This window comes from Lepidochelys kempii, chromosome 1 (assembly GCF_965140285.1).
Source record: "Lepidochelys kempii isolate rLepKem1 chromosome 1, rLepKem1.hap1, whole genome shotgun sequence".
Lineage (NCBI taxonomy): Eukaryota > Metazoa > Chordata > Testudines > Cheloniidae > Lepidochelys > Lepidochelys kempii.
In genome coordinates, this window is record NC_136380.1 from 314,472,683 (window position 1) to 314,586,547 (window position 113,865).

Genomic DNA, 113,865 nt, shown 5'->3' on the forward strand with positions numbered 1-113,865 from the left:
TGCTAGAAAATATTAGCAAAGAAAGAAGACACAGGTGGTTGAGACGTGACACTGTGTGGAAGATGGGAGACATGCTAAGTAGAAAGCATTGAATTGGTTACCTGTGGGAGGAGAGAGAAAGCGAGAAAAGTCAAGCAAGAACTGGCAGAAGTTGGCGGTGGGCAGCTTCGAGTCTCTTTTTGTTAGCAATTGTCATTGGCCAACTTACGGAAGTTACAAAAGTTATACAACTAAAATATATACCAAATTTTACTGCAAACCCACCTTGCTTTTGGTTATTCTCCTCTACTTAGGTCTGTGCAATGTTTATCTAGGATCAAACTGCTCCTGGGGACAAACCCATGGGCTCCATACAGGCAACTAAATGGATTAGCCGGTAGGTACCAGTTTGCAGGATTGGTTGGTGCCTTACAAACGGCTCTTGGTAGGAACCTTCTCTGTAATGCAGAGTGCAAACCTTGCCTTCTTCCTTGTCTTGTTGCTTGCATGTTCCAGCACACTCTATTTAAATAAGAGTGTGCGATTCAGATATTCCCCCCCTTCCCCCCCGACACTCACACACACTGGTTTTTTTATAAGAACTTTTCAGAGAGGGAATCTCACATAGCTGGAAGGTTGCCTTCAAATACAGCAGCTTTCACTGAAACAGGCTAGAAGTGGCTTTTTGGAAGGGGAGGGGAGTGTGCAGAGATATCTCACCACGTGATCTGAAACAAAAAGGCCAGTTTTTAGTTGGTTTGAGAAAGCCGAGCAGCTCCTCCCTAGCCCCTGGGCCCAGCCTTGCCACCAGGCAGCAACCACACACAGGAGAGTTATTTATCTGTCACAAAGCAGGCAGCCCCCAGATGCGGGGAGGGGGGTTCATTCACGGTGACTCCAGCAGGACCTCCTCCTCTGAGAGGGCATGCTTGGGGCGGAGGGGAAAGAGAAAGCAGGAGCCACATTCAATCTCCGTTAAGAGAGGGACACCCCCCCCACACACACACATACACCTCGGGAGCGCTTCCAAGCCCAGCCCCTCGCAGCCGCCGCAGCTCCCTTCTCTCTGCTCCTCAGGGCTCTTTGTTGGAAGGCGCCGACAGGGGGCTGGGTCACCATGTCCTCCGCCAAGAAAGGCTTTTACCGGCAGGAAATCACCAAAACCTTATGGGAGGTGCGGGAGCGCTACCGGGACCTGCAGCCGGTGGGCTCTGGAGCCTACGGCGCTGTCTGGTGAGTGAGGCAGGGGGTGGGTCTCCTCTCCCCAGGACACCCCCTGGCCGGGCGGGGCCCCCTGGTCCCCGCAGCGCGCCCCGGCTAGGAGGGGGCTGGGGGAGGGGGGGGTGCCTGCGCGCCCCGGCTAGGAGGGGGCTGGGGGAGGGGGGGGTGCCTGCGCGCCCCGGCTAGGAGGGGGCTGGGGGAGGGGGGGGGTGCCTGCGCGCCCCGGCTAGGAGGGGGCTGGGGGGAGGGGGGTGCCTGCGCGCCCCGGCTAGGTGGGGGGAGGGGGGGGGTGCCTGCGCGCCCCGGCTAGGAGGGGGCTGGGGGGGAGGGGGGGGGTGCCTGCGCGCCCCGGCTAGGAGGGGGCTGGGGGGAGGGGGGGGGTGCCTGCGCGCCCCGGCTAGGAGGGGGCTGGGGGGAGAGGGGGGGGTGCCTGCGCGCCCCGGCTAGGAGGGGGCTGGGGGGAGAGGGGGGTGCCTGCGCCCCCCGGCTAGGAGGGGGCTGGGGGGAGAGGGGGGTGCCTGCGCGCCCCGGCTAGGAGGGGGCTGGGGGGAGAGGGGGGTGCCTGCGCGCCCCGGCTAGGAGGGGGCTGGGGGGAGAGGGGGTGCCTGCGCGCCCCGGCTAGGAGGGGGCTGGGGGGAGAGGGGGGTGCCTGCGCGCCCCGGCTAGGAGGGGGCTGGGGGGAGAGGGGGGTGCCTGCGCCCCCCGGCTAGGAGGGGGCTGGGGGGAGAGGGGGGTGCCTGCGCGCCCCGGCTAGGAGGGGGCTGGGGGGAGAGGGGGGTGCCTGCGCGCCCCGGCTAGGAGGGGGCTGGGGGGAGAGGGGGGTGCCTGCGCGCCCCGGCTAGGAGGGGGCTGGGGGGAGAGGGGGTGCCTGCGCGCCCCGGCTAGGAGGGGGCTGGGGGGAGAGGGGGGTGCCTGCGCGCCCCGGCTAGGAGGGGGCTGGGGGGAGAGGGGGGTGCCTGCGCCCCCCGGCTAGGAGGGGGCTGGGGGGAGAGGGGGGTGCCTGCGCCCCCCGGCTAGGAGGGGGCTGGGGGGAGAGGGGGGTGCCTGCGCCCCCCGGCTAGGAGGGGGCTGGGGGGAGAGGGGGGTGCCTGCGCCCCCCGGCTAGGAGGGGGCTGGGGGGAGAGGGGGGTGCCTGCGCGCCCCGGCTAGGAGGGGGCTGCCCACTGCCTGCGCGCCCCAGCCGCGGGAGCCGGGCTAGCGGCCCCCGCACAGCCAGGGACTTTGCCCGCCCTGGCGCCGCAGGCAGCTCCTGGGGGAGGCGGCTCGGTTCCCTGGCTCGCGGGGACAGCGCGCCAGTTCCGCGGCCACTTTCGCTTTAATTCCTTCCAACTTTTTGTTCGGGCTGCCCCGGCCCGGCCCCCGCTCCCCTCGGTGGCGGTGTCATTGCAGCCAATTCTGATGGGCAGCAGTTTGTGATATCGCACCGCCCCGGCCCGCTCCTGTGCGGGGGGAAGGTGCTGGCTCTGCCCAGCCCCGCTTTGTCCCGCCCCGTTTCCTGCTTTGCGGGGACTCCACGCCCATTTGCCCAGCTAGCCTGGGGTAGGGTGACCAGCTGTCCTGATTTTATAATGACAGTCCGGATTTTGGGGTCTTTTTCTTATATAGGTTCCTCTTACCTCCCCTTCCCCCCCATCCCCTGTCCCCTTTTTTCACACTTGCTGTCTGGTCCCCCTAGCCCCCAGGGGCTTTCTGCTGCGAAGTTGCAAGGAAAGCCCAGAGCAGACAGTTCTGCAATAACCTGCCCCTAGGGGAAATCTCTTCCTCAAGGGCCAGAGGAAGCAAGCTTCTGCCCTGAAGCATGAGGGTTTCTGTCCCTTCTGTTTTTCTTGTCCTGCCTATGGTAAATTTGCATGTTTCCATGTTCCCATCCATAGAACTGCTCAAGCGCTTTCCCAACCACCCTAAAGTCTTGCCCTCTGTGGTGTCCTGTGGCAGTTAGTTCCACAGTTACAGGGTCCTGTAAAACTGCATTTCGCTATGATCCTTTTGCATTTCTACTTCATAAAAATGTTCCACTGTTTATTAGAATATGAGAGCTGATTGACCTCTGTGCCATCCATTACTTTATAGACTTCTGCTGTGGCTCATCTGACTTGGCTAAGGGAAATGGTTTATTTTGTAGCCAATTCTTAATTTCCCCTCTTTCTACCTTTACCAAAAATCCTTTCTTAGTCCAATAAAATATAGTGGAATTAAGACATCTCTTTTTTTCCTGCCTAAATGTTCCCATTTACAGTTTTCTAATTCTAGCTTCTTATCGTCAAAGGGTCTGGGAGCCTGCTAGAGTCTCAATATCCTTGTGAGGTACTTAGGGAGTTATTATCCCCACTTTACAGTAGGATAAACAAAGACACAGAGCGGTTATGTGACTTTGCCTCTGTCACATGGCAGAGAACAGCCACACACCAGCAGTCCTCTAACCTATTGTTCAGTGCATCTTTGGTGGCAGGACTTGCAGCATCACTCCAATCATCACTCACAAACTCTATTCTTGTTCTCTTAAAGCTCAGCTATCGATGGAAGAAATGGCACCAAAGTGGCTATCAAGAAACTGTACCGCCCATTTCAGTCCGAACTCTTTGCCAAACGAGCCTACCGGGAACTGCGCCTCCTGAAACACATGAAGCATGAAAATGTGAGTTTAGTCACTGGCATATCCCCTCAAGTCTGCAGCTTGCACAACAAAATGCGTACACGCCACCATGCACACTGCCTGATCCACTGCCCCCCTTCCTCCACTATGCCCATAATCTGCCAAGGTAGATATGCCCTTGCACAATATCATCAGTAATTTAGCTGTATCGGAGATTTTTAGCCATGTATTACTAAAAGTCCTGATAAAGAGCAAAGCCATCAGTGGGTCAGCATACAAAATCTGATGATGGGGGGTGTGTGTGTGTGTGTGTGTGTGCCATCAGAGAGGAGCCATCAAAAAGTGACTACCACTTCTATTGTCTGCATGATCATACATTTGTAACACTTGTCTTTCCTTCCTTTGTGGCTGCTCCGCTGTCTGTGGCTATCCTGAAGATTGTAAACTGCAAAGGTTAGGATTTTTCTGTGTGTCTATACAAAGCCTAGCACATTTGGGGCACTACCTCCTAATACAAACAAATCAATAAATATACACATATATACATAGTAACCTATACTGTGAATATGCCTGTCTCCAGCAATGGAAGGCTTGTTGGAGTGGAGGGATATATGAGTAGCTTTGAGGATCAATTTAGGGTTGATTTGGAAGAGAGTAAAATGGTTTTGAGAGGAGCAGCAGTCAAGGCTGGCATTATTGGTGGACATACGGGATGGGGGAAGTGATAAGAGATAAGTGAATAGGGAGAGGTAGAATTGTGAAGAGCCATGAAGATTAAGGATATGTCTACACTAGAAACTTCAAAGTGTTGCCGCGTGAGTGCTCCCACGGCAGCGCTTTGACATGTGTGTGTGATCATGCACGATGGTAATCCTGGTAATCCACCTCCACGAGGAGAATAGCTCTCCCAGCGCTCGGAGCCTGTCCACACTAGCACTTTAAAACGCTCAAAGTTGCTGCGCTCAGAGGGGTGACTTTTCACACCTCTGAGCCAGCAAGTTAGAGCACTATAAAATGTAAGTGTAGACGAGCCTTTAGAATAACATTTTCAAAAATGCCTAAGAAATTTAAGAGCCTTAGTCCTACTGATTTTCAATGAGATTTAGGCTCCTAAATGCCTATGGCAGTGGTTCCCAAACTTGTTCCGCCGCTTGTGCAGGGAAAGCCCCTGCTGGGCCGAGCCGGTTTGTTTACAGTCCACAGGTTCGGCTGATCATGGCTCCCAGTGGCTGCAGTTCGCTGCTCCAGGCCAGTGGGAGCTGCTGGAAGTGGCGCGGGCCGAGGGACATACTTGCCGCCGCTTCCAGCAGCTCCCATTGGCCTGGAGCAGCGAACCACGGCCACTGGGAGCCGCGATCGGCTGAACCTGTGGACGCGGCAGGTAAACAAACCAGCCCAGCCCGCCAGGGGCTTTCCCTGCACAAGCAGCGGAACAAGTATGGGAACCACTGGCCTACGGTCAGGGCTACTCTCAAAAGTTAAGTTGACCTAGCTGTGTCGCTCAGGAATGTGAAAAATCTACACCACTAATTGATGTAGTTAAGATGACCTACCCCCCAGGATAGACAGCATTACGTCGACCTAGTTACTGCCTTTTGGGGAGGTGGATTATCTGCACTAATGGGAGAACCCTCCCCTTTGCCATAGTGTGTGTCTACACTGAAGCACCACAGTGGCGCAGCTTCAATGTGCACTGGCAGCACTGTAGTGTTTCAAGTGTAAACAAGCCCTAAGTCACTTTTGAAAATGTCATTTAGGCGCTTCTTGAAAATTTTACCTAAAAGGAAAAGCTTGAATTGGAGATGTTGAAGAGTGATTAGAGAGGTAATAGGAGAACCAGGAAAGGACAGTGGCAAAGGTTTCAAGGAGAGCATGATCAACTGTACCTAAGTGGCAGAAAGGTAAGGACAACAGGTGGAGGCCAGGGCCTTAAATGTAGCCAGGAAGAAATTGTAGAGACTTGGGTGAGCGGAAGGTTGATAGAGCGAAGGGGTTGAAGCCAGACTGGAAGGGGCCCAAGATGGAGGATCAACATAATGGCTACAAATGGCATGTTCCATGGGTTTAGAGGGGAAGGAAGGGAGGAGATTGAGACATGTTGGAAAGAGAGGGAGGGTGGGGTAACTGGCAAAACATTTGAGGATGTGGGACATCAGACCATGCTTTTAATTTGGGAGGAGCAGATTGCTTGAAAAGAGCAAGAGCTTGTGCAGGAGGGAGAGTGGGGGCAAGGGAGGTTAATGGCTTGGAATAGCCAATCCTTGTCATTTAAAATGATGGCATTGGCACTTAGGACACAGCACCAACACTGTCTGAGTTCAGTTTTAAAACTAATCTGTGAAATACCTTGGTTCCCTGTCTAGATGAATCAGACTACTTTAGACTTACAAACCCACTAGTGTCTGTCCCTCAGGCATTTTAGCCTTAAGCCTCCTTTTATAATTTATGGTCAATTCATTTCACTCACTGCACCCCTAAAGTAATTGTGTTCTGCTATTAGCAGCTAGCATTTTATATGTTCAAAGTGCTGTTCAGTTAATGTTTGTACATCACGTAGGCCTTTTCAGTACATTTGGAACATTCACAAAGCACTCTGACTGAACACTTAGGAGATGATGGACTCATGCAATTACCAAGTGTCCATCATAGCTGGGTGATTTTTTCCCCCAGTTTCTCAGCGTAATCTGTCCTTCACTTGGCTAGTGTTTTTCAGCTGCTGTCTTTGTGCTGTATATGCCCTTTGGGATAGTAATCTTGAACTCTTCCATGTGCTACTTGATAATTAAAGACTCTAGAAGAGAGCAGACTCTGGGGATGTGATCTCAATCCATAAAAGGCTTAAGAATAACTATATACGAAGAAAAGGAGTAATTTAAGGTCTCAGAAGGGAAATCAAGGAGCAATGACTTGGAGCTATGGGAGGAAAAGTTTAGGCTAGATATTAAAGAAGAATTCATCACAAGTCCTCCCAGAACAGAGCCTGAGTAAGTGGTATCTGTGCTGGGAATTAGTGGGGATAGGGGGGGATGGAAATCAACCACTCTGCCCAGCCAGGAGTAGCTGGACCTGCAACACAGCCCCTCTGAGGTTTCCCAGCCACTGTATGGATCCAGAGGCCCCCTACTCCAAGCCACCTCAATGGTTCCTCTGCAGAAACATGCACTGGACCCACCACCACTGTGCCCCAACAACTCCCTCTTCTTTGGACAACCCTGCCACAGAGCTTAAGTGACAATGAGTATCCTGAGGGGCCTTCCTGAATTTGAATCAACTTCTCCTGGTAACAGCAGTTAGTCAGTGGAATAGGCTATGAAGTAAGGGGGCTCAAAGTACCATAGCTGCAGTTATTTAAGAACAAGTTCCAAAAGACATTAATGGGAAAGATATAGTGGGTAGTCCTTTCCTGGTTCTACTATAAATACAATAGTTATAAAACTTAAATAGAGTTGCAGTGCTGGTTTCCAAAATAAGATGATGTTGGAACAGGACAGAGGTGAATATTACTAATATTTGTCTTATCTATCTTAGATTTTAATAGCACCTAGCCAATGACATCTAGAGTAGGCAGTATATAATAGGCAATCTATCAGCACTGCATGTCAACATTAACAGTAAAAAGAAAAGGAGGACTTGTGGCACCTTAGAGACTAACAAATTTATTTGAGCATAAGCTTTCGTGAGCTACAGCTCACTTCATCGGATGCACTCAGTGGAAAATACAGTGAGGAGATTTATATACACACAGAACATGGAACAATGGGTGTTACCATACACACTGTAATGAGAGTGATCACTTAAGGTGAGCTATTACCAGCAGGAGAGCGGGGGTGGGGGGGGGAACCTTTTGTAGTGATAATCAAGGTGGGCCATTTCCAGCAGTTGACAAGAACTGAGGAACAGTGGAGGGTGGGTCGGGGGAATAAACAAGGGGAAATAGTTTTACTTTGTGTAATGACCCATCCACTCCCAGTCTCTATTCAAGCCTAAGTTAATTGTATCCAGTTTGCAAATTACTTCCAATTCATCAGTCTCTCCTTGGAGTCTGTTTTTGAAGTTTTTTTGTTGAAGAATTGTAACTTTTAGGTCTGTAATCGAGTGACCGAAGAGATTGAAGCGTTCTCCGACTGGTTTTTGAATGTTATAATTCTTGACGTCTGATTTGTGTCCATTTATTCTTTTACATAGAGACTGTCCAGTTTGACCAACGTACATGGCAGAGGGGTATTGCTGGCACATGATGGCATATATCACATTGGTAGATGTGCAGGTGAACGAGCCTCTGATAGTGTGGCTGATGTGATTAGGCCCTATGATGGTGTCCCCTGAATAGATATGTGGACACAGTTGGCAACGGGCTTTGTTGCAAGGATAGGGTCCCAGGTTAGTGGTTCTATTGTGTGGTGTGTAGTTGCTGGTGAGTATTTGCTTCATTTTGGGGGGCTGTCTGTAAGCAAGGACTGGCCTGTCTCCCAAGGTCTGTGAGAGTGATGGGTCGTCCTTCAGGATAGGTTGTAGATCCTTGATGATGCGTTGGAGAGGTTTTAGTTGAGGGCTGAAGGTGATGGCTAGTGGCGTTCTGTTATTTTCTTTGTTGGGCCTGTCCTGTAGTAGGTGACTTCTGGGTACTCTTCTGGCTCTGTCAATCTGTTTCTTCACTTCAGCAGGTGGGTACTGTAGTTGTAAGAATGCTTGATAGAGATCTTGTAAGTGTTTGTCACTGTCTGAGGGGTTGGAGCAAATGCGGTTGTATCTTAGAGCTTGGCTGTAGACAATGGATTGTGTGGTGTGGTCTGGATGAAAGCTAGAGGTATATAGGTAGGAATAGCGGTCAGTAGGTTTCCGGTATAGGGTGGTGTTTATGTGACTATCGCTTATTAGCACCGTAGTGTCCAGGAAGTGGATCTCTTGTGTGGACTGGTCCAGGCTGAGGTTGATGTTGGAATGGAAATTGTTGAAATCATGGTGGAATTCCTCAAGGGCTTCTTTTCCATGGGTCCAGATGATGAAGATGTCATCAGTGTAGCGCAAGTAGAGTAGGGGCATTAGGGGACGAGAGCTGAGGAAGCGTTGTTCTAAGTCAGCCATAAAAATGTTGGCATACTGTGGGATCATGCGGGTACCCATAGCAGTTCCGGTGATTTGAAGGTATACATTGTCCCCAAATGTGAAATAGTTATGGGTGAGGACAAAGTCACAAAGTTCAGCCACCAGGTTTGCCGTGACATTATCGGGGATACTGTTCCTGATGGCTTGTAGTCCATCTTTGTGTGGAATGTTGGTGTAGAGGGCTTCTACATCCATAGTGGCCAGGATGGTGTTTTCCGGAAGATCACCGGTGGATTGTAGTTTCCTCAGGAAGTCAGTGGTGTCTCGAAGATAGCTGGGAGTGCTGGTAGCGTAAGGCCTGAGGAGGGAGTCTACATAGCGAGAGAATCCTGCTGTCAGGGTGCCAATGCCTGAGATGATGGGGCGCCCAGGATTTCCAGGTTTATGGATCTTGGGTAACAGATAGAATACCCCAGTGGTGTGTCTGTGCAGATTTGTTCTTGTGCTTTTTCAGGGAGTTTCTTGAGCAAATGGTGTAGTTTCTTTTGGTAACCTTCAGTGAGATCAGAGGGTAATGGCTTGTAGAAAGTGGTGTTGGAGAGCTGCCTAGCAGCCTCTTGTTCATATTCTGACCTATTCATGATGACGACAGCCTTTGTCAGCCTTTTTGATTATGATGTCAGAGTTGTTTCTGAGGCTGTGGATGGCATTGTGTTCTGCACGGCTGAGGTTATGGGGCAAGTGATGCTGCTTTTCCACAATTGTAGCATGTAGTAGTTTAGATAGTTTAGTGTCCTTTTTCTTTTGTAGAGAAGCAAAGTGTGTGTTGTAAATGGCTTGTCTAGTTTTTGTAAAGTCCAGCCACGAGGAAGTTTGTGTGGAAGGTTGGTTTTTTATGAGAGTATCCAGTTTTGAGAGCTCATTCTTAATCTTTCCCTGTTTGCTGTAGAGGATGTTGATCAGGTGGTTCCGCAGTTTCTTTGAGAGCGTGTGGCACAAGCTGTCAGCATAGTCTGTGTGATATGTAGATTGTAATGGATTTTTTACCTTCAGTCCTTTTGGTATGATGTCCATCTGTTTGCATTTGGAAAGGAAGATGATGTCTGTCTGTATCTGTGCAAGTCTTTTCATGAAGTTGATAGATTTCCACTCCATATGGCTAAATTACATTAACAGTGCTGCTGCTGCATTTTATGCATGGCACACTGCTGCCATATTGGATTAATCTGCTAGTACGCAGTTTTCAATTTGCTTTTTTTCCCCCCCTCAAGATGTAAATGATTTATAGATTCTGGAATGCCATCATAGTTAAAATTATATCCAATTTTCTATTTTGTATAATGTTTTTCTTAGAAAGTGTCTTTTGAGGTAGTTAAGCATTTAATATGGAATTTTTATGAAAAGTATTTGTCTATTATTGACAAAATGCTATAGAACGTGATGGAATATGTCAAGTAGCTAATAAAGTGAAAGATCTTACATTATGTTGAATATATATGGCTGTATTCAGCTGTAATCATTTCACTTGATGGCATATTCGGAACAATAGAAAAATATGTCTTGGTATGATGTATTTTATCAAAAACCCTTGCAATAATTCTTTGAACTTTCATCATGGTATGCTTAACTCCATCCACTACTGTGCCACAACAGTGCATCAGCACATTTGGAAGCAACTACTATCAATATTCTACAATGCCTTACTCACATGAGTAATCCTTATTGGAGCATTCCTATTGACTTCAGTGGGACTGCTCACATGAGTAAGGGTTGTAGGATCAGTCATCTAGGAAACAATCTTGCAAATATGTGAGTTGTCCATCTGAATTTAGCTGGAATGTCATCACAGTTGAAGCTACTCATGTCAGTAGATATTTAAGTATTTGCAAGACACAGCCCCAGATCATAAATCTCTGGATGCTGGGATACGTACTCTAGATATATGTACTCTAGATCTTTGTGCATTTGGTGGCTTTGAAACAACAGTACACTATTAAATGTGTACTATAGAACAAAAGTTCTCAAACTGTGGTCTGTGAGCTCCATTCAGGTGGCCTGCAGATAGTTCCCTCTAGGGTGCGCGCCTGGGCGGCTGCACACAAGAGAATGAAGGGCCACCCAGCTAATTAGGGGAGCCGCGCAGGCATGGCTCCACAAATTAGGTGTCTGGACACTGGAGAAGTTGCACATGTAAGGTGAAGTGGTAGCCTTGGGGGAAGATGGGGTAGATAGGAGGGGGCAGTGGGGTGAGAAGAGGGGGTGGCGGGGAATTTGGGATATGCAGAGCTGCAGCGGCCAGTGAAAGAGGCAACTTTCCCCAGCTCCAGGGCCGCGGCTGCCAGGGAGAGACGGCCCTCCTTCCCAGCCCCAGCTAGGGGGGCTGCCACGGTGGGGGAGAGAGGGCACATTCATCCCATTAGAAAGGTAAGACTACTGATATTAAAATATGAGCTGTGTGCTTTTATTTGTAGAACAAAACAAGTAATTATTATTAAGGGTTTTTTTAATATAGTGCTTTTATCCAAAGAGCTTTACAGTAGTTAGCTAACGGTGCAAACAACATTTGAAAAGATCATTAAGTGGTCTGCTGAGACCCTCAGCAATTTTCAAGTGGTCCGCAAAAAAAAGTTTGAGAACCACTGCTATAGAAGATTTTATGAAGTCAACAAAGTCTTGGTAATGTGAGACTTCATGTCAGCCCTCTGCTGTTGAATCCATGTGGAGAAGTGATGTGAGACCACAGAGGTTTTTTGTGTGAGGGTTGTTGAGTTTGTGGAGCAGAGAAGTGAGAACTTGGGAGATTCTGTTCCATTTGTATCCGAATTTCAAAATGAACCACTTAAGCTAGTAATGTCCATCTTTTTTTAATCTTTTGAGTTTACCTTTAATTTGAAAAGTTCTGGGTATAAGCTGATGGAGGATATTGTGGAGGTCAAGGCATCAGCCCATACAGAAAAACAGGCTGTTTACCAATGGGAGGATTTTTAGCGGTTTTTTTTTTCTTTTGAACTTGACTTTAAATCTATAATTGTGACCTTTAAAACTCTCTACGTTATAGGTTTCAATCTGAACGGAAAAGAAAAAGTTGTTTGTAATACCCAGAAGGATACAAATATTTTAATGTACCATCTTCGGACCTGATCCTGCAGACACATGTGTTTGCTTACCTCTCCTCCCATGAATCATCCCACTGAGATCAATGGAGCATAAAGTTAAATACTTGCAAATACTTGCAGGATATGGGCCTTTGTTACTTCCATTGGACAAATGATTTTGGTTTTCGTTGTGCACACTGAATGGAGCTGGCATTAACATGCCTGTTTTTATTCAACAATAATTTGTATAGCGACCTATATTAAATCAATCTTGGTGTCCTCCTGTCAATCTTGGTGTCCAATTAATGACTGTTGCAAAGCCACCAGTGGGAGTACAGAATATTGGGGGGTGGATTTTATGATGCTCAAAACCAGTGTCTATTGTTAAAATAATTTATTTTAATTTCTCAGCAATGGAGTGAAATGTTTTAAAATATCCTACTGATTAAATCTAGAGGACATCCCTGACCCAACCCTTCCAAATATAAATTCAGAACATATTTTGGGGTCTAAGCCCCTTGATAAGTGACCTATAATATTTAAAAGTTTTGAATTGGTTCATGTGCTACAGATGTTTTCTTTTCATTATAACACTGCATTTAGAGATTCATATTCAATATTTATTTAGAAGAAACTGTTCTATACTGTTCTCCTATTGATTGTTTGATTTACTGATCATTCTCTAGTGTATTCCCATGTCCAAAAAGCAATGTATGTTTTATAATATAAGAAATATTTTAGTTTTTCCTGACTTTTGGAGAGAATTCAGGTGTGTATTAGATACAAAATCAGCTCACAATCTCCCTATATTTTTCTTAGTAAGCTACAGCCCTCCAGTTTTTAGATAGAAAATATTAAATAAACTGAACTCTGTGTTTTTCAAAATTCTCATATTGTAGGGCTATTTGTTTAGACTTATACAGTGCGCCTATCAGGAAACTCTAAATCCATGAACAATTTAAAATGCATTTTACAAAATAATTCATCCTGAGGCAGTGTCAAAGCTAAAATAGCCCCGATCCCACCTAAACTGATGTTCCCCTGTCCAACCATTCATCTACCTACAAAATGCCTGAGTAATAGATAGGCTGTCCAACATGTCCTGAATGCAAATAATTTCAGGTTATGTCAGACCAAGGGAGGAATTTGTTCCAGAATAAAGTGCCCTTTGCTGAGAAACTCCCTGTCCCCAGCTGAACAAATCTTGGGACTGTCAGCCCAAACATCTTGGCTGATCTCAACTGCCAGTTAAAACATGGGAAGAGTGGCAGTTTCTAAGATACATAAAACCCAAAGCAGGAAGGAAGTTATAGATCAAAACATGCATCTTGGATTGCAACAGGAAGTGTAATGAAAGTGTGCAGTTTTTGGAGCATAGACTCCCTGCAAGGAATACTGCTATGTAATTGGACAGCCACTTTCCGCACCAGCTAAAATTTCACCTACATCAGGTTTAGACTCCAGTAAAGTGCAATGCAGTATTGTAGGCTGGAGGTGACAAAAGAATGGGAGAGTGAGAGATCACATTCAAAAGACACATTCATAACTTTTTTGCCAAGAACAGATGGAAAAAAGCATTCTTGGCACCTCTGCTGTCTGTGTATTCAGAACAGCCAAGGATCTAACAGAATCCCCAAGTCATAAACTTCCGTAACAAAAGGCTGGAAAATCTTCAGTGCAGTGACATGTCACTTCTGTCAAAAACCAACAAAGGAAGTGATAACTTACCAATTTACCTTTCTGGACCAAACTTCAGCTAACTAGCTGTCATCCAAGCCCCAAGCTTGGTTAGACACGAGGAAAGCAAATCAATTGCACAAACTTGATCCAATCAAACAGAGATGTAGAGTTGAGGGTCATCAGCATACTGATGTTACTGCAACCCACACCTTCCTTCTATCTGCCCTACTGGCCCTATATACACACTGAACAGGATAAGTGACAGAATAGAACCCTGCAGTACATCACAGAAAAGAGCCCTCAGGGCAGATGAGAAAGCAAATATTACCTTCTGAGACCTCTCAGAGAAAAGAATTGGAGCTACTCAAGCCTGACTTGAGAGTCTGTAGGCATATTGACATCACCCCTTGGTGATGTTGCTGGAGTGTTACTTTGTCACCACACAAGTCAGCATGCAATATTCACATGAGTCCTGATGTGCTTTTATTTTACAAAGACCATCATCTCCTTCAGCTCTCAGGACAGTAGTGAATCTATGACTGGGTAGGGAAGTTTTCTCCTGATTGCTCTGCTACTTTTTCTTCTTGGTTATTGTCGCAGGGTGCTGCTAGAGAGGCCTTAATCAGCTCCTGCCACTGCAGCCCCAATCAGGGGGATTGGATTGGGTCTGGGTAGATAGCCTGATGCTTGCCTGGTAACTGGTCACACCTGCCAGCCTCATTAGCAGGAGCTATAAGGCTGGGAGGAAGTGAGAGCAAGAGGGGAAGGTCAGGCTCAGAGGGAGGTGGGGAGTCTCCTAGTCTGTTGCTGGCCAGGCCTGTGGTAGACCAAGCCGCTATAAGAAGCCTGTATATAGTTGGAAACTGGTGGTGGGGACTTGATCGTAAATAAAGAGCACCAGCCTGAATTGTCAGTACTTGTAATAAAATATTTATTAGTCTAAGGGTATGTCTACACAGCCAACGTTAGAGCGCTGCCACTTTAATAAAGAATAAATAGTGGGGAATAAAGAAAAGTGGGGTTGCCCTTATAGTTAAAATCTAGTATACAGAAAACAATCAGCATATTGCAGAAAAGTGTAATTTGACATTCAAAAAAGGGATTACATATCTGCTCAAAGACGCTTCTGAAGTCTTTATCCAATTACATTGTTTTATCTATTCAGATACTTTAAAAAATTTAATTTACATCCTTCAGTCCTGCAGTCTGATCTGGGTGGATTCTTGTGTGTGTAAAGTCCTGTTAGAGTCACTGGGGCTCTGCAGGGGTGCAAGGGTCCACCCACACAGATCATACTGCAACATCTGGCCATTCTGATCACATGGTTGGTAAACAATGAAGTTTGATGAACAAATCTGGCTTGAAATTTATCCAGACCATCTTCAAATATATATGTAAAATACAAAGTTTGCTAGAAACAGAAGTATGGACAATCTTGGAAATAAAAACTCCTTATCAGACAGAAATAACAGAGGATATGACAAAACCTACATCAGAAATCCTATAGTAATTCTACAGTGCTGAAATGATGGTGGTATAACTTTTTTTCATTTGATAGTTATATTTTATTTAATATGAACTAATAAAATTATAAACAGTGTTCATTGTTCATCAAGCCATAATGCAAGGCAGAGTCAATATATCAGTCACTCAAACATTTTGAATAACAGGAATCTTTTATACCAGTAAAGGGTGGTATCCATATTGGGACACATCCCTGGCTATGAGACAGATGTCCTGCTTCATTCATAACCCACCATTCCTAGTAGCGAGGATATGTCCAGTTATGAATAAAGGCATGCTTTAGAAAGTGTTGATAGGATCAATAGAGCAACAGCTGTTTTGTAAAATATCTGTTCCTTTATCTCTGTTCCTATTGTCATAAAATTCTAGTCTTCTAAATTCAAGTGTTGCATGTAGAGGAGCCAGGTCTCATGGAATTTATTGTGCTGCTCCCTTACTCTATATGTCCTATTCACTCCTTTTAAATAGTTGACACTCATTTCCAGTGGTCTGACTTTGCTTTTAAATTTGATTTCCACAAATTCAGTACTTGGTTTCTTAATAGCTCACAAAAAGGCTTTCATTCTAGCCACCACTTGGGAAAACATCCCCAGCGCACACTGACCTGAGGAAGGCTACTAGCCAAAGTTACAAATACCTTTGTGGCCACTCCCACTCAGTTGTACCCTCTGCAGCTGAAAGGAATAAAACAGTTGTGAATGGTCTTCAATTGTAACACACTGTCAGCTTTATATTGAATTATTTTTTTTAGCTGCCCAGTAGGAGAATGCAAGAAAGGAGGAGGAGGAGAGTTTGGAGAAGCAGCCAAGATTGAGCTGCTCCCCAGCCTGCTTTGTGAAGTCATAGAGCAACAGCACTCCAAGAAAGCTAAGGGTTTGTAGCTCTTAGATTGGTTCTGACATGCCAGTGAAGCTGAACATTGGAACCAAGAAGAAAAGGAGTACTTGTGGCACCTTAGAGACTAACAAATTTATTTGAGCATAAGCTTTCGTGAGCTACAGCTCACTTCATCGGAAATCCACTGAATGCATCCGATGAAGTGAGCTGTAGCTCACAAAAGCTTATGCTCAAATAAATTTGTTAGTCTCTAAGGTGCCACAAGTACTCCTTTTCTTTTTGCGAATACAGACTAACACGGCTGCAACTCTGAAACCTGTCATTGGAACCAAGGTGTCAGTGTTAATAGCTAACACTTGACATACCATTAGATACTTTTATCCAGAGCAGACTTAGGCCAAGTTTACACTATACATTTACATCAGTATAACTACATCGCTTGGGGAAGTTCCCAATCCCTCCAGTCTTGTGTTATTCATATTGCCACTTTTGCATGCAAAAAAAAAAAAAAAAGCATGTGAGTTTTTGTGGCATACTGTATTTCATCAACTGTTTGAAAGTGGTATTTGATCAGAAATATGCATATATGGCTACAGATATTTTAGAAATGTTCTCAGACAGATTGTAGCCGTTTGTGAGAGATGTAATGGAGAATACTTTTGCTAGAAACTGCACAAACTTTTAAAGTTTTCCCTACTGTGTGGTAGGTTTTTAGGAATTATAAGGAATTGGGCCCAAAGATGTCTGCACCCTCAGTGAAGTTTGCAAATATTGCTGATAAATGGAATATACACTCATATTGTAATTACATCACAGCCTAGGTATGCTCAGAAGGATTCTTACCTATAAAACAAGAGAGTCATGCTGAAGCACAAATCTCTTTAGGAAAAAGGAATTTGAAGTTTCAGAGAGGAGGCCTGGCTCCCTCACCCTCCTTCACCACAGGCAGTAATGCATTATGAGAGCACTGAAGAATTCAACTGATCTGTTCCACAATTGCCATGGAAACATATCTGCAGATTTGAAGCTGTTTTTCATCAGCTGGGCCACACTTAGATGTTAGTCTGTCTTTGGCCACAGGTATCCCTTGCTTCCTTATGTGCCCTGATACAGGTAGGCACTTAAGCATGTTAACAATGGGATCTAAGCACATACTTACAGTTAAACATGTGCTAAGTGCTTTCCTCAATTAGGGATGTTTTCCTGAACTGTTTTCAGAGTAACAGCCGTGTTAGTCTGTATTCGCAAAAAGAAAAGGAAGACTTGTGGCACCTTAGAGGCTAACCAATTTATTTGAGCATGAGCTTTCTTGAGCTACAGCTCACTTCATCAGATGTGTGAACTGGTTTCCTCACCAGGTATGTCTACAACAGTATTTTGGAGCAAGCCTCCCAGCCAGGGCTGACAGACTTGGGCTAGTGGGGCTTGGTATAGAACACCTTGAAGTTGTGACTCAGATTCTGAAATGCAACCTCCCAACATTTCAACTTTCTACATCCTTTAAATAGGCTGTGATTTCTCTCCCTCGTGTCTTCTAAATGAATACTATAACAGTTTTTAAAAAGAATTAACAGAATGTGTCTTGTGAAAATAAGTAACCTTTATTTTGCAGGTTTCAGAGTAGCAGCCGTGTTAGTCTGTATCCGCAAAAAACAAGGAGTACTTGTGGCACCTTAGAGACTAACCAATTTATTTGAGCATAAGCTTTCGTGAGCTACAGCTCACTTCATCGGATGCATGTTTCTCTCCCTCATTCTCTTGGAATCCTCCTGTGTCATGTAATGTTTTCTCTAATCTATGATCTGAACTTGAAAGCACTCTCTAGAGCACCCACTGAGACTATTTCATGGTATTATGCAGCTCAGTAGTAAGCTTTTGCAGAATCAGCCCCCTAAATTGTAAGGTAGGGCAGGGACTCTGGGTGGAAGTCTGGGTTCATTGAAGTCAGTGGGATTTTTGCTTCGGGGAGCCAGAATTTTACCCCCATATTTTTACTCCATAAAGCACCATGCACATCTATAATGCTATACACAAATGTTCCATACATAAATGTTGATGGATACTGATAAATGAACAATAACAATTAAAGGTAGGTTCCAACGTTCTTTGTAAGAGTTACTTAAGCTAAGGAACATTTTGAAACTATGTAGCCACAAATGCTAAAATTCAGGAGAGAGAATCTACTCAATTTTTTAATCTTGATGTAATTTACCTTAATCTTAGCTTTAGCTTTAAAAATAAATAAAAAAATAACATCAGTCTTTGATAAATGTATGGCCTTTTCCACGATTTGCGTGTTCATTGATGTGCTGAGCTAAGAAACGGTCAAACTTAGCGATTAGCTCTCATCTGAGCCACGGAATTGCAGACCATGCTCAGCAAGAAAAACTATGGTTTCAACTATGCGTCTGAGAACATTCTTCAATTCTGCCACTAACTTTCTTTCAGGCATGGTAGCTGCTAACTGACAATGTATGCTGCTCACTCATTGCATGATTGGTAATGTATGCAGTATTCTTCCAGCCTCCACAGAACATTCCCCACTTTTTGGTATCAGAAAACAGGTGTCAATAAAAACAGTACGCTTTCTTCTTAGAAGGTGAATAGATGAGCCATTCTCGCTTGCCAATCTGTTTGTTAGGCTTCACATATTCAAACATTGATTTGGTCAGATAACTATTTTGATTGGTTGTACTCTCGGTTTGTCAATGAAAAGTCAGCATCTAGATTCTGGCATTTCTGTTGGCCCTTCTCAGTCCAGTGTGCCATGAGATCTTGAGAAGTCATGTCCCACCCGCCTGAATCGTTGGAGAAGGATATTTTTGTGTTACTATCACTGGGAAAGTCTTCAGAAGAGTGGGACGAGACTGCAGCTAGAGAAGTCACAGGAGGTTGCTCCTTTTCATCAGGTGCAGGCGCAGCAGGTTCACTTGGGCTGGTATTCACCTGGCCTCCTTCACCACCAGACTAAGTAGGAGAAAAAATAGTTAGGAGAGAAGGAACACCTTTCAGCACTACATCTTGTCTTTACCATCTTTCTTTGGCCTCCTTCAATTTCTGCTATCCTCCTTTCTTTGACATAGTTTCTGTTGTCCAGTGTAGGCCTACTGTGTACAAAGTTCAATATTGCTTGGGCCACAACCACTTCCTTAACCAACAAAAACAAAATCACAACCACCATAAATTGAATTCACAATCTTGATGGATTAATTTGTACAAAGCAATATCTAATAAGACAAAAAAATTTCCGATGGCCCTGCTACCGTCGCTCAGCTGTTACTTCAGTATGGAATGGAGGGCTTACATTAGGGCCTAAAAATAGGAGGGCCTAAGGTTATAGCCTTATTAGCCTATGGGTTAATCCGGCCCTGGCTCCATATCGTTGTCTGCCTCCACCTCTTCGTCAATGACTTCATCCTCTGGGTTAGGTCCATTTTCTGCCAGTTCCTTCCCCAATGAAGTATCCAAAGGACTCTTGGCAGTGGAGGTGGGGTCGCCACCAAGGATAGCGTCCAATTCCTGGTAAAAACAGCAGGTCTGAGGCGCAGCACCAGAGCAATGGTTTTCCTGCCTTGCCTTCCAGTTCGCATACCTTAGCTCCTTGATCTTTGCTCTGCACTGCAGCGTGTCCTGATCATAGCCCTTTTCACACAAGCCTCAAGAAATCTGCCCGTAGGTATAGAAATTCCAATGGCTGGAGCGCAGCTGGGACTGCACAGCCTCCTCTCCCCAAATACTGAGCAGATCCGGCAGCTCTGGTTCAAGCAGAAGAGCATTTGCTGTGTGGAGTCACCATGGTCAGCTGGGAAGACGCGATGTGAGATGTGAGCTCTCCATGTCGAGCAAACAGGAAGTGGAATTTCAAAAATTCCTGGGGCTTTAAAGGAGATGGGGCAGATGGTTGCTTACCTGGCAGCAGGGCAGCGGAGTTGGAATTGCTGACCAGAGCGGTCAGGATGAGCATTGTGGGAGACCCTCAATTAAAGTGATAAAATCAAGTGCAGTGTCTACACTGGCATTTTGGCAACTAAACTTTTGCGTATAAAGCTCTATGACTCTCATTGAGGTGGTTTTATTTTGTTGCTGAAACTGAGGAGCTTTGTTGCCGAAAAGGGCCTTGCAGTGTGCACCTCCACTGTTTCATCGCTAAAACTCTGCAGTGTAAACAAGGCCTAACTTTTACTCCAAGTCCACGGAGCATACTTTCAATATAAATCCTTAAATATTACCCATACATACAATGATTATGAGTCTTGACCAGTTATGAGCTTTCTGTACATACCTTTCGTGTTACTCTTCAAGGATATACACCCTGTAAGATGTGTTTGGTGTTGTGAGTTTGTCAGGTCTGGGGTGAGAGTTGTTTGCAAAGAACAGAGAACCCTTTGCCAAGGGGTCTCTGTGTCACAGTGGTATGTAAAGAAATCCATCTTTTTGTTTGCCAGGAATCAATTCTTTTAACAATTTAGTGTTGACTGTCTTGTCTTCTCTATCCCTAGACTTTCTTTCAGAATCTGTTCTTCTGGAAATATCCTTAAACATGGTGTTGCAGGCTGCTGCTAACGATTCCTGAGAGCAATTTAATTTTATTGCTATTATCTTTGTTACCTTGCACTCCAGATTTTCAAGATCAGTGATACTACTTTATCCTCAGAGTAGCTCCTCCTACTCTATCAGGGAAGGAGAAAGCGGGGGCTACACAAGACACTAATATTGAACAAAAAAATCTGAGTTTGATTTTTTCTCCCATACCATTCACTCCACTTTGGATCTGTCTTTAAAGGGATGGTGGAGGGACTTTCACTGAGTTTACAAGGAACCAATGAACACCGGATAAAAAAAACAATCACTCAGATGGCCATGGGTTGATGGCGTACTCACCTCATTGTGCTACTGAATGCCAGAAATCTCATCTTAAAAACTGATTGGTAAAAGTGAGACCCTGGTGGAGAGCATCACTGCTAATGTCTACCATAGACATAGACCTTTTCCAGTGGTATCTTATAGTAGCATTCCTTGTCCACAGAACTTGCATCTCTAATAACAGCAAGTGCTCTGGTGAAGCAATCAAAATATAATTGAAGAATGTTTTTCATAGATTCCAAGGCCAGAAAGGACCATTGTGATCATCTAGTCTGACCTGTATAACACAGGCTATAGAAGGTCTCGAAAATAATTCCTTTTGAACTAGAGCATATATTTTTAAAAAGTCTTGATTTTAAAAAGTGTCAGTGATGGAGACTCCACCATAAACCTTGGTAAATTGTTCCAGTGGTTAATTATCCTCACTATAAAACATTTGCTCCTTATTTCCAGTCTAAATTTGGGTAGCTTCCACTTCCAGCCATTGGATTTTGTTATACCTTTGTCTGCTAGATTGAAGAGTCCATTAGGAAATATTTGTTCCCCTTGTAGGTACTTAAAGACTGTGATCAAGTCATCCTTTAACCATCTCTTTCTTAAGCTAAATAGATTGAGCTCCCTGAGTCTATCGTTATAAGGCATATGTTCTAATCATGTAATCATTCTCTTGGCTCTTCTCTGAGCCCTCTCCAATTTATTAACATCCTTCTTGAATTGTGGACACCAGAACTGGACACAGTATTTCAGTAGGGTTGCACTAGTACCAAAGAAAGAGGTAAAATAACCTCTGTGCTCCTACTTGAGATTCCCCTGTTTATGCATCCAAAGATAGCATTAGCCCTTTTGGCCACAGCTTTGCACTGGGAGCTCATGTTCAGCTGATTATCCACCATGACCCCAAATCTTTTTCAGTCACCACTTCCCAGTAAGGGCACCGGAACCTTTGTAGAAGTGGGGGGCGGGATGCAGGGTAGCATGCCCACACAGATTTGCTGCTTGGCTTGTACTAAGCATGCTCAGATGGACTGAGCATGCTCAGTAACATCGGTTGAAACCACTGCCCTCACTGTGCCCACTATGGGCAGGCATGGGTCACCTCTTGGGGGGCAAACTCATATGTTTCTTTTGTTAAAAAGTGTGGGGCATGGCCCTCCCACTTTTAAAAGTGTGTGTGTGGGGGGGATTGCCCACTGCTCCCTTTCCCGGTTCCAGCACCATTGCTTCCCAGGATAAAGTCCTCCATCTTCTAAGTGTGGCCTATATTCTTTTCTCCTACATGTATACATTACATGTAGCTGTATTAAAATGCATGTTATTTGCTTGTGCCCAGCTTACTGAGTCTTCCAGATCACACTGTATCAGTGACCTGTCCTCTTTATCATTGTTGATAACGTCAAGGTATTTTCTATTTTATTTTATACATATCAAGTTATAAAAGAAATAAGCACCGTGTGTCGTTTGTGCTTTACTATCCAAACTGGTCTTTATGTCAGTCATTATGTTTAAGAACCTTATATTTAATAGAGGAATGGCATTCCATGGTAACAAATGTTTTTGCAGGGTGTTATGGAGAAGAATATTTCCAACATACTAACCAGTAATTTTTCTTATATTTACATTAGTCACCGAAATTATATCTTCCTTAGAGTATTTATTTTATTTTGTATCCTCTTGTTTGTAATGTATCTGCAGCAGGCTGTAACATAAATGGAAATATTAATAACTATATTCTAGTTTGGAAAAAACACTCTGAAACATAGCTATTAAATAAAGGTCACTGATGAAAAGGAACCGGAGTTCTCTCTTTGATATTTATAAATGATTAATTATTTTTAGTGTGACTTGTCCATGTCAGTTTCAATGATGTTGCTTTAGAAAATCCATTATGAAAAAGAATAAACTAGTTTATCAAATCAAATGGGTATGACAATAAAAGAGGGACAACCATCCATTGCATGTTTATAAAAATATTCTGTGTTCAGTTCCCATTTTGCTCTCTACATTGGTCTTTTGAATGGAGTTGCTGCTCTTTCCCCGGTCTTTTCAATTCCGAGGATTTGCAACGACAAAGACTGATGACAAGCTTGTCTCAATTAGTTTGCCAGTTTACCTGAAAAGTATGAGCTCAGTTCTTTGCCTCTCAGGACAAATCCTGTTGTTAACTAACAGGATAGTCCAAGTAACTAATATACTCCCGCTGACTTTAATGGGAGATGAAGAGGAATTTTAATGAGCTTTACTAATCTCCTTGATTTTTGGCTGGTATTTTCTGTTGAAATACCTTTTCCAGCTTCCCATGTTTCACAACAAGAAAAGGAGCATATAATACAGGTTCCCAGGCTTTGTTTGCCTTAAGGATACTTTTTGCAAATCCATGTGGTGCAGCATCCATACATTGCCTCATCTTCTGCGGTATCAATTACTTTTCCTGCTGAAGCTCGCTGTCACCATCATGTAGCTTACAATCTAAAATAGACAAGACACAGGGCAACAGTTCAGGTAAATGAGGACACAGAAAGTGTATTAGTTAGAGGACAAGGAACGCTTCTTCCCAGGAAGTAGTGGGTTTTAATGGGAAGAGAAGGCACTTGGTGGCCAGGCTGAAGTTCAAATACTAACTTTCCATTTATAATAACACACTCTTTAGATGCTAGCTACATATATATTAAGAATTTTTGAAACGTAGACTCGGCAAGATGCAGCTTTAGAAAAGTGCACATGCAAAGTTTTAACTAGAAGCAAAGCCCTTAAAATTCCATGATTCAGCTTCGGTGTCACTTTCTGCATCATGAGTGAAAAGTTTCTGTGGTGGATATTTATAAAACTCTGCTGTAGAAATCTGAAAAATAAAATATTTGCTATAACCTCAGTACTTTAAAGCATGGTTTTGAATACATACATCCTCTTTTACTTTATTTTTGATTGTCTAGTAATGGGTCTTACTAATGTTTTGTGGAGCAGTTCTTTCATTTTTTTATTGTTCTTTTCATGGCTCCAAAAAGACTACTGTATATACTCGATCATAAGCTGGTTCGTTTATAAGCCGACCCCCCCCCCAAGAGGGATAAGTAAAAATGGAAAACTTTTATGACCCATTCATAAGCTGACCCTATAATTCCGGGGTCAGCAAACTTTGGCTCCCAGGCCATCAGGATAAGCCACTGGCAGGCAGACATGGTTTGTTTACCTCGAGCGTCCACAGGCATGGAGGTAAACCTAAGTAAACAAGTGTCCCGGCGTGCCAGCTGCTTACCCTGAGGGGCCGGGACAGGAACTGGTCGGGAAATTTTGGGGCGGGGAGAAGCTGGAGGTCAGGCGAGTAACCCCTGTGACCACCCCCCACGACCCCACTCGTAGCCAGGGTCCCCCACACTCTCCCTATCCCATCCCTTCCCACCTTATTTGGGGAGGGTCAGGGGAGGATGTCTCTGGCCTGGCTGGAGCTGCTCTGGCAGGCTGGGCAGCGTGGCCGCAGCCTGCTCCGGTGGGCCAGACCAGGTGGTGCGGTCGCAGCATGTTCCAGCAGGCTGGGCCGGGTGGCATGGCTGCAGGGTGCTCCGGTTGGCCGGGCGGCGCGGCCACAGCCTGCCCCGGGGGGGCGGGGCCGAGCGGCATGGCTGCAGCTGCTTCAGAGGCTGGGGGGACAGCAGCATGGCCAGAAGCAGAGACTCTGGCCCCTCCTCTTCCCTTTTGGCTGTGCTGGCTGTGCTGCCTCTCCTTGCTCCCTCTGTTTGGAGGGAGGGGCTTTGTCCCACCTCTCCCTTTCTATACCCGTTCATAAGCCGACCCCCTTCTCTGGTGCTTCCAGGGCCGGTGCAAGGAGGTTTCGCGCTCTAGGTGAAACTTCCACCTTGCGCCGCCCCCTCCCCTCGGCCCGGGGAGCCCCCCTGCGGCAGCTCCCTGCCCCCGCTGCCCCCTCCCCTCGGCCCAGGGAGTCCCGTCCCCCCCCGTGGCAGCTCCCCGCCGCCCCCTCCCTCCCCTCGGCCTGGGGAGCCGCGTGCAGCAGTCCAAGATATAGAGTTAAATTCCCAATTGTATTCTTGATGACTTATGGTCACTTAAGGCCAATTATCGCTTTTCACAGGAATAAACAAGTTTAGTCCCAGGGTCCTGACCAAATTCCATTCTGGGAATTATATTCTGTCTACCAAAATTTCCCTGCAGATGAATTTGGAAAATTCATTTTATTTGCTATCCTAAATTATTTTGTGTTACTATGCATTGACCCACAGTTGGCTCACTTTTCCCCAGAAGTGACTGAATAACAATGATGGACTATTCCTGTGTGTACAGCATGGTATACAGCATTAGTTTGTTTGGTTTTATCAGCTGTTTTATATAATTATCACTCAGCCTTGCTTATATATATATAAAAAATGTACATTTAAAGCTTGTTTATCCTTAGGTCAAGCAGACCTAGTGATGGAGGTGAAAATTGATGGATAATGGGTGACAAACCTCATTTGCACTAGAAGTTGTGTGCTTTGCTATAGGCAAGCTACTTCTCATTTTTATGTTTGTAATTAATGTCTCATTTTGGTAATGTTCTACACTATATTTCTTCATTTATTATGTGGCTTGGGAATTTTGTGTTGATGAAATCTTAATCCATATATTTCTGTTTTTTCTCTCTCCTGTTTTTAGGTTATTGGAATATTGGATGTGTTCACACCAGATGTAATACTGGAGAAATTTAATGATTTGTAAGTTTTTGATTCTATGAGAAATCGTAGGCATTAGCTTATGGTTTATTTCTGAATTACAGTTTAATGTCAGTATTATGTGCTTGCCTACAAAATTTCAAAGGATTGTAAGAGAGTTAGGTGCCTATCTGCCATTGAAATTCCGTGGGAATTGGTGAATCCCTCCCTTAGGCACCTTTGAAAATCCTAGGCTTAACATACTGATTTCATATCAGAGAAACAAAGGGCCAAATTCTGATCTCATTTAAATTGTTGTACATGTAGAGTAAACCCATTACCTTCAGTAGATTGTAGTATGTTTCCTCTATTATAACTGGGATCAGAGTTGGGTCCAAAATGTTTTAAAATCACTCATCATTTTCTACTGCATGCATCCAATGAAGTGACCTGTAGCTCACGAAAGCTTATGCTCAAATAAATTTGTTAGTCTCTAAGGTGCCACAAGTACTCCTTTTCTTTTTCCTCTGGTAATACATATCTATCCCATGTTGTTTAAAAATACAGAGTTAAAAATAAAAAAGTAGAAAACGAAACACAAAAGTTGGGTTAAGCCCAAACATGTGGACTGAATGCCCTCTCTGCCCACACAGGCCTCTGAGGCAGAGACCTTACAGTCTAAAGTGCCTGGAAGGCTGGGTAAAACGTCACCCAGGAGTTCTGAGGCTGCAAGAGGCAGATAGAGGCTTCTTTTCATGACTAGAAGTGCAGAAGTCTGCTGCAAATGTGTTGTATACACTCTCAGCAAGCTCTACAGTGTAAGCAAGTACAAATGTGTTTACAGTTAAAACAGAAATGAGGGGAAGCTTTTGTGCATTAAAGGTCAGATGAGTCATTCAAGGGGAGATCTGATTGTTTAATTTTTGCCAACTAGTCATGTGGGAACTTGTTTGGTCTGTGATATGAATTTGATCTTACTATAATGCAGCTGCCTTGTGGCTCGAAACAGCAGTGCTGGGAAAGGCAGTTCCACCATTGCCAGTGCCCTGGGGCGTTATTCCTGTCTGAATCCTTTAGGAATTGGAAGGAGCATACTTTAATGTGGCTCCTACCCCTACTTTTTAGAGGGAAGCATACACTTAGGTCTGCCATCAGCATCATTCTGCCAGACAATGTGGAAGAGGTAGTAGAGCCAAAGCCCACCCCTTCTGAGACCCCAGGTGCTGTCCCAGGTGGCACCTGACCATTTCCCCCCACATACCCACACCTCCCCAGCTCTTTAGCTCAAGAAGTGCGAAGATAGGACCCTGATTCTGCAAAAATTCATGCTTATGTTGAATTTTCTGCTCTGTGAGTAGTTGTGTTGCTTTGTTAGCACTACCCACAGAACATACAGTTAACTTTATCATAGAATCGTAGAATTGTAGGACTGGAAGGCACATCGAGAGGTCATTTAGTCCAGTCCCCTCAGCTCATGGCAGGACTAAGAATTATCTAAACCATCCCTGACAGATGTTTGTCTAACCTGCACTTAACAATCTCCAATGACAGAGATTCCAGAACCTCCCTGGGCAATTTATTCCAGTATTTAACCACCCTGACAGTTAGGACATTTTTCCTAATTTTCAACCTAAACCTCTCTTGCTTCAATTTAAGCCCATTGTTTCTTGTCCTTTCCTCAGAGGTTAAGAAGTATAATTTCCCCCCGCTCCTTGTAACAACCTTTGATGTACTTGAAAACAGTTATCATGCCCCCTCTCAGTCTTCTCTTCTCCAAACTAAACAAACCCAATTTTTTCAATCTTCCCTCAGAAGTCATGTTTTCTAAACTTTTAATAATTTTTGTTGCTTTTCTCTGGACTTTCTCCAATTTGTCCACATCTTTCCTGAAATGTGGCGCCCAGAACTGGACGCAATACTCCAGTTGAGGCTTAATCAGCACAGAGTAGAGCAGAAGAATTACTTCACGTGTCCTACTTACAACACTCCTGCTAATACATCCCAGAATGATGTTTGCTTTTTTTGCAACAGCGTTACACTGTTGACTCATATTTAGCTTGTGGTCCACTATGACCCACAGATCCCTTTCTGCAGTACTCCTTCCTAGGCAGTCATTTCCTATTTTATATGTATGCAACTGATTGTTCCTTCCTAAATGGAGTACTTTGTATTTGTCCTTATTGAAATTCATCCTGTTTTCTTCAGACCATTTCTCCAGTTTGTCCAGATCATTTCGAATTTTAATTCTGTCCTCCAAAGGAATTTCAACCCCTCCCAACTTGGTATGTCCGCAAATTTTATAAGTGTAAACTAGGCCATTATCTAAATAATTGATGAAGATATTGAACAGAACCGGACCCAGAACTGATTCCCACGGGACCCCACTCATTATGCCCTTCCAGCTTGACTGTGAACCACTGATAACTACTCTCTGGGAATGGTTTTCCAACTAGTTATGCACCCACCTTACAGAAGCTCCATCTTGGTTGTATTTCCCTAGTTTGTTTATGAGAAAGTCATGTGAGAGAGTATCAAAAGCCTTACTAAAGTCAAGATCTACCACATCAACTTCTTCCCCCCATCCATAAGGCTTTTTACCCTGTCAGAGAAAGCTATTAGGCTGGTTTGACATGATTTGTTCTTGACAAATCCATGCTGATTGTTTCTTATCACTTCATTATCTTCTAGGTGTCTGCAAATTGATTAATTATTTGCTCCATTATCTTTCCAGGTACTGAAGTTAAGTTGACTGGACTGTAATTCCCCTTATTTCCCTTTTTATAGATGGGCACTATATTTGCCCTTTTCCAGTTCTCTGGAATCTCTCCCATCTTCTATGACTTTTTGAAGATAATTGCTAATGGCTCAGATACCTCATCAGTCAGCTCCTTGAGTATTCTAGGATGTATTTCATCAGGCCCCGGTGACTTGAAGGCATCTAACTTGTCTAAGTAACTTTTAACTTGTTCTTTCCCTATTTTAGCCTCTGATCCTACCTCATTTTCACTGGCATTCACTATGTTATACACCCGATCACTACTAATCTTTTTGGTGAAAACTGAAACAAAGAAGTCATTTCACACCTCTGCCATTTCCACATTTACTATTATTGTTTTTTCCCCCTCTTTGAGTCATGGGCCTACCCTGTCCTTGGCCTTCCTCTTGCTTCTAAGGTATTTATAGAATGTTTTCTTGTTACCCTCTATGTCTTCAGCTAGTTTAATCTCATTTCATGTCTCAGCCTTTCTAATTTTGTCTCTACATATCTGTGTTATTTGTTTATATTCATCCTTTGTAATTTGACCTAGTTTCCATGTTTTGTAGGACTTTTTTGAGTTTCAGATCATTGAAGAATTCTTGATTAAGCTAGGGTAGTCTCTTGCCATACTTCCTATCTTTCCTTTACAGTGGGATAGTTTGCTCTTCTGCCCTTAATAATGTCTCTGAAAAACTGCCAACTCTTTTGAACTCTTCTTCCCCTTATACTTGCTTCCCAGGGGATCTTACCTACCAACTTCCTGAGTTTGTTAAAGTCTGCCTTCTTGAAATCCTTTATCTTTATTCGCAAAAAGAAAAGGAGTACTTATGGCACCTTAGAGACTAACAAATTTATCTGAGCATAAGCATATGCATCTGATGAAGTGAGCTGTAGCTCACGAAAGCTTATGCTCAAATAAATTTGTTAGTCTCTAAGGTACCACAAGTACTCCTTTTCTTTTTGCGAATACAGACTAACACGGCTGCTACTCTGAAACCTGAAATTTATCTTTATTGTGGTGGTTTCCCTCCTACCATTCCTTACAATCATGAACTCTACCATTTCATGTCCACTTTTACCTAAGCTATCTTCCACTTTCAAATTTTCAACCAGTTCCTATTTGTCAAACAGCCTCTCCCCTAGTAACTGTCTCCACCTTCTGAACTAAAATATTGTCTCCAATACATTCCAAGAACTTGTTGGATAATCTGTGCCCAGCTGTATTATTTTCTGAACAGATGTCTGGGTAGTTGAAGTCCCCCATCACCACCAAGTCCTGTGCTTTGGATGATTTTGTTAGTTGTTTAAAAAAGCCTCATCCAGCTTGTCTTCCATAAGTCTCTGCAGGATCAGAGCCTAGGTCTGTAGTTGCTTCCTGATCAAGTATGGAAGGCGGGGTGGAGAGACTTTGCACTGTCTCTTGCCTGCTCTTTACTCCTGAAGGAATTCTGCACCAAAAAATTAAAAATTCTGCACCAAAAAAATAAAAGTTCTGTGCACAATATTTTAAAATTCTCCACATTCTATTTGTCAATAAATAAATGTGGAGGCTCCAGCATGGCAGTAGGGAGCCACTGACTGCACAGAGATTACCCTGCTTTCCCCCCATCTCCCCAGGACATAGACTCAGCAGTGAGGCTGCACCTGACCCTCATGCAGCGCAAGGGCCAAGCCTGCCCCAGAAACACCCTGAGTCCCTGTCCCTCCACACCAGGCGCACCAGATGTGGGCATGCAGTTTCAGCCTGGGAAGTGTGGAGGGGCTTAGTGTGGGGGGATCCAGGTGTGGAGTGAGAGGATTCTGTGTCGGGCAGTCTGCGAGTGGGTGGTTCAGTGAGGGTCTAGGTGCAGGGGGAAATCTGGATGCACAGGGGTTCCGTAGGGGTGTGGGGGGTTCTGGGTACTGAGGGGTGGGGCTTGGCAGAGGTGGTCTGGGTGCAGGGGTGGGGGTCTGGATGCAGCGGGTGGGGTTCAGCAGGGGGGCCCGGGGGGCTTGGTAGTGGGGTTCTGCGTGCAGGAAGTGAGACTTATTGAGGGGGGTCTGACTATAGGGGGTCCAGATGCACAGGGGTTGGGTGGATGGGGGATGGGTCTGACCTGGCCCCGGCTCCTGGTGGGTCTGATCCAGCACCAGCTGGGGTGTCCCTAGACACTTCACTCCCCCAGTGATTTCTCTCTCCAACGACTGCTCTTGGCACCTGAAATGACATGCCTGCGCTGCTTGGAAGGGGCACATGACCACTCTTGCTGCTTCCCTTTGCTTCCCTGTCAGAAAGTCATTTTTCTTCAGGGAAGCAAAGAAATGTGTGACAGATGTGAATTCTGCACATGTGCACTGGTGTGGAATTCCCTTAGGAATAGCTCTTGTATCTGCACAGTGGGAAATATAATGTGGTCTGTGGTGGCTCTGTTTTTGGTGCTGTGGCTGACAAGTGCTTCTTTATAGCCCTCTATTTGTAGGGATTAGGCTGGAATCCTTAAAGGAATTTAAGGAAGTTAGGTGCCCAACTCCCCTTGAAATTAATTGGGGGTTTTGCACCTAATGCCATCAGGCTCCTTTAAGAACTCCAGTTTTGGAATTAACTATGAGCTTTGTATACAGTCCAAATAAGCCCAGCATGTTTTTAAAGAAATAGAAAATAAAATGAGAAAACAGTCTGAATTATATCAATGGTGAATTAATATTAAAATCAACCTTTGTGCGTATTAGTACTCAAATAATAGCTGTGTTTATAAAATGACTGTCAATAAACCAAAGGTCTCTGCTACCCAGTGAATTTGAACTGGTATGTCTAGATGAGGACTTACCTCATAATATTCAACTACACTTTTGGAATTAAAAACATTTAGCAGATAACTATGCAACTGAAGGAAAATATTTTCCTCGATTAATTTCCCTTTCTTTCTTGATGAATGTTGTTATTCCAACAAGCTCCTGAGACCTTAGATTTATAACCAGATGGTCAATTTTGAGAACTTACAGGAATCTCTAGGATAACATAGAGATAGACCACACAGTCTTAGTTGGGCTGGAATTCTGCCAAAGATGGGCTGGACCGAGTGTCTCAGTTTAGCTATGTCCAGATAACCCTGAGTCAGTCTTGTCTTGACTGACCCAATCCTGAGACATGCTGCTTGTACAGGGCCTTGGAAGAATGAAGCCTATTTATTTATGTAGATTTTAGTGATCTTCGTATCCTAGAGGCATGTTTAAAAATGTTAAATTGAGGTTTTGTTCTGGAATCCTACATTGCAGCTAATTCCTTTGTCTCTGGACCTTGTTTCCTGCTCCAATAATATCCAGAAATATTGGATATTCAAACTTTCTGTTTTATTGTACCACACCTGTGTGTTTCTCCCAAAAGATTGTTCTTTATCCTGATTCTTAAAAATTCAGAAACATCAAATTGTATGTAGTGCCCCCTATCCATTTGGTTACCTCCTTTAGCGCCAATCTCCTTATGGGTTTTGATGAACAGGCCTGGGTTCTTCTGGATCCCGCCATACATTCAGCAGGGTGTAACTTCTTTTTCTTCCCATCTGAATTTATTTGGTGGTGCCTCCACTCCCTTGCTCCTTCCTGGCAGGGTCACCAGGGCAGCTTGAGGGGAAAATCCTAATCACTGGGTAACCACCACTTACTTGCCAGTTAGTTGGAGACTTCCATGAAATAACACAAACACATACAATATATTTAAGACAGTAATTATTATTAAACAGAAGATAAATATATCAAGGTAAAATACTATTCTCAGGGTCACCAGGGCCCCTGCAATATCCGTGAATTTCCCCAGTCATGCGACCTGATATAGCTAACGTAAAATTAGTGTTCTGTAGTTTGTAGGGGCTCTTGATGATCTGTGACGACAATATCATCTGTGCAGCTGTTAGCAATGTGGCTGACTGGGTTCAGTACAGCTCAAGAGACTCACAAGTGGGATAATGTGGTAAGTCCCTCTGCAGATTTAATAGGCAGCAGGTAACAAAATCCCCAATCCCTTACCCCCTGGTTTGAGGACACAGTTGAGGAGGTGGCAGGGCACCATTTCAGATTTTGGTAGGGTGGTGCAACTTTTAACTGTGATTCCAGGGGCTTACTTAGGCACTTGAAAACTGAAGTTTTTTGGCAGATAACAATTAGCTGACAGGAGTACTGTATTTAATTCTACATAAAAGAAAGAAAATTAAATAAATATTAGACCCACTCAGCACTAATACTAACATATTCTGATATCTTGTGGCAAGTCACCTAAGGGACACTGGTTAGGTTTAAAATTTGAATGTATATTCTTACTTCATTACTAACTCTGTGGAGAGAGAGCCCCTGTCAGGATTCCTGGGTTCTGTCTCATCTCTGGGAGGGGAGTGGGGTCTAGTGGGTCACAGTGGGAGGCACATACATCTGGGATCTATATAAGAACATCAGAATGGCCATACGGGGGAAGACCAGTGGTCCAAGTAGCCCAATGTCCTGTCTTCCAACAGTGACCAATATGAATGAACAGAATATGGCAATCATCAAAATGATTCATCCCAAAGCCCATTCCCAGCTTCTGGCAAACAGAGGTTAGGGACACTCAGAATATGGTGTTGGATCATGCCCCCCACCCCAACTAATAGCCATTGATGGACCTATCCTCCATGAACTTATCTAGTTCTTATTGGAACCCTGTTATAGTTTTGGCCTTACAACATGCCCTGGCAATGAGTTCCACAGGTTGACCATGAAGAAATACTTTTATTTTGTTTGTTTTAAATCTGCTGCCTATTAATTTCATTGGGTGACCCCTAGTTCTTGTGTTGTGTGAAGGAGTAAATAACATTTCCTTATTCAGTTTTCCCATACCATTCATTATTTTATGGGCCTCTATCATATCCCCCCTTAGGCATCTCTTTTCCAAGCTGAAAAGTCCCAGTCTTTTTAATCTCTGCTCATATGGAAGGTGTCCATACCCCTAAGCATTTCTGTTGCCCTTCTCTGTTTCTTTTCTAAATCCAATATATCTTTTTTTGAGATGGGATGACCAAATCTGCACGCAGTATGCAATATGTGGGTGTACCATGGATTTATATAGAGGCAATATGATACTTTCTGTTTTAGTATCTAACCCTTTCCTAATGATTTTCAGTATTCTGTTAGCTTATTTGATTGCCATTGCACATTGAGCAGATATTTTCAGAGAACTATCCACAAATTCTCTTTCTTGACAAGTAACAGCTAATTTAGACCCCATCATTTTGTATGTATAGTTGGGATTATATTTTGCCATGTGCATTATTTTGCATTTATCAACATTGAATTTCATCTGCCATTCTGTTGCCAAGTCACCTAGTTTTGTGAGATCCCTTTGTAACTCTTTGCAGTCAGCTTTGGACTTAACTATCTTCAGTAATTTTGTATCATCTGCAAATTTTTCCACCTCACTGTTTACCCCTTTTTCCAGATCACTTAAGAATATGTTGAACAGCACAGGTCCCAGTACAGACTCCTGGGGGGCACCACTACCTCTTTCTATTCTTACCATTTATTCCTACTCTTTGTTTCCTATTTTTTAACTGGAGTGCCTGGCAATGCTTTCAGGATCATCTAACGATCCTTAATTTAATTTAATGACAAGCCTTTTGTTATGTTAATCACCCTGCCTCTGTTTATAAACAAACTCCCTGCCGCAAAGGCAGAAGCTTGGAGCAGCACAGAACTCATTACAGGTTCCACTTTTATGCATCAGATGAAGTGAGCTGTAGCTCACGAAAGCTTATGCTCAAATAAATTGGTTAGTCTCTAAGGTGCCACAAGTACTCCTTTTCTTTTTGAGAACTCATTACATATCACGCTCAAATTGTGTTGCAGTTAAGAGCTCCGTCTGGGGCTAGGGCATGTGCTGTTAGCAAACCTCCAATATGAAAATGGTGGGGGGGAGCCTTGAGCCCCCCTTGCACCCCCCGAAATGGTGCTCCTGGTAAGTGGTCTCCCAAACTATTTCCCTGACTAGCTAACTAAAAGATGGAGACTCACAACTCCGCCACAGATCCTCAGGTTCAGAGATGGCTCTGGACTCCTCCGTCACTGCAGAGGGCTGACAACCACTGCTGGCAGGTGTCCTCTTCATATAGGAGTCAGGCTGCTTCTGGTGCCAGGATTTCCCCTCACTACAAAGGGGTGTAGGGTTTAAGGTGGAGATTACAAAAGTATAGTAAAATCTGGATTTTAATCTCCCACCCCAGTGCTCAGACACATTCACAGCAGGCAGCAGCCCCGGACTAGCAGCCAGAGCAGAGCTGGCCAAGTGGTGACTGATCTCACATAGAGTTCAAAACTCTACAAACTGGAAGTCACCTTTGGAGAGGGAAAGGCCCAAGCTGAGGGACCTTGCTTTCAGGTCCCCAGAGGCCAGTCCTGCCCTTTTCTTGGCTGACTCCCAGGGCCGTACTTAGGATTTATGGGGCTGAACACAGTATTATTAAACTGGTGCCCCTATGCCCGACGGCAGCCCGGGCTCACAACCCGGGGGTGAGAGGGGAAGGCAGCAAAGGAGCCACCCGGTCTGCCTCATGGTGATGGAGAGTCATAGTTCCCTGCAGAGACCCCTGTACCCTCTCCCTCACGCAGAATGTGCGGCGCTGGTGCATTTGGCTCTGTGAATACGGCCTCTGCCTAAGGAGACTGCAGCGCGCCCTGGGTGTGCGGGAGCCGACCCGTTCTTATCTGCTGTCATGGGTGGTGGGTGAAGCTGCCGCTTGGGGAGGCTAGCTCCCCAGCCCACCTCTTCTGCCTGTGGCCCCGCCCTACTCTGCCCCAGGCCCACCATCAGTCTGCCCAAGCCCCACCCTCTCCCCATGGTCTCCCTCTTCCTATTCCCTCCCCCTCCCTGCTCACCCCCTTCCAGCCAAATCCCTGAGCCCAAATGAAGCAAATGACATTTGAAAAAACACTCTTCTGCAATTTATTTCTAAAGAAAATGGAGCATATTTTCCACTGCATGCCAGTAGGTGAAGGTAAAGACTGGACATGGAGAAGGTACCTAATTAAAAGCACTAATCTTGGGAATAAAAAATGGCAGTCACAGGTTTTTTGATATACCCTCAAGTTTGTCAGAGATTTATTTGCAAAAACTTTGAGGGCAAATCAGCTGTCCTGCTGAATACAACATTAAATATTATGGAATACATGATGCAGCTCTTCTCTGTTTCACATTTTCTTAATCAGTATTTCTAAACTGATTTTATATTTTAAATGTACTCTTAAGCCTTCATAAAGTAATCATTCCAGATTACTACATATTTAATTCACTGAAACAAAGACATTATTTTAAATTAAGCAGTCACAGAGGGTTAGTGTGTTCATAACAATGTTCACTGCATTTAGAAAAAGGGAACACTAATTTACTTTGTGTAATCTCCATAACAATAGACATGTTTATGAAATTTCACCAACTTTAAAAAATATGTTTCCAAAAATTTTAGGCATAACAAAGGATTTTATATCTTACTAAGGTATTGATTTTGCTGGAGGATTCTCTTAAAATGAGTTCATCAAATAGTCAGAAGTAGAGAAGGGGAAACTCGTTTGTCCAGCTATCTGGAAGGAAAGGGATGTTGTGTGTTTAAGGGCTCTCTTCAACAGGGGAGTGAAGGAAGAAAAGGATGGACAGAAAGGACAGGAAGACTTTGGAAGCAAGTTTTTTGTACTATAGTAATTAAAATTAACATGTGTATTTTAGGTAAGGGTGGTCTTTTGAAGGATTTATTTAAAAAACTATATGTCTGAAGATCCAAGCATTTAAGGCTAAAGATGAATACTCAGATTGTGCATCTAAAAATCTATCCAAGGATTTTTTAGAGATGTGATTTTGTAATCTTCAGCAATCTTCTAATGAAATATTTTTAAAGCAAATTTTAAACTAAGGTCCTGAAGACTGACATGTTCTGAGTAAATATTACAGTAATGCACAACTGTTTTTGTCAGTAAATTCAGAAACTGAGGGTATATACCTGGGTTTGGCAAATGCCTGTTAAATGGCTTCATTACCACTTGAATGGCTCCTTAACGGTTTCAGTGTGGTGTGAATAGGTCTGGAAAGCTGGAGGACTTTTTCACTTTTAAGTTACTAGATCCCCTCTGGAGAAAGACTCACCAGGCTGCAGGAGCCAGCTGTGGGAGCCTGCAGGAAGGGTCAGAACAGTGATAGGAAGAGGAGGGGTGGGTGGACACTAAGACCCAGGCTGCCCCAAATTTTCAGGTGCCCTAAGCAGCTATGTATGCTGCATATCATAGAATCATAGGTTTCAGAGTAACAGCCGTGTTAGTCTGTATTCGCAAAAAGAAAAGGAGGACTTGTGGCACCTTAGAGACTAACCAATTTATTAGAGCATAAGCTTTCGTGAGCTACAGCTCACTTCCTCAGATGCATATCGTGGAAACTGCAGCAGGCTTTATATATACACAGAGAATATGAAACAATACCTATTCCCACCCCACTGTCCTGCTGGTAATAGCTTATCTAAAGTGATTTCCAGCACAAATCCAGGTTTTCTCACCCTCCACCCCCCCCACACAAATTCACTCTCCTGCTGGTGATAGCCCATCCAAAGTGACAACTCTTTACACAATGTGCATGACAATCAAGTTGAGCTATTTCCTGCACAAATCCAGGTTCTCACATCCCCCCCACCCCCATACACACACAAACTCACTCTCCTGCTGGTAATAGCTCATCCAAACTGACCACTCTTCAAGTTAAAATCCAAGTTAAACCAGAACATCGGGGGGGGGGGGTAGGAAAAAACAAGAGGAAACAGGCTACCTTGCATAATGACTTAGCCACTCCAAGTCTCTATTTAAGCCTAAATTAATAGTATCCAATTTGCAAATGAATTCCAATTCAGCAGTTTCTCGCTGGAGTCTGGATTTGAAGTTTTTTTGTTTTAAGATAGCGACCTTCATGTCTGTGATCGCGTGACCAGAGAGATTGAAGTGTTCTCCGACTGGTTTATGAATGTTATAATTCTTGACATCTGATTTGTGTCCATTTATTCTTTTACAGCCTAAATTAATAGTATCCAATTTGCAAATGAATTCCAGTTCAGCAGTTTCTTGCTGGAGTCTGGATTTGAAGTTTTTTTGTTTTAAGATAGCGACCTTCATGTCTGTGATCGCGTGACCAGAGAGATTGAAGTGTTCTCCGACTGGTTTATGAATGTTGTAATTCTTGACATCTGATTTGTGTCCATTTATTCTTTTACAGTCTCTACGTAAAAGAATAAATGGACACAAATCAGATGTCAAGAATTATAACATTCATAAACCAGTCGGAGAACACTTCAATCTCTCTGGTCACGCGATCACAGACATGAAGGTCGCTATCTTAAAACAAAAAAACTTCAAATCCAGACTCCAGCGAGAAACTGCTGAATTGGAATTCATTTGCAAATTGGATACTATTAATTTAGGCTTAAATAGAGACTTGGAGTGGCTAAGTCATTATGCAAGGTAGCCTGTTTCCTCTTGTTTTTTCCTACCCCCCCCCCCCGATGTTCTGGTTTAACTTGGATTTTAACTTGAAGAGTGGTCAGTTTGGATGAGCTATTACCAGCAGGAGAGTGAGTTTGTGTGTGTATGGGGGTGGGGGGGATGTGAGAACCTGGATTTGTGCAGGAAATAGCCCAGCTTGATTGTCATGCACATTGTGTAAAGAGTTGTCACTTTGGATGGGCTATCACCAGCAGGAGAGTGAATTTGTGTGGGGGGGTGGAGGGTGAGAAAACCTGGATTTGTGCTGGAAATCACTTTAGATAAGCTATTACCAGCAGGACAGTGGGGTGGGAATAGGTATTGTTTCATATTCTCTGTGTATATATAAAGCCTGCTGCAGTTTCCACGATATGCATCTGAGGAAGTGAGCTGTAGCTCACGAAAGCTTATGCTCTAATAAATTGGTTAGTCTCTAAGGTGCCACAAGTCCTCCTTTTCTTCATAGAATCATAGAATCATAGAATATCAGGGTTGGAAGGGACCCCAGAAGGTCATCTAGTCCAACCCCCTCCTCGAAGCAGGACCAATTCCCAGTTAAATCATCCCAGCCAGGGCTTTGTCAAGCCTGACCTTAAAAACCTCTAAGGAAGGAGATTCTACCACCTCCCTAGGTCACGCATTCCAGTGTTTCACCACCCTCTTAGTGAAAAAGTTTTTCCTAATATCCAATCTAAACCTCCCCCACTGCAACTTGAGATCATTACTCCTCGTTCTGTCATCTGCTACCATTGAGAACAGTCTAGAGCCATCCTCTTTGGAACCCCCTTTCAGGTAGTTGAAAGCAGCTATCAAATCCCCCCTCATTCTTCTCTTCTGCAGGCTAAACAATCCCAGCTCCCTCAGCCTCTCCTCATAACTCATGTGTTCCAGTCCCCTAATCATTTTTGTTGCCCTTCTCTGGACTCTCTCCAATTTATCCACATCCTTCTTGAAGTGTGGGGCCCAAAACTGGACACAGTACTCCAGATGAGGCCTCACCAATGTCGAATATGCCTAAGGATGGCCCTGCTGACTCCAGAGTCCAGACGGCTCCAAAATGGCTTCTCCTCTCTCCTGAGCTGCGTGGGAAGGGTATCTCTCTCCCTGTTTGTTGCTGAACAGACTCTGAGTCTGCCTTTGGCTGCCCCTCCCTATCAGGGACAGTGTGCCTCTCTCTGAGCTACCAGCACACAGAGTACCAGGAATTGAAGTAATCTCCTTGAGGGTTACATGTACATATAGCTAGTTAGTGTAATCAAATTACCTCATTCCCATCCTGTTGTTTATCACATTCACTGGTTGCATTTTGTTCTAAATTAAAGGAATTGGTGGTGGTCTGCATGCATGTCCACCCATATGTATCCGATTGCAAGCTCAGGCCCTTGGATTGTATGAGGTGTGTACAATCCACACAATTGTACAGCAGGGACTGTATCTTCACATATGTTTGTCCAATACCTAGCACAATGGGCTCCTGTCCCTACCAGTGTTTTTGTGTCACCAAAATATAATAATGAGTTTGCAAAAGCACTTAAAGGATTTAGGAGCACAAGTCCCATTGAATGTTGGATTAGTGCAGTAGTTCTCAAACTTTTGTATTGGTGACCCCTTTCCAGGGTTGCCTGGCATCCGGTTTTTGACGGGAACCCCCGGTTGAAAACGGACCCTGGCAGCTCTGGTTGGCACTGCCAACCAGGCCTTTAAAAGTCCGGTTGGTGGCACAGCGGGGGCCCGGGGCTAAGGCAGGCTTCCTACCTGCTTTGGCTCCGTGTGACTCCTGGAAGCGGCTGATAGATCCTTCCAGCCCCTAGGCACAGGGAGGCTCCTTGCGCTGCCCTCACCCAAGTGCCAGGTCCACAGCTCCCATTGGCCAGGAACAGTGACCAATGGGAGCTGCAGTGCCAGTGCCTGTGGGCGCAAGGGCAGCTCTCGGTGCCTCGGCGCCTCCCTGGCCGCCCATGCGTATAGGGGTCACAGGGACCTGGCGGGTACTTCCTGGGAGCTGCAGTAATTGCCTCCGGGACCCGCACCCCCTCCTGTACCCCAACCCCCTGCCCCAGCCCAGAGTCCCCTCCCATACCCAAACTCCCTCCTGGAGCTGCACCCTGTACCCTCCCTGCCCCAGCCATAAGCCCCCTTCTGTACCCCAAACACCTCATCCCTGGTCCTACCCCAGAACCCACACCCCCAGCTGGAGCCTTCAGCCCCCAGCTCCCCTGCTCCAGCTTGGAGCCCCCTCCTGCAGCCCAAACCCCTAATCCCCGGCCCCACCCAGAGTCCACACCTCCAGCTGGAGCCCTCACACCTCATCCGCACCCCAACTCCTTGCTCCAGCTCGGTGAAAGTGAGTGAGGGTGGGGGAGAGCGAGCGATGGAGGGAGGGGGGATGGAGCAAGCAGGGCGCGGGGCCTTGGAGAAGGGATGGGGCATAGGCGTGGCCTCTGGGAGGGGTGGGACATGGGGCGGGGCCGGGGTGTTCTGTTTTGTGCTATTAGAAAGTTGGCAACCCTACCCCTTTCACATAGCAAACTTATGAGTGCGACCACCCTTATAAATTAAAAGCTTTTTTTTTTTATATATTTAATACTATTATAAATGCTGGAGGTGAAGCGGGGCTTGGGGATGGAGGCTGACGCTCGCGACCCCTCACATAATAATATTGCGAACCCCTGAGTGGTCACAACCCCCAGTTTGAGAACCCCTGGATTAGTGCTTCTGAATCCCTTCAGCATGTTTGAATATCTCTAATAATAATTAATAATAAAAATGTTGTTAGTAAATCCTCTAGATTTTTTTCCTTAAAACCTTTGTTTTTGCTAGAATGTTCAGTAAGTTCTTTCTAGCTCACTTCAAATATTCATGGCCTCTCGATAATTGACTTTGATAAGATTGTGGAAAAAATAATATGTCCATCTATGCTTTCATTGTTCAGGAACACCAACATATTGGAGGTTAAAATCCATTGTCTAGGTCATCCACTTTATCAGTGAGAAATGTTTTTTCATGTGCCATAAATACACTGATAGAGAGAGCAGAGAGATTTCATTCTCTGCTCCTCCACTTAACTTCTGTTTCTCCACATTTTACTTGAATTAAATTGCTTAAACTTTGCACCAGAGGAAGTCTAAGGGAGTTAGGTGCCTAAATTCCATTGAAAGGGATTTGGGAGCCTCATTCCCTTAGGCTCTTTTGAAAATCCCAGCCGTAGTTCTTTGAAACTACCTTATTGTCTCCTTTCTCTGTGGTTTAACATTTTAATGTCTGTTGCTCTTTCTTTAGTTTGAGAATAAAATTTTCTATTTCTCTTTTAATGATGCTGATGCTGTGTGGCAAACCTCAGTTATTGTAAGACTGAACATAAAATATTGAAAGTCCATATATTTTAAATCAAGAAAAACCCTTTAAGACAAATTGGTGAAATCTTTATAGATCAGACAATGACAAAATGTATTTCTACACTTCATAGCTGGGTCTAGTTTTTATTACATACAGGTGCAGCCTTAAGGTTTGATCCTTAAACTGCTGGAAGTGTATGTGTCTATATTAGTTGCTATAGGCTGGACATCAGGCTAGATTCTGAATTTTGAGCTTACTGAAGGCCCTCAAAAACATGAGGTCCCCAAACTGTCCCATTCTTCAGGCTAGGCCTGAAATATCAACTTGACATACAGCAATAGTTCTCAACTTTTTCCATACCTGGACTCCCTTCCCATTTAGAAATATGGGAAGTGCAGGGTGGTCATGACCCGCTGATACTTTTTCATGACTTCCACGTTGAGAAATCATGCCTTACAGTAATACCCTCTTCTGCCTTTGATCAGATCTATTCCTGTGACTTTGACTCAGGTATGTCGTTGACCTTGTTATGGATAGTACCTACTGGTTTGCATAACTCATGATAGTTCTTCTAAGGTAAACAATGTGTAAATTACAGAGCTTTTTATCTAGTTATCTTTTAAGCACACACACTTTTATCGTGTTCAGAATTTGTTATTTCCTATTAATTGACGACAACTTATAACGAGGTTTCAGAGTAACAGCCGTGTTAGTCTGTATTCACAAAAAGAAAAGGAGTACTTGTGGCACCTTAGAGACTAACCAATTTATTTGAGCATAAGCTTTCGTGAGCTACAGCTCACTTCATCTGATGCATCCAATGAAGTGAGCTGTAGCTCATGAAAGCTTATGCTCAGATAAATTGGTTAGTCTCTAAGGTGCCACAAGTACTCCTTTTCTTCTTATAACTAGTGATTGAATTACTCAGTACCTGCTTCAGGCAATCATAATTGATAAAAATAAAGCATGGAAGTCATATTGTTTTTAGTAGAAATTATTTGGTTCTAGAGGTATTTAATTCAATGGGAGATCAAATTAACTAGTAGCTTAATTAAATGGTAAGAACTGTAATTTCTAATGATCATTGAGATGTAATGTACTGGTATGTTTCACTTTGACAAACTTGATGGAGTTATTTTGTACTCAATTTTCTTTAGCTACCTAGTCATGCCGTTTATGGGAACAGACTTGAGTAAGATAATGAAGCATGAGAAACTAACTGAAGATCGAATCCAGTTCCTGGTCTATCAAATGTTAAAGGGCCTAAAGGTTTGCCATTTTTATTACTTTCTTACTTTCACAAGTTAATTTTTTTCTCAGGAAATTGGTTTAGAGACCTGCATACATTTTGCAATATTTGAAAGCTGAGCAAAATGTAATCTCCCTGTAGACATTGTGAGCTCTGGAATTCCCCACAATGGATGTGTTTCTTGATGATGAATATTTGCTTATATTTTTTCAAAAATCATGTGTGGAGGTTGGAGTGTGAGTCCCTTGCCCCAATGGTCTGATTTTTGTATACATTTGATCCATGAAGACTCTCTTGTAGGCCATCAACACTTTTATTTTAACAAGCCAGAAAAGTCACTACTGTGATTTTAGTCCATCCTCCTCCAACAGTTGATTGGGCTGCTTCTTTGGCACACCTCACCCCTGCTAGCTGAGGTAATTAGAAACCAGGGATGAAATCCTTGCCCTGTGGAAGACAATGGCTCTGATTTCAATGGGGCCAGGATTTGATCCCAAACCAAGAATCAAACTTGGATTTCGCATATGGCGGTGCAGAGCACCAGGTTACATGGTTAGTTTTAAAAGTCTCCTATTTGCTAATCTGCAGATTTTTCAAAGTCAGTTTAAAGTGCTGTCATTAAGAGAACAGTGCTTTCCCCTGCTATATCTACTGGAGATGTGACATCAGATATGATGTCTTTCCAGTTTTTGCTTTCTCATTAGTTCTGTTTATTTTAATTAATTATCTCTGTGGATCTCCTTTCATGCACATATTACCTATGTTTATTGTAAATTTGTTTTAATCCTTTTTAGATAAGATGAATAGAGACCTTCGGGCATGGGCATCCCAGAGTAAAAACCTGCCCTTGTGAGGTGCTGAGCTTCCTTGACTCCCACTAGAGTTAATGGGAGTTGAGAGCCCTCAGCCTCTTACAGAATTGGGCCCCAGTTCAGCAAGGCACTAAAGTACATGCCTCGCTTTAAGCACATGACTCATCCTACTAAAGTCAATGGGATTGCTCACAGGCTTAATTACCTTGACTAATCAGGGTTCTAACATTACCTGTGAAATTCTAAAATATACTTCCATCTCGTAACATTTTATGTAGCCTTTCCCAATAGATCTGAGGGATCTCTGAATTCTACTAGCATGAGACAGTGGAGTGGCTTAGTGTAGAGAAAAAACATGCTAACACACACTCTGGATTTTTAGTGACAAATTAATGTGTAATGTGGCTGAGAGAAGCTAGAACTTCTTCAAAACCTCTCTCATTCCTCCACCGTCCAAAAGAAGTCAACCGTCTGTACTAAAAAATTGTAAATGATGGGGGATGAAAGATGCTGGAAACGTATCCATTGAAACAGCATCACTTTTCAATGATTTTTGGGAGCATAGTTTGATACTGTCTCAGGGTTTGATATTTTTATTTGATAATGGACATATTCAAAAATTTTAAGGCAAGAAAGGACCATTGTGATAATCTAGTCTGACCTCCTGCATAATGCAGGCTATAGGATTTCACTGTTTCCTACATTAAGCCCATATCTTATCTTTGAGCTAAAGCATATTTTTTAAAAGACATCTAATTTTGATTTAAAGACCTCAAGTGTTGAAGAAATCTCCACATCTCTAAGTAAGTTGTTCCAATGGTTAATTATTCTCACTGTTTAAAAAATTCCATCTTGTTTCTAGCCTGAATTTATCTAACTTCAGCTTCCAGTCATTGGATCTTGTTATACCTTTGTCTGATAGATTATAGAGCCTTCTGCTATCAGAAATATTCTTCTCATATGTACTGTCTTTTAATAATGATACTGTTTATAAATGATTGTGGATCACCTCTGAAGTATCCAGTCTCGTATACTAAACTGCTATACAATGTGTATGTTTGTCTTTCCCTCATTTCAGCTAAATAAACAGATTTCCATCTTCATTATTCTCGGTTTTGTTTCACTTGGCTTTCATAAGAACAGCCATACTGGGTAAGACCAAAGGTCCATCTAGCCCAGTATCCTGTGTTCCAACAGTGAGCAATGCCAGGTGCCCCAAAGGGAATGAACAAGTATCCATCCCCTGTCACCCATTCCCAGCTTCTGGCAAACAGAGGCTAGGGACACCATCCTCGCCCATCCTGGCTAATAGCCGTTGATGGACCTATCCTCCATGAAGATATCTAGTTCTTTTTGAACGCTTTTATAGTCTTGACCTTCACAACATCCTCTGGCAAAGAGTTCCACAGGTTCACTGTGTGTTGTGTGAAAAAATGCTTCCTTTTGTTTGTTTTAAACCTGCTACCAATTTATTTAATTGGGTGACCCCGAGGTCTTGTGTTATGAGGAGTAAATAACACTTCCTTATTTACTTTCTTCACACCAGTCATGATTTTATAGACCTCTATCATATCCCCCCTTATTTGTCTCTTTTCCAAGCTGAAATGTTGGCAGTCGTTCCCTACCCCTAATAATTTTTGTTGCCCTTTTCTGAACCTTTTCCAATCCCAGTATATCTTTTTTGAGATGGGGCGACCACATCTGCACATACTATTCAAGATGTGGGCATACCATGGATTTATATAGAGGCAATATGATATTTTCTGTCGTATTATCACAAAATAGACAATGATTATTAACATTCTATTTTTGAACCATGGATGATAAAAAAAATATATATATATTTTTGAACCTCCATGTTTCTGAATGGATCCTATAAATGAAAGATTAGAATCCTTCTCTTTCTAGATTAGGAATGCAAATGAAAACATTGACTCTAACTTTTAAATTACAGTGCATGTTGTTTCGGTTTTTAAGTATATTGTTTATCATAAAGGTTTATTTTTTGTTGTTTCCTTCTATTGAAAGCTGTGCATCCAAAAGGAGAGAGCTTTCTTATAAAAGATGCTTATTAACACGCCAACAACAATTTTAGCATACAGTTGAGATTTGATTGCTGAAAGTGTCTTGACCTAGTTTTGCAGGCTGAAACCTGTCTTTCGCACAGTGACAGCAATTTCTGTAGAATTGAATTCCCTTCACCTTGAGAGACAAACTCCGACAAGGCCATGGAATAGCAGAATTTTGAATTATATGTATATTTTTGGCGACTCCTTTCTCTGTGAATGTTTGGTCTTTAAGGCCTAGATCCTGCAATTTACGACACACAAGAAGAGCCTTGCACTGATGCAGAATTTCACTGAAGTTAAGATGGGTGGAGTGGACCCCCTGTGTTTTGTAAACTGCAGAATCAAGCCCTAAATGAGACAGGCGTATCATGCCTGATCAGATTCTAACCAGCTTTTCTTCTTGATTTACACTAGACCTTTCAAACATTTGAAACCAAAAGAACAGGACACACTGTGCCTGGATACTATGGTGACGGGTGCCTAGGAGTGCTGTTTTCCCCTCCCCTCTGACCTCACTCCACTACTTTGTACATTTACCCCTTTGTGTCTGTATTGTTTTCTCCTATCTCCAGATTTAGTGTATATATTTTTATCTTGTCCCTCATAAATCCTGCTCCCCCATTTATTCATTTATCCCTGGCTCCAAGTAGAAGGGTTTGTGCTCAAGGGTTTCATGAACCTTAAAAGACCAGCCTGAGTTGACAGTAGTGGGGTAGATGGGATCTTCAGGGGGAAAAAACAATTCTGAATTTCCAACTAGAGGGCTTGGTTTATCTTTTTAGAATATCTTCCTAAGGAAAAGGGCTAGAAACCTACTGTGAAAAAAAAATACATAGATTATCCCTGACATATTTAGGCCCCTACAATCATAGAGCACCCACAGGAGAAGGCTTTGTGAGCCCCAAAGGATGTCTCTGTCTCTGCTAATCAGATGAGCTACATTCATAGGAAGCTGGGAAAGCAGGTGTGAAGAGCTGATGTATGAAGCACTCAAAGCAGCACATTGGGTAAAGAGGAAATGGGAGGAAACTCCTTAGGTGACCTGGCATCCCAGGGTTTGGAGAAACTGGGGCGTTCCAGTTCCAGTGAATCTTGCAGGGATGCTGAGATAATCCTAGTAAGCCAGTATAGCTCGATACCCTAATCTTACTGTATCTTTCAATAGAAATGATTCTCTTGACTATTTGCAAAACTGCTTTCCATCTGGTCATATGGAAGAGTGTATCTCTAATCACCACAGCATTATCAGAAGTAACGTACAGCTTTATTCATCCATTATTTTTTGATGTTTTAGTCCTTTCATATTGTGAGTCAGACATTCAACAATAATTCACTTGTGATCCATGTCATTATACTTTGGATCTTTCTCCTTGTGATAATTCACTCTGAGCAAGCACTGTGTCTAGCTTAAAGAAACAACGAGGAGTCTGGTGGCACCTTAAAGACTAACCAATTTATTTGGGCATAAGCATCTGAAGAAGTGGGTTTTTTACCCATGAAAGCTTATGCCCAAATAAATTGGTTAGTCTTTAAGGTGCCACCCGACTACTCATTGTTTTTGTGGATACAGACTAACACGGCTACCCCTCTGACATTTGTGTCTAGCTGGGAAAGTCTCTAAGGGTATGTCTACACTATGGAATAAGGTCGAATTTATAGAAGTCGGTTTTTTAGAAATTGGTTTTATATATTCGAGTGTGTGTGTTCCCACAGAAAATGCTCTAAGTGCATTAAGTGCATTAACTCGGCGGAGCGCTTCCACAGTACCAAGGCTAGAGTCGACTTCCGGAGCGTTGCACTGTGGGTAGCTATCCCACAGTTCCCGCAGTCTCCGCTGCCCATTGGAATTCTGGGTTGATATCCCAATGCCTGATGGGGCTAAAACATTGTCGCGGGTGGTTCTGGGTACGTATTGTCAGGCCCCCGTTCCCTCCCTCCCTCCGTGAAAGCAAGGGCAGACAATCATTTCGCGCCTTTTTTCCTGAGTTACCTGTGCAGACGCCATACCACGGCAAGCATGGAGCCCGCTCAGGTAACCGTCACCCTATGTCTCCTGGGTGCTGGCAGACGTGGTACGGCTTTGCTGCACAGTAGCAGCAACCCATTGCCTTCTGGCAGCAGACGGTGCAATACGACTGGTAGTCGTCCTCGTCGTGTCCGAGGTGCTCCTGGCCACGTCGGCTGGGAGCGCCTGGGCAGACATGGGCGCAGGGACTAAATTTGGAGTGACTTGACCAGGTCATTCTCTTTAGTCCTGCAGTCAGTCCTATTGAACCGTCTTATGGTGAGCGGGCAGGCGATACGGACTGCTAGCAGTCGTATTGTACCATCTTCTGCCAGGCAGGCAAGAGATGAGGATGGCTAGCAGTCGTACTGTACCATCTTCTGCCGAGCAGCCATGAGATGTGGATGGCATGCAGTCCTTCTGCACCGTCTGCTGCCAGCCAAAGATGTAAAAGATAGATGGAGTGGGTCAAAACAAGAAATACACCAGATTTGTTTTGTACTCATTTGCCTCCTCCCCTGTCTAGGGGACTCATTCCTCTAGGTCACACTGCAGTCGCTCACAGAGAAGGTGCAGCGAGGTAAATCTAGCCATGTATCAATCAGAGGCCAGGCTAACCTCCTTGTTCCAATAAGAACGATAACTTAGGTGCACCATTTCTTATTGGAACCCTCCGTGAAGTCCTGCCTGAAATACTCCTAGATGTAAAGACACCCCCTTTGTTGATTTTAGCTCCCTGAAGCCAACCCTGTAAGCCGTGTCGTCAGTCGCCCCTCCCTCCGTCAGAGCAACGGCAGACAATCGTTCCGCGCCTTTTTTCTGTGCGGACGCCATACCAAGGCAAGCATGGAGGCCGCTCAGCTCACTTTGGCAATTAGGAGCACATTAAACACCACTCGCATTATCCAGCAGTATATGCAGCACCAGAACCTGGCAAAGCGATACCGGGCAAGGAGGCGACGTCAGCGCGGTCACGTGAGTGATCAGGACATGGACACAGATTTCTCTGAAAGCATGGGCCCTGCCAATGCATGCATCATGGTGCTAATGGGGCAGGTTCATGCTGTGGAACGCAGATTCTGGGCTCGGGAAACAAGCACAGACTGGTGGGACCGCATAGTGTTGCAGGTCTGGGACGATTCCCAGTGGCTGCGAAACTTTCGCATGCGTAAGGGCACTTTCATGGAACTTTGTGACTTGCTTTCCCCTGCCCTGAGGCGCATGAATACCAAGATGAGAGCAGCCCTCACAGTTGAGAAGCGAGTGGCGATAGCCCTGTGAAAGCTTGCAATGCCAGACAGCTACCAGTCAGTTGGGAATCAATTTGGAGTGGGCAAATCTACTGTGGGGGCTGCTGTGATGCAAGTAGTCCACGCAATCAAAGATCTGCTGATATCAAGGGTAGTGACCCTGGGAAATGTGCAGGTCATAGTGGATGGCTTTGCTGCAATGGGATTCCCTAACTGTGGTGGGGCTATAGACGGAACCCATATCCCTATCTTGGCACCGGAGCACCAAGCCGCCGAGTACATAAACCGCAAGGGGTACTTTTCGATAGTGCTGCAAGCTCTGGTGGATCACAAGGGACGTTTCACCAACATCAACGTGGGATGGCCGGGAAAGGTGCATGATGCTCGCATCTTCAGGAACTCTGGTCTGTTTCAAAAGCTGCAGGAAGGGACTTTATTCCCAGACCAGAAAATAACTGTTGGGGATGTTGAAATGCCTATATGTATCCTTGGGGACCCAGCCTACCCCTTAATGCCATGGCTCATGAAGCCGTACACAGGCAGCCTGGACAGTAGGCAGGAGCTGTTCAACTACAGGCTGAGCAAGTGCAGAATGGTGATAGAATGTGCATTTGGACGTTTAAAGGCGCGCTGGCGCAGTTTACTGACTCGCTTAGACCTCAGCGAACCAATATTCCCACTGTTATTACTGCTTGCTGTGTGCTCCACAATATCTGTGAGAGTAAGGGGGAGACGTTTATGGCGAGGTGGGAGGTTGAGGCAAATCGCCTGGCTGCTAGTTACGCGCAGCCAGACACCAGAGCGGTTAAAAAAGCACAGGAGGGCATGGTACGCATCAGAGAAGCTTTGAAAACCAGTTTCATGACTGGCCAGGCTACGGTGTGAAAATTCTGTTTGTTTCTCCTTGATGAAACCCCCCGCCCCTTGGTTCACTCTACTTCCCTGTAAGCTAACCACCCGCCCCTCCTCCCTTCAATCACCGCTTGCAGAGGCAATAAAGTCATTGTTGCTTCACATTCATGCATTCTTTATTCATTCATCACACAAATAGGGGGATGACTACCAAGGTAGCCCAGGAGGGGTGGTGGAGGAGGGAAGGAAAATGCCACACAGCACTTTAAGCACAGCACTTTAAAAGTTTACAACTTTAAAATTTATTGAATGACAGCCTTCTTTTTTTTGGGCAATCCTCTGTGGTGGAGTGGCTGGTTGGCCGGAGGCCCCCCCACCGCGTTCTTGGGCGTCTGGGTGTGGAGGCTATGGAACTTGGGGAGGAGGGCGGTTGGTTACAGAGGGGCTGCAGAGACAGTCTGTGCTCCAGCTGCCTTTGCTGCAGCTCAACCATACACTGGAGCATACTGGTTTGGTCCTGCAGCAGCCTCAGCATTGAATCCTGCCTCCTCTCATCACGCTGCCGCCACATTTGAGCTTCAGCCCTGTCTTCAGCCCGCCACTTACTCTCTTCAGCCCGCCACTTACTCTCTTCAGCCCGCCACTTACTCTCTTCAGCCCGCCACCTCTCCTCCCGGTCATTTTGTGCTTTCCTGCACTCTGACATTATTTGCCTCATAGAATCATAGAATATCAGGGTTGGAAGGGACCCCAGAAGGTCATCTAGTCCAACCCCCTGCTCAAAGCAGGACCAATTCCCAGTTAAATCATCCCAGCCAGGGCTTTGTCAAGCCTGACCTTAAAAACCTCTAAGGAAGGAGATTCTACCACCTCCCTAGGTAACGCATTCCAGTGTTTCACCACCCTCTTAGTGAAAAAGTTTTTCCTAATATCCAATCTAAACCTCCCCCACTGCAACTTGAGACCATTACTCCTCGTTCTGTCATCTGCTACCATTGAGAACAGTCTAGAGCCATCCTCTTTGGAACCCCCTTTCAGGTAGCCTCCACGCATTCGTCTGTGCTCTGTCAGTGTGGGAGGACAGCATGAGCTTGGAGAACATTTCATCGCAAGTGCGTTTTTTTTTCTTTCTAAGCTTCACTAGCCTCTGGGAAGGAGAAGATCCTGTGATCATTGAAACACATGCAGCTGGTGGAGAAAAAAAAAGGGACAGTGGTATTTAAAAAGACACATTTTATAAAACAGTGGCTACACTGTTTCAGGGTAAACCTTGCTGTTAACATTACATACATAGCACATGTGCTTTCGTTACAAGGTCGCATTTTGCCTCCTCCCACCACGTGACTACCCCCTCAACCTTCCCCCCTCCTTGTGGCTAACAGCGGGGAACATTTCTGTTTAGCCACAGGCAAACAGCCCAGCAGGAATGGGCTCCTCTGAGTGTCCCCTGAAGAAAAGCACTCTATTTCAACCAGGTGACCATGAATTATATCTCACTCTCCTGAGGATAACACAGAGAGATAAAGAACGGATGTTGTTTGAATGCCAGCAAACATACACTGCAATGCTTTGTTCTACAATGATTCCCGAGTATGTGTTACTGGCCTGGAGTGGTAAAGTGTCCTACCATGAAGGACGCAATAAGGCTGCTCTCCCCAGAAACCTTTTGCAAAGGCTTTAGGACTACATCTAGGAGAACCGCAAATGCCAGGGCAAAGTAATCCTTTCACATGCTTGCTTTTAAACCATGTAGAGTATTTTAAAAGGTACACTCACCAGAGGTCCCTTCTCCGCCTGCTGGGTCCAGGAGGCAGCCTTGGGTGGGTTCGGGGGGTACTGGCTCCAGGTCTAGGGTGAGAAACAGTTCCTGGCTGTCGGGAAAACCGGTTTCTCCGCTTGCTTGCTGTGAGCTATCTACAACCTCCTCCTCATCATCATCTTCTTCGTCCCCAAAACCTGCTTCCGTATTGCCTCCATCTCCATTGAAGGAGTCAAACAACACGGCTGGGGTAGTGGTGGCTGAACCCCCTAAAATGGCATGCAGCTCATCATAGAAGCGGCATGTTTGGGGCTCTGACCCAGAGCGGCTGTTCGCCTCTCTGGTTTTCTGGTAGGCTTGCCTCAGCTCCTTCAGTTTCACGCAGCACTGCTTCGGGTCCCTGTTATGGCCTCTGTCCTTCATGCCCTGGGAGATTTTGACAAAGGTTTTGGCATTTCGAAAACTGGAACGGAGTTCTGATAGCACGGATTCCTCTCCCCAAACAGCGATCAGATCCCGTACCTCCCGTTCGGTCCATGCTGGAGCTCTTTTGCGATTCTGGGACTCCATCATGGTCACCTGTGCTGATGAGCTCTGCATGGTCACCTGCAGCTTGCCACGCTGGCCAAACAGGAAATGAGATTCAAAAGTTCGCGATTCTTTTCCTGTCTACCTGGCCAGTGCATCTGAGTTGAGAGTGCTGTCCAGAGCAGTCATAATGGAGCACTCTGGGATAGCTCCCGGAGGCCAATACCATCGAATTGTGTCCACAGTACCCCAAATTCGAGCCGGCAACATCGATTTAAGCGCTAATCCACTTGTCAGGGGTGGAGTAAGGAAATCGATTTTAAGAGCCCTTTAAGTCGAAATAAAGGGCTTCATTGTGTGGACGGGTGCAGGTTTACATCAATTTAACGCTGCTAAATTCGACCTAAAGTCCTAGTGTAGACCAGGGCTAAGCAACTGATCTAAAAGCAGGGACATTGCCATGCTGTTTGTCTGAGTGATGCTCCCACAGCACCAGCCCTTGTTACTTTAGACTCAACTTAGTGCTATTAGACTCTTGTTTTCATGAGCACTAAATTCAGTCATTCCCTTTTTTCCGCTTAAAAAATATTTGCAGGACTTCACTTTGTAAACTCCCTTGCCATATCTCCCTGTATTGATTATACTCTAAAATTCTCAAAGGAGTTGATCCGAAAACTGTTGAAGTCAGTGAGAAGATACACATTTGGATGAGGCACCTTACTCTGTCCTCATATTTTATGTGCAGCCAAGAACACTTATTATCAGGTGTCTGATGATCAAGAGTTTACCAACAGGGTGCAGTAACTTACTGAACTGAATTTGCATAGGGTACCAAAATTTGCCTTTTAGCTATTCCCAAGGTTCCTGTACTACAAATCTATTTGTTCACCCTAATCAGAGAAACAAGACCAGTTGTTAAGATGAAATGGTGACAATGTTGTGAGGGAAATGACTGCTATGGTCTAAATACCTCTGCTAATCCATCATTTTAGGAGAGAATGGGTAAAAATCCATAATAGGAGAGTGCAAAATCCCATTTTAGAGAGAGACTCCATCAAAGTGAAAATATTCTGAACTAAGCAGTTTCCTCAGTATTGGAGTACACTGCAATGTAGATTCAAATATCTTGATTTACAAAGAAACAAATATTTATGAAAGAAACCTGGCATCAGAAATGAAATGCTAAATAATTTGGTCTCACCATCTCTCTATTAAGAAGAGTGTTTAGTAAACATGTAAATTATATCCAGCGTGTTACATGAGTTGTTTTTTCCTCCTTTGCATTTCTAACACTCATTCCCGGGTATGGTGAGGGAGAGACCATGAGCGAAAGTAGGATGTTTAAGGGAAACTATTCTCTTCCCTGAAGGTGCCTGAGGCCCATTTTTACTAAAACTCCTGAGGCTGAAATTCTTTTAAAATTCCTGTTTCTAGATCCTGCGTTCTTGTGCAGAAGTCCCTAGGCAAGAGATGTCTAGCCTTTCCTTGTTTGTTTGTTACCATTCTTTGCTGGGAGTCTGACTTCTAACAAACGCTTTCCATAGGAAAACTCTCAGGACTCTGTACCCAAGTGGCAGGACTTCCTCTTGCTTAAGCAGGCTTCTCTCATCCTGATATACTTCACCCTTCCATCCATGAAATAAATAGTACTTCATAGTTGCCAGTCTTCTCCAGTCAGTGGCAGAAGTAGTGCTCCAGGCTATATTCCATGGCACCAACATCTTTCCCCACTTCTCTCTACAGTAGTCAGTTCTTTGGAACCGAGTATGGGAGGTTGTTTTTCATTCCCTAGTGAGGTGCTAGAACTGTCTGGTCTTTAGGCAATTCACAAATGGAACTGATCCTCCAGCTGGAAATGTCCAGTATATGTGGTCCCTCTTCCAAGCCTACTCATTTATTGTGGCACTTTTTGTTATGACTCCTCTTGCACCCTCTGCTCATATTATGTCAAAACAAGAAACTACTTTATAATCGCATCAGCTAAGGGGTGGTCTAGGAGAACATAAAGCCAAGGGCAGACAGATATGTCCGAATATGAAAGCAACGCTAGGAAGGCAAAGATGGAGCTTGTAAACTCACTATTGTAAGCAGTTCAAGACCAGGCTGGCTTTCAAAACAAATTATGTAAGGTGAGACAGAGGGAACCTCTGTGTAATGTGGTGGGATGAGGAGTTATTTAGTCTTTGCAATGGCAGAGATAAAACGGACTCTGAACAGCATTGCTCTAAAATTGTATGTCTAGCTGCATGGGAAGCTTGTGTTCTTGCTGTACTACACTGGGCCTGATCTTCAAGTATGGGTACAGGTCACTAGATTCCAGTACTGACGCTTAGATTTCATACATGGAAAAGAAAAAAACGCTACATTTTTGTCTATGAAGGTTTGTTTCCCCTTGCACTAAATGTAATAATAGTAGCTAACTATATAATCTTAATCGCTAGATCCTTAAATGATCTGATGTATCCATTGATACAACAAAGGGAAAGAAGATCACAAAACTAACATATGCATGGCAGGCATTTCAGCCGTGTCATATTATTCCAGATTTTAAGCAGCGTACACCTTGAAATACTAGTTCCTCTGCTGGTCTGTTTCCTGTAAACAGAGATCTAAAACTAAAATACACAATATGTCTGCTGAGGAAGATGGCTAGGACACCAGTTAGGGTTGCCAATTTTGATTGAACCTATTCCTGGAGGTTTCATCACATGACATAATCGTTAATTTAAGATTAATATTTAATTCCTGGGGACTCCAGGACAACCCTGGGGGGTTGGCAACCCTAACACCCATCTGTGACTCCCCTTCCTTCTTACAACTGTAGGGTTTATGGCTTGACTTCATGGTTCCTTTTTGGGGTGGATAGAGGCAGGATTTGTGGACGGCTGCCCAGAAGGCAAGGAGCTCATTTGCCTGAGCTCTATACCAAGTTTGGAGCTCCTCTGCACTCCTAGTACACCAAGCTATTGGTGAGCCTTACTGTCCCGTCCTGCCACTTAGGTTCCAATCCTGATCCATCCCTGATTGCTTGTTTAGTGTTCGAAAAGCACTTTGCATATGGACATAACTGCTACTAACACACCCATTATAACCCACCTGGGTCTGGGTTTGCAACAGGCTAGCGGGTCTTGCTCAAACCAGGCAGGGTGCTAGAGTCCTAAGCTGGCAGGGCAGGAAAACAGGAGCAGTAGTAGTCTTGGCACATCAGGTGGCAGCTCCCAGGGGGTTTCTGTGATCTAACCCGTCACACCCACCCATTATAAGTCTGTTGGAGAATTTCTGTACAAAATGGAATTTTCTTTTTACAATTCATACCAGCAGAATATTCATCAATAACTACTCTGCTCTCTATGGAGATTTTGTGGACTGTTGGAACCATTAACCCAGCTGGGAGAGTCAGAGATGGAACTAGGCAGAACCATTCTTCTTATAAAGTGTGAGGATGAAGGTGGTAGTTTGCCTTCTGGTTGTTTTGTTTAGAAGTTGAAGTGGTTTACAAATCAAGAAAAGTCCCTTTTTGAGTAAAACCGCCATGCTCCTGAGCATTTAAACTGAGACTACAAATCCAAACACACAGAGATTTTCATTTAACTCCCAAATGGTAATATAGTGAGCTTAAAGAGTCTGTCGTCATGGTATGACATATTGCACAATAGCATATAGCACACTATAGCACAATAGCATATAGCACAATAGCATATAGCACACTATTCCAAGTGGACTGTCAAAACTGGTCTAATTCAAAATGCTACTAATACCAAAAAAGCAAACATTACATACATCTCAGTCTGGCTTTTGCATCTTTCTTGTTGCCCCTTTGAGGAACCAAAGTTATTAGACATAATAGTAATGTAACAACAATATTATCTCCCTTATTTACCAAACTGTCTACGGAACTGCAGAAGGTCCTAGTAACTGGAATGTACACATTGGCGTGTCCCTATCAGAACATAGCCAGTGCTGCTCAGAATGGTATAAACTTCAGTTTCTTCAAAACTCTAGTCCTTGGACATCCATTAGGTTGAGTTATGTGTGTTTTGAAAACTTGAGCATCCTCACACAGAGCCCTGGAAAGATGATGAAAATATTCCAAGAAAGTAAAATGTGTTTTAAGATTCCTTTCAGGTTTGTTTGCATTCAGGCCTTTATTCAGGAAAGGATATCTATTCAGGAAATAAAGCACTTATTTAAAGCTGAGCATCTGCTTTCCTAAAGTTAAACCTGTGCTTAAATCCGATGACTGCAGTCGTACAGCACATGCTTTCCTCTATCTGGGCTTTATCAGAGGCATCTGAACTTAATCTGTGATTGTGCAGTTTAGATTTCTGTTGTAGCTAGTTCAGGAATTTACAGTAAGTAAACAGTCGGTTTTATTTTAATCCATATATTTCACAACCCAATTTCAGGATGATTTTATTTTTCTAACAATGCCAGAAAGTTTCTGGTCACAAAAATGATTTGTGAGGAAATTAAAAGTGAGGAAAAATGGTGACTTGATTCAATATCAATGTTCAAATAGCGCTACAGGAATAATGATTATAGGTTGAAAAAAGCAGCAGCTTTATACTTGAGACTCTTTAGAAAGCAAAAATAATTTTATAACCTTAAATTTAGTTTTAGGAGGCCAGTCTGACCTTCTCTAAAATCATTCTCTAATCTCTCTGGCAGGAAATCTGTAGGGTGAATGGGTTGCAATTGTATCATAAAATGAGTACACTTTTACTTTTTTTCTTTGAATATTTGATGTAAAGGTGCATAAACCTGACTATCACCTGCCTCTGACATTGTGATCTCTTTTCACTTTTCTACTTGGTATCTAATGATATTTCAGTTTTTTTATATGACAACACATTTGATTGACTCGTTTTCTAAAAGGTGTATTATTAATTTCAGATCACTTTTAGCACCACATAAGGCCACGTTTTCACAGAACTGAAATAATAATTTATTTAGAGTCCAGCAAGTGTCAATTAACAGATCTTTTTGTTTTCACAGTATATCCATTCATCAGGCATAATTCACAGGGTAAGTGAAAACAGTATTAAAAGTACTTGTGTTTTTTTTATTCAGATTCTGTAGATCATGTTTGTGCACACGTATGTCCATAGATATAGTTCTCACATCATTCTTGACTTGATTCATTTTGGTTGGATGTTTTTTAATTGATATGGTCTGCACAGAGAGGGTTTCAGAACAGCTAATGACTAACTGGAACTGGTAGAAAATTTTCCATCAAAAATTTCTTTTTTTCTTTTTTTTTTTTTTTGAGGGAAAATTGGGTTTTAGACTATACAAAAATTTGCATGAAAAGGCAGCTTAGAAGTAAGGTCATAACATTCAATAAGGTTTTTTGAGACTATTGCAAGAAATTGCTCTATCTTTCATGTAATGCAAGTGTTTTTATTTAAAAAGTGTATTTTTCTGTTTGTTGTAAAAGTCCATCTCAAACTTGATATATTTACAGGATCTAAAGCCTGGAAATTTAGCAGTAAATGAAGACTGTGAATTGAAGGTAGGAAACACTTCTTGAAGTATGCAGTTGAATTTGTTACAAACACACTGCATAGGAGAACATGAGTGAAACCAAGTCAATGACAGAACTCCTATTGACTTCAGTTGGGCTAGGATTTTACCCTATGACTTTTGAAGAGTCATGGAGAAATGTGGAAATCCCAGGAAATTGAGGTGAGGGAGGATCAAATGTGGTCCCAGGACATTAGCAGGAGGAAGAACCAAATGTGGTACCAGTCTTCCAAAAGAAGAGTGGTTCTGAATACTGTTGTCCCATATGTCTGGCTTCAATCCATACTAAAATAATGGAACCTATATTATTGAGGGGGGAAACTGACCTTCAAAAGCCTAATCATCTCATTGGGTGTATCTACACAACTCTGAGTGATTGCAAGCAGCTGATTGGATGATTGACCTCCAAGAGGAGGAGTCAGGCACCCCCAGGGAAATTAGGAAGTCAGCGCTTCTGCTTCTAAGACATTTTTACATGGAAAGAGGTGTGAGCTGTTTCTTATGTTCCATTGTCCCTGCATATGAGTCTGCCCTAAGCAGATTCCTGCTGAACTGTTGTGCAAGTAGGCGTTGCCATCTGCAAGCTTCCCTCTAGATCATTAAACTGAAATACTGAATCGGATTTTATCACTCTGCTTCTTCTCTGTCTTGGGAATCTTCCAATCCATCAGTGTGTTAGAGCATAATATTTATTCTCCAGAAATAATTATGCCAACTAGCCCAGACCCCACAATATGTATATGCTTAATTGTAGTGAAGAGTTTTATGGAAAGCAGATAAGAAATCTTTATTAAATGTGATTTATACATGTCTCCATCAGCTTATTATAAGACTTAGAATCATAGAATCATAGAATATCAGGGTTGGAAGGGACCCCAGAAGGTCATCTAGTCCAACCCCCTGCTCGAAGCAGGACCAATTCCCAGTTAAATCATCCCAGCCAGGGCTTTGTCAAGCCTGACCTTAAAAACCTCTAAGGAAGGAGATTCTACCACCTCCCTAGGTCACGCATTCCAGTGTTTCACCACCCTCTTAGTAAAAAAGTTTTTCCTAATATCCAATCTAAACCTCCCCCACTGCAACTTGAGACCATTACTCCTCGTTCTGTCATCTGCTACCATTGAGAACAGTCTAGAGCCATCCTCTTTGGAGCCCCCTTTCAGGTAGTTGAAAGCAGCTATCAAATCCCCCCTCATTCTTCTCTTCTGCAGGCTAAACAATCCCAGCTCCCTCAGCCTCTCCTCATAACTCATGTGTTCCAGACCCCTAATAATTTTTGTTGCCCTTCGCTGGACTCTCTCCAATTTATCCACATCCTTCTTGTAGTGTGAGGCCCAAAACTGGACACAGTACTCCAGATGAGGCCTCACCAATGTCGAATAGAGGGGAACGATCACGTCCCTCGATCTGCTCGCTATGCCCCTACTTATACATCCCAAAATGCCATTGGCCTTCTTGGCAACAAGGGCACACTGCTGACTCATATCCAGCTTCTCGTCCACTGTCACCCCTAGGTCCTTTTCCGCAGAACTGCTGCCTAGCCATTCGGTCCCTAGTCTGTAGCTGTGCATTGGGTTCTTCCGTCCTAAGTGCAGGACCCTGCACTTATCCTTATTGAACCTCATCAGATTTCTTTTGGCCAAATCCTCCAATTTGTCTAGGTCCTTCTGTATCTACCACTCCTCCCAGTTTAGTATCATCTGCAAATTTGCTGAGAGTGCAATCCACACCATCCTCCAGATCATTTATGAAGATATTGAACAAAACCGACCCCAGGACCGACCCTTGGGGCACTCCACTTGATACCGGCTGCCAACTAGACATGGAGCCATTGATCACTACCCGTTGAGCCCGACAATCTAGCCAGCTTTCTACCCACCTTATAGTGCATTCATCCAGCCCATACTTCCTTAACTTGCTGACAAGAATACTGTGGGAGACCGTGTCAAAAGCTTTGCTAAAGTCAAGAAACAATACATCCACTGCTTTCCCTTCATCCACAGAACCAGTAATCTCATCATAAAAGGTGATTAGATTAGTCAGGCATGACCTTCCCTTGGTGAATCCATGCTGGCTGTTCCTGATCACTTTCCTCTCATGTAAGTGCTTCAGGATTGATTCTTTGAGGACCTGCTCCATGATTTTTCCAGGGACTGAGGTGAGGCTGACTGGCCTGTAGTTCCCAGGATCCTCCTTCTTCCCTTTTTTAAAGATTGGCACTACATTAGCCTTTTTCCAGTCATCCAGGACTTCCCCGGTTCGCCACGAGTTTTCAAAGATAATGGCCAATGGCTCTGCAATCACAGCCGCCAATTCCTTCAGCACTCTCGGATGCAACTCGTCCGGCCCCATGAACTTGTGCACGTCCAGCTTTTCTAAATAGTACCTAACCACCTCTATCTCCACAGAGGGCTGGCCATCTCTTCCCCATTTTGTGTTGCCCAGCGCAGCAGTCTGGGAGCTGACCTTGTTAGTGAAAACAGAGGCAAAAAAAGCATTGAGTACATTAGCTTTTTCCACATCCTCTGTCACTAGGTTGCCTCCCTCATTCAGTAAGGGGCCCACACTTTCCTTGGCTTTCTTCTTGTTGCCAACATACCTGAAGAAACCCTTCTTGTTACTCTTAACATCTCTGGCTAGCTGCAGCTCCAGGTGCGATTTGGCCCTCCTGATATCATTCCTACATGCCCGAGCAATATTTTTATACTCTTCCCTGGTCATATGTCCAACCTTCCACTTCTTGTAAGCTTCTTTTTTATGTTTAAGATCCGCTAGGATTTCACCATTAAGCCAAGCTGGTCGCCTGCCATATTTACTATTCTTTCGACTCATTGGGATGGTTTGTCCCTGTAACCTCAACAGGGATTCCTTGAAATACAGCCAGCTCTCCTGGACTCCTTTCCCCTTCAAGTTAGTCCCCCAGGGGATCCTGGCCATCCATTCCCTGAGGGAGTCGAAGTCTGCTTTTCTGAAGTCCAGGGTCCGTATCCTGCTGCTTACCTTTCTTCCCTGCGTCAACCAACTCATGGTCACTGCCTCCCAGATTCCCATCCACTTTTGCTTCCCCCACTAATTCTACCCGGTTTGTGAGCAGCAGGTCAAGAAAAGCGCCCCCCCTAGTTGGCTCCTCTAGCACTTGCGCCAGGAAATTGTCCCCTACGCTTTCCAAAAACTTCCTGGATTGTCTATGCACCGCTGTATTGCTCTCCCAGCAGATATCAGGAAAATTAAAGTCACCCATGAGAATCAGGGCATGCGATCTAGTAGCTTCCATGAGCTGCCGGAAGAAAGCCTCATCTACCTCATCCCCCTGGTCCGGTGGTCTATAGCAGACTCCCACCACTACATCACTCTTGTTGCACACACTTCTAAACTTAATCCAGAGACACTCAGGTTTTTCTGCAGTTTAGTACCGGAGCTCTGAGCAGTCATACTGCTCCCTTACATACAGTGCTACTCCCCCACCTTTTCTGCCCTGCCTGTCCTTCCTGAACAGTTTATAACCATCCATGACAGTACTCTGACAGTACTTCTGGTTATATCCCTTATATGAGGTCAGTAGATTCAGACTGCTCCGAGCTGCCACTTCACCTGGAATGGTCCCTTAGAATATGTGTTAACTACTTATGCTAAACTATCTGTTTTTATTTAGTATTTAGCTGTGACACTCTTAGTACCTTTCCCAGACCTGAAGAAGAGCTCTGTAAAGCTCAAAAGCTTGTCTCTCTCACAAGCGAAAGTTGGTCAAATAAAAGATATTACCTCACCTACCTTGTCTTTCTAATGAATTAAAAGGTATTCTCTCCCCAAGGTTTGGAAAGTCTTATTTATTTTGTGGAACTTGTTTCTGTGTGAGCTATCTTACTGGAAGGATTGCCAAGCTTATGCCCAAATAAATCTGTTAGTCTTTAAGGTGCCACCAGACTCCTTATTGTTTGTGTGGATACAGACTAACACGGCTACCCCCTGAAAGTTATAAACATCACCCTCATAAAAGGCTAGTAAGTGATTCAACAATTAAACTCAAAAACTGTGTAGAGTCAATCATTCAAATATCAGGAAATACAAAAGCAGTATTGTTAACACCAAGCATTCAAAAATCATAAGTCAGGCTTCAAAAAAGGATGAAATTGGCTTAAAATTTTAATTTTAAACAGTAATAAATTTGGGGTTTTGGAGTTTTATTTGTTTTCTCTCTGTCTCTCTCGGTTTTTGAGCCTATTGGTTACACATGGGTCATGTGTTCTATCTTTTCTCCCTGTCCTTCTAAAAAAAATTAATAAATAAATAAAAAGTTAAAATTCTCCCCTAGTTGCATGATTCCAGGACTGGGACTTAAGAAAAACATCCAGCAGCCCGAGATTCACGATAAAATTGGAAGAGTTTGCAACACTGAAAACTTAAGTTTTAGTGCACAACTTCAATGCTCAGTACCTGCACCAAGTCACTGTAATTAGAGTTGGTTGGGGATCTGTTGACAAAACATTTTTGGTTGGAAAATGCGGATTCAGCAAAATCAAAACTTTTCATGTGAAAGGGTCAGGTTAGACAAAACTTGTATTGGGCAGGTTTTTTACGTCCAGGACAGAATTTCTGCTCAAAGCGAGAGAGAGACAGAGAGACCCATCCTAAAATAGCAAATAGCCCAGTGATTAGGGCAAAGAAACTCTAGGAGAGATTTAGAGTAGGAGCTTGAACCTAGGTTTCCCACATCCCAGGTGAATGCCCTAACCACAGGGATACTGGCTATTCGTGGGTGGGTGGTTGTCATTTTGTTACAAAACAAAACATTCAAAAGGTCACAGTTTTCTCCCAATGTGAAATGGAAAAGATTTTTAAATACTGAAAATGTGTGCAGGATGGGAAAACCATTTCCTATCCAGCTCTCATTGTAATATAGACTCACTCCAATTCTCTAGAGCCTTAAGTCTGCTAATAAAGCAGATTTAACTTGGTGGATCCAGCCACTTACAGATTCCCCTTGTTAAAGGGATACTATAACCTTAGATACACAATAAGATAAATTGAGATCACATAAAGGCATTTCCTGACTTTCAAGTACTTAACTTTGCAGACCCTAATGTTGCAGTAATTTCTGAAGTTTATTGTATAAAAACAGGAAAAGAAATATGCAAGGCTGGTAATTAACAGGCATCAATTGTGAAAAGATACCTATTACCAGTAAACAACAGGCAGCAATCTATAAAAGGTAGACTAGTCTGTGTAAGAAATGCAGGCGAAGGGCCTGATTCTTGTCTCATTTATACCAGTGTAACTCCATTGACTTCAGTGGAGTTATAATGCCTCTGTACAGAATTGGGGAAATGTGGTTCCAGTCAGGCTGTAATCTCATCACCACTGCAGGTTGAAAAACTAACAACCTCTGTCACCTTCCCTGGGAGTGAAACATTTTGCAGAGCTTGCAAGGTGCACAAGTTCACTGTTCACTAACAGTGACTAATAAACTCCACTGCTTTTATGAGCACACTTTGAAAGCCTCTTTCTCCACAGCTAATGGGCCTACGGAATATAGCTGTTCTCTTAACTGTGCACCACATCGATCTTTAAATCCACAGCTAAGACCTTAGCATAACTTTCTAAATCACATGCTCGGTCATGCATTTTCAGTCATCAAACTAATTTTTTTTACCTACACTTTTAAGAAAATGCATACTGGACATTAAGCCCTGTTTATAGGCTATCTTTGAAGTGTCAAAGTTCAATTGTGTTTTGTTATTAAGGTGGAAAGCTGGAGTTTTATTTATTTATTTTATTTTTGCAGTGGGGAAAAATGTGTTTTCCACCACCCTATTCTTAATTTTAAAGTGGCTAAAGGGATTTTGCCCAAATTTGTTCAAAAAATCACTTTCCAGCATGGTAAATTCCAGCCCAAAAGGTTAAATGTTTAGGTCAAGAATGTATGAAAACAGTGACTTGATGTGGAAATTGTAGTGCAGCCTTAAGTGTGATGATCTTAACATTTATAATTAGAAATCTGTTCATAAGAATGAATAAACGTTTACTTTGTAAAAACAAAATGAAAATTCTAAAATGGCTGCATGACTACAGCTGGGTAAATAACGGATTTTTTTGTTTGCTGACAATTCCAAAACATTTTTTTTAATTCCATTTTGGTTTGAACCAAAACCAATTTTTTAAATTTTTCAGTGAATTTAAAAGTAGGAGGGGGTGTTTCAGGTTAAGCAAAATGCTTTTTTTTTAGATTTTGACCATTTTAATTTTTTAAAACATTTTAATAAAATTATCAAAAATTCTGAAACAAAAGATTGTTTCAAAGTGAAAAAATGAAACATTCCACTTAAAAATGTCAAAACAAATTTTTGGGGGGGGGGTGTGAGTGGGAAGGGGGTTAAGCTTTTTTTCCTTACCAGAACAATTTGGCAAAACTAACACAAATTTGTGAAATATTTCTGTGTTGCTGTATCTGCATTTTTTGCCTACCCCTCAAAAAAAAGTGAAAAATTTTGCCCAACCCTATGCATAACATATGTTCTAACTATTATTGTAATTGTTAGCTACCTATACTAAATAAATAAACCAGGATTTGCAATATATTGCAACTGTTTCTAGCTCTCAGTGAAACCACAGATCTTAGTCTGGCAAATCAAAAAAACTGTATAAAATAATAATAAATTTTATGTAAATGATACAGACCGTAGAAAAGCATCAAAGTGTTGCATTTCTTTGATGTCTTCTGAAGACCTAGTGGAGAACACATATAGGATGTCTGGATGCTTCATTTAAAAGTATATCTTGCTATCCTGTTTCTGAAAATATTTATTTGCCTTGTGTCCAGTATTTAAATGACAAAGTTTATCAGTGATGTAATATAAAATAGGGATTAAGTGCCATTGAGCAAGGTGGAAATTATTGGTAAACATAGCAAATCTCTTGTTCCACTTTGCATCCCATTTCTGTTTTAAATGCAGTTGACACCTCAGCTGATAAGGGGGAGGGATAGCTCAGTGGTTTGTGCATTGGCCTGCTAAACCCAGGGTTGCGAATTCAATCCTCAAAGGGGCCATTTTGGGATCTGGGGCAAAAATTGGAGATTGGTCCTGCTTTGAGCAGGGGGTTGCACTAGATGACCTCTGGAGGTCCCTTCTGACCCTGATATGACATGGAAATTATGTTAAAGTGATGCAGTGAGAATAAAGCCATAATATTTACATTTTATATCCTGCATCCATGAATAACAACATCATATAACTTTCCTTTTTCATTAGTGCCAGGAGAGTGATGATACTATTTTAATTGAATAGTGAAGTATTTTAAATGGTTGAATTATAGTCAGCATGTTACAAATACTATGTCCTTTGGCAGTGTCAATGAGTGTTTGTACTATAAATCTCTGCCCATAAGGTATTCATGCAGTCTGGTAAGCATGGAAATTTTTGCAGTTATTTATTTAGTAGATCTACATATTCAAGCATGTATTATTATTTTTTTTTAATCTTCCCTGCCATAGATGGTCCATTCAGTTCTATTTTTCAACAAGCCAGTAGGTGGGTACATTTTTTGTCATAAATCTGTTAATTCACCTCATCCAAGAGACTCAATTTTCTGGTTAGGAATTTCTCACTGCTGAGTATGAGCCTGTTATTTCAAGAATTAATTTTCACCGTTGGCCTCCTGCTTTAGCTGGTCTCTACTGCTAATCCTCTAATTTGGACCATTTTGTAGAAGCTGATCCAGGCTTATACTTGTATTTTCAAGTGGCTGCCACTGGAAATGGCTAGCTGTATAGATAAATATCCAAGAGACTGCAATAATAGTTTAATGAATAAGTAAGTTTAATCATATATAACTTTGTAATTCTGAATGGATCACCTGTGGGCCTTGAACTCCTTAAAAGGCCCTTCAGAAGAGGAAGAGAGAGGAAGGTTGGTTAAAGCAGTAGCCTGAGTCTCAGGAGACTTAGGTTCAATTCCCTGCCCTGGCTTGCCTCAGACTTCATCTGTGACCTTGGACAAGTTTCTCTCTGCCTCTGTTCTCTATCTGTAAAATGGAGATAATAGTACTTCCCTACCTTATAAGGGTGCTATTAGGATGAATACATTAAAGATTGTGTGGCACTCAGCTGCAACAAGAATGGGGCCACATAAGTACCTAAGATGGATAGCTTCCTTATAACCCTGGAAAGATTTGATAGCGATTCCTCGGACAGGGTGTTTTGTTAGTAGAATGAAATATTTGACCAATATTTTAATAAAATTAATTAAAGAATTTACTGTTTCCTTCAGTATGGTTACAAAGTTCAGCATCTCCATTTTTGTTAAAGTATCATAAATGGGAGAGAAGCATTCTGAAACATAACTTGTATACTATTTCTGTCTAAATTTTACGATGCAGCAATAAAACGTCAATGTGAAATGTTCACTTTTTCCTATTGTCTCCAGTTGGAATGTCTCTGCATTCATGTTATTCTTCTAATATAGATTCTGGATTTTGGGCTGGCAAGGCATACAGACAGTGAAATGACAGGCTATGTGGTTACTAGATGGTACAGAGCCCCGGAGGTCATACTTAATTGGATGCATTATACTCAAACAGGTAATGTGTATGTGTGGGTGCTAGGATCAACATCCTCTCTCTGAACAGTCTTAGTAGCTCCCACATATGCACTGAATTAAGTAATATATAACCATATCTTTGTTCCTCAGGGGGAAATGAAAAATGGTGGTGAGAATATGTGAAAATTAGGGGTGTCGATTAATCCCAGTTAACTCACATGATTAACTCAAAAATTAATCACGATTAAAAAAGTCATCACAATTAATCGCACTGTTAAACAATAGAATACCAATTGAAATTTATTAAATATTTTTGGATGTTTTTCTATATTTTCAAATATATTGATTTCAATTACAACACAGAATACAAAGTGTACAGTGCTCACTTGATATTATTTTTATTACAAATATTTGCACTCTAAAAATGATAAAAGAAATAGTATTTTTCAATTCACCTCATACAAGTACTATAGTGCAATCTCTTTGTCATGAAAGTGCAACTTACAAATGTAGGGTGTTTTGTTACATAACTGCACTCAAAAACAAAACAATGTAAAACTTTAGAGCCTACAAGTCCACTCAGTCCTACTTCCTGTTCAGCCAATCGTGAAGAGAAACAAGTTTGTTTACATTTATGGGAGATAATGCTGCCCACTTCTTAATTACAATGTCATCTGAAAGTGAGAACAGCGTTTGCATGGTACTCTTGTAGCTGGCATCACAAGATATTTATGTGCCAGATGTGCTAAAGATTCATGTGCCTCTTCATGCTTCGGCCATCGTTCCAGAGGATGTGCTTCCATGCTGATGACGCTTGTTAAAAAAATAATGCATTAATTAAATTTGTGACTGAACTCCTTAGGGGAGAATTGTATGTCTCCTGCTCTGTTTTACCCACATTCGGCCATATATTTCATGTTATAGCAGGCTCTGATGATGACCCAGCACGTATTGTTAGTTTTAAGAACACTTTCACTGCAACTTTGACAAAATGTAATCAAGATACCAATGTGAAATTTCTAAAAATAGCTATAGCATTCGACCCAAGATTTAAGAATCTGAAGTGCCTTCCAAAATCTGACCGGGATGAGGTATGGAGCATGCTTTCAGAAGTCTTAAAAGAGCAATGTTCTGATGTGGAAATACCACCAAAAAGAAAGTCAATCTTCTTCTGGTGGCATCTGACTCGGATGATGAAAATGAACATGCGTCGGTCCACACTGCTTTGGCTCGTTATCGAGCAGAACTCCTCATCAGCATGGATGCATGTCCTCTGGAATGGTGGTTGAAGCATCAAGGGACATATGAATCTTTAGCGCATCTGGCATGTAAATATCTTGTGATGTCGGCTACAACGGTATTATGTGAATGCCTGTTCTCACTTTCAGGTGACATTGGAAACAAGAAGCAGGCAGCATTATCTTCTACAAAGGTAAACAAACTTGTTTGTCTGGGTGATTGGCTGAACAAGAAGTAGGACTGATTGGACTTGTAGGCTCTAAAGTTTTACATTGTTTTATTTTTGAATGCAGGATTTTTTGTACATAATTCTACATTTGTAAGTTCAATTTTCATGATAAAGAGATTGCTCTACAGTACTTGTATTAGGTGAATTGAAAAATACTATTTCTTTTGTTTTTCACAGTGCAAATATTTGTAATAAAAAATAAATATAAAGTGAGCACTGTACACTTTGTATTCTGTGTTGTAATTGAAATCAATATATTTGAAAATGTAGAAAACATCCAAAAATATTTAAATAAACGGTATTCTATTATTGTTTATCAGCGTGATTAATCGTGATTAATTTTTTTAATCGCTTGACAGCCCTAGTGAAAATGTAAAACAGTAAAGTAATTAAGAGCAAGTTCCCTGCAGTTAAAAAATTTGGGTAATCCTTTGTTATTGTCAGTCTTCAGAAATTAAACTCCAGTGTAGACAGAGAAAAAGGTCAATCTAGGTTTGGACGTAGATGGTAGCAAGCTCTACTCTTTCTATATGCTGTAATCCTGCAGGATGTTGCAGACTGTACCCTAACTCCAACTGGAAGGGCAAACCATTCAGCAAAGAAGGGGTACTAAAGAAGCATGAAGGTAGCTGTAGTCCCTTCCTAAATGACTGGAAGAATTACTTCCTATATGCATCAGCTTAATATTGACAAGCTACCCTCTCCCTGTATCCTGGTCACGAACACCAGTTACCTTATTGCAACTTGCTTTTGGTAGACATTTATTTTCTGTATAAAGGATCAACTATATTAATATGCTTCTTTTAAAAAGTATAATAAACTGAAACTGTATTTTAACCATACATTTGTGAGGGGATTCAGAAATATAATTCGGCAATTTAATGTTACTGATTTTTTTTATTTCAGTTGACATCTGGTCAGTGGGCTGTATTATGGCAGAAATGATAACAGGGAGGCCACTGTTCAAAGGAAATGATCGTATCCTTTCATGATGAATTCCTGGCAGTAAGATATGAAAAGTGTGTCGGTATTTGTGTGTCACAGTAAGTTGGTTTCATAATGGATATAGATTTAAAACAATGGTCAGTTAATTCTCTCCCTCACCAACTTTCACCTGCCTTTAAACCTTGGGCAAATTACTGGATGTTTGTGCCTTAGTTTACCCATCTGTAAATTAGAACTAATATTACTGAGCTACTTCACTAGAGAAATATGAGCATTGAATCATTAATGTTACAAAGCACTCTCAGATCCTCAGGTGGAAGGTTCTATGCACAAAAAAGGCAAAATCTTCAATAGCAGGCACCCCAGTTCAGGAGTGTGCACACACAAACCTGGTGCTGTGTGAACACTCAACCTTACAGGTACATACAGAGCACAGTTTAGATATGTACCTCGAGTTGGGTGCACACACTTCTCAAGATTTTATCCAGAATTGTTAGGATCTGGTAAGGAAGGTTCTCCATATTTGAAATAGAGTTGTATCATTCATTGCTGAGAACTTAAAACTTAAATCAACTTAAAAAAAATTAAAAATCCCACTTCAGTCTAGACATTTTTGATGTACTATTGTTACAAGTAACTCTGAAAATTAATATCGCTCACCAGGAATTAGAGGGGGAAATTGTCTAATTTTTTCTGTTTGTTTTGTTTATTTGAGGGGGCTTGTGTATAACCAGTTTCACTCTTTCCCTTGAATATGTATTCATTAAGGCCCTGGTTCTGCCAGCAGTTACCACACATGCTTAAAGTCAAGCATAAGATTTTGGGGCTTTAGTATGTTTCTGTTTTGCTTGTTTGTGTCCTATTCTTCCCTTATTATGTGAGAAAAACACTTCAAAATAGAAGAATGGGGATTGCAAAACCACAAAAATGAGACAATGGGACTAGGGCTGCTGCAGTACCTGAAACTATTTTTACCACAATTTTTTAAATTAATTAGATTCAAGTATGTGTCCTTTGTTAACAACAAAATACAAAAATATCTTTTCCTGCTGGCCTAAGGGCAGCAGTTAACTAACCCAGTATTATTTCTGAAGCTGTGCTGGCCTTGAGGATACTTATGTAATGTTTATGCATGCACAAGGAAACAAGTGAGTCACAATTTCAAGCTGCACCAGAAATTCAGGAGTGGGAAAACCAGTATTTTAATAATCTTAGGAGATGAATATTGCAGAATGTATTGGGTGAAGTTCTACAGTCGATGTTATGCAGGAAGTCAGACTAGTTAATCATAATGGTCCCCTCTGACCTTAAAATCTGTGAACCTATGTTAGCTGTTGCAAGGAGAACACAATCTTGTTCCAGTCCTTTTCAGCAAAGCAAGAAATATAATTTTTAGTTCTTTTGTTTTAGTTCCATAAATAAATTCTGTTGCAAATTTGATACCAAATAATTTTTTTAACATCATTTGTAAAAGCTTTTTAGCTTCATCCATCATCTCCCTCTGACTCTACAGGCATTTGAATGTGTGATCTTCATGTATTTGGAGCTCTGCAATAACAATAGGCAAAGAGGTGCAACGCCTGACAAGAGCTGCTTTCTATGGCATCAGCCCCTGGAAATCTGCTGGAATCCCTGGAAAAGATAATGCCGGTACTGACTAAGCTATACTTCCTTAGGAGACATAAGATCAGGGACTACTCACCTTATCCCACCCAGGTTGTCTCAGGAAATCTCAGGGTTTGGAATGGAGCAAGGGGGGAAAAGACTTTAAAAATGCTACAAAAACATTTCATGGAATATTTGTCAGAATTTCAAATTTTCAAAAAATTTCAACCAGCTGTAGTCAGGAAGCTACCTATGATGATAATTAGCTGGTTACCTCAGTTTCGAGGATGATGTCAACAATCATAGTTTGTACTAATGGGTCTTTGTGTGACTCTATAGACCAGTTCAGGAAGAACAACATTTACCACGCTGGCCACAGAACCATTTGCTTAATTGTGTTGATTGAGCTGCACATTGTTTCTATGCCTGGCACTGTGTTTCCAGCTGCTCCCATGATTCTTCTCAAAGTCGTGGCCACCCACCGTTACGATGTGGCACCAGACAATATGCTCAATCGCCAGTTGCTCAAAAGACGAGTAAGAAATGTTCATTTTGCACAGTTTTTTTTCAGTGTCTTTGAAGAGTTTCATCTGCCCTCAATGCTTACAATTGCCAAAACATAATTCAGAATTATCTGAAAAAAGAAAAAAAACAAAAAGATTTGTTTTGATAGATGGGTCTCAGGCTGGCCATGTAATTCAAATGGCCATCTCAATTGGGTGTGGATCACATGAGCCTTGATGCCAACTGAACCAGCTTGCACCAGGACTTCCATGTTGGAAACCCAGTCCTGCCATTTCATGTGCAGCAATCATCATAGGTGATGCAAATGGCAATTGGCAAGGTTTTTAATGTGTCGTCAATAACGGGTCCATGTTTCGCACGCATAGAGCAATGTCATGAGGACAACAGCATTATAGACTTTGATTTTTGTCTGCAGACAGATTCCATGTTGCTTTCAGATTTGGTGATAGAGGCGATCATATGTAGTGCTGGCTTTCTTAATTCGCACATCCACTTCATGATTGACTATAGCTCCGTTGTTCAATATGCTGCCAAGATATGTAAACTGTTTGACAGTTTGCAGCATAAAACTTTACAACCTTATTGATGGGTCTTGGTAAAGTTGTTGAGGAGCTGGCAAGTATATAATCTCGATTTTCGTTCAGCTGATGGTGAGGCCAAAGTTACAAGCTGTTGCAGCAAAGCAGTAAGATGTATAAAGTTTGGTGCTGATTGTGACATTTTTCCTGTAGTAGTCTCATGATGAAGATCATGTCAGCAGTGCTCCACTGAGCATGAAAGCTGCATTGTGATTCAGCTAGCATGTTGTCGATGATTTGGGTCAGGAGTGGTTCAAGAGGGTCCGTGCAAGAATCTTGCTGGCCACAGAGAGCAAAGAGATACCTCAGTAGTTATCACAGTCACTGTTTGAGCCTTTACACTTATAAATAGTGACAATGTTGGCATCTTCCAGTTGTTGTGGTATAATTTCTTGAAGCCAGACATGTAAGAAAAATTCAAAGAGCTTGCTGATGAGAAGATTTCCTCTGTGTTTGAAAACCTAAGCTGGAATGACATTATTTAGTGACTCATCAGAAACAGTAGATGAACAAATAAGTAGTCCACTGAAATGTTCATGCCACCATTAGTGGATGGCAGTTCGATCTGTGATGAGAGATTCACCATCAGCACTTGGTAGTGGTGTCAAGACAGATCGGTTAGCCATACACAGCTTTGACTGCCTCATAGAAACCTTTGGAGTCATGTTTATTAGTAAGGGTGTGTGATTCCTCTGCTTTATGGTCAAACCACATATTTTGCATTTGGCAGAATTTGGATTGGAGTGTACTGCAGGCTGCCCTATATCTGGTCTATTTCAGCTAAGAGCACAGCATGGACTTGTCACCTAACATCAAGGAGATTCAATATTTTATGATCATTTTCATCAAACCAGTCTGCATGATGGCATTTCGTATGCCCAACACAATTCACGACAGTGTTATCAATTGTGTCATGCAAGGATACCCATTCGGCAGTTACGTCATCACTGATCATTGGAAGAGTTTCTAAAAGAGTAGTTAGCTGTGTTGAAAATTGTTTGCCAATTGACAGATCATTCAGCCAAGCAATATTTACAAGCTTGACTGATGGTTTTTTACACATTTTTGGCCAAATAGTGAGGGAAAGCTTTGATGGAACAAGATAGTGGTCAGTACAACAATTAGCTCTGTGTAATACCCAAGTTATGCGCACATCTTGTAGGTCCCATTGTCAGACCAACACCTAGTCAATCAAATGCCAATGACTTGAGCAAAGGTGCATCCAGGTTGTTTTATATTTGTTGGGGAGTCAGAAGATACTGTTTTTAATATTTCGATGGTGCTCAGCATCTGTCCTTAGCAGAAGTAGGCCATTGCTGTTCATCTTGTTGATGCCATGTTTGCCAAGTACACCATGCCACATAGAGTCATCAAGGCCAACACAAGCATTAAAGTTGCCTAAAACAATCAACTTTTCTTCAGAGGGAGCCAATCGGATCAGGTAATTTAGTTTGAAATAAAATTCCTCCTTACCCTCATCAGAGTTAGTCATTGTTGGTGCATAAGCACTAATCAGTGAAGCATTACATCTGCCTCTTTGGGCAATCTTTTATCTATGGGTATGCTCTCCAAATGAGAGACAAGATTCTTTTTGATTGCAAAGCTTATTCCTGCATTGTATGGCTTATTTTGTGGGCATCCCTTCCAGGAGAAAGTATACCCAGCATTCTCCTCAATCAACCGACCCTCATCAGCAAGTTGCATCTTGCTCAGTGCTGCAATGTCAATACGTATCTTCCAGGCTGTAGAGCAACCAGAGCAGTCTGCCTGACAGGATGATCAGTTTGGTTTGGACAGTGAAGGAATGTACGGACATTCCATGTCACAACACTGAGACGAAAATGAACTTTTCAAGGCTTATTTGAATTTCGACACATGATGGGCCACCCTCCAGCTGTGATAAGCTGGTCAGGGCTGTTCAAGATAAGCAATTATTAGAGTACCTTTTTGAGCCCCCCTCCTTGTATTGAGGTCCCCTGTGCTGTCCCTGAATAGAGCAGACAAGTCGATCAAAATGCTGCTGGACTACAGCATCACCTCAGGTCAACACAGAGTGACCAAAGTCTTGACCTGCCTGCATGCAGGTTCACAACTATGAGTCCCAGCAATGTCCATCACCTGTCACTTTCCCCATTCTCCCATAACCGCCGGACTTGTTAGACTGTTGAAGGCTGCATGAGAATTTGTTTAAAGTGAACGAGTAGTTGCACATTAACTTGCACACACTTTTAGCCAACAAGACCATTTCCAGTAGCAAGGTAAACTGAGACAACTGAGGGACTTGCTAGCTGCAGGTTTATTTCTGGAGTATACACCTCCCGGAAGTCCAACCTCTCCTCCCCATGGCATGGTGGGATGGTGGAAACAGGGCAAGTAGGGGATTGCCCTGTAGGGCAAAGTATGGTGGCGAGCTTTGCTTTCCAGGCTGCTATGGTGGCCATGAAGGCCTACAGGGTTTTACTCCAAAACACCTGGGCTAATGGGGCTCTGGCTGGGAGGACTAGGCTTGTTAGCCTGAGTAATTGGGCAACTGCTGTTGGAGAAGGAAACTACTTATACCCCATAGGTGGCTAAACCATAGCTCCAATCACATGATCCATTGCAAATTTCACAAGTATAAACTACCGAAGGGGGAGGACGTTATCTGGTCCATAAAGTTGGAATATACTTGACTTTAGGTGTTTCAGTGTCTTCAACTTTAGCAAAAGAAAAACAGAACCTTGAGCTGCACAAATGTAAAGTTTCTCATTTCACCTTTATGTTGTGTGTTCCGCTATGATCTCAATTGGCAAGGAAATTGCATAATTTTTGTAGGGCTTTTAATTTTGTCACTGTACAAAAATTTGATTCCTGACGTCTGGTATTCAGATCTGGACCAGCTCACAGAAATAATGAAGATAACAGGCACCCCAACTCAAGATTTTGTTCAGAAACTACAGAGTCAAGATGTGAGTATATTGCTTGGTATTCTGCTAATATTCTGCTTGTTCTCGTTTCACATGCAAGAAAACTTAATGGAAAGCTGTTCTCTGAATCTCATCATAAAAATATTCAAGAATTTTTTTGAAACCTTATTGGTTTAGTTCATTTAGTCAAACACAATCATCAAATAGGTTTGAATCAAGTACGTTGCAATAAGGTAATGGCCGACATTTTCAGAAGTGTTTATTAATTACAGCTACCCAACCTGAGATCCCGGAGCCTTTTTTTTTTTTTTAGAAGACTTGAGCATCTACAGTTTCAGCTGAGGTCACTGAGAGCTGCAGGTGCTCAGCATGTATGAAAATTGAGTTCTCTCTGAAGGTGGTCATCCAAAACTAAAGCGTTTAAAAATTAATGGTCACTTGGAAATACGTATACCTACGTACTTAAAGTTTCTTACATATGTGGCACATCAACAGCTCTAGATGATTGGCTGCTACCTTTATTGAGAGCACACTGACGATACATATAATGTATTTAGAAGACTGACATTTGTTCTTCTGTTTTTAACTTTGCCTTCCCTGGTCCCAGGTGCACACTTCTCTAGAGAGTTTAACCCTGTTAAATGCACCTTAACATTCCTTAAAATACCTGTAAATTTTAAATATGCATTGAATATATCTTAAAAAGAAAGATCTACTTTTCTAGAAACTTGTATCAACCCACAGTGGGGAAAAAATAATTATAACTCTGTTGAATGATGCATATATTTCCCAAACTAAATAATATACAGGCTATAATAAACAGTACGAAAGCTCAATCTTAGGTATTGTTTCTCTCCTTTTTCTTAACAGTTGCAAACAATGTGTCATTCAATCAGTATATAAAGACAACAAGGCCCCAGAATGATCTTAAAATAGAACCCCATTAATGATGTCCATATGCATAGCATGCTCTCACAAAACTCATGAATATTTACCTAGCAAGCATATTGCTAAATCTTATCAGATAAAAAGGAAGAACTGTTCTAACCAATGTTCATGTTTATTTTAAGGCAAAAAATTATATCAAAAGCCTCCCAAAAGTGCAGAAAAAAGACTTTGCAGCCATTTTGAAGTATGCAAATCCTTTAGGTAAGAAAATATGTTTGGGTTTCTACAATTTGTGGTGTGCTACAGCAGGCCAGCAGCTGCTGCTATAAATAAGGTTGCGTTATGGTAATTAAGGTTGGATTCTAACCCCTTGTTTTCCATTGCTCATAACTTTCATCTTAAGGATTGAAATTTTCCAAGACTAGTCCTTGGATAAGCAGGACTTAAAAAGTTAAGCAAAAGTAGTTTATGCTGTTGGCCCTGATCCAGCCAATGCTTAAATGTTTTGCTGGATCAGGGTCTTTGTGAATACCAAGAAATCAAATATAGATAATATAATTTTCCTTTTTTAAAAAAATGATTCTTAAAGCCCTATTCTGAATAACTGATAGGGGTTGAAAACTGAAATTTGTCATGAAAATAGTCCTCAGTGAGAAGTATCTCAGGGTTCCAGAGAAAATTGGTTTTGATTTGGTCGTTCTGAAGATAACATACTGAGTAAGCACAGTACATTTTGAATTTTTCAGTAAGCTCACATAGGGCCTGATCCAAATCCCACTGAAATACACGTAAAGATTACCATGGATTTCACTGTGTTTGCATAGCTGAGAAAATCGGTGCTATAGGTATACATGTGGCAGTCTGACGGCACTAGTGGATTGAAAGTGTACTGAACATGTGGACTGGTTCATAATGAAGTGGTTTTTGTATTGAATATCATAATGATATGACTTGACAGCAGCAAAACACTTTGTATCTTTATTTTCTTCTTAAAACATCAGATATATATGAAATGAAATAACTCATCTTTGTAACCATCTGTAATTCTAAAAAACAACAAAGGCACAACAGCTTTAAAATCCAAGTTGGATTCAGTGGCAATATTTGAATGTCCTGTTTGGCTTGTGTTGAACAGCTGTAAACCTTTTGGAGAAGATGCTGGTGTTAGATGCGGAGAAGAGAATAACGGCAGGAGAAGCTTTAGCACATCCTTATTTTGAACCAATTCATGATCCTGAAGAGGAAACGGAGGCAGAGAAATATGATGACACATTTGACAATATGGATTTGCCACTGGATGAGTGGAAGCGTAAGTCCATTATGGTGGGGCTAAAAGGGACGAAGCAGAAGGGCTAGCTGAGAAGTAAAAACACTGTTATCTCCTTACAAATGACTTTCCTTGGTCTTGGCAGAACATAGGCATCAGTGGGGTCTAGAAACATAAAATGAGTCAGTGCCCCCATCTCACCTTGTACCTCCACCTAAGGTTGCCCCTGTGCTAGTTCCATATCTCTCCAGGGAGCCCACTCCGCTCCGCCTCCTCTGCTCCTCCCAAACCCCCCATGCTTTATCTGTTTTTCTCCCTCCCGTCCCTTCTCCATTCCCCATCAAATTTTCTCTTCCTGAGCTCTTTCAATTCACCCTTCTTGGTCCCACCAAGGTTAGCTAAGGTTCTAACAAGCCTTCCCTGACCCATATGGGAAATGCCTTTAGATGACCAGAGATTTTCTTTACAGTGCAGCTATTTATACAATGAATGGAAATAAAAAATTACTTAGCAGTGAGGTTAAGCAAAGCTAGCTGGTAGATCTGAAGTGGCTTCTGATCTTTATGGAACATTCTGGATTTTTATCAAACATTCTCACTGTCCAGTGGTGTCTTGAAAGTGGAAAATAATTAGATGTATACTGTTTGTAGAACACTATTACAAGGTTTTATTGCTATGTATATGTAACTTTAGCGCCCTCATGGCCAAGATGGAGTCTGCTCTGCAGGCAGCTCTGGCCAAGAGAAGGTGCGTGCAGGAATGCAGCAGGAAAAATCCCTTTCACCCCAGGGGTACCTGTTCCAAACCCCCAGAGTGAACACCCACACCCACAGGAAAAGTACAATGGATATAAGAAAGGGAAATATTTATTGAAGAGGGATGAGAGGAGAAAAACAACAAGGGGAAATATAGGGGGAGCCGTAAAACAGGGTTGCACCCAAACCAAGGCCCCACAGGCCCAGTGGTAGCACAGTCTGAAAGGACAGACATGAGCAAAGTTCCAGTCCGTTGGTGAGTCTTGGATGCTTTTGGTCGTCTTCGGCACCAGTGAACTTTTCCCAACAAACCCCTCCGGTGTCCCGTTCTGCCACTCTCTGCAAAGCTACACAGACCACCTCCCCACTTAACTAGCCAGCAGCCTCCCTCCTTAATCCCAGTGCAGCGTCACAAGCCCCAGTACTCACAGCTCCATGCAGCTCTGGGAAGCAGTGATACTGGGTCCAGCGCCGGCCTGTCCTTCTTGGGCAATTCCTCCCTGGCACAGTGCTCCTCCTGGCTCCTATCCTGGGGTGTCTCCGATCGGCCACCCTGTCCTTCCCAGGCTTCAGGCAGGTTCTCTGCTGCTTCACTTTGCGAGGGCCTGCTTGCTGCAGCCCTTCTTTTCTCTGGAGCTCCAGAGCCACACACCCTGGAGTTTCCCTCCTTATTCCCACTGCGCCCCCTCTCCCCTTAGGTAAAAGATTTAAAGGGGCCATGCTCTTTAAACCGCAAAGGAGTTATATATAGAATAAACTTAAATGATAATTTCCTCTTCTCTGAGGGAAAGAGGAGTTGGAATCAGTTATTGAGGATTTGGGTTCACTTTTTGTTGTGGGTTTTCTTTTTTTCATTTCCCTAATTCATACATCACAGGGATAGGAGTAGTGATGATGGATTGTTACAAATCTGCCTTAACTAAAACAAACCTCTGCAAAGCTATCAACACCCTCCCATCTGCACGTGCCTTCCAAAGGTTGGCAACAAATGACAGGTATTAGCCTGTGCAAGGGAACATAAGAATAGTATTCAGTGTGCTGTTGGCTCCAATGACTGAGTGCAGGTCACAGTTGTTACCTTAGCATAACAAATGTTGAAAATGGAGGGGAAGAGGAAGTAATAAGTTGTACTTTGATCTCCTGGTTTTCTGCTGAAAGATACCTTGAAATGTACAGAAAGGAGGCATTTCTGAATTCTTATGCTGTGTATTATTGCTTACTGCCAATGGAGCTGGAGAATACTTCTCCTAAACCTAGTGAGCTACTGATTATGCTTGGGTGTCCCGTGAGTGGCTACACCTTCATATTAAGCAAGTTATGCAGTTGCATAATTAATGCATTTCAGTGATATGCCTCTATACACAGAAGAGATTGTGCTGATTATTGGTTACTTATATACTTTTTAAATATTTTTAACATGAATAATTGTTTTTAATGTTGCTGATTTTTCCACCTACTCTTTCCCCTCTGCTACTGGGTCTGCTGGCTGTCCTCTTTCTAATCCCCCATTTCTAACTGCTTTGTTTGGTGTCACTCAAATTAAAACCAAATTCCCTTAAATTTCCTAAAATGACCAAGGCTACCCTCTAGAATCTACAAAACTTGAGTCTGCTGACTTTTAAATAAATATAAATGTTGAGTTAATTTAACTTTCCATTAAAAAACAAACTAAAAAGGAAATTTCTAGTCCTCACCCCATCGTGCAAACCAGGCTGTTTCTGAGATTCATGCTTTTCTTTCATTTCCTCACATCCTTACTTGCTAGTGTTGGCCAGGATGAGAAATACTAAAATGCCATCAGAAATGATGTTCTTGCAGTATTTCTGTGCTCACCAGAACTAGGAAGTTGTGGTAACTAGATTTACAGACTATGATGAATTAAAAATAAACTTCAAGCAAAGGAAGCAACTGATGTTCCTCCACAGGGGGATTGGATACTTAGTATGCAAATGTCTCATAACGAAACAAGACACAGACATCAGTCGCTCCCATACATACCTGGCTCCGGTTCTGGAAATCTAAGGCTGCCTTCACCCAGATGTCTGGCAGTCAGAAAAGTGGGGATTCAGTTCCTTTTTCCCTAACAGCTTCCTGCCTGCCTGTTCCTGACTGAACTCTTTTTTGGTTTACCCTTTTATTAGGAGCCTTTCACAGCATGTTCTCCTGGTAGCTGGTGCTTTGAGTGTGAGACTGACAACCAGCTGTAGTCCTAAGGTCTCTACCTATTGCTACGAGAGTCTGAGAGACCATCTCTTTCTGATGAGATTTGGGGCCTCAGTTTTGGTCCTGATTGACAAACTTTGGCACTTAACTTTCGGTGCCCATATTTAGGCCCCTAAGCGAGAGGGCCTGATTTTCAGATTGCTCTGCATGGCAGCAGCTGCTGAAGATAATGCCAGCTGTAGATGCAACACTGACACTCAGGTTGCTTATTTAGGTGCCTAATTTTAGGCATCCACTTTTGAAAACTTGAACCCTAGCTCTTTGTATGTTTTCTTTCCCTCACCCATGTCTCATCCCCAAATAGACAACGTTCCAGCCATTTTGGGATTGGCTCCTCACTACTGTCTGAGGCTCCTTTTATGAACATATTAGCAATACTCTCTCTTACTGTTGTTTTTCAGGCATTACCTATAAAGAGGTAATAAACTTCAAGCCATCTCCCCTGCCTGAGTCAAAGGAAACGGCAGTGTAACCGTATGAACCGTCTCTTCAAAAATCAAAAGAAGCAGGAAGGGTGTAAATGCTTGTGATAACTCAGTTGTACAAACCTTTTTATAAATAAACTGGATGTAATCTGTTATATCTGTATGGTAAGGAATACTGTAATGGCGTTTTTACTCTGACCAGGACGCTAGCACCTTTGGAAGTAGCATTTCAAGACTGTCTGGAAACTTACCTCTACCCAAATTTTCTCATCTTTTTGTGCAAATTTGTGGTTTCATTTAATCAAAGTACTCCTCAACATACCAGGGTTTTCATGAATGTGCTTTTAGACCAGGTATTGCTAGTTCAAGTCACAGGGTAATAGAGTAAATAGTGAACACCTTAAGCAATCTGAGGCTAAACGGACAAGTGTTTCCATCTTCGTACATGAATGGAGGGAGTATGAGCCCAGAAGCATCAAAGGGAGTGTGCTAGCTTCCCTCTTGGTTCTTTCCTTCCTGCAGAAGCCAATTTGTAGATGATCTGTAGATTGTGAGGGAATGAAAATGTTGCTGGATAGGCTCAACAAGCCTACTGTGAGGGGTGTGCACAAGCGGCAGCAGTGGCGGTCAGGGACCCCCCCTGGCCACAAGAGGTTTAGCAGGGGCCTGAGAGGAGCCGCAAGTGGTCCTGATTTTAAATGACATTGTATTTTCTTCCTCTTCTGAATAACTTGCTCTCACTTTATATAGTGGAGTAGAGGTTCCTGATTTCCAGGGGAAAAACTGTGAGGATTTATAACATTCTATAAGCTCTGTAATTCCTTCATGGTTTTGATGTAGTGATTGAAAATGTACATAGTAATCGGGGGAGGAGGGGGGATCAGTGTGCCGATGTGAGTTAGAAATATAGCTACATGCAAAGTGTCACTTCATGACAATAGGGATGGGGATGATAATACTTTTATTCTTCTTCTGACCCTCAGCTAGATATTTTGTTCGTATTCTGCATAGGCAGTGTTAGGTGTACAGAACTAATTATTTTTAAATCTCCTTATCTCATTCACTTGTGAAAAACAATCCCTTGACAGAAGGTACAATATCCACAAGAGACATCTACCTGATGAGTTACTCTGGGATATTGGTTAGAAGCTACGATGGGTTCTTCAGCTGTGTTCATCTCTTGCACTTTCCTAGCTGCTTAGTTCATAGTAATCTCACAGGAGCAGGAAATGGAAAGTGACAAACCTTTGTACATGTTTTTATGGTTAAAGTTCATCTCTTTAAAAACTGAATACTTGCATTAGGGTTACTCCCACTACAATGTGCTGCTTTGCATCGGTGCCAAGTGGAACATCTGTGGAAAGAGACATTTGATCTTAGCACCTAATAACTGGAAAGGAACCCAGTGATGGCTCAGTTGACTTATTTTTTTACTCAGTAAACATTTTAAACTGGAAGGCTTCATCAACTCAGTTTTTAATGATTGTTTAATATAAAGCTCTATAAATACCAGTATCTAGCAGGAAGCTATTTGTGACAAACACTGAGCAGCCGGAAGAGGTACATGGAGAAAGGAAATGGTAGCTAAAACCCTGCAATTTTATGCATCCATAAATAAGCCTTTAAAAAAAAACCATGCATAAAAAGAGGCAATAAATGCAACCCAAAGGGAAACCTCTTAGCACATAAGACACGAAGGAATGCACATGTTGGGAGTTATGTTTCATTTTGCCACTACCATTTGCTCTCACCTTGAGTTTGGTCCTGTGGTTAAAGTAAATAAGTGCTTTGCCATTTACTTCAATGGGCACAGGATCAGGTACTCTAATATCTGAGACCTTCTGTATATGGAAACTCTGGGCCTGATCCAGCAAGGTGCTGAGAGCAAAATACCTTCAACTCTCATGGAAGGTAATGGCAGTTAAGGGAGTTCGACAGAGCTAATCAGGAAAAAGGGACAAATACTTCAATTCATTTTTTTCATAGTTTGTGTTGCTTCATATTTTTTAAATACATTTCAAAATTCTAAATTTCACCAGACTTTTGGAAATTTTAAAAATTCCTTCCTGCACTCCAGTTGGTCAAATCTCAGGATGAATGTTTTGTAAAAAATTTCAATTCTATTTTTCCTGTCTTTTTGTTTTGTTTTGTTTTTTTAATTTAATTGAGTTTTGGAAAATGTTGACCAGTTCTAGTGCTCAGCACTTAGGATCATGCAATATCTCCTGCATTGGCTTGAAGATGGATTTTTGCCTCTCAACTTACTATGATTTCTAAATGTAGAGCTGGACAGGCACAATGAGGCATAAGCAAAATAATTTTAATTTTTCTAAAACATCAGTGAATATAGGACTGTCTTATTTTTTTAACCCTTTCTTGGAAGAAGAAGAAGAAAAAAAAAGATGTTGGGAAGAGAAGACCTTAATGAAATATACAGAATTCTGAATGTACCAGAGAAGATACAAAAAGAAAAGGAGTACTTGTGGCACCTTAGAGACTAACAAATTATTATTATTGTTTATTTTTGGGAGGGGATACAGACTAACATGGCTGCTACTCTGAAACCAGAGAACATGCAGTAGATGATGCAATATTATGTGAGCTTGTGTCAAATGACCAGGGATCATAGAGTTAACAGAAGCAGGAAGTAATATCTCTGCATCATATATCCTCAAAGAGCTTAAGATAAAAAAAATTGCTGGGGAGAGCAATAGGGATAATTAGTATGAATAGCTTATTAAAAGAAATGTGAATGTAGAGGAAAGTATACTTTGTGTGATACAACTGCTGATTCAAAGGGGGAGGCAAAGTTTTGTAGGTTTTTATTTGCTATTTCTACTGGTGCTAGGCAACTCAGGACAATAAGAACCCAATTTCTGTTTGCCTTAAGGAGAAATGTAAATATGATCTGCATGTACTCAACATATATTGTGAAAAATAAACTGTTTTTTTAATAATAGTGGTCTCATTTTCCTACTCCTTGACCCCTCTCCTCCCCCCACCACACACACAAACCAGCTGTATTGTTGATGAAAGATGTCTGGGTAAAATATTTTTGCTGTCAAGAAATTGTATGAAACCCGATATTATAGATGTATCCCATTTTAATAAGAAACGGTGGCTTTGTTTATTTTGGAATGAAATAAGCCCATAGATTCTAACCTCTTCCAGTCCAATGTCCAGCACTGCACATCAGCTACACAACATGACTGAGTGTAGTTTTTGCCACCTGGTTATTTCATAGGCATTCTCAGTTTAAAACCATTCCCTAACCTGATTAAAGAACCACTGGCTTCCTGTCCACACTGACAATTAGTAAACCTGTTATGACATCAACACCTCGTAAGTATAGAAGTATAGCAGCGTTCTAGAAGTGGAGTTGGGACCTAAGTCTAACAACCTAAATGCGTACTGACCATTTTACAATACCAGTTCTTCCATTAATGTTCACTATCCACTGCCCTAAAAAGCAATTGCTTAGAATAAAAAAGCTTATGAGCTGCTCGTTTGAGCTTCCTGCTGTCTTACCGTTTGCAAAATTCAAATATCAAGTGCCTTTTCCACCTGCTCCAGCTAAGGTTGTGTCAGATCTTATATCAGAAATTATTTCTTTATTATAACTTGGACTAAAATACTCCCTTAGGGCTCATACTTGGCACATGCACATGGTCAGCCCAGAAAGCAGGCTATTAAAAATGACGTTTCCATGCTAACCATTTGAACACTGAGCAGCAAAGTCTAGAACCTAGATATGCTATAGGTTTAGAGAGGACAAGAATGAAGATGGTTTCAGAGTAGCAGCCATGTTAGTCTGTATCTGCAAAAAGAATCGGAGTACTTGTGGCACCTTAGAGACTAACAAATTTATTAGAGCATAAGCTTTTGTGGGCTACAGCCCACTTCACTGGATGCACAGAATGGAACTAATAGTAAGAAGATATATATATATATATATATACACACACACATACAGATAAGTTGGAAGTTGCCATACAAATTGTGAGAGGCTAATTCCTTAAGATGAGCTATTATCAGCCGGAGAAAAAAACTTTTGTAATGATCATCAAGATGGTCCATTTAGACAGTTGACAAGAAGGTGTGAGGATACTTTACTTAGGGAAATAGATTCAATATGTGCAATGACCCAGCCACTCCCAGTCTCTATTCAAACCCAAGTTAATGGTATCTAGTTTGCATATTAATTCAAGCTCAGCAGTTTCTTTGGAGTCTGTTTCTGAAGCTTTTCTGTTGCAAAATTGCCCCCAACTAAAACCTCTCCAGCGCATCATCAAAGATTTATAACCTATCCTGAAAAATGATCCCTCACTCTCACAGATCTTGGGAGACAGACCAGTCCTCACTTACAGGCAGCCCCCCAACCTGAAGCAAATACTCTCCAGCAACTACACACCACAATACAAAAACACTAACCCAGGACCCTAACCTTGCAACAAAGCCCGTTGCTAACTGTGTCCACATATCTATTCAGGGGACACCATCATAGGACCTAATCACATTAGCCATGCCATCAGGGGCTCATTCACTTGCACATCTACCAATGTGATATATGCCATCATGTGCCACCAACGCCCCTCTGCCATGTACATTGGCCAAACCGGACAGTCTCTACGCAAAAGAATAAATGGACACAAATCTGACATCAGGAATCATAACATTCAAAAACCGGTAGGAGAACACTTCAACTCTGGCCTCTCAGTAAAAGATTTAAGGGTGGCAATTTTGCAACAGAAAAGCTTCAGAAACAGACTCCAATGAGAAACTGCTGAGCTTGAATTAATATGCAAACTAGATACCATTAACTTGGGTTTGAATAGAGACTGGGAGTAGCTGGGTCATTACACATATTGAATCTATTTCCCTAAAGTTAAGTATCCTCATACCTTCTTGTCAACTGTCTAAATGGGCCATCTTGATTATCACGACAAAAGTTTTTTTCTCCTGCTGATAATAGCTCATCTTAAGGAATTAGCCTCTCACAGTTTGTATGGCAACTCCCAACTTATCTGTATGGATATATATAGCTTCTTACTATATGTTCCATTCTATGCATCCGACGAAGTGGGCTGTAGCCCACGAAAGCTTATGCTCTAATAAATTCGTTAGTCTCTAAGGTGCCACAAGTCCTCCTGTTCTTTTTAAGAATGAAGATGGTAACTTTGGACTTGTTTTTAGGGGAAGGTCCAGTGGGGAGCTGGTGGGGGGGTGCTTTATCTGTAGCTACGGGGGAGTTAGTGACATGTCTGGAAACCTTCCTGAATATGCTCTGCCTGCCAATCCACCTTCCATCTCCTAATTCCACGTCCACTCCTACATATGAAGTAGGACTTGACTTACTATGGCCAGTGGTTCTATCCAGTTCGGTGCATGGGCCACCAGCGCCCCAGGCAGACTTCTAAATGGTTTGAGAACAAAGCCTTAAGTTGCCGGCAGTGTAGGAAAGGAGGGTCTCTTTTATGTGTTCCCCTCTCCCCTCCACACACACACACACACACACATTTACAACTGCCCTATGCTGTTGCTAGGTGATTCTCAGTGCTCAGCAGACTATTTGCACTCCCGCGTGATTGTTATCCCACTATTTAAAAACGTACATTGCCACCTAGCAACCGCTTGCATCTCTCAGACATGGGAAGTATGTAGCTTGTTATGCTGCTGGTAGCAGCCTCCCTCCGGAAGAAGGCAACTGAGGACAAAGAAATTGGTTTCAGAAGGCAGTGTTACATAATACTGCAGTACAAGACCACCCCACCCCGCTTTAGTCCTGCTGAACTTCCTTCTGCAGTACAAAGAACAGGAGTACTTGTGGCAGTTTCCTTGAGCTCTCCATGATCTCCTACATCAATCACTTGTGTTTTACTGAAGGATGTGGGGACTCTCCCAATTGGATTTGACTAGTGCACTAATCCCCTCACAATATAAACTCTACATCGCTTGTACTGATGTATTTGAAACGCTCTTTTCACAAGTGAAGTGTAAGTGAAATAATGCAAATGTAAATTGACTGCTATGCATGAAATCAAATGAAACAAATTATTGTTCAGATCCTGTTTTAGAATCTGCTCATTTTTGCTGTGGAAAGTACTGTAAACAGGGCAGGGAATGGCTAATTCTGTTTGGACAATGCCTAGCTTGGCAGGGCTCTGATCCTAACTGGCACCTCTGAGCACTACTGTAATATAAGTTACAATCAAAGGCAGTGACTGGGGCCTAATTCAGTGCCCAGTGAAGTCAATGGAAAAACTCCCATTGATCTCTGCAGACAATGAAAATACCATACAAACTGTAATACTTTTGAGACCACAATTCTGGCCACCAGGGGGCTGCAGCAACTAAGTTTCTGTTCCCTTTCCCAGAGGCTCGCTGTTTGTGCAGGACAGTGCAGTTAGTTTTGTTGTCTTTGTGACACACGTCATTTGGTGTATATCCAACCACTTGCCGTTTTCAGGAAACTCCTTCCTTTTTTGTTTTTCATTTAAATTATTTAGCTGATATTTTTAAATGCAGTGGATCATTATTAGGGGGAAAAAAAGAATTGGAGAAGTGTGCACAGAAAGGTTTCAGAGTAGCAGCCGTGTTAGTCTGTATTCGCAAAAAGAAAAGGAGTACTTGTGGCACCTTAGAGGCTAACCAATTTATTTGAGCATAAGCTTTCGTGAGCTACAGGATGCAACCGATGAAGTGAGCTGTAGCTCACGAAAGCTTATGCTGAAATAAATTGGTTAGTCTCTAAGGTGCCACGAGTACTCCTTTGCTTTATGCACAGACAATCTTTGAAACAAAACCAAGGAGTTTGCTTTCTGAAAAGCATTCTTAAGATCTGGAATATATCGCAACATGAAACAATGTTAGTATTAAAGGTACTGAAACTACCATTCAAATAAAAAGACTCCTGAACAACAGTGGAACCACTTAGGCATATTCAATTAGAATAATCTGAAGAACAGCTCTGGGTAGCTTGAAGGCTTGTCTCTCTCACCGACAGAAGTTGGTCCAATAAAAGGTTTCACCTCACCTATCTTGTCTCTAAAATAACCACACAACATTGAACTCCCAAGTGAATGAACCCTGGTGAGCATTCTTTCTAGTGCAGCAACTAACATGCCACTGCAAAACCTCCAGTTAAAGCAGGCAGAGTAAGGGTGAAAAGGCCCCAGTGAAGTCAACTGGAGTTTTGACTGTCTGTCAAGTGGATGGGCAGATGCCAAGAATTGTTCATCAATTCAGACCAAAATTGTTTGGGGCACTTCTCTTACTGTAGCTAATACAAATGAATGTTGTGACTCTGTTTGCTCTCTTATAAGGTAACTAGGGGATTTGACAGCTTTTGATCCGATCCTAAGGTGTGATGTGGCTAGCTGCTTTGCATTGCATTGTTAGTGGGTTCCAGCCCCAAAGCTGTTGTACCTTGCCATGGTAGGATAACCCCAATATAGAGGATCCTCCTGTGCTATACCCACACCTCATTGGATACTGCTGGCTGCTGTGTGGCCCTCAAGGCGATAGGCAGCTACTTACAGGCTCCTCCAAATCATGCCGGGAGAACAGCCCAGGATCAGGGCAGTGCAAGGGCTGCCTTTGTACATACTTCTCTCCTCAACCGCACTATGTTCCCCATCTATAGACAAAAATCTGGGCCTTTTGGTATTGGATTTTGTTCAGAGGAACACAGCTTTTGTTTTTATATTTAATTTTGGCTTCCTGCCTGACAAAGCAATAAACACTTTATATAACACTGTTATGTAAAGCAATGGCTAGGTATGGAGTTCCATAACTAAAAGGGGAATTTGCCCTGAGTAATACATTTTCTTTTCTTTTCTTTTCTTTTCTTTTCTTTTAAAGACAGGTGACTTCTTCGCTCTGATCACTCTGTTTGTATGTTGGATCCTGTTTCCCCACCTTTCATCTGTTATACGTCTTTCTAGATTATTTTATGCATAGTTTCTAGGACAGTAGTGACATTCAGCCTTCAGTGCAATGTAGTACAATACTATTAGCATTGGTGCTGGCAGAATCACCTATTATTGAGGTAGTCTGATTCGTCCCATTATTACAATACCCTCTTTTCAGTTGCTTATACCTTTGACAAACTTTAATCATCAAGACTGCAATTCTTTCTACCACTTCCCCTCTCCTGCAGACAACACAGTTCGGCTATTTTTGATAATGAGGCTAGGGGGAAATACATTGTTTTGCCAACATTAAAAAATTCTGGTAACTTTTTCTTTCAAAAACTCTAGCACCCCATACTTTTGAGCAGGGGTATGAAATTTAGCCAGGGGGAGAGTGGCCTTTAAGTCAGGGAAGTCTCTTTTGCCATTCCTGTAAAAATCCCTTCAAATTTGTCCAAGTTATAAGCCTATGAAAAGTCTGAGTTTGCATATGCTCAGTAAGAGACAGATTTTAGCAGCTAAAATCTCTAAAGATTTTGTCCTCACTGAGCATGCTCAAGCCTTTCACAGCTCCTAATGCTGACCAGACTGCGCATTCTCCCTCTAGCCCAGGACTACAGGGGAAAAGCCAGACTGTCCCTCTAACGGCGGTTCCCAGCTGCCCCAGGCTAAGGTGTGGACAGGCACCGGAACTGAGAATAGGGAGACTTTCTCTCTTGCGCTCTCAGTGACCTCCCTGCTGGCACCCAGGCATGACAGAGGAGGAAGCCGCCTGATCAGAATGCAGACGGGACAAGAGATGGACCAAGTCACAAAAAAAGCCATAATGGGTGGGCAAGTGAAATTGTGACTGGCTGGGCAAGGATACTGGTACTGGGAGCTTGAAGAAGAGGATGCAAAGTAGGTAAGGTCAAAGAAATGTACCTTGCACTTATGAGGTTTGTGGTGGTCCTTTCTTCCCATGTGAATTCATTGCACAGTTTTGAACTGGCCCCCAAGAAAGGTCTGTCTCCTGCACCAGACCAGCTTTATCTTTGCTGCAGAGAGTGGGCCAAAGGAGAAAAGTTGCACCCAGGGTCTTCATCCCAGACCTTACGTCAGTCTTTTAGATCTCTTGGACCCAGGCTATGAACCAAGAGTTTAAACTTGATGTGATGTTCTATGGGAAGCCAGTGTAGAGAGTGGAGGACAACAGTGATGTACTTGTGGTAGCCTGTTTTTCTGAGAAGATGCACTGCAGTGTTTTGTACTAGATGGAGTTTCCTAAGTGCAGCCGAAAAATGAGGAAGGTGTGAATGACTGAAGCCAGGTCATGGTTTGCCAGGATAAGATGGAGTTTTGAGGTAACTAAAGATAGATGCTATTATGTGAGAGCTTAGCATCAGTGAGGAATCCAGGAGCACTCCTACGCTATAGACTGAATTGACCAACTGTGGGTGTGTATCTTCAACCAAAGGAGACTGCCCTGTGGCTGCAAATGCTTTCCTCTGCCCATCAGCACAACTCTCTTTCACTCGGTTGGGTCCAGCTTTTTGTGTTCTTGCCACACAGAATGCATCCAATGAAGTGAGCTGTAGCTGTAGCTTATGCTCAAATAAATTTGTTAGTCTCTAAGGTGCCACAAGTACTCCTTTTCTTTTTACACGTGGTTATGGGTCACAACATTATTAGTCAAATTACATGACAAAAACACACCCCTGACTGAGAAAAGTTTCACCAACAAAAGTGCCAGTGTGGACAGTGCTATGTCGGTGAGAGATGATCTCCCTCCGCTCATTAGGGGTGGTTTAATTATGCCAGCGGGAGAGCTTTCTCCCGCTGGCATAGAGTGTCTACACAGGAGACCTTATAGCGGTGCAGCTGCAGCGTCTGTAGTGTAGACATAGCCTTAGTCTCTATGCCTCAGTTCCCCAACTATAAAATGGGGATAATACCATCCCCTCACTTCACAGGGGTACTGTGAAATAAATTAATTAGTGCCTGTGAAGCACTCACATACTATTGTGATAAATGGCAGAGCAAAGTTCATGAGGAAATTAATAATTCTGTATTCAGAGCACAGTTTGAATAGTGTGCAGTAAATAAGGCCTGTGGCCATACATTGAACACTGAGAAAACAAAATATTGAATAGCTTCATCTATCCTGTGGACTGAATGAGGCAAGGGTCCTGTGGAAAAAACAGTATGTAATCATATAGCTAAAGATTGTATCATAATGCATATGCACAAGGGGACCAAATTAAGGTTGCATAGGCGACCTTAATCCTGGTGTTTCCTACGTTTCGAGTGCTTGACTTTGCAACCTTAATAATAGAGAGCCAAGGTGGGTGAGGTAATATCTTTTATTGGACCAATTTCTGTTGGTGAGAGCTTTCAAGCTTCCCCTGAGCTGCTCAGGTTTGGGAAAATACTCAGGGTGTTACAGCTAAATACAAGGTGGAACAGATTGTTTAGCAAAAGTAGTTAACACGTATTTCAAGGGACCATTCAAAGTGAAGTGGCCCGTTAACACCCCTCCAGTCATAAGGATTATAGGAACAAGGCATAAATCTAATGTCTCTACTTAGGTCATGATTTTTAGTATCTAGCAAAGGTGTGAATTTGAGCTCCCAGACTCATGTTTTGACAGTGTTGTGCAGGTTTCCTTTGCGGATGAGGACTGATAGGTCCGATATAGAGTGATCACTTTGTGATTTGGAGGTTTTGTCTTTTTTTCCTGTGTGAGTTCATTCGAGAGCACAGTGATTGGCTGGCTGGTTTCATGCACACAGTTGCTATTGGGGCAGTTAGTGCAGTGGAGGAGGTACACACCACATGTTGAGATAGGCATGTGTAGGACCCAAGGATCTTCAAAGGTCAGTTCAGGGTGGAGGTAGTGTTGATCATTGTAGCAGTGGAGATATGTCTGCAGATTTTGCATCTGTTGTTCTGGAAGGGTCCGGTGCTTTTTGAGTTGGTGTGTCCTGGTCTGTGCGGAGCTTGCCTCTGATGATGAGGCTGAAGAGGTTGTGGGGTTGTTTGAAGGTCAGAAGAGGGGGTTCAGGACCTAGCCCTGAAAGAAATCTTTCCTGAATCTTTCTGGCTTCTCCTGTCGGCATAGATACTCCACCTCCCAGAGAGGAGGTAGCAGTGTTGACAGGAGAAGCCCTCTCATCAACATAGCACTGTCTACACTGGGAGTTAGGTCGGTATAACTGCATCGTCCGGGGTGTGTATTTCCCACACCCCTGAGCAACGTATTTATACCGATATAAGTTGTTCGTGTAGACCAAACCTTAGGCTATGGCTACACTAGACAGCTTACAGCAGCGCAGCTGCCTCATCTAATCTGACAGGAGAGATCTCTCCTGTCGACTTAATTAATCCATCCCCAGTGAGTGGCGGCTACTATGTCAGTGGGAGAAGCTCTCCACACCAGCGCTTAAGTCAGCATAAGTTATATCACTCAGGGGGTGGCTAATTCACACCACTGAACAACATAACTTGTGTCAACTTAAGCTGTAGTGTGGCCATAGCCTTCGTAAATTTCCCAGACTTGAAGCTGAGCTCTGTATATGCCCAGAAGTTGGTCCAATAAAAGATATTACCTCACCACCTTGTCTCTCTTAGGCTATATCTACACTGGCACTGTTGTCACTCAGAGGTGTGAAAAAACACCTCCCTGAATGACAAAATGTTAGCGACGAAAAGCGCCTGTGTGGACAGCGTTTTGTCGGGGGGAGCCGCGCTCCTGGTGACAAAGCTACTGCCCCCATTGGAGATGGTTTTATTTTCTCACCGGGAGAGGCGATAAAGAGCAGCCACACAGCGCATCTTACAATGACGCGGCTGTGCCATCCTGGGATTGACACAGCCACAACAACACTGCATACCACCTTATTAATATTCTTTTAATGTAATTTTGTATGTGTGTGTGTATAACTACCATGTCTTATTGCTTATGTTCAATATTCAGTTAATATTAAACCTGCATATTGGATCTCCAAGCACTTTACACACTACCTCAATACAGCATCACTGAAAAGCTGCTACCTGGGATAAAGTGTAAAAACCATCCAGCACATACCAGTGTGTCAAAGGAAACTCTTGGCCAAAGACACTAGCTAGCCCTTGTCCTTATTTTTTTATGAAAAGTGCCATCAGATCTTTAATCAGAGAACCTCTGTTTTTAAGTGAAACACCCACAAACTTCGTAACAGTACTTCGTGATCTATCTTGGGAGGATGAAGGCTTGACATAACCCTCCTGAAATTTGAGCCTGCCGGTTTGAAAACATCTAGTATTTCAAAGCTGGTTCTTAGACCAGGCATTCTGTATAACAGCATGATTGAATTATGGCTGAAAACATTTATTCATAATTCTTAAAAATAAAAGGAAACATATTAGAAGTTTTCCTGTCATAGGGCGTGATCCAAAACCTACTGAAGTGAATGAGAGTCTTTCAGTTGATTTCAACAGGCTTTAGATCAGACCCATAGTAAGTGCAACATTTAAAATACTAGGATATGTAATTTGCCCTAGCAGTGACTAGCTTGTTTACATGTGCAGCAAGCCCTCACCCCCACCACAAAGATTAGGCTTGAGACAGAAAGGAAACCTAATGCAAACAAGTGAAGAAGTTCTCTACATCTGAAATGAAACCTTCACACTCATGAGATAAGTCAAACCACTGAAGTGAAAAAATTGCTAACAGAGACAGAGTTCTTCAACCAGCAGGGTGAGAGGACAGAGGCACCAACTACATAAACACACTTCAAATCCCAGGTTACACAGGACAGGCTTCCAATATAACTCCTCTTATGGATTCCAAAATAAAACTGCCTGGTGAATTTTAAGTTAAGGTTGCTAAATTACAGAACAGCTGTGAAAGAATGTCCTACTTATTAAATTTAAAGATGCAAGAGTTTAGAAATTCTCAGTGTCTCAGTGTGACTTTCTCAGTTAATATTAATTCTCTAAAATTATAATTAATGGATAGATTAGCAATACCATCATAAGTCTTAAAAATGGAACTTTAACTCTATCTTCCTGTGCTGTAATATTAGGGTATGTGGAATTATTGGGGATTCTACAGCCTTCTATGGATTATGATTGGATTAATGCTGTGTGTCACTGATCTGATTCGATCAGTATAATGAGCTTGCTGCGTGTCTTATTGCATTTGAATTGCTCTCCCTAAACGGTATGTGTCTTCATTATTGGAAGCGCTTTGAGATGTATATTATTTATGAAAATGGAAGATTTTCCCAAAACTATATCACCAGTGCTGAGAAATGGCATATGAATGATCATTCCTCGGCACTTTTTGATGGAAGTCCAAAGGATAAAGCTGAACAAGGAGAGGAATATATCACCCAAGGTCAGCTATACCCAATGTGCTAAATTCATACTAGAGTATGCCTATACGCCCCTATTGAGGTTAATGGGGTACAGTGGTGTGAGATCAGAACTTGGCATAATGTATCCCTTATGGTCAGCTACCTAACTTTAAAACAGGTTCCATTTCCTATGGCTCATCCAGCCCAAAAAGTTAGGCTTTAAAAATTTGGGGATATCCACAAGATGGACTATAAAAACTCTTACCCCAAAAGTTTCCTCCTTCCTGGAAATATATTCTCTGCCACACAAGACTGATAATATGGCATTGAGGCCCCAGTTCAGCAAAGCAGTTAAACATATGCTTAAGTACAGTAGTTAAGCACGTTAGGACTCACTGAAGTCAACATCACGTAAGAAGACACAGTTCCTCATTCCTCTTCTGTTTTGTTGCTTTAAAGTCCACAGAAATTTCAAAATGCGAAGATATTTCAGAGGGGTTGTGTGAGTGTATTACAAGCTTTCATCAGTTCATGTTCGAAAGGAAAAGACTGGTGACGCCAGCAGTATTACATTGAACTTACACTTGCCAGCCACAGTTTAGACTCCAGAAAAAGAACGGGAGGACTTGTGGCACCTTAGAGACTAACCCATTTACCTGAGCATGAGCTTTCGTGGGCTACAGCCCACTTCATCGCATGCATGCCGTGGAAAACACAGTAGGGGGATTTTATATACACAGAGAACATGAAACGGTGGGTGTTACCATACACACTGTGCATCCGACGAAGCGAGCTGTAGCTCACGAAAGCTCATGCTCAAATAAATGGGTTAGTCTCTAAGGTGCCACAAGTCCTCCTTTTCTTTTTCCAGATACAGACTAACACGGCTGCTACTCTGAAACCTGTCAGTTTAGACTCCTTATCTGAAAAGCTTTTAGAAGCAATTGCCTGTAGGACCTAACAAGTGAACAGAAAAGACATCTTTTTCCCCAGCAAGTACAATTTCTCATACAAGAGTAAAATGAAATATGATCTATTTATAATTTAAATAGATTAAATTTATCATTTAAGTAGATTAATCTGCCAGCAGGATAGGGTGCTGAGTGCTAAATAAGGCACAAAAACACGCACACTTCCTAAGAGGAGGTCACAGACTAAGCAGGCAGTCCAGACAGAAAATGGAGTGAGAGCCAGAGGATGATTCTAACAAAGGGCCCTACATAGATCTGGTTTTACTGGAGAAAGTTGGGGGTGGGGGGCCAAAAAATGTGTGAGAAAGTGGGGAGTCAATAAAATGTTAAAGTGAGAAAAAGTAACACTAGGAAAATTGGGGGTGGGAGGGAGTCAAAAAGGCAGAGAAAGTATCTCCCTCTCCCATGCTTCATCCTTTAGTGTTATCTACCAAATCCATTTACCAAATAAAAACCAACATTTCTATCTATGCAGCCAGCAGAAGCAATCATGGTCAGGCTAGTGGCGTGATGCAAACGGAGGTGGAGGGCCAAATTCAATTCCGCACTTCCGGTATCTTTATCCCTGGGTGGGGCAGAAACTCTGTGTAAATAATCTGCTCAGCCCAAGGATATGCGAGCGGACTTTAAGTGGCAGAAGGCATTCTCTCCCCTTCAAGTTAGGCGTGTGCATCTGCAGCATTCCTAGCCTTTGCTGGCACAGGGATTCTGAGAGACCAGGATTTAGGGGATTATTTTAGCCAGTCTCCCATGTGCCAGTGCAGCATACTGGATTGAGGCATCGTTCCCATCTTAAATCCTTTTAAACATCCTGTTTTATAAATATGCATTCTTACATAACTTATACCTAAAAGTCAGTTGAAAAACAGGAGTAGTATGGGTGGTCCATTTACATACAGCCAGGTGCTGTCACCTGCTCCTGTGTCGAATAGTGCTGTACGCCATGAGCGGTCCACTGAAATCAGTAGGACTGTTCATGATATATGATGATACTTAGCATGAATAAGGGTGGCACAACCTGGCTTTCAGGGCTTGATTCTGCACCATTTAAGTCACTGGAAGCTTTGCCATTGACTTCAATGGGCAGGATCAGGCTGCCAGAGAGTAGCTTCATTCTACTTTCAGTGGGACTCTTCACTGAGACAAGTACTACTTAACATAAGTAAAGGTGGCAGAGTCTGGCCCCAAATGGCAATTCAAATGTAACTATCTCCTGTGTTCAGAGGTGGATTGCTTTCAGTGCAATGATCCAGACCTGCCAACCGTCCCCATTTAGGAGGCACACTCCCTTAGTTTTCTTTATTTTAGAAAAGTATCACTTTTTCTTTCTGTGCCTCAGGAAAACTCTCCTGCACCGATATATTAATGATGTTTAAAAGGTTTCAGAGTAGCAGCCGGGTTAGTCTGTATCCGCAAAAAGAAAAGGAGTACTTGTGCCACCTTAGAGACTAACCAATTTATTTGAGCATAAGCTTTCATTAGCATCCAATGAAGTGGGCTGTAGCCCACGAAAGCTTATGCTCAAATAAATTGGTTAGTCTCTAAGGTGCCACAAGTACTCCTTTTCTTTTTGCGGTGTTTAAAATGGTGTCCTTACTTTTGTCCCCTACTGTTCCTGAGTCTAGCCTTCAAATGTTGTCAGCTAAAACAATCCCACCTCTAATCTATTTACTCCTCTATTATTTTAATAATGAAAATTGCCTCTTCAGAGCATCAAGTGACTCAAACATTACAGTCATCAATCTTAGGCCACAAAACCCAGTGTGAAACCGGTAGTGTTATTTAGAGAATGAAACCCCTGCTGTTCGCTAAAATCACCCTCTCCAGATAAAATATTCAGTCAATTACATGCATTCCAGGCTCAGCTTTCCTTCCCTGCTCCTTAGAAGACCAGTCAAAGCAAACCGCATTCTTAAAAATAATTTTAGGGCACCATTTAAGTTTAAACAGTTTATAAATTATTGCCTGGTAATTTTTTCCCCATTTATTTGTTCAACTCCTGTTGTTCATTCAGCTATTTAGGCTGGATTCATCTTAATTTAGATCCCTGCTAGCACGGTTGGAAGAAAAGTGACCCAGAGACAGTAAATGACTGTGCAAGCCAAGCTATGTTATATTTCACACAAAGGCAAAATATGTTCTGTATCCAGACTAGCAAATGGGTGCTGGAGTCATGGCCTTCTAATCCTCGCCTGGAGGCTGAGCTGGTTCCATACATTTATTTTAGTCTGAATAGAATTTAAGCATTAGGGTGGAGACATCTTTATCAGTGCACCTCTCAGCAAGACATGATAATAGAAAGCAATCGTCTTTGATCTCAATATAGGCAATGTGTGTTTCACAAACCACCATGTAAAAGGAACCTGCCTTTGCAGTTGTATAAACCTCCTATTGAATGGAGATAGTGTCGCTGGTATCATGGAGGCTGAAGAAAAAAATGTTATTTCCCTGCACATCTTTCTCTGGTGATTGTTGTGTCTTTTGCTCTCTACACAACAAAAAGAAAATGAAACAATTTCAGAATGTGGGGCTGAATTAAGGAAGTTCACAGAGTGTTGTCAGATTGGAGAGCATTTAAATGCTGCATTAAGGGAGTGGTTAGCGGGTGGGATGCAAAGTGAATCAATACAACCACCACTGTTGACTGAGGCTGACTGTATCCTAGAATGTGCCCCAGAAATTATTATATTAATCGAGACACCGACTCACAAGGTCAGGGAGCAATCGTTGCATCTTTTCTTTATTTACAATAAATGTAAATAGTAATATGAAGGCACCACAGCAGCACATTGGGGGCCAAGAGACCAGGTTTACTAAGAGCTTTTCTACACGTACAGCACAGCAGCTGCACCAGTGCAGCTGCGCCACCGTAGGGCTTAGTGAAGATGCTGCCTACACCAACAGGAGACCGTCTCCCATCAGCACAGCTACTCTGCCTGCCTGAGAGGCAGTAGCGATGCCGAGGGTTAGGTCGGAACAACTACGTCACTTGGGGTGTGGATTTTCCACACCCCTGAGCGACGTAGTTATACTGACATAAGTTAGTAGTGCAGACCAGGGCTAAGTATATACAACATACAAGGCCTACCTACATGTACACACTACTGCTCGGGTAGGTTTCTAAACACAGACCGCAGAGAGTGCCACTAGAGGACTCTAAGACTTTTTAAAGGGATACGGCCCAGTTCCTACACAATGCAGAGATAAAAATCAAAATTGTTCATACTTTTAAAACATGGCAACTTGTTCTGCAAACCTATTGCCACTTTGACATTTAAATCGGGAACTGTACTACTGTTCATAAGAGCAGGTAATATATCTAACATAATCTCTGTAAATTAGTAGGAATTCTAGAACAATGTATTTGGGGGGTGGTGCAGCTTTGGAGTATTAGATGAGGGTGTCTGACTGTGAAGTCATGTTATAAACACTCAGAATCCCTGATTCAAGGTATAGATCTATACCTAGAAAGAGATATATAGTGGGAGGTGATGTAGCAGTTAAAGCAAAAGACTTGGTACCAGGACTCCCGGGTTCTATTCCCAGCCTGCCACTAAATGATATGACTTCTAGCCTCTCACTGAACCTCTTTGTGATCAAAGGGAAGTAGTAGCATAAAATACAGCTTTTGGCAGAGTAACAGATGGCACTAGTGGGAGTCCCATGCAGTCATCCTTATCCAGAAAGGGAGTGTCTGTAGTAGGGGGTCTCAAATGGGTAGGAGGAAAATGAAAACTAGGGAATATTCAAGCCTTTTGCAGGTATTTGGAGGAGTCCCATTGCCCCTCTGGTAGGGGGCAGTGGGAATAGAACAGAACTATTCCAATGGGAATTGTTTTTATAGTGATCAGGAACAAATAATTATCAGACATTTATATACCACTAGGATGTACATGATGCTCTATACAAGACAGTCACTGTCCTAACAGTTTTATACCTAATGCAAACATATTTTCTTTTTCATGAGCTCAGAATGAAGTTTCCTAAAAACAAGCTTGGTTATAATGTTCTATCAGTTGATGGTTTAAGACACAGCCATTTCTTATAAGGGAGCTAGCCAAAAGAGTCATGTACATTTACCTGTTTGTGTTTATCTGAATGCAAAAGTTTGGAAAATCTAGAAAAAAAATCAGAATCCAAGAATACTATTCAAGTAGAAAGTTCAAAAGTAAAGACTAGTATTTCATCTAACAGTTTTTTCTTTGTAGAATTTTTAAAAGTAAATCCACTTACTTAAAAAGAATGTTATTATCTTGGTAGATTTATAGCAGGATCTATCAAAAAGAACCTACCAAGAAAAAAGAACAGGAGTACTTGTGGCACCTTAGAGATTAACAAATTTATTAGAACATAACTTTGCTCTAATAAATTTGTTAGTCTCTAAGGTGCCACAAGTACTCCTGTTCTTTTTGCGGATACAGACTAACATGCTGCTACTCTGACACCTACCAAGAAGCCACCAGACAGAAACACAATGCATCTGCAGGCTGTTGCTTTGATTATTATTTGCTGACAAATATTATTTTTAAATCCCTGTTCAGCAAAGCCATTTGAAAATAGAATTTTCATTTCACTCATTTATGTTACGATATATTTTTCAAATTAAGTAAGTGGGCCAGACCTTGCCGTCATTATTCAAGCAAAGCTCTCACTGATGAAAAAGATCTCAAGATTTGACAATAAGGCCCAATTCAGCCTATGTACTTAAACCTATGCATAATCTTAAACACATATTTAAGACTATCCCTATTCTGTAGACCATTTAACTGTATGTTTCACTTTTAATCACATGATTCAGTCTCATTGACTTCAACTGGGTTACATAAGCCGCGAATTTGATCCTATGTTTATTATTATGAATGGCAAGCCACAGGGTTTTTTCCTCCAGGAACATAGAATAATATGACAGGTTTCAGAGTCGCAGCCTGTGCTAATCATATGAAGTAGGATTCAGGAAGCTGGCAAGTCCAGTTGAAAGGAGCAGCTCCCGGCTTAATGGAGTCAAGTGAGTACTCACCTGAAAGTTTTACTTTCTTAACTGATTTGAGCTATCTCCAGTAACAGCAAGAGGCCAGACATAATTTTCAGGTCTTGATGTGTTTTTGTCTTATCATGCTAATCAGTAGCTGACTACAGGCCACAGACAAAGGAAGTGCTGGGAGCAGACAAGATGACCCTGTTTAATTCCTCAATGAACTACAAACAATTGGTATGTATTTGCTGTTTACTTTCATCCAAATGAATTTATCTTTGGCTTATGTTAAAGCATACATATACAGCATCTTTGGAACTATTATTACTTAACTTTTTCTTCAACAGGGGCTGGCAAATCATTCAATACACTCTTCTGTACAGCGTTGTCTTCTTTAAATCATCCTGTAAATTATTCTTAAAACCTGCATATTCGTTCCTATTATTATTTACTTACTGGGAACAAAGCATTCTCAGTGGAGGGATATAGCTATAAAATGAACTTTGCGGGAGATTCGGCAAAGCCAGACTCTGACCATCTTTACACAATGCTGAAAAATCTGCCTCTTCAAAAGAATCTTTCCTCTGTAACAAGAATGACAGCCCCAACATTGAAATTCCACCTACCTAAACAGGACCCCACTTTTGTGCAAAAAAATTAAATTAAATTAAATTAAAACCAAGTAAATTAAAAAACACGAAACTAAAAATTAAAAACTAACAATAAATACAAACAAGCAACTCAAACCATCAACAATAACCACTATCCCCTTATGCATAGGTTAGTTTTTAATCCCTAACAAGGGGACTCCATGAATCCACTAGAGACTTGGCTATTGCTACTGATCTTATGTGCAAGGTGCTCACACAGAACAGTGATGGGCCACAGAATAGAATCCCAATATAGATAGTATATTTCTTGCACCTACAGGTCCCAGTCAGGAGCTGGAGCCCCAAGCTCTAAGCATTGCACAGACACCTAATGAAACGATGGTCCCTGCCACACAGAGCTTATGTATGTTTGAAGAGCAGGAATTTAACTTTCATTATAATAATCTTCAACTCTTGTCCTCCTTTTCTCCTTCCACTGTCCTCTCAGAAACAACCTGTGTTACACACAGCATTTACCCCACAGCTGCCTCTAACTTTACTATCGCCTTTGTATTGCCATCCACCGAATGCAGCCTACATATACTTCTAAGGATGTTTTACCTCTTTGTAGGGCTGTACTGAATTGAGGTTCTGAGCCTAAAAGCTTCTCATGCAAATAGTCCAACTGACTTCCATGACTAATGATTACATAGGTGAGGCTGGACTGAAAGCAGAGTGGCCTCAGGAGTAGTGCATTGGATGGGGATAAAAGGAGATGTGAATTCTTCTAATCCTGCCTTTGCCACTAACAACTCACCTCACTGTGCACCTCACTGTGCACCCTGTTTCCTAGCCCAACCTTTGTCTAGCAGATCTAGTTAGAAGCTGTTACTTACTCACTCTTTGTACAGTGCTAAGAACCCTTGGCCCCTGGCACTACTGTACTGGCTCCTGCCGGTATTTCCATGGCCCTTATTACCATTGTATCTGACTGCCTCACAGTCATGGGCAGTGGGTATCATTGGCTGGGGGAGGCTGTATCTCCCCAAACAGCCTGGCATAGCCCTGCCCATGCTCTGTCTCCAGGTCCCTTCCTGCAGTTCCCACTCTTCCCTGGCCCAGGCTGGTTGGCCTGCCACCAGGACTCAGGGCGGCCGGTACTGGGGCTGCGCCGCCTGCCTGGCGCTTGGGGCCCTCAGGTGACCCAGGACTGGGGACTGCGGTAGGGGTGCTCTGGGCTCCTGCGTGGGAGGGCAGACAGAAGGGGAGGAGGAGGGGCAGGCCCTTGAGCAGAAGGGGAGGATCCACGGGTTAGCCTTCCCTAATGGCTGGTTCACCAGCTGCCCATGTTCACAATGATTAATGTGTTTAGCGTCACCACACCCATGTGAGAATAGAGAAGTGCTATTATCCCCATTTTTCAGATGGAGAACTGAGGCACAGGGAGATTAAGTGCATTGCCTAGTGTCACTCAGGAAATCACGCAGGGAATTGAACCTGCGTCTCCAAAGTCCAAGACAAGCACCCTAACCATTGGACAATCCTTATTCTCCAATAAATAATTAATAGTAATAAAGATAAAGATCCTCATTTGTAGCATCCCAGGGCAGTAGCCCTGTTCTCTTGAACTATTTATTGCACTATGTGCACCTACAGCTCTTTTTAAATAAAAATAATATTTCTGATTTTTAAAAAATTAAAGCATATCTTAAAACCATTCCTATTAACAAATTAAAGAAAACCCTTTCAGTACCAAACACAACTATTCCTCACAGTTATATTGGTGCCAGTATCTATTTACCATCATTTTTTGTAATCCACCAAAATCAAAACCAAAAGAAGAGACTATGAAATAATTGCTGTCATGGAAGAAAGCATGTTCGTGTGGCAAAGTACAAAGGCAACTGGAATGTTAAAGTACAAAATATTTATTGTACTACTGACAGAGCAGGGCTTCTTGGAAATCTCTCATTAGGACTGAGAGTGGAGGCACAAAGTTTAAGGGTTGGATCCTTTTCAAACCGTCTTGCATTTCTACAATTATTTTATTTTGTTTGATATGGCTAAATACCGCACCAAATCGTTAGTTTAACTTTTTTTTTTTTAATACTTAGTTTTCTAATCTGTTCAGATTGCCCAAACAAACTCCTGCCTTCTTTGAGGAGAATTCCAGTCCCATTTCTTATAGAGTCTGATCAGTGGCTCCTCATTAATCTCTGTCTCCCTGGGAACAGTCAAAGGAAATGAAGGGAACAGGGTAGAGGAGGAGGGTAGTCTCCAGTGACTATTCAAGTTATCAGGGTCCATCAACAGGTGACTGTCTCTCATAGTCAAGAACAGTAAATATGGCCTGTGGCTAAGGGAGTGACCTCACAACTTTCTTCAAAAGTCTTGAAAAGAATCAAGCTTGAATCACATGTTCAGGAACAACATACCTGTAAAACATGGCAATTACTTTTTGACTGGACAACATTACATATTTCAAAGCTAACAAAACTTAGTTTAATAATAATAATAATAATAATAATAAAAAAAGGCATGTAGGCCCTGCAATTTCCTCACTCAATTTCCTCAGCAATTCTTACTTTCTTTGTTTTTTGTAGTCCTTACTCAGGCAGCCCTTCCATTGAAGTCCCACAAGGATTTGGAAGAGCAGCAAGAGATGCAGCACAACCAGATGAATGAAGTGAAACAACGCATCAAAGTGGGATGGGGGTGGTGAAACACATAGTAAAAGGATCCCCTTATGAAGCCACGTGCAAATTCACATGGCAACTTTTCCACACCATGCTGATGAGTTAAGTAGCCACAAAAAGAAAAGGCAACTCGTACTCCTGTAACTCCTATTTCTGTGGAGGAGTCAACATACTAATTGATGTGAAGTGCTCCCCAAGCCATGTCTCTGTTTAGTGACTGGCTTGCCAGAGTCTTGTTAAAAATGATGACATATAGCCAACTGCTGTCAGACTGCATGTCAATCAGAGTTCCCTCCATGGAGGATGTCAAACTACTGAGGCCTACAAATAAATATAGCCAGGAACTTCCTTGTACTTAAGACTGAACTGTGAATGTGTGGAACTGAAGTCTCAGAATGGAGAAGGCTTACCTGGGAAATGATGCTGCTGAGAATAGCACAGGATAAGCAATTTGACACAGCTAATACACCCTTGAACTAGATGATTACCAAGGTGCAACAGACTCAAGAGCCCAGTCCTAAGGACTTTGTTTTCTGGCAGAAGGCAGCCAGCAAAGATAACTAGAACTATGGCCTACTAGGTAATGGTTTCAGTTGCTGCCTCAAACCAGAAACAGTGACAAATATCAAGCAGAAGGGGTATGTGTTTATGAAAGCTAGCGATCACACTAGGGCTGTATGATCACTGGCTTTTGATTCACAGGAACTAAAAAGCTGAAAGTGTATTTGAAACCATCACATTTTATAGCTAACAATACATGTATACATTTTTTCCATACTCAAGGAGCAGATACTTTTAGTCAGAATGATAAGAGTACACAGCAAAACAAGAAAGGGCAGAAGTGAAGCCTCCATGAGAGAGCACACAGTATGTGTCTCTTCTGACAGGCTGCACTGATCTCTCTGAGACAAGAGGAGTTGTCCCTCCAATCCCTGGTGGAGGCATATTGAGAGGCCAGCATGGAGACGCTTGATGTGCTCGTTCTATTGTGCTGTACCTGTTCTATATACTGAGGCCTTGTGTCTCCAGGATGCTCAGTCCACCTGCCTCAATAAGCACCACATTCACTCACACACAATAGTTTTCTTTACAATTAGAAAGTGCAGATCCTTTTAAAGACAGAGCACAGTAAGCAAACATGAAAACTGATTTAACTTCCTGCAGTGCAAATTTGGGACTAGAGTGAGTCTTTAGATACAATGCTGAGTAAGTGGTAGCTCATAACTGCTCCACCCAGGAACAGCCCCAGGAAGAAATTGTGACTCGGAGATTTCCAATTCCGTACTTTGAAGGGGAGAGAAGGGGATTGTTGCTATATAATACAGCCCTGGAAAAGGTTCCACTTGCTTCCCCACTCACACCTGGCCAGCTTCTCAGAGCCAGGGCCCCTCCTACTTCCTACCTCTCCCCACCCACTTGCCCACAACCCAGAGACCAGCAATTGTTCTCCATTCTACAGACTGGAACCCATGTAGGCTGAGCAAGAATTGGAGTGTTTAAACCCCATTATTCCCTTGCTTGGCTGAGAAACGCATGGGTACAATCTCGCCATTTGAGTGAAAGAATTAATGTTGCCTGCAACAAGCTGAGAATTTGTCATAGGTCTATGTTTTGCCATTATATAATAGTTTGGAAGAAATCAAATAGTATTTTTATATAAAGAGTGTGGGAATTATGTTCAAAATAGTTAATAGCCCTCAGGCCTTTTAATAATATATGTTTTACAGCACTCAAAAGTGTGCTAGGAAGCTCACATTACAAATAAGAAGGCAGGGTCCCAATGCTGGAGAGCTTCCAACATGATTTCAGACATAAAGCAATGAAAAACACAACAAAATAATTCTGAGGGGCTGAAGGAAAGGGGTTACAACAATAGGATATGAGGTTACTCAGCAAAGGCTTGTGCACAGCATGGATGAATACAGAACTCCTTTTGGTTTGTTTATTTTGGACACATTGGGGTTCATTGGCATTGTACACATTCTCCTGCAGCTCCGAAATATGCAGTGCCACTAAGGCTGAGGGATGCAAAAGGGGCTGTAAACCACCTTTGTGCTCTCCTAGTCCTGCTTCAGTTGGGCATTGGCCAGCCCATCAGCATATGTTACATCACCTGTCAAAAACCTGAAGCAATTGTTACAGCTGCCAGGGATTGCAAGGACACAGAGAAGTCTTGATCTCAACTCTGCTTCTTATTTATACCTCCTACTTTGACAACGAGAGGGAGTGGTACCCTAAGGGCCTTTTTGGAGGAGGATTTTACCTACATGGTGTTATCTTCCCATGGGTTATATATGTTGGGTGACCCCATTAAGGCTTTCCCCATTGACTTAACTGGAAGTTATGTACATAGAAGTTTTGCAGGATCAGGTCTATGACTTAGCTCTGTGCACACTGGGCAGTCAAACCATGTCAGAGGAGTTTTAAAAGTTTCTTTGAATTGGTTTGAAACTCAGGCCCAGATTCTCCTGTGTTAAGGCTGCTTTGTGCCACACTGTTGTTGCAAAGTAACTCTAAAGCCAACAGGTAAAAGCCTGGCCTAACTGAAATCAATGATACTAAACCAGTTTCTTTGGAACTACATTTTTATTGAGTTTAAACGTGGCTCCTAAATTTGAGTTGAAGATGAAGCACTTGATGAACTTGACACTGATGAATAAAGGCTTGAGGTGTTTCCCCATAGCCCTAATTAGTCTTATTTTGTACTGATCTTCTCTAGTTTGAGGAAATGGAGACAGGTATAAATAAACCATATTTGTCCTCAGAAACAAGGAGCAAGAAACAAAACAATAAAAGAAAAAAATCCATGGAATATTTGTTTTTCCAAACAACACCATTAATCCCTGGGAACTTTTATGTTGTCTTTTATCAGGGTATTTAAACAGATCCTGTAATTTTCCTGCTAGCATACAAACAATAAAACAAATATGTACGGTGAAATCCTGAGTCCCGTGGGAGTTCTGTCATTGATTTCAATGGGTCTAAGATTTCACCCCTAGACATTTACACACAACTACTGATATATAGTGTATTGTCTTTCTCAAATCTGTTGAGGCTAGAGGTCTGAAAACATTCTGGAAGAGTCTAATCAAGCACTATAACTGCCATGTCTGAGCCCTTCAAAAAGATATTATGAGCCTATTTGTTTTAATTATATACACATCTATTTATCAGAGATAGGTTTCAGAGTAACAGCCGTTTTAGTCTGTATTCGCAAAAAGAAAAGGAGTACTTGTGGCACCTTAGAGACTAACCAATTTATTTGAGCATAAGCTTTCGTGTATGCTCAAATAAATTGGTTAGTCTCTAAGGTGCCACAAGTACTCCTTTTCTTTTATCAGAGATAATACTTTGTATTAGATTTATTGTGATTAGGGCCTGACATTTTATTAATATCTAAAAAGTTCTTGAAATAAGTTTACATATTGTAAAGCAGCCCAATTACTGTCTGTTTCAGAGTAAAAAATCAATTATTTGAGGAGAAATGGATCAAGTGATAAGAAATTGATTTTAAAAAATTGATATAAATAGAGCTGATGGAAAAATCTGTTTTCATCAAAATTTAAAATTTCCATTAAATTTTTTTTCTAGTTTGAAACTCAAAAATTTTCAACCCTCTTTTGATATAACTTTTCTAATAGCAATATGTATGCTAGCTGTAACTCAGATCTATATGGCCTCAACTAGTCTGCTCCCTTCTCTGGTATATCTGGCATCCTTTGTTTTAATACTATGTAAGAAAATAACTTGCACTGTCAGCAATTCTATTTATTTTTAATTAACAAAACTGACAATTGAACTTGTGCTAAAAAAGGGTGATGGGAGTAGTATTTGCAGTTATACATTTTCATGTATTTATAAAATGTTAATTAAATGATATTCATTTATTAGTAAAGTAATTAAAATACATAACCATCTGAATGCCTTAAATGTGTACCATCTTTCATCTCAAAGAGTCCCAAAGTCCTGTACCAATTATAAGCAATATTCTGGCTTTGTGTAAGTGTATGTTGACATAGATGACTGTAGTTGAAGCCAGAATATGGTCCTATACTATCCACTTAGAAAAACTTCTCCCACCTCTGAACTTGAATATACCTTCTGCTAATCTAGTCAATGAAAGATGAGAATTCCAAAGCTAAATATATAACCCTGCCTCTGGATATCCTAATGAATGAGACAATACAGTAAATTCCGTAAGCACTCATTTCTGTGACTCTTACTGAAATCAACAGTAGTTGTGGTGCACTTAACGCTTCATGGGATTGGGACCTAACAGAAGTTTCCAGACAGAATATTCTTTTACTAACAGAAAGCTGTCTCCTTTGTAGTACTTGACCACATAAAGAAAGTGCCTCTTGAAGTTGTAAAACAGTGCAAGAGACATGGTGCAATTACCAAAAGCAAAACATTTTCACTTGATAAGTCAATCTGAGCTGTTTTTTTCTGCCAAATCAGCAATGTCTGACAACAAAAGAGACACACCAACCCCAGGAGACAGCCTGTCTGTCAATTACTTTTCTAGGGGGTCACTTAATTCGATTTAGCAGGCACATAGCAAAACTACCACGTGTCACAATTTAATATGCCACATAGTATGCTGCAGCACTGACATTTTCAGACTCATGAAATCCCATATGTAAATTTTTGCATTTAAAGTCATCGTCTCCACCTCCCTGGTTATCACAACAATCACTTGAATGGGCAATAAGCCCAGGTCTTGTCTTGAGTGTTTTGATAAGCTGTTGATAACGAATGGGGCAGTGAGCTCATGGTGTATATAAACCACAAGGCTTGTGTGTCTGAACACTGCAGAAGGACTTGACAACCCCATATTTAGCAACTCAGGAGTCACACAAAGATGTTTCCTGCAGCAGAGATGCTCTTTGCTCTGAGTGGCTTCCTAGGATTGACAATGGGTTTTGACATCGGATTATCCACTAAATGTGTAACGATACCTATGGAGATGGGCATGTGCCACAGCATTGGTTATTCTGAAATGAGGCTTCCCAACCTGATGGGACACACAAGTATGGCAGAGGTTATTCCAAAATCTGCTGAATGGCAGCACTTTGTGCAAAGTGGCTGCCACCCTCATGCAAGGACATTTCTGTGCTCTCTGTTTGCGCCAGTCTGTTTAGATACGTAAGTACTATGTCACGTTCTAAAATTCTGCCTTGTGTACCTGAATAGATATCAATCTGAATGTATGTTGTTAAATCTTAAAATGAAGATAATTCTCAGCCCAATTGTTTCTCTTTTGCTGAAGAATATTTATTAACCTTTCTTTTGCCTGCCTGTTCCAGGAAAAAATTCCACACAAGAAGTGTTCTACTTAAACGTTGGTCATGATGTAAAAAAAGAGAGAGTTGTGATCAAACAATGTTGGGTTTTATTTCGTTTGATTGCAGTGTTATTCATATTAATAATTTAGGGCCCAATCTAATTACTGCTGAAATCACTTATTGGACATAGAAGTAGGCCCTTATTGAGTGCCTATCAAAAATGACGTACAGGTATTTTTCTTAAAACAATGTATGACTTCTAAAAGCCAGCCCAAGGCCCAGATACAGAACCCCCAGCAGCACCCTCTGTCTGTGTGGACTTGCATCACTGATGAAGACTGAGGATGTTAAACCCTGACATATAAGAAAGACTTTCACAACTCTGTACAGAATTTACTGTAGGAATAATCACTATTGTCACTGACTTCCAATAAATTTAACTGGTTGGACCTGATTTTTATTTTTTCACAGCTTCATCCATCCTTGCAGGAGTATGTGTGTCGCTGTTCGTGACAGCTGTGCTCCTGTGCTCCTCTGCCATGGACTGGCTTGGCCTGACAGTTTGTACTGTGATCGTTTCCCTGCTGATGAGGACATGTGTTTAGCATCTCTTAGCAAAGAATACAAACATATTCATAAAGGTAGATGGAGTAGATGGGTCGGATTGGCTGTGAGCTGTTTTAAAATCAAGTGTACAGAATCAATCAAATACAACTTGCCGGACAAATTTCAAAAACAGTCTCTTTTGTAAACAGTCATTTCCTTGGGTGCACATTTATTGTGCATGCATTCAGATCCATTTTGCACCCGATCCTGTGAAGTGCTGAACACCTTCAGTGTAAACTGGGCCAGATTTTAATTGGTATAATCAGTATAACTGCACTGTAGTCAAGGAAGGATGGTCAGATGGCAGGAGGAAGGCTAATACAATCATGCATATATGCAGCATAATCACCACGGTATCTACAGAGCTCAATGTATTTTATTTATTTACTGATAGGAGTGTCTATGGCCCTCATCACCATGTATTTGAGTACTTCATATACACAATAAATTTGTCCTCACAACAGCTCTGTGAGGTAGGGAAGGATTCCCATTTTAGTGCTGGGAAACTTAGGCACAGAGAGATTAATGCCCAGATTTTAGCACCCAGCAGCTCCTATTGAAGTCACCTTTGGAAATCTGGCCATAAATGACTTGCCCAAGCTCAGACAGGAAGCCTGTGGCAGAACCAATACTATTTCCGGAGCCCTAGCCCAATGCCTTAACCACAAGATCTTCCTTCTCGTGAATTTAGCATAGCATCACCAATAGAATTACTCCAATACACATGCCATAAATGGTACAAATTGATACCCTTGTCACTCTTAGCAAGCAATGTGAAAGGGCATGGAAAATGAACCCCCTTTTCATCCATAGAAGGGGCCCATTTTCAGAGCATTGTCTGGAAGCTTGCCTACATCACACCTGGTCTGTGGTTAAGTGAAGAATGTTACTCTTCAGGCCTGTCACTCTTGCACCTTTCATTGGCTCTAAATTCAGACAGCGGACAAAACAATAACAAGACTTTAATATTTCTTACCAGAATTGCCAAAGCCTATATGCCAGACCTGCCCAGCAGTGGAGGAATTCTTTACACAGAAAAGAGTTCTTGATGTTTTCTGTGCCAATAATTTTGGTAAGTTCTTGTTAATATATGTACAATTAGACACCAGTATTTTTGATTCCTGAATAGTGGACACACTTCGTCACTTCAGATGTATTCAAAAACTATCTCTAATATAATTGGCAGTCTGTGATGTCTCTGTGTGTGTGTGCGTGTGTGTGTGTGTGTGTGTCTCAGGATTTAGCCCCAAGCCAATATCTTCTGGAAGTTCTTTCCCCTATAAACAATATACAAATAGGCTCCACGCTGATTTTGTTTGAATGATGAGGTTGCCTTATTGTCTATTTTATAACCAAGTGGCTTTTTTGTTCTAGTCTAATTTGCTGTACTACAGTGTACTTTATGGATAACATCTGTGGCAAAAAGGAATACTTGTGGCACCTTAGAGACTAACAAATTTATTTGAGCATAAGCTTTTGTGAGCTACAGCTCACTTCATCAGATGCATTATGCTCAAATAAATTTGTTAGTCTCTAAGGTGCCACAAGTACTCCTTTTCTTTTTGCAAATACAGATTAACAAGGCTGCTACTCTGAAATCTGCGGCAAAGGAGTGAAGTGGCTTTTATTGGCAGTTAAAACCAAAAGAAAGCTGAGGCACTTGGCTGTTTGACATTAAAAGAGGAAAGTTCCTTACTGAATGTGTACTTGTGCATTATTCCTGTTAACCACACAAAGCAAGATTCAGCAAATGCTAACATTAAAAAAAAAAGTCTTACCTGATGAGGGTTTGAAAGTTCTGGCTGCTGCCTCGTTGGGCTTCCACTGACAATACTTTGAGATTACAGCTAGAAGCCTCTTCCAGAACCCACAGAAGTCAATGCTAAGACTTTCATTGATTTCAGTTGACTTTGGACCAGGCCTTAGGAGAAGTGGGCATGGAAACGCAATGATGCAGTTGGATCTGGGGAAATAGCTGGATGGGAAGTTTTACTGAGAAAGGGAAGAACGATAAAGAAGGTGGAGCAAAGAGCAGGCAGCAGTAGCCAGATATTTTGTTGGTTGATTCTGCTGAAAAATGGACAAAGTCACAATTTCCATAGGACCAGCTGGGATACCTGGGTTGCCCTACAAAGCTGGAATGATACCAGGGTGCTGGAACATCTGGTCACCCTAGTAGTTGGACACATGCAGTGTCACTAAAGATATATGACAGTGATCTTTGTGAGAATGTTACATTTTCCTGGTTGTGTGATTCAGTGAAAAACTTCTCTTATCTATGTCCCTCTTTAAAAAAATACTACCATAATCTATGGCAATGACCCAAAACAAAGGTATGACCTAATACTTATACTGTAGAATTCACTATGGATTCCTCCACTGCTCATTAGGCAGTATTCCTTGCTACACTTAAACAGTTAAAGCAACTTATGTGTTTTTTTCTCCCTAGCGGTAAAGGTAAAGCTGTCCAAAAAGAGAACAGTTTCTGGTGATCAGGAGTATAATATTGAATGCCAGGTGGAATTCATCAACCAGGGTTTGCTCTTGCCTTATGATACTCGGAACATGATACAACAGTGGTTGCTTATGAATGAAAATTGTACTCAGAGGATGACCCAGACCTACCGCCCCATGGTGTATCTCATTGTGGGGAATATTGAGGAAGGTACCGTTTTAGTAAACCAAATTTACCGCTGGCAGAGGAGGGACTCCCAGCTAACTTTGGCCACACGGAAGTGGAAACACCATAAATGTTTATAAATATTTATCTTATGATCCCTGATACATGTAAAAGGTGACTACTCTCCTCATACCAATGCAGTCTTGTAAATAGAAATGTATTATAAATGCAATGTAAAGTCTTAATGTAATTTTTTAAAAATATGTTATAACAGGTTGAATTCAACTTGGGTGTAAGTGGACATAATTTCTGTGTGGTAAATGGTGTTCCAGCCACTTTGGCCCAGCATGTATAAATGTGTATCCTCAGATTATTGTGAAAAATCTTGCATAATATGTATAACACTGTCATAAAACACTTTCTTGTGCAAATCATAACAATGAATGCTTCTAATGCTGTTTGAGGTGCTCAGCACCTCTGAAAATCTGTCTGTCTACAGTTTCTTAAGTTTTCTGTATTGCCCATCACTGTAATATCTCAGTATTGACTTTCACATGCCCTAACTGTGGTTTTAGGTGCCTAATTTTAGGCACCTGCTTTGATAAAATTTGGCCTACATCTACACTAATCTACTTAATTTCTTACATTGATGGAGTGTTTTAAAAGAAGGTGGCCCTCTACTGGACATTTCTATATGGACAAAATGGTTTCCTTTTCTGTCAAACAAACATCAGTTTGAGTGCCTCAGAAGGACATGGTTGGGGTGGCTAGTTTTATTTTATAATGGGTAGCACTTACAATAACATAGTATTAATATTTTAAAGCATAAGACAAGTACAGGTTTTGAAAAAGTACTTTCTTGATCGTGTGTGATCATTTTGAAAAAGTGTACACTCCTACTGGAATCTGAATCAGAACTCTACTGAATGCATCTAATCTGTTTTCATTTTATTAACTCAAATAAAACATTAGTTACTTTAAAAAAATCAACCCAGGTGCTTTACAAGCTGTCTCTGGGAATTTCACGGGACTAAGACAACTGCAAAAGACACTGATAATATTCAAGAAATGTAAAACATTATACTGCCCAAATTATTGTAATTAGCATCTTCAGTTGTAGTATGCCTGTGCTGATCTTAAAACACAGTGGTGATGGATTGGGCTCAATTTAATTTCAAACACATAAGAACTAATTTCATAAAGATGTATAATCAGCACAAAAACATGTAATAGCTACTGCATAAATTATCAGCTACACCAGTAATATGCTACCTGTTGTATCTGTATTTTTAAAAAGTTTAAAAAAGCATCTGGATTTTTAAAGCAAGGTCCTAAGGTCCCAACTACACCAACTAGAACATGATTCTCTACCATGCTCCAGGGCATCCTTATTAAAACTAAGCACATAGTTTTTTAGTGATTCATTAATCACCCTCTTGTTCACTTACATACAAAAATTTAAAAATTTAGCTTACACTTAGCTAATATATACAACCTTGTGTTCCTAACACTGTTAGCCCTGGCTTCTTGGCTTCTCTCCTCCCACCATTATATCCTATTCTCACCTGTCACATCTTGTCCTTAGTTAGACCCCAATCCTTTAATAAACTCTTTGATTGAGTCTACCCTTGCAGAGCTCATTGCGAACTGTAAGCTCTCGGGGGCAGGGACTGTCTTCTGTTCCATGTTGCTCAGTTCCCAGCACCATGGAGTCCCACTCTTTGCCTAAGGCCAATAGTAACAACATGGCTTCTTCTTACCAATGAGGACAAGAAAATATGGGACTGAATCAGATATTCCCTGATAACCAGAAACTTCTATGCCTAAACTCTGTACCGTTTTCTTTTTATTTCAATATTTTAGAGCTGTTTTCCCATCCATACAGGTAATAAAAAACTGTATTTAAATGGTTATAACAGTGTCCCCTATTCATAGCAGAGAGTTGTGTACAAGCATGTTTATTCAAGTAGTGCAGATAGGCCCCAATATGAATCTTTTCTAATAATTAAAATCCATATGGCATAGAGGTTTCTGTATATATATTGTGGAACTCTTGTTATGAATTGAGTAGTATTGTTACTGGAACAAATCCTCTTGGTGGCCACAATTCCCATTGACATTAATTAAATGTAAATCATTTTCCAGAGGAAGTTGTGAAGGCCAAGACTATAACAGGGGTCAAAAAAGAAAAAGATAAATTCATGGAGGGTAGGTCCATCAGTGGCTATTAGCCAGGATGGGCAGGGATGGTATCCCTAACCTCTTTTTGTTAGAAGCTGGGAATGGGCAACAGGGAATGGATCACTTGTTCTGTTCATTCCCCCTGGGGCACCTGGCATTGGCCACCGTTGGAAGACAGGATACTTGGCTAGATGGACCTTTGTTCTGACCCAGTATGGCCGTTCTTATGTTCTTATATACATGCATTTGAACCAGAGCCAGCCCGTAGTTTGCTGTTATGGACTGGAAAACTAATACAGATTGAGAAATATCCAGAAGCTGAAACAACCTATTTTAAAGCTGTGTTGTATAATGAAGCAACTGCTTAAAAAAGCATGTAGTTGAAAAGCTCAGGTCATTCTGTCCTGTGGCTTGTGTGTCAATCTCTGGTGGTAAAATGGTAAATATTTAAAGAATTCTGTCAGTGCTTATACAAGTTCCAACTCTCCCATAAAGGTCACATTAAAAGGCTCTCTTCATGGTAACATTCACACCCAGCAGTGGGTGACCCATTCTAGAAGCACAATACCTGTCAGAATGGTCAGCAACATCACTAACCTGGTTTTGATCATACTAAAAGGTACACTTTGAGAATGATCCACAGGGAATTAGATTCATGGTTCTTTATAAAAATAAATTTCCTCTGAATGCTTCCGATGAAGTGAGCTGTAGCTCACGAAAGCTTATGCTCAAATAAATTGGTTAGTCTCTAAGGTGCCACAAGTACTCCTTTTCTTTTTGCGAACACAGACTAACATGGCTGCTACTCTGAAACCTATAAAAATAAAAGGAGTTATTTCCTTAGTTTAGTTTTATTTACCTTTATATTGGGGAATTTAGTCAGGATTTAGGTTGAAGGGTTTTGTTGGATTATGGCAAAAGTTTAATAAAATACTCCTGTTTTAAACTGTCCCTGACTGGGAGTGTAACAAAGACTGGCCCGGAAAACACATTCAAAACAATCCCTAACAAAGGGGCTGATGCCAATTTGCACTAACAATATGTCTACACTACAAGTGCTACAGCGGAATAGCTGCAGCGTGGCAACTGTGCCACTGTAGTGCTATAGTGCAAACACTTGCTACAGCGATGGAAGGGATTTTACCTTGAGAGGTGGCAGCGAGGGCCAAGCGAGAATTCTTCTATTGATTTACCAGTGTCTATACCGGGTTTTAGGTCAGCGGACAGTCTCTGAGGATGTGAATTTTTCCCACCCCGGAGCGACGTAGCTAGGTTTCAGGTGCAGAGCAGGACTAAGTCTACTTTACACAGTGTAAGGGGGCCTCAGAATGGATAAAACTTACACACGTACCCACCATAAGACCTCTTTACACACGAGAGAGGTGTAATGTGGCCTTCGTGTAATGAGAACCAGGCCCTTCAAGTTTCCTCAGTGAGGTTCACACACACACACACACACACAGTGCCC

General features: G+C 42.2%; 2 protein-coding genes across 2 annotated transcripts; both read left to right on the top strand.

The window, feature by feature from the left end:
- The first annotated feature begins 830 nt into the window (after positions 1–830).
- On the top strand, positions 831–82,205 carry MAPK12 (mitogen-activated protein kinase 12). Its single transcript, XM_073328274.2, has 12 exons — positions 831–1,212; positions 3,706–3,835; positions 25,483–25,541; positions 42,240–42,351; positions 56,602–56,631; positions 57,071–57,118; positions 65,589–65,703; positions 68,038–68,109; positions 73,653–73,732; positions 74,761–74,839; positions 75,714–75,887; positions 79,225–82,205. Exons 1-12 carry the CDS (start codon positions 1,097–1,099, stop codon positions 79,293–79,295), a joined length of 1,086 nt encoding a protein of 361 aa, XP_073184375.1. The 5' UTR covers positions 831–1,096; the 3' UTR covers positions 79,296–82,205.
- Positions 82,206–106,620: 24,415 nt separating this feature from the next.
- LOC140910536 (secreted frizzled-related protein 2) lies at positions 106,621–110,388 on the top strand. The gene is made up of 4 exons (XM_073341719.1): positions 106,621–106,850; positions 107,462–107,631; positions 108,576–108,668; positions 110,046–110,388. Exons 1-4 carry the CDS (start codon positions 106,621–106,623, stop codon positions 110,354–110,356), a joined length of 804 nt encoding a protein of 267 aa, XP_073197820.1. The 3' UTR covers positions 110,357–110,388.
- The last annotated feature ends 3,477 nt before the right edge of the window (positions 110,389–113,865 follow it).

Bases quoted from the DNA above. Each gene is read 5' to 3' on its own strand.
- MAPK12 (XM_073328274.2), top strand. From the start codon at position 1,097: ATGTCCTCCGCCAAGAAAGGCTTTTACCGGCAGGAAATCACCAAAACC. The intron at 74,840-75,713 runs GTAAGAAAATAT...TGTGTTGAACAG, and splicing joins GAAGTATGCAAATCCTTTAG to CTGTAAACCTTTTGGAGAAG. The intron at 75,888-79,224 runs GTAAGTCCATTA...GTTGTTTTTCAG, and splicing joins GCCACTGGATGAGTGGAAGC to GCATTACCTATAAAGAGGTA.
- LOC140910536 (XM_073341719.1), top strand. From the start codon at position 106,621: ATGGGTTTTGACATCGGATTATCCACTAAATGTGTAACGATACCTATG. The intron at 106,851-107,461 runs GTAAGTACTATG...ATTTTTTCACAG, and splicing joins GCGCCAGTCTGTTTAGATAC to CTTCATCCATCCTTGCAGGA. The intron at 108,669-110,045 runs GTAAGTTCTTGT...TTTTCTCCCTAG, and splicing joins TTTCTGTGCCAATAATTTTG to CGGTAAAGGTAAAGCTGTCC.